The 132,284-nt window shown below is 56.3% G+C and overlaps 5 protein-coding genes and 1 long non-coding RNA gene across 7 annotated transcripts; 5 read left to right on the forward strand and 1 right to left on the reverse strand.

Moving 5' to 3' along the window:
- Nucleotides 1-3,559: 3,559 nt before the first annotated feature.
- GNA11 (G protein subunit alpha 11) lies at nucleotides 3,560-33,391 on the forward strand. Its single transcript, XM_055371214.2, has 7 exons — nucleotides 3,560-3,966; nucleotides 19,301-19,485; nucleotides 22,451-22,605; nucleotides 24,044-24,172; nucleotides 28,151-28,280; nucleotides 28,433-28,586; nucleotides 30,393-33,391. The coding sequence occupies exons 1-7, from the start codon at nucleotides 3,831-3,833 to the stop codon at nucleotides 30,581-30,583; spliced, it is 1,080 nt and encodes a 359-aa protein (XP_055227189.1). The 5' UTR covers nucleotides 3,560-3,830; the 3' UTR covers nucleotides 30,584-33,391.
- Nucleotides 33,392-33,719: 328 nt separating this feature from the next.
- On the reverse strand, nucleotides 33,720-47,995 carry LOC134757752 (uncharacterized). The gene is made up of 4 exons (XR_010132192.1): nucleotides 47,921-47,995; nucleotides 37,322-37,720; nucleotides 33,993-34,260; nucleotides 33,720-33,800 (listed from the first exon to the last, which is right to left on the reverse strand). It is a non-coding gene; the product is annotated as an uncharacterized lncRNA (long non-coding RNA).
- Nucleotides 41,446-42,914, forward strand: LOC101130013 (large ribosomal subunit protein uL29). Its single transcript, XM_063701538.1, has 3 exons — nucleotides 41,446-41,482; nucleotides 42,196-42,341; nucleotides 42,669-42,914. The coding sequence occupies exons 1-3, from the start codon at nucleotides 41,446-41,448 to the stop codon at nucleotides 42,912-42,914; spliced, it is 429 nt and encodes a 142-aa protein (XP_063557608.1).
- GNA15 (G protein subunit alpha 15) lies at nucleotides 47,486-75,565 on the forward strand. The gene is made up of 7 exons (XM_055371213.2): nucleotides 47,486-48,048; nucleotides 60,518-60,702; nucleotides 62,163-62,317; nucleotides 63,738-63,866; nucleotides 67,630-67,759; nucleotides 69,564-69,717; nucleotides 74,613-75,565. Exons 1-7 carry the CDS (start codon nucleotides 47,904-47,906, stop codon nucleotides 74,837-74,839), a joined length of 1,125 nt encoding a protein of 374 aa, XP_055227188.1. The 5' UTR covers nucleotides 47,486-47,903; the 3' UTR covers nucleotides 74,840-75,565.
- Nucleotides 75,566-89,155: 13,590 nt separating this feature from the next.
- S1PR4 (sphingosine-1-phosphate receptor 4) lies at nucleotides 89,156-90,814 on the forward strand. Its single transcript, XM_004059730.5, has one exon. It carries the CDS (start codon nucleotides 89,180-89,182, stop codon nucleotides 90,332-90,334), a length of 1,155 nt encoding a protein of 384 aa, XP_004059778.1. The 5' UTR covers nucleotides 89,156-89,179; the 3' UTR covers nucleotides 90,335-90,814.
- Nucleotides 90,815-95,958: 5,144 nt separating this feature from the next.
- NCLN (nicalin) lies at nucleotides 95,959-119,825 on the forward strand. 2 transcript variants are annotated; one of them, XM_031007486.3, is made up of 15 exons: nucleotides 95,959-96,570; nucleotides 102,723-102,913; nucleotides 103,537-103,681; nucleotides 106,414-106,508; nucleotides 109,084-109,164; nucleotides 111,786-111,889; nucleotides 114,013-114,101; nucleotides 114,262-114,401; nucleotides 114,830-115,008; nucleotides 116,195-116,282; nucleotides 116,408-116,446; nucleotides 116,518-116,681; nucleotides 117,454-117,507; nucleotides 117,647-117,725; nucleotides 117,885-119,825. In XM_031007486.3, the coding sequence occupies exons 1-15, from the start codon at nucleotides 96,075-96,077 to the stop codon at nucleotides 117,942-117,944; spliced, it is 2,004 nt and encodes a 667-aa protein (XP_030863346.2). In that variant the 5' UTR covers nucleotides 95,959-96,074; the 3' UTR covers nucleotides 117,945-119,825. The 2 variants fall into 2 exon arrangements, with proteins under 2 accessions (XP_030863346.2, XP_030863347.3); XM_031007487.3 differs by having other exon boundaries at nucleotides 96,192-96,570; nucleotides 116,521-116,681.
- The last annotated feature ends 12,459 nt before the right edge of the window (nucleotides 119,826-132,284 follow it).

The raw sequence follows: 132,284 nt of genomic DNA on the forward strand, positions 1-132,284 counted from the left end.
TGGGGTAAGAGTAGCCACACTCAGTATGGAAATCAATGGATGTGACTGGCTTCCAACAAAATCCTATACATGGACACTGAAATTTGAGTTCCATATAATTTTTATGTCTACCTAAATATTACTTTCTTTTGATTTTTTAAAACCGTTTAAAAATGTAAAAGTCAGGCTGGGCGCGGTGGCTCACGCCTGTAATCCCAACACTTTAGGAGGCCGAGGCAGGCAGATCACGAGGTCAGGGTATTGAGACCATCCTGGCTAACACGGTGAAACCCCGTCTCTACTAAAAAATACAACAAAAAAATTAGCCAGGCGTGGTGGCGGGTGCCGTAGTCCCAGCTACTCAGGAGGCTGAGGCAATAGAATGGCGTGAACCTGGGAGGCGGAGCTTGTAGTGAGCTGACATCGTGCCACTACACTCCAGCCTGGGCGACAGAGCAAGACTCTGTCTCAAAAAAAAAAAAAAAAAAAAAAAGTAAAAGCCATTCTAATCTTATGGGCCATAGGGCCGAGGGTTGTGGATTGCCAATCTTTGTTCTAGGTGAACCAGACAGGCTCTGACCTCATGGAGCTGATGGCCAATTTGGGAAACTGAGTCTACAGAGAGGCTCCCAGAAGAATATATAATTTCTTTCTTTTTTTTTTTGGAGATGGAGTTTCACGCTTGTCGCCCAGGCTGGAGTGCAGTGGTGTGGTCTCGGCTCACTGCAACGTCCACCTCCTGCGTTCAAGAGATTCTGCTGCCTCAGCCTCCCGAGTAGCTGGGATTACAGGTGTCCACTAATTTTTTTGTATTTTTAATAGAGACAGGGTTTTGCCATGTTAGCCAGGCTGGTCTCAAACTGCTGACCTCAAGTGATCTGCCTGCCTTGGCCTTCCAAAGTGCTGGGATTACAGGCATGAGCCACCACACCCTGCTTTTTTTTTTTTTTTTTTTAGACGCAGTTTCTCTCTTGTTGCCCAGGCTGGAGTGCAATGGTGCGATCTCAGCTCACTGCAACCTCCGCCTCCCGGGTTCAAGAGGTTCTCCTGCCTCAGTCTCCAAGTAGCTGGGATTACAGGCATGAGCCACCGTGCCCGGCTAATTCTGTATTTTCAGTAGAGACGGGGTTTCTCCATGTTGGTCAGGCTGGTCTTGAACTCCCGATCTCAGGTGATCTGCCCACCTCGGCCTCCCAAAGTGCTGGGATTACAGGTATAAACCACCACACCCGGCCTTTTTTTTTTTTTTTTTGAGACGGAGTCTCGTTCTGTTGCCCTGGCTGGAATGCAGTGGTATGATCCCAGCTCACTGCAACCTCTGCCTCCCGGGTTCAAGCGATTCTCCTGCCTCAGCAAAAGTAGCTGGGACCACAGGTGCCTGCCACCACGCCCGGGTCATTTTTGTATTTTTAGTAGAGAGGGGGTTTCACCATGTTGGCCACTCTGGTGTTTTGTTTTGTTTTGTTTTTATACAGTGTCTCACTCTCGTTTCCCAGGCTGGAGTGCAGTAGCCCCATCTCCGCTCACTGCAACATCTGCCTCCTGGGCTCAAGTGATCCTCTTAGCCTCCCGAGTAGCTGGGATTACAGGCATGTGCCACCACACCCATCTAATTTTTTGTATTTTTAGTAGAGATGGGGTTTCGCCATGTTATCCAGGCTGGTCTCGAACTCCTGAGCTCAAGCGGTCCACCTGCCTTGGCCTCCCAAGTACTGGGATTACTGGCAGGAGCCGCCGCGCCTGGCCAGAACATACGATTTCAAGTTGTGGCTCAAGAAAAGGTACCTGGCTTGGTCTGAGGAGTCAGGAGAAGTCTCCCTGAGGAGCTGACGTCTGAATTGAAACAGAGAGGATGCTCAGGGGTTGGCCAAGGAGGCCAGAGAGGGAAAAGGGTTTTCAGTAGTCAGCAAGGTGGTGGGAACACACGTTTTTATAAATTCTGGTGGCCACTTCCATTTCATCTGCAAAGTAAGGATAAAGATATGGCTGGGCGAGGTGGCTCACATCTATAATCCCAGCGCTTTGGGAGGCCGAGGAGGGCAGATCACTAGAGGCCAGGAGTTTGAGACCAGCCTGGCCAACGTGGCGAAACCCGCTCTCTACTAAAAATACAAAATTAGCCAGGCATGGTGGTGCACCTGTAATCCAAGCTACTTGGGAGGGCGAGGCAGGAGAATCACTAGAGCCTCTGAGGCAGAGGGTGCAATGAACCTAGATCACGCCCCTGCACTCCAGCCTGGGCGACAGAGCAAGACTCCATCTCAAAAGAAGAAGTAGAAAAAAAAGATATCACTTGGGTAGGGTTAGCTTAACGGGCTTACAGCAGTGCCTGGTATCCTGTAGGCATTTCATTAATGCGTGTACCTGGCCTGGAATGGTGCAGGCACTGCAGTAAGGCCTGATTGACACCTGATGTACAGCAGGCAACTCCATTAATCTCTGGTCCGTGCCTGGCACATAGAATGTGTCCCATTAATGCCTGATACACAGTAGGTGTCCCATTAACGCTTTTTAATTTTTTTTTTTTTTTGAGACAGAGTCTCGCTCTGTCGCCCAGGCTGGAGTGCAGTGGCGTGATCTCGGCTCACTGCAAGCTCCGCCTCCCGGGTTCACGCCATTCTCCTGCCTCAGCCTCCCGAGTAGCTGGGACTACAGGCGCCCGCCACCACGCCCGGCTAATTTTTTGTATTTTTAGTAGAGACGGGGTTTCACCGTGTCAGCCAGGATAGTCTCGATCTCCTGACCTCGTGATCCACCTGCTTCCGCCTCCCAAAGTGCTGGGATTACAGGCATGAGCCACCGCGGCCGGCCCTCTTTTTTTTTTTTTCTTTGGAGACGGAGTTTCGTTCTTGTTGCCCAGGCTGGAGTGCAATGGCGTGATCTCGGCTCACTGCAACCTCCGCCTCCTGGGTTCAAGTGATTCTCCTGCCTCAGCCCCCCGAGTAGCTGGGATTACGGGCGTGCACCACCACGCCGGGCTAATTTTGTAGTTTTAGTAGAGACGGCGTTTCTCCGTGTTGGTCAGGCTGGTCTCGAACTCCAGACCTCAGGTGATCCGCCCGCCTCGGCCTTCCAAAGTACTGGGATTACAGGCGTGAGCCACCGCGCCCGACCTCCATTAACGCTTTTTAATGGATGAGTGAAGGTTCCTGTCAGGCAATGTCAGGGCGCTTCCCGGGGGCAGCGACTGCTGCCCAGGCACCTGGAGACCCAGAGAGCGCCGCGGCCGCGTGCGCGCCTCCGCCACCGCGCCTGGGCCGAGCCGAGCGGGACCGAGCGGGGCCGAACGGAGCCGAGCGGAGCCGAGCCTGGCCGGGCCGAGTCCGCCACATTCCCACAATCCCGGGCGGCCCCGCCCCGGCTCCCGTCTGCGCGTCCCCCTTCCCACGTCGGCGCAACCAAACCCGCGGGCCCCCCGCCCTCGCCCCGCCCCGCCCCTTTCGCGCCCGCCGACGCCCCGCCCAGGCCGCTAGTCCCGCCCCCATGGTGGGCGCGCTTGGCCGCCGGCCCCTCCCATTGGCCGCACCGTCTGCCCGTCGCGGGCTGCGCTCCCAGCCTGCTAGGTTGTCCGGCACTGTCGCTCGGTTGCGGCGGCTGCGGTTGGCGGTGGCTGCGGCGGCGGCGCGGGCTAAGTGCGGCCGCGCGGGAGTCCGCGGCTGGCGCGGCCCGAGCGGGGACCCGGCGGCTCGCCAGGCGGCGGCCGAGGCGGGGCGGGCCGGCCCGGGGCCGAGGGCCGGAGGCCGAGGCCGGAGGGCCGCGGCGGGCGGCGGCCGAGGCGGCTCCGGCCAGGGCCGGGCCGGGGCCCGGGGGGCGGCGGCGGGCAGGCGGCCGCGTCGGCCGGGGCCGGGACGATGACTCTGGAGTCCATGATGGCGTGTTGCCTGAGCGATGAGGTGAAGGAGTCCAAGCGGATCAACGCCGAGATCGAGAAGCAGCTGCGGCGGGACAAGCGCGACGCCCGGCGCGAGCTCAAGCTGCTGCTGCTCGGTGAGTGCGGCCCCCGGGCCTGCCGGCTGCGGGCCCTGCCCTGCCTATGCCTGCCCTGCCTGTCCGGGTCGGGCCGGGACCCTCCGGGGTCAGCCCTGCCTGTGCCGTCCGGGTCGCGAGACCCTCCGGGGTCAGCCCTGCCTGTGCCTTCCCTGCCTGTCCGGGTCGGGGCGGGGCCCTCCGGGATCAGCCCTGCCTGTGTCGTCTGGGTCGGCTCGGGACCCTCTGGGGTCAGCCCTGCCTTTGCTGTCTAGGTCGGCACCTGGGACCCTCCGGGGTCAGCTCCGGGCCCCTGATTTCTTTGGGGTCAGCCCCTGCCTTAACTGTTCACGTTGGCACCAGGGACCCTCCGGTGTCAGCCCGTGTCTGTCCTGTCTGGATCAGGCCCCCGATCACTCCTAGGTCAGCTCCCAGTTTCTGCTGTCTACATTGGGCCTCCAGGACTCTTCAGGATTTGCCCTCTGTTCCTTCTCAAGGGACCAGTTCCTCCCTGCACAGGGACCTTCTGACCTTACCCCACCGGAGTACCCACCCCTCGCTACCCCTTCAGGGCCAGATCTTTGGGCTGTAACCCACAGGGCACACTCACCCCTCACTGCTCAGGGCCCCGCGTTGACCCTTCCCTCCAGGCAGAGCCCTGTACCCTCCATGCAGGCCCTGTACACCCCCCCATCCCCGCGAAGACTCCTCCGTGTCCCCTATCCCCACATTCCCTTCAGGGCCATTCTCCTGCCTTCCTGTTCCGGGAAACCCCGTACTCCTCTTGGCTGGAATGCACCCTGTGGGAAAAAGACAGCCTTTCCTCTCCTCAGGGTTCCGCTCAGCTGAGGGTGGGGCGGTTGACACCTGAGGGAGCCTTTGCTTGTTGTCCCAAGCAGCTATCTCGGCAGCCTCCCCCGCCCCCTTCCTTAGAGTCCTGGTGGGAGCCACGCTGAGTCCTCGTTGGGAGCAGCCCCCCACCTGCCGGCTCCTCGCCACCGTCCTGGAGAAGGTTTGCTGGTGAACCTCCTTCTCCCCAAGGCACACCTGGTGCAGGGAGCCAGTCGGGCCAGCTGTAAAGTGTTGTCACCCCAAATAAGGGCCCCTTCAGTCGTTTACAAAACAGAAGCTCTTGCCCTGCCCCGCCCCTGCCCTCCCGAGCTCCTAGGTTAGCTCCTGGGCCGGGGGCGGGGCGGTGGGGAAGGTCGGAAATGCGTGAGAGGCAGCGGTGACGGAGGAGGGGGCGTGCTGGTGGCGGTGGCTCCTGGGGAGGAGGCAGGTCGCATGTTGTGTGGGGAACACGTTGCCTCTCCTGCCGTGAGCCTCTTAGGGCCCTCCGTGTCCCGGGTTACAGAGGTGCCTTGGATGAGATGCCTTCCTGATTTTTTTCCCCAAACTTGTGTTTTGATTTACCCAAGGGTTCTAAAATGGGCCATCTTTCCAGGGGACGCGGGTAGGCAGAGCCGTGGTCCTCACGTTTGGAGGAAATGTGCAGTGCGGCCCGCGTGGTGGCACTTTGCACAGAGTGGCACTGGCTGGCTTTTGTAGTGGGTCACGGACTTTGTTTGGATGGAGGGGAGTTAGGAATTACTGGTGTCATAAAGATCTTACCAGATGGCCTTGCCCTGTGGCTCTGTGACCTCCAGAACCCCCGCCGCCTTCCCCGCATGCACCCAGTCTTCTGTGCCTGCACTTTGGACTTGAGATTGACACGGGGTTCAAGGACGAAGGTCGGGGGCTCCCGTGTCTGCCGCCTTGGCTGCTTGGAGCAAGTCTGGAAGTGATGCGGCCCTTCCCGCATCCTCTGTCCAGTGCCTGCCTGTGGCCCGGGGGTGTCTGCTGCAGGAGCACCTGTGTCTGCAGTCCCACCCCCCTCCCACTCTGTGAGCCTGAAAGTCAACCCCTATCAGCCTGTAAGATGGGAGGTTGCTGTTAGGCTCAGGGCCAGGCGGGGCAGATAGGACAGTGAGGAAGACGTGAGCTCACGTGCGACCCAAGGAGGACTGGTGTCAGTGCCACGCAGAGGGCCGGGGCTGTCAGGGGGTTGGGAGGGCTTCACACCCAAGGTGTTGGAGCCAGGGACCCCTTTGGGAATCTGATGCGACAGACCCTCAGAAAACTTCCCGTCCAAGCAACCTTGCATCCCAGCTGGAGGGCCCCTTGCTGGGAGGACTTTGACCACCTGAGGTCCAGGGGCTGGGGCCTCAGAGTGCAGGGGAGGGGACCTCTGTCAGGCTCCCTGCCTGCTTGTGGGAACTCATTCCACTCTCCCAGTAGGCCAGCCCCGAGCTTGCGATTGCCCCTGTTTTTCAGGGAGCAGCTAGAGGGTGGGGCTGAGGCTCCCCGGGAGGAAGGGGCTGTTGGGCTGCAGCAGGTGGCTATGGCGCCTGCGGCCCACGGAATGTTCAGAGACCTCTAGGCGGAGGTCCTGGCACTCTGCAGGAGGCCCAGCCAAGCTGGGTCTGCCTCTCCCTAGAATTCTTTCCTCCCCTGCCCCTTAGCAGTGGGGGCTCCATCCCTCCTCCCCCAGGGCTCCCGTACAGCATTGTGGAGTGGATGTCGGGGAGGGAGGCAGGGGCCTGCCACCACACCCCTGTGGCATCTGGGGCCCAGGAGGGTCTCGTTTATGTGGGTGATGCTGGTTTCTTCCAGGCTCTGGGGCTGCAGGGCTCCAGGGCCCTGCCCTGACTCCTGGGTTTGCAACCAGGTGGAGCATGTTCTGGAAGAACGCCGTGTCTGCTCGCTCTCATCCACTGCCTCCCTGGGGCTGCACACGGCCTGTGAGGTCGGTCAGCCTGGCGAGGACGTTCCATGCCCTGTTTTCGGGGTGGGGGGGACCTTACGGAGCCCTAGAGCTGGACGGGCCTCTGGCTGCCGTGCCGCCTCTCCCGCGGAGGCTAAAATGTCCTGTTCACGCCTCAAACGGGCCTCTCCGTTACATACAACAGGTCTCCCCGGGGCCCTGTGCACATTGGGCCGGGTCGGTCTCTGGGGTGGGGCTGCCCTGGGCACTGCAGGGTGCTGAGCAGTGTCCGAGGCCTCCACCCACACTCCATGCCAGGAGCTCCCCCAAGTCGTGATAACCACAGATGTCTCCAGACAGTGCCCATTGTCCCTTGGGGGGCACGTTGCCCCCATTCGAGACCCTTTACTGTGTGGTAGCGTACAACGTAAAATGCTCGTGGCAAAGCTGAGGGATAATGAGTGCAAGTTATTTTGTCAGAAGTTTCCGTGAGTGCTTATAGAGTATTTTTCTAAGCACCGTCAAAGCCGTGTGTGTGTGAATTCACTACTCAGTGTATGCATGGGTGTGAATGCATATATTGTTTTATACCCGTGGTATTCCAGGTTTGTCCCTATGTACACTTCTGTCGATGTTGGTGACAGCTGTGGATGGGTACAGGAGTGGCGAGCACGTACTGCGCACTTAGTGCACACGCTGCTCCAGCCTCCGTCCGTGCCGCCGCCATCCTGGGGTCCGCCCTGTGGCCTGGAGAGCTCTTGCAGGCCCTGCCAGCAGCTCTTGGATCTGGGTTCCCATTCCCCAGGCCCGCTGGGCTTCTGCCTATCACGGGCAGCCCTCGGCTGTTAGGTTTCCGTCTCACTGGTAAACTGTGGAGGGGACCCCCGTATAGTTCTTTGTGGCAGGTTTGTGGTTGGAAACGTGGGGACTTCCATGGGAATGCCTGTTCCCGGGGCCTGAGGCTGCTAGCGAGGCTGAGCCGGAGTGGCTCCAGGCTTTCTAAATAAAGCAGGATGGTTAGTTCCGGAGGCTTCCTGTCCGGCCTGCGCCGGCCCCCACGGGGCAGTGACAAGGCCCGGGATCCAGCATGGGGTGCGGTGGCCCCACGGGAAGGGCCGGGCCTCTGTTGGCCCAGTGTTGGGAGGCGTGGAGCGTGGCCTCTGGCGCCTGGCAGGGTGGCTGTGCGGTGTCCCAGAAGACTCTGGGAGCAGGAAGCGCCCTTGGATGGCCTCGTCCAACCTTGACTTCCCAAGCCTGAGCCCAGGCCGGGGAGACGTGGGGACTTGGTCCGGGCCTGCTCTCACGTCCTTTGCGTTTACATGTAATCAGTTATGATGATTGTGGCTGAAAGGGTCTGCTTTTCCCGGGCATGGTCCGGGAAGCTCCGTTCCACAGCTGTGAGCTCCGTGGAGCTTCCTCCTGAGCCTCCTGCCCGGCTCTGCCGGTGCTGTGGTGAGAGTGGAGGAAGTGCTTTCCTCCGAGATTTAACCACGAGAGGTTTCACTTTCTGAGTCTTGTGGTGGAGCCTGTCTCTGTCTGGGACCGGGACCCTGGGCAGCACAGGGAGGACGCCGTGGCATCAGGAGGTTGGAGAGGTGTGTGGTGGAGTCGGACGGATCTTAGAGGGGCGCTCGCAGGGCCTGCTCAGCCCTACCCTGTAGACAGAGCTGGGACCCAGCACCCCTTCTGGGTCCCCAGCAGGGCTGTGTTCTCCCCACTGGGCACCCCAGCTTGTGCGTGGAGGATGGGAAGCCTTGTATGGCTTGCCCACCTGGGTGACTGAGAGCGGTGGATGCAATTAGGGGCGGCCAGGGGCTCTGGGAAGGCCCACGTGCAGGGTCATTATCTGGCAGAAATTAAGACCTTTCGCAGAACCGGGATCCTAAGTGCCGGTTTGCTGGCGTGCAGGTGGTTGCAGGTGCATGTAGCTCCTGCCGCCAGGCCCTGCGTGGAGCATCCCCCCGGGGGGGCCTCCCACCGTGTCTGTCCTCTGTAGGGCACCTGGCAGGTCTTCTGGACTGTCCAGAATTGGCTGCCCTGGATCCAGACTCTTGCTGTCATCTGGGCCTGGCCACATCCCTCCCCTGCCATCAAGATGTCTGTGGTCCAGGCTCCCACCTCCATCCCCACTCCCTGCCTCTGTGTCAGAAGCCTTGGATGGTCTCTGCTGTGGGGGTTCCTGGTCCAGCGTGGCCTCCCGCAGTCTGCTGACAGGCGCTTTCAGGACAGCACTGGTGGGTGGGTCTTCGGGCCACCTGCAGGGCCTGGGAGCAGTGTGGTGTCCGGATCAGGTACGTGGCCTGGGGAGACTCAGGTTCAGAGCCCACCTCTGCCTCTTGCAACTGTGGGACTTCAGGTCGGTGCCTCAGTTTCCTCAGGGGGCGGTGGGATGAGGACTCGGTGGTGATCCCCATCCCGCCGCACGTGGGGACCCACGGAATGCTGGCTGCTGCTCCCGCTGCCGGCGTGGTGATATCTTGTCGCATCCACAGCACCTGGTGTGTGTGGCATACATTGGGTGCTCTGTGAGAAACTGCTCCGTGGAGGATCCTGCCCTGGGATCTGGGATCTGGGATCTGCCCACAGACACCTTGATCAGGATTCCCCAGCCTCGGCTCCGTGGGTGTTTTACACTGGATCATTCTCTGGGGTGGGGCTGTCCTGGGCACTGCAGGGTACTGAGCAGCGTCCCTGGCCTCCACCCGCACCAGGCCAGGAGCACCCCCCAGTTGTGACAACCACAGAAGTCCCCAGACATCGCCTAGTGTCCCTGGGAGCAGGACCCCTGACCCGTGTGTCTTAGCAGCCCCCTTCCCTTCTCATGGCCATCGTCAGCTGCGTGTCCTTGGTCCCCTGCTTCCCTGCTCATGTCATTGAGCTGTGCAGGTCTCAGAGATGCTTGGCGAGTGACCGCCATTGGCTGACTGAAGGCAGATCACGCAGGGAAATGGAGAGGAGTGGCCGGCACCTCCCCAACGACCTGCAGGCTGGCCTGGTGCACGCCAGGGGTCTCTGCTGGGGCAGGCTCGGTTGCCACCTGCCTGTGGGCCTGTGCACTGGGCAGAAGGGGTCCCCGGGGACAGTGTGCAGCTTGCTCTCAGAAGCTCCTTTCTGAGTCCTGCCTGTGGCCTGGGCTGCCCTGGGCTGGCCAGCACGGGGCAGTGGGGGCACACTCTGGAGGGAGCCAGGGGCGAGTCATTTCCCTCTCCCGGCCTCAGTTTCCCCATCGGTCACATGGGAAAGCTGTCCCTCCCCCTGTAGGATTGTGGAAGGAGTAAATGAGATGAGGCCAGTGCGGCAGACAGCAGGGAGGGAGCCCTCTTGTTCCCTGTGGCTGCCCTTCCTGCTGGCTGCTTTGCACCGAAAAGCTGCCCAGTAACCCTGGGCGGTGGTGCTCCCTGGATGGCGTCCACATGGGGACCCCAAGGCCTGGGAGGCTCCAGGAGGGACGGTGCTGGCCCAGGTTTCTGTCCCTGTCTGACCTCGGAGTTGGTGTTCTGGGTACCGCACTGTCTGGCGGCCCAGGCTCCGTTTTCTCTTCTGTCAAACTGTGTGGTCACCCTGATGTTTCAGGGGCCCTGCAGGGACGGAGTGGGGTGGGGGGCTGAAGGGTGTGGTCAAACTGGAGGGCGCTGTGTCTGTTGCTATTGTTAACCATGTCCACACTGATGGGTGCTGGGCCCCGCCACCGAGCGGCACTTGTGCGGCCTGCAGAGATGTGGCTGTTCTGTTGCCTGTCTTAATCCCCAGGGACCGTAGGGCCAGGTCCACGCTGTGGGATGAATGAAGCCCCCAGGGACCGTGGGGCCGGGTCCACGCTGTGGGATGAATGAAGCCCCCAGGGACCGTGGGGCCAGGTCCACGCTGTGGGATGAATGAAGCAGCCTTTTCTCCAGCCACACTGGTTTGCTCGGCCTTAGTCCCACTGGATGCGGCGAGGGTTGACCAGTCAGGCCCTTGCTGGTGGCCTGGGCAGATGTCTGGAGAGGGGGCCTGGGCCTCCGGACTCCTGCCCTTCCCCCATCAGCGATCTTATCCCAGACTCTTTGGCGATGGTCAGTGAGCTGGGCAGGGGCGGGGGTCTGTCCCTGTCCCTCAGGTGGAGATGTCCAGGCCAGTGCCCACAAGTGGGTTAGATGGGCTGCGCAAGGCTGGGGACCAGTCTCCCATGCTGTCGGGGGGCTTCAGTAATGGCTGTGGGAAGACCCAGCACGTGAGGAGATGGGAGCTTAGAAATTTTGTATGGCCAGGTGCGGTGGCTCACGCCTGTAATCCGAGCACTTTGAGAGGCCGAGTCAGGCAGATCACTCAAGTCCAGGAGTTCGAGACCAGCCTGGGCAACATGACGAGACCCCTGTCTCTACTAAAAATGCAAAAAGTTAGCCAGACTTGGTGATGTGCACCTGTACTCCCAGCTACCTGGGTGGCTAAGGTGGGAGGATCACTTGAGTCCAGGAGGCAGAGGTTGCAGTGAGCCGAGATTGCACCACTGCACTCCAGCCTAGGCGACCGAGGGAGAGGTTCTGTCTCAAAAACAAACAAACAAACAAAACAAAACAAACAAAAACGTAGAAAACGTGGGTGAGTGACACCATCCACTTCCAGTGGGGGGGTGGGGTCACTCCCACTTGGGAGCCAGTCTGCACGGAAGCCTCAGTGGGAATAGAACAAGGTGGCGTGGCCCCTGACCGGCGAGGGGCAGTTAGTGTCTGCACCTTTGAGGCACCTGGGGATTCTGCTGCTGTGGAGATGGGATTGGGTTCCAGTCCAGAGGCTGTCCTGCCATCGCTGCCCCTGGCTGTCATGCCCCACCTGGGATAGTGAGTTTCGGGGCAGCTCTTTCTTGAGCCTCAGCAGCGGGGTGAGCCGGGTGCACTTCCTCTCTCAGGGCGCCCCCTTGTCTTCCTGCCTCCCTGCCTGAGGGTGCGTGCTGGAACAGAAGAGCACGTCCTGGGCTGCCTGCCGGGGATAAGCTGCAGAGCCAGGAGACCCAAGTCTCTTCAGGCCCTGCCGTTAGGGGTCGTGTGACTTCAGGGAGGCAGCTTGTCCTCTCCGTGCCTCAGTTTCCCCTCCAGTCAATCAGGCGCTGAGGTGCTGTCTACCTCCTGGGGTTCTGAGACTGAAGCGAGGCAGGCATGAGGCCCCTTGTGAAGCTGGATGAGGGGCGTCCGTCCTCCGCTGCAGGAGGGCTGCCCCTCCTCGGGCCCCTGTGTCAGGTTGGTGCCTGGCTCTGACCCCACACCCGCCGGTACAGCTCTTGGTCAGGGTTAGATTTTCCGGCTGTTTCCAAGAGCCAAGATCACAGGCACACGCATGCACACGCGTGGGCTGCCACCACCCACCTTCTCATGGGTGCTGACGAATGGTCGTGTGCATCCCCCAGGTGGGGCCCTGTGGCTCTGGCCTTGCTCCCGGTGTGTGCACCGGCCCGGCCTCCCCGCAGCCTGGTGGGGGCTTCCTGGCTTCTTGGCCCACATCTCACAGTCTTGGGCACTGTGGGGCTCGGCTCAGGCGTCGTAGACGGGAAGCAGCCTGGAACCCTGGAAGTCTGACTCCCAGGTGTCGGCTCCCAGGTCTCAGCCCTGCCACTGGGGTCATGGGTTACTTGAATCTTTATATACTTTTTATTTTTATTTGTTATTTATTTATTTGTTTATTTTTGAGACAGAGTCTCACTCTGTCACCCAGGCTGGAGTGCAGTGGTGCAGTCTCGGCTCACTGCAACCTCTGCCTCCTGGGTTCAAGTGATTCTCCTGCCTTAGCCTCCCGAGAAGCTGGGATTACAGGAGCTTGCCACCACACCCGGCTAATTTTTGTATTTTTAGTAGAGATGTGGTTTCACTATGTTGGCCAGGCTAGTCTCAAACTTCTGACCTCAGGTGATCCGCCTGCCTTGGCCTCCCAAAGTGCTGGGATTACAGGTGTGAGCCACTGCGCCCGGCCTTGAATCTTTTTTTTTTTTTGAGACAAGGTCTCACTTGTCACCCAGGCTGGAGTGCAGTGGTACAATGTTTGCTCACTGCAACCTCTGTCTCTTGGGTTCAAGCGTTTCTCCTGCCTCAGCCTCCTGAGTAGCTGGGATTACAAGCGCCTGCTGCCACACCCAGCTAATTTTTTTTTTTGTAAATTTTTTTTTTTTTTTTTTTTTTTTGAGACACAGTCTTGCTCTGTCACCCAGGCTGGAGTGCAGTGGCACGATCTCAGCTCACCGCAAGCTCCGCCTCCTGATTCACGCCATTCTCCTGCCTCAGCTTTCCAAGTAGCTGGGACTACAGGCGCCTGCCACCATGCCCGGCTAATTTTTTGTAGTTTTAGTGGAGACGGGGTTTCACCGTGTTAGCCAGGATGGTCTCGATCTCCTGATCTCGTGATCCGCCCACCTTGGCCTCCCAAAGTGCTGGGATTACAGGTGTGAGCCACCGTGCCTGGCCATTTTTGTAAATTTTTTGGTAGAGACGGGGTTTCACCATGTTGGCCAGGCTGGTCTTGAACTCCTGACCTCAAATGATCCACCTGCCTCGGCCTCAAAGCGCTGGGATTACAGGCGTGAGCCACCGCGCCCGGCTTTGAATCTTGAGCATCAGATGAGCCCCCAGCTCCTGCTCTCAGGGCTGCGCCCTCTTGTGGGGCTTGGAGCCTCCTTTTCTTCCGTTTTCCTTTCCCGCCGGGGAAGAGGAAGCTGGGGCACAGACTTCGTTCCTCCTGGTTGGCCTCTCCGGATCTTGGCCAGCGGGTCCAGTCGGGAGGGTGGTTTTCTCCTCCGGAAGCTGGCTCTGTGGGAGCAGTGGGCGGACTCTGGCCCCTCCTAGTGGTGGCGTGCTGAGTGTACCTGAGGATGTGCCTCCTGCAGGCTCCCTAGCGTCTGGGATCCACTGTGGGGCGGCCTGTGGCAGGCCCACCAGGAACCATGCTTGCAGAGGCAAAGCACCTTGCTTGTGGTTGTGTGGGGGGCTCCCGGAGACCTAGGCTCCCTCAGGTGTGGGAGATGTGGGCCCCATTCTCCCAGGAGCCATGGCTGGTGACACGCAGTCAGGTCCATCCTGACGGGCACTGGAGTGCGGGGGACCCAATGGGGACATGAGGGATCCAGCACCGTGGACCAGGGCCAGGTTCATTCAGTTCGCTCAGGAAACATGTACACAGCGCCTTCTGCATAGGGGCTAGGGATGCAGGTGGGCAGGGCAGCCACAGCCCCTGCTCTCAGGACGCTGGCGAGGCAGGCTGCAGACGGGGACTGCCACACCTCACTGAGGAGGGAATGGCAGAGCCACCCTCAAAGGGCCTGTGCTGTGGGGGTGCTGGGCGCTTCCTGAACGCCAGGCCCTTGGATTTCTGCAGTGGGGGTTCTCCGGGCGTTTGGAAAGGGGAAGGACCTGATGGAAGGGGTAGTTTATATTTAACTCTGGTGCTGAAGCAAGGGTCGCACACAGCTGCCAGTGCCCACGACGGCCTCCTGGGAGACTGAGCTCACCAGCTCCAGACCCAGTCTGAGGCAGGAACCTGGGGGTCTCACAGCGGGACCGGTGGTGGGTGTGGCCTCGTGGCAGGGAGGGAGGGTGGGAGGGGTGCATGTGAAGTTGGGTTTGACTCGTCACCTGTGGAGTGCGTGCTCCCCTGCCACAGGCAGGGGCCAGGCAGCATCTGTCCTGCAGGACCCTCCCAGCTGCCCTTTCATGGCTGGACCCCTGGCTGGATCCCCGGCTTCCTGCAGTGTTCCCTTTTCCTAACATTTTGTCACCGTCTCAGTCAGCTCGGGCTGCTGTGACAGTACTGCAGGCACAGTGGCTTATAAACTACCCGAGTTTGTCTCATGGTTCTGGAGGCTGGACGTCCAAGATCAAGGTTCTGTGGATTTGGGGGGTTGGGGGGAAGGGGGGATTGTGCTTCCTGGTTCATAGACGGCGGCGCTGTGGATTTGGTGTAGGGGGTGGTTGTGTTTCCTGGTTCATGGACAGCGGTGCCTTCTTGCTGTGTCCTCATGCGGACGGGATCCCTCCTGGAACCATCAGTGCCCTCATGAAAGAGGCCCCCAGGAGCTCCGCGGCGGAAGAAGCTGATCCCGCCTCCCAACACCACTGTCTTAGGGGTGAGAATTTTAACATAGGAATTTGGGGGGATCACAGACATTCATTGCTATGGGTGGGACCACTTGGTGCGTTGCCCTTGGGGTGGCAGTATGGTCAGTGGTCCATTCCTGCCCAGTGCTGAGCAGCAGTCTGTGCGTGGAGTCTTTGCACCCGTGCACCTGCTGAAGGGTCTCTGGAGCTTTGGCTTTTTGGCTTTTACGAGTAAAGCTGCCGTGGTGCTTGGTGTGCGGTGAGGAGTGGACAGAAGGCTCTGCCCTGGCAGGTGCCCTGCAGTGGCCTGAGACCGGGAGATGAGGGCCGGCAGGGGGCTGTGGATGAATCCAGAGTGAGGCAGCATCTCGGAGGGGCTCACACATTGTCTCAGGAGGAGTGGGCTGGCATTTCTTTCCAGTGGGCAGCTGTTGAAGATTTTGGAGCCAAAAGAGCGTTCCAGCTCAGATGTCTTTCAGGTGGAGTGTGGCTGCAGGCGGGGCGGGCTGGGTCAGGGTGGAGCCATGTGGGCTGAGGCCCGAGTTGGGGCTGTTGCTTTGGGGCCACATGGCTGCCGGTCGGGTGGGAGCGAGCCTCTGCTGACCAGAGCCCTGGATGTTGAGCCCCAGCCGTGGGGTGTGAGGTCTCAGGCAGGACCCAGGCATCCAGACATTGGGTCTGCTGTGTGTGGACCCCTGCATCCCAGCTCCAAGGCGCTGTGTGACGGGAGGCGGCAGCAGCTGAGTTGGCGCGGGGAGACAGGGCGACTTGAAAAGCAGGCTGGGGCCAAAGCATCTTGAAAACCCAAATGTAGTCACGTTGCCTGGCTTGAGTGCTGTCCAGAGCCTCGCCCTTGGCCTCTGTACGGCTGGGCTTAACAGTGGCCAGCACCTCAGGGCCACCAGAGGCCCGGGCCACCTGGGCCTGGCTTGGCTTCCGGTGGCCCAGAACTCCTGCTGGGCTCCTGCCTCCCTCTGCAACTTCTCCTGGCTTTGGTGGGTTATGTGGGAGACACGGGTGGCTTCCACCCAGCGGGAGTGGTGCACATGGGTTAACATGCAGCCACCCAGCTGTGTACGGGCTGCATATGTGTGTACATGTACATGCATGTGTGCATGCAGCGTGCACGTGTGTGCTGATGTACATGCATGCATACATGTATGTGTGGGTGTGCACGTGTGCATTGTGTGCATATATGCACGTTAATGCATATGTATGTGTGCATGCATGGGTGCATAGGTGTGAACCACCTCCCTCCCCCATCATTGTACCCATATTGCCTCTGCAGAGCTCCATGGGGGTCCTTGGCGAGCCAGGGCTGTGGTTGTCATTTTTGCCTTCCTTACAAAACGCAAAACAGGCCGGGCGCGGTGGCTCACGCCTGTAATCCCAGCGCTTTGGGAAGCTGAGGCAGGTAGATCACCTGGGGTCAGGAATTTGACACCAGCCTAACCAACATGGAGAAACACCATCTCTACTAAAAATACAAAATTAGCCGGGCGTGGTGGCGCATGCCTGTAGTCCTAGCTACTTGGGAGGCTGAGGCAGGAGAAACACTTGAGCCCGGGAGGTGGAGCTTGCAGTGAGCCGAGATTGCGCCACTGCACTCCAGCCTGGGCAACAGAGCAAGACTCCATCTGAAAAAACAAAACACAACCCCAAACAGTAGTACCGAGCCAGTTCTCATCTGGGCAGTGACCTGTGGCGTTTCAGACTCCTTCTCGGCCGTCTTGGTCTTCCCGGCATCCTCGCTGAGAGCTGAGGCTTGCTTTTCTGTTTCATAGTTGAGATGTTTATGGCCTGAGGGACCTCGTGTCTTGGGTGCAAAGTTACCAAGGGGCGGCGCCTTCTGACCCGAGTGCAGGGCCCTCCTTACCTCCTGCCTGCTGCATGGGGCCTGTGCTGGGGTGCAGGCTTGCAGTGTGTGCTGGTCTCGTGTCAGGTGTGGCTTTCAGTGTGTGTGAGTGTTTGCTGTTTGCAGGTGCAACACCCTTCCAAACAAACACACGGAGCAGCCATCTTTTGTAATAGAATTTTGTTAGACATAGAGTCTCATCTGGGGGCAGTCTTGACCCACGGGACACTGGCAGTGTCTGGGGACATCTGTGGTGGTCACAATTCTGGGGGGTGCTCCTGAGATGGAGTGGGTGGGGGCCAGGGTTGCTGCTGAGCACCCCTCAGGGCCCAGGGTTCAGCACCGGTCAGTAGAGCTGAGGCCGAGGATCCCTGGCCTCAGATTGCATCCCCTCCATGCCACCGCCCTTCTCTTCAGGGCGCAGTGAGGGAAGGGCGTGTGGGGGTCCCTCTGGGGAGAAGGTGTTTTCACCTTCACACTCACCCTCACTCCTCCTGTCCTGGAACTTGGGTGGGTTTGACCTTTTGTGGATGAGGTGAGGGCTGGGAGGCGGATTACTACCTGAGACAATCAAAATCAATTTTCTTTCTTCTGAAAAGGACTCAGGGTGTTTGAGAAAAGTACTGGGGAGAGGCAGCTGCCACCGGGGCTCCCCACTCGGGATGTGTTGGGTGTTTTGTGCGACCCCCCACAGGGAGCTCAGGTGCTGTGGGCAGTTCCTGGGCTTTGTCGAGGGCCTCCCGAAGGCAGCACTGTGGCCACGGTGGGACACACGCAGCCTGTCTCGTCTCTAGGAGCTGCCAGGTGAGGGGGCCTGCGACAGGCACCTGTGCAAAGATATCTACCATGGGCAGCAAGGAAGGTTCCAGAAAGTACCGGAGGGAGAGTTGTGTTGGGGCTTGGGGGCTTTCTAGAGCAGAGGCTGTGAGAGGAAGTGAGCTGGGTCCCAGCACCAGGCAGCCTTTAGGCAGCTGTGATTGGAAGAGCACTGTGGGCAGAGGGCACAGCGTAGGACGTGTGTGGAAGTGGGGAGGTACCGGAAGATTCAGAGACACAGGGTGGTGAAGGCGAGCCTGGAGAAGTGGGCTGGGGGCACGCTGGGAGGGGGCGGTGACGCTTGAGTCTCTAGGGCACTGGGGGCATGAGCAAGGTTAATACCTGAGAGTTGAGGCAGTCTCTTTTTAGAAATTAGAAGTTAACTATTGTTGTGTAATGGGGTCACCCCAAAACTTTGCAACTTAAATTAACAAAACTTATTTCAGATAGTTTCTGAGGGTTGGGAATGTGGGAGCACTTTGTTGAGTGATCCTCCTGGCTTGGGGTCTCTCAGAAGTTGTAGTCAGGATACCAGCCAAGCAGGGCCACATCATTTGAAGGCTGGACTGGGGCTGGAGGAGCCACTCACAAGTTGGCTCCCTCTAGTGGCTGTTGGTGGGAGGCCTCAGTTCCTCACCACGTGGGCCTCTCCGTGAAGCTGCTTGAGGGTCCTCACAGCATGGCGGCTGCCTACCCCAGAGCCCCTGACCCGAGACTGAGGGCAAGGAGGAAGCCCTGTGCCTTTTGTGAACTGGCCTTGGAGATGGCACACTGTCACTTCTCTCACATTCTGTTTGCTAGAAGCAGGTCACTAAGTGTAACCCATGCTCAAGGGGAGGGGAATTAGGTTCCAATATTGGAAGGGATGAGCATCAGAGATTTGTGGTCACACTGGAAAACCCAGCATTGGCATCCCAGCGTGTGAGGGTGAAGAAAAGTGGGGAGACGGAGTCTCAGCCCAGGAGGTGACCAGGTAGTGAGGGGCAGAGGCAGGAGAGGGGCTGGAGTGAGGACCCCCATGTCACCCAGAACGTGTGGGGGGCTCATCTGGAGGCTGGGGTGGAGCGACAGCTGGCCACGTGGGCCCCCTTCCCGATAGTTTTTCCAGGCTGACTTGCTAATCCTTTTGATCCTCTGGGGCCCTGGGACCGTCAGTGTGCCCATCTCTGAGATGGGGTGGTAGCGTACTCATCTCTGGAAGCATCGTGGGTATTAGCAAGGTTGTGGCAGGCATGGAGACGTAAAGGGGTTCAGGGACATGCTCAGGGCCACCTGTGGCAGGCACAACGGTCCCGGCTGACCCCGCCACAGCACCAAGAGGGAGAGGGGAGAGCCTCGTGGGTGCTTGGCGCGCAGGGGGCAGTGTGGCCGTGGCCGCTGAGCAAAGCTCTGGGGAAGGGGGCGTCCAGCCCTTGGGGTGGTCTGTGCAGAGATGCCGTTGGGGTGAGCCTGTCTGTCAGGGCACCGCCGCCCCGTCTGTGTGCCGTCCCTCTGGCGAGCATTGGTCATGAACTGGCGTGACCATGGTGGAGCTGCACGGTCCCAGCTGCGGGGCCAGTGCCGTGCGACTTGATTTGGCCTGAGACCGTGTGGTCTTTGACGTAAATACCAACAATTGGCCCCCAGGAAAGTGTGTCCTTGCAGAACTTCTGGAAAAGGGGTGGTTCCAGTAAGACCCTGGCTTGGTGGAAGATGGGAAGGGCGCTTTGTAAACTCTTTCCGAGGAGTCAGGAGGCTGTGGTGTCTGGTGGAGAGACGGTCAGCCTCACGTGCCTTGGTTTCCTGTGCTGGGCGCTTCAGCACGGCGGGGTCTGGGTAAGAGGGGGCAGCAGCACGAGAGTCGGGCCCCGGCTGCTGCCCGCCCTCACGTGCCCCGTCCCCCAGGCACGGGCGAGAGCGGGAAGAGCACGTTCATCAAGCAGATGCGCATCATCCACGGCGCCGGCTACTCGGAGGAGGACAAGCGCGGCTTCACCAAGCTCGTCTACCAGAACATCTTCACCGCCATGCAGGCCATGATCCGGGCCATGGAGACGCTCAAGATCCTCTACAAGTACGAGCAGAACAAGGTGAGCCCGCGGGCGCCTGGGGAGGGGAGCGCCTGGGCAGCTGTGGGCTTGGTGGTGAGCACGGTGGCCGCGCTGCCAGGGTGGGGCCATGCCGGGGGTCCCGGCCGGCCCAGGCTACCCCTGGTCATCCATCCGTTCCTGTCATGGACATGGAAACAGCAACCGCTGACTTCCTGGGGGCCAACTGGAGAGTTGTGATGGGCATTGCGTGGCCAAGCCCCACAGCCTCCCTCCCAAGTAGCTGTGGGCACCCGCATCCTGCAGGTGGGGAAGCTGAGGCCCTGTGAGGTGAGCCGCTCGCCCAGGTCGCCTTGGGAGTAAGCAGCGTGAGCTCCTGGTTCCGGCCCCTTCCCCGGGCTGAGCAGCCTACCAGGCACCTCGTGTCGGCCCTGACACTCACCCATGGGGCTGTACTTCTCACCTTCTCACACTGTTTTTTTGTTTTGTTTTGTTTTGTTTTGTTTTGAAAACAGGGTCTCGCTCTGTTGCCCAGGCTGGAGTGCAGTGGAATGGTCAAGGCTCATCGCAGCCTGGACCTTCTGGGCTCAGGTGATCCCACCGCAGCCTCCCGGGTAGCTGGGACTGCAGGTGCATCACCACACCTAGCTAATTTTTGTATTTTTTGTAGAGATGTAATTTCACCATGTTGCCAAGGCTGGTCTTGAACTCCTGGGCTCAAGCAGTCCTCCCGCTTTGGCCTCCCAAAGTGCTGGGATTACAGGTATGAGCCACCATGCCTGGCCTCCGCCCTGATTTTTTTTCTTTTTTTTGATAAAGTAGTGGTCGTTTGATGCCCTGTTTTTAAATCACAGCTTTATTGAGTTATAATTCACATTCTATGCACTTCACTTGCTTAAAGTTTATAATTTGGTGGTTTTCGATATGTTTGCATAGTCGTGCAGCCATCACCGCTGTCGGATTCCAGATTTAAGGAAGCCCCTTCCCCATCGGCCGTCACTCCCACCCCCCTCCTCCAGCCCCGGCACCCACACATCCCCTTCCTGCCTCTGTGGATCGGCCTGTCCTGAACATTTCATAGAAATGGGATTGCACGCCATGTGGCCTTTTGTGTCCGGCATCTCTCACTGAGTGTGACGTCCTCAAGGTGCATCCACACAGTGGCCTGTGTCAGAGCCTCGTCCCTGTTCATGGCTGAGTCATGTTCCAGTGCATGGAGGGACCGCGTATTTGCCCGTTTATCCCCTGGAGGACATTTGAGCGCCTTCATATGTGGGCTGTTGGGAACGGAGCTGCCGTGACCATCTGTGGACGTGTGTTTACGTGGACGACACATTCCCTTCCCTCAGTTGCATGCTACGCCTGGGAGCAGAATTGCTGGGTCCCAGCGTGACTCTGGCTTTGCCCTTTGAGAAGCGTCCAGAGAGTTTGCCCCAGTGGCCGCCCTATGGGGCAGGCCCAGCAGCCGTGCAGCCGTGGCTCCTGCCAGTGGCCTCCCTGGGGCCTTCCAGCTGAGGGGCCATTGATCCCGCTTTCGTAGCCCTGTTTTCAGGGGTAGGGCTCTTGCCCTTAGATCTTGGTTTGCCACTTGCCCTGTCTCCCGCCGTGCTCTCTTCCAGCTGCGGCCCTCTCTGAGAGTCCACATTCATATTTGGGCTTAGATCTCTATCAGCTTCTGAAACACGCGTCTGCAAACCGCAGACTGATTTTGTCAATAAAGTTTTATTGGCACATACCCATTTCTGCCATGTTGCCCATGGTGCTTCAGCAGCAGCAGCAGAGCCGAGTGCTGGAGACAGTCCGTGTGCTCGGGAAGGCTGGGTGTGCTCTCTGGCTCTCTGCAGAAGCAGATTGCTGCTCTCTAATCTGGAAGTTTCCAGGGAGTGGGATTTTTGGGGTTTGTGTCTCTTTTTCCAAGTCCCCCTAGGTGTGCTTATCCCAGCCCAGATTGAGAGGCTGGGGGCAGGGCAAGGGGAGGGCTGAAGTCGGAGTCCGGGCCAGGGAGCGTTGCTCAGAGGGGACAAGCAAGGGCTGAGTCTCCACTCTGGGGGGCCTGGGAGGGCCCCGTGGCTCCCAGAGCCCAGGGCAAGGCTCCCTTCTTTCCCATCTGGGTCCCACCCAGTATGTCCCCTCCCCAGTCCCTCAGCCAAACTGTGGCTGGTCATGTCGGCCTGTGCGCCCCGGGGACGGGGACACAGAGCATCAGGAGGGGAAAGGACGGCCCCCCTACAGTGTCTGCCCCAAAGCATGTTCACGTGTGTGTGCAAGCACGTGTCTGTGCGGTTGGCCTTCCTTTGTGACAGGGCAGCAAGCTGGGGCCTGATGCCACCCGCCACCCAGGGTTCTGTGAGGGGGAGGCGGCTCGTGTTGGGGCACCATGTAAACTGTTGAGTGCGGCAGCTCGGGGGCCACACGCTGTCCTTAGCACCGGGTGTGGTATCTGCTCTTGATGTTTGATAAGCATTTTTCGGACGAAAGAGAGAAGCTGGCGGGGCAGAAACCGAGTCTGGAGCTGCACACTGCGGGCGATGCCGCTGGTTGCAACGTCCTGTGACTGGGCTTCCTGCCTCCCGGTGTGTCTGGAGAATTCGAGGCAGCGAGTGCTGGGGTGGTTGGTTAGTTCTGTCGTCGTGCTTGGTCGTGCTCGGCGCTGCACTGCCCTCCTGTGGGTCCTGGGTTTGAAGCGTGTGTGTTCTACGCGTGCTTGTTCCCCACACCTTCCCCTCCCCACCTCTGAGAAGTGAATCGAAGCCCGGCCTCCCCGGCACCCTGCAGACCGCACCGCCGGGAGGCTTTGCTTGTGGGGCCTTGTTCGGAGGAACCACACCGCCAGGCGGCCTCGCGTTTTTCTGACACGTGTTCACAGGAAACTGTCGGTGGTCCTGACTGCGCAGCCTGCGGAATGCCGCCCGGGCCAGCCGAGGCCTGGAAGAGGGGCCGTCACGAGCTTTCTGGTGGCTGTGTGGCCCCGGCGAGCTCTCGACCTCTCCCCTGCCCGCCCTCGCAGGCCAATGCGCTCCTGATCCGGGAGGTGGACGTGGAGAAGGTGACCACCTTCGAGCATCAGTACGTCAGCGCCATCAAGACCCTGTGGGAGGACCCGGGCATCCAGGAATGCTACGACCGCAGGCGCGAGTACCAGCTCTCCGACTCCGCCAAGTAGTAAGTGCGGCCGCACCGCTGGCGGCCTGCGGACGGCAGCTGCGGGCCGGTGCCTGGGACCCTTCGGGAAGCCCTCCACGGCGTCTGTGGTGCCCCCCCTGCCTGCTCGCCGGGGGCAGGGATGCGGTGGGCCCTGGCCACCTGGCCGGATGGAGGGACCAGAGCAGATCCCTGGAGGGGCCACGCCTTGGCAGGAGCCGGTGGACTCTGGTGTGACACTGGCCTGCTTGTATGCCTGGCCCTGCCGCTGCCCTCCCTGGGTCAGGAGTGAGCTCCTGGCCACCCTCGGTGCTGGATCCCGGCCTATGGCCTGTGGGGGAAACCCACGGTCTCCTAGGAGGGCCGTGGGATGGGAGGTGGACACACCCTGGGCCGTCTCGCTCCTGCCTGTGGCATCGTCCCCAGAGCCACGTCTCCCACTAGTGACTGGCTGTGACCTTGACTGGCCTGGGATAGGGGGTGACTTGTGTGCTGACAGGTGGCCGGGCCGTGGCCGCAGGCGGAGGCCCCCGCGCGGCAGGCTGTGCACTGCTGCCCTCCATGCTTGGCAGGCAGAGGCCCCGGCCCTCCCCCAGCACCGGGAGAGACCCTAAGGGGACAGGGACAGGCCTGTCCCCCACCCCTCCTGCCCGTCCTCCGTGTGTTCCCTGCTTCTGGGAGGCTGTGGGAGGGCCCAGATAACCAAGCACTTGGAACAAAACGCCAGGGCCTCCGCGCGGTGCCGGAAAGGTCTGAGCAGGCACCCGGCCTCTTACAACCCCCACCCCAGGCAGACCACTCGAGGGGCGCCCACTCAGGACTGCCCAGGGCGTCAAAAACGGGAAACTGTCCCAACCCAGAGGGCTGGGCAGGAAAAGGCGTGAGGGGAACCGAGGAAGCCGGAATCAAGCATGGACTTCAGTAGCTGCGCTGTGTAGACAGTGGCTCATTGCTCGTGGTGGGTGCCGCACCCACGTACAGGGAGCAGCAGGGAGACGGGCACGGGGGTCTGCTGGGACCTCTGCAGCCTCCTCTGCAGCTGCGACTCTCCTAATGATGCGCCTGTTTGTGAAGCCTCATTCCTGGGGCCAGCCAGGCCTCTCTCGGGAAGTCCCCTGCCCTGGGTCACCGTCTCCCTCCTTGGTGGCTGTCTCTGGACAGCTCTACCACAAACCCCCCGAACCAGCTGGAGTCCTCGTCCTGGGACTTTCTCTTGTGCTGGGTCATTTCTGTCCCCTGAGACCCCAGAGAGGATAGAGGTTGGGAGGCTCGTATCCCGACCCCAGGGTCTCCATTGGCCCGAGCCCTCCGGGCTGCTTCAGACACTGCCGTAGGTGGCGCAGTGCGCAGTCCACCCCCTCCTGGTGGCTTTCCGTCCTCCCGCTGGTTTGGGTGCTGTGTCCCTGTCCTGCCCCCCCGCCCCCGGCAGCCGGCCTGAGCGCCCCCCGCTGTGTTGCAGCTACCTGACCGACGTTGACCGCATCGCCACCTTGGGCTACCTGCCCACCCAGCAGGACGTGCTGCGGGTCCGCGTGCCCACCACCGGCATCATCGAGTACCCTTTCGACCTGGAGAACATCATCTTCCGGTACCGCCCGGGCCGCAGCAGGCGGGGAGGGGGCACTGAAAGGCTCATTTGCCCGGTGTGCCGGCTCACGCCTGCGCACCCAGTGCTTTGGGAGGCCAAGGCGGGAGGATCGCCTGAGTCCAGGAGTTTGAGACCACCCGGGGCAACATAGCCAGACCTCATCTCTAAAAAAAATTTTAAAAATTAGCCGGGCGTGGTGGTGTGCACCTGTGGTCCCAGCTATTCAGGAGGCTGAGGCAGGAGGATCGCTCAAGCCCAGGAGGTTGAGGCTGAAGTGAGCCATGATGGCACCACTGGACTCCAGCCTGGGCGACAGAGGGAGACCCTGTTTCATCTTATTAAACAAAAGAAAGCCCATTGGCCTTCATCCTCAGGGTGTGTTTGACCAGGTCGGGGGATAAGATTTATCTCTAAGTATGTGTGAGCCAGGGCCACACAGGGAAGGAGCTGTGGGGGTGTGGGGGGCGTGGCCACATCCATCCAGACCGGCAGCCGAAGAGACCTGGCAGGGAGGACATTTGATGGGGCCTCCAGGATGGGCCGGGGGCCTGGTTGGAGCCAGCATGGGGCTGGGGTCTGGAGTGCTGGCCGGAGCAGGGGGTGCCGCACGGTGCGGGAGGGCTCATGGGGACCGAGGCTGCCAGGGGAGGGGGCTCATGGGGACCGAGGCTGTGAGGGGAGGAGGGGTCATAGGGATTGAGATTGTGAGGGGAGGAGGGGTCATGGGGACTGAGTGGGGAGGAGGGGTCATAGGGACTGAGACTGTGAGGGGAGGAGGGGTCACAGGGACCGAGGCTGTGAGGGGCGGGGGGGTCACAGGGACTGAGGCTGTGAGGGGAGGAGGGGTCACGGGGACTGAGTGGGGAGGAGGGGTCACGGGGACTGAGTGGGGAGGAGGGGTCACGGGGACTGAGTGGGGAGGAGGGGTCACGGGGACTGAGTGGGGAGGAGGGGTCACGGGGACTGAGTGGGGAGGAGGGGTCACGGGGACTGAGTGGGGAGGAGGGGTCACGGGGACTGAGTGGGGAGGAGGGGTCACGGGGACTGAGTGGGGAGGAGGGCTCCAGGCTGGGGTGAAGGAGCTGGGTGGTGTGGGGTGGATTCTGTTCTTCACGGGCTGCCCCTGCGGATCCTGCTGGGCCTCCGGGGCTCCAGGTCCGCTGTGGCTGGGGTCCGGCCAGCAGAGCCGGGTTCTCCCTGGGGACCCTCAGTGGGTCCTGTGTCTGGTAGGCTGCGCAGCTGGCTGGACTCTGCTGTCCCTGGGAACGTGGACCCTGCCTGCCTGGCTCCTGGCCCCATATAACATCTCCAGCGCTGAGGTCCCGGCTTTATGCGTGCCTGTCCTGGGCTGCTGGTGTCAGGCGTGAGACTCCCACCGCAGGCCTTATTCCCGCCCAGTGCTGGAGGCCAGAAGGCTGAGATGCAGGTGTGGGCGGGGCCGGGTCCTTCTGAGGCTGAGGGGATCTGCCCAGGCCTCACTCGGCTCCTAGTGGTGGCCGCATCCTTGGCATCCTTGGCTTGTGGCTGTGTTGCCTCATCCCTGCCCCCATCCTCATGCAGCGTCCTCCCCGCCTGCGCCTTTGCCTCTGTTCTCTTATAATCTGTCCTTGGCCAGGACCACCCTACCTCTGTGTGACGTTATCCTAACCAGTGACATCCGCACAGACCCTGTTTCCAGATCAGAGCCGTCCCCGGGTTCTGGTGTTCGTGCGTGTGGGGCGCTAGCCGGCCGTGTCCTGGAGGGCCTCGCGGTGGCTCCGGTTGCGGGTGCCTTCTCCTGCAGCGCAAGCTCGCCCTGGCACTGGCCCTCATGAGGGAATGAGGCCTCCCTGCCAGGGTGTCCCCACCCAGCTGGTGCACTGCCGAGGCCATTGTGAGGGTTCCGGGAAGTCTGTGGGGTTTTCCTCGAGAGCCCTGCCTTGAGACCCACCCCAGGGCTGGGGGTGCCACCCCCTGCCATCTGCCTGTTCTCCCCACCCGTCCTCCCAGCTCGGCCTCCCAGCGCAGGCAGGGAGGATGCGGCGTGAAGATGGAGGCAGGGATGGAGCAACGTGGCCACAAGCCAAGGAATGCCAAGCTCTGGGATGGTTCCCGGGGACCCGAGCAGGCGCTGGGCCCTCAGAAGCTGCGGTGTCCTCTCTGGACATGGGCGATGGTGTTTATTGTTACGAGAATTCAAGTTTTTCTTCTTTTTTATTCACACGGGGCCCATGACCCCAGGATACAGCTGAGGCGAGCCAGGCATAGGCCAGGGTGTGGCATGAATGTCCCTTCCCACCTCGTGTCTCAGGGTCCCCTTGCAGCCCCACGCTGGCCTCTTAACAGCGCAGGCCTCTGTGTCCTCTGTCAGAAATGTCCTGTCCCCTCCCTGAGCTGAGCTCAGGCTGGGTGTGTCACCCCCTCTCCACCATCTTCCAGGCCCTTCCCAGCTCCGGCTGTGCCCTTTTCTTTTTTTTGAGACGGAGTCTTGCTCTGTCGCCCAGGCTGGAGTGCAGCTGTGCAATCTGGGCTCACTGCAAGCTCCGCCTCCCGGGTTCACACCATTCTCCTACCTCAGCCTCCCGAGTAGCTGGGACTACAGATGCCCGCCACCATGCCTGGCTAATTTTTTGTATTTTTTAGTAGAGATAGGGTTTCACCATGTTGGCCAGGATGGTCTCGACCTCCTGACCTCGTGATCTGCCTGCCTCGGCCTCCCGAAGTGCTGGGATTACAGGCGTGAGCCACCGCGCCCGGCCCGGCTGTGCCCTCTGTGCTGGGTGCAGACCCCCGTCCTGAGCCTACTCTGCCGCCATTGTTTCTCTGCCAGCCGCCTCTGTCCACCACATGCTGGCAGAGGGCTGGCCAGGTGCTGTGGGATGCAGCTGGAGGCCTTGAAGGCTGGTGGGATCGTCCCAGTGCGTGAGGAGAGGCTCCTGCTCCCTCAGGTGGGGACAAGACACGGGGGGACCCGGATCCCAGCCCTGTGGGCCGCTGCAGGCGTGCAGGAGAGGCCTCGCGCTCCAGACGGGCTGTGGCCTGGTGTCGGCACACCCATTGTCCTCCCGCCTGGCCACAGCTGCTGGTGTGGGCCCTCTTGTCCCTTAGAGTCACCTGGCACATCTGTCATCCACCGGTGCCTGCTGGACTCCTCCGCAGACCAGACGAGGTGGATTTCACCACTCACATGCCCAAGGCAGCCCCGCTCTTCTCGGCAGAGTTGCAGGGACCCCGGCCTTCCCTGGGGCCTGGGGCCAAGGCCTGAGGGGCACTCTCCGCTTCTGCCTTTGTATTCTTTCAAGGAGACCAAAATGCCTTTTCTCCTTATAGAAAACTTAGAAAAGTCACAAGTAGAAAGAGGCAAACGTCCTGTAAGGAATGCACGCCCGCAGACATCGTCTGAGCTGATTTTCTTTCTCCCGCTTGTGTGTGGCCTGAGAGTGTGAGGTTGAGCTGCTCACCACGCGGGGCGGGGCGCTGCTCCTGCTCTTCTGCCCCAGGAGGATACTGGCAACTCTGCCCTCTGCAGCCGTCACTGGAGGGTCCCTGCAGGGAGCAACTGTGGCATCAGTGTTTACTCCTGCGAGTGACGCTTGGTGAACATCTGTGTCCCTGGCCCCAGTGAGGGGAAAGGCTTCTGTGCTCAGGGTGACATCCAGATGCTGGATGTAGGGTCCCTGGGCACCCATCGCAGATTCCCGCAGCAGCTGGCGCCCAGAATCCTCTGGGTTCTCACACCCCCACACTAGCGCCCGCTTCCCTGGGCCCAGTGGTCTCAGGCCCCTTTGCCAGTGAGGGAAGGGTCTGCGGTGGTCACCCCTGGAGGCGGTGCGGCCGCTCTCTGAGAGCGTCCTTGCCGGTTCTAAGAGTGGGGGCTCTTCCTGCTCCAGCCGATGTCAGTCTGGTGTGGCAGGAGGGGCCTGGGTGGGAGCCGTCCTGGGATTGCAGATTGGGCCTTGGGGCGCCAGGTGGCTGAGTCCTGGCACTGTGTCCTTTCAGGATGGTGGATGTGGGGGGCCAGCGGTCGGAGCGGAGGAAGTGGATCCACTGCTTTGAGAACGTGACATCCATCATGTTTCTCGTTGCCCTCAGCGAATACGACCAAGTCCTGGTGGAGTCGGACAACGAGGTGGGCCCTGCCCTGAGCAGGGGCAGCGTTGGGGGCCGGGCCTTCCCCGCCTGCCAAGCCTGGGTCCCCTCACCTGGGTCCCCCCAGCTGCCCCTTGGGCTGTGTGCAGTGGGGAGGGCCCCTCTGATTCCCGCTGCCTTCGCTCCCGCCAGAACCGGATGGAGGAGAGCAAAGCCCTGTTCCGGACCATCATCACCTACCCCTGGTTCCAGAACTCCTCCGTCATCCTCTTCCTCAACAAGAAGGACCTGCTGGAGGACAAGATCCTGTACTCCCACCTGGTGGACTACTTCCCCGAGTTCGATGGTGTGCCGGGCTCGCGGGCAGGGCCTTACGGGGGGGAGGGGGCTGATATGGGAGAGGGGCTCATACAGGCCGGGAGCTCTAAGAGAGGGCGTCTGATGGGAGGTGTCACGTACGGGAGTGGAGTCTCAGGGAAGGGAGATCTCGTATGAGGGGGGCCTGTACGGGAATGAGTTCTCCGACGCGGGTGTCTCATACCCGTGGGAGATCTGCTAATGCAGGGACTCCTTATACAGGAGGGGTCTCGGGTGGGAGGGGTCTCGGGCAGGGGGTCTTGGGTGGGAGGGGTCTCGGGCAGGGGGTCTCGGGTGGGAGGGGATCTCGGGCGGGGGGTCTTAGGTGGGAGTGTTCTCGTGGGGCGGGGGTTCTCGTGGGGCAGGGGGATCTTAGGTGGGAGGGATCTCGGGTGGGAGGGGTCTCGTAGGGCAGGGGGTCTGGTGGGGCAGGGGGATCTCGGGTGGGAGGAGTCTTGTACAAGGAGGGCACCATGGGAGGGGGAGTCTTGTATCAGTGGGTCTTGTACGGGAGGGAGTTGTCGTATGGGGGTGTCCTGTATAGGTGATCCCATATGGGAGGGGTCTCACAGGAAGGGTTCACGCACACTGCCAGCGCAGCCCCGTGGGGACCTTGGTGGTAGTCCCTGCATCCTCCACTGTGCCCTACTGCCCCCACCCTCGGACCCGTCCCTCCCTACATGGCCCCTGCCCCACGGGGTGTGTCAGGGCAGCTGAGCACTGAGGGTCTTCACATGCCCAGCCCTCTCTGGGCCTGGGGATGGCGGCCAGGGGAGGGTGTTGTGTGCCCTCGTCTGTGTGGTCGGTGGCTGCCGTTAGTGCTGTCACCACTCAGAGCTGTCCCTGCCAGGCGCAGTGAGGCCCCAGGCAGCTCTGGTGCCCTCATTTCCACCCCGGATCTGTGCTCCTCCCGTGAGTCTCGGGTGTCATCTTCGGGAGGGCCCCTCAGGGTGCCCTGCCTCTGGATGTGCAGCGAGAGGGAGGGGTCTGGCACACGGTGTAGCCTCGGCCGCTGGCTGCAGGCGCAGGACCCTGCTGTCCCTGGGCAGGGGAGTGGCGGGGGGCGCTGCACCTGCTCCAGCCGCACGTGGCCCCTGCCCAGCAGCCTGTCCTGTGGGCTCAGGGAGCCCTGGTGGGGGGAGGCCAAGGGACTGGGGCATGGACCCCTGTCCCACCAGTCCCCAGAGCAGCCCCCTGAACACTCCCAGGGACCTTTCCACCGGAGCAGGCAGGAGTTACTGGGCGGGTCGCCTGCATTGTCCAGGGTGGTGGAGGGGCAGGGGTGGCAGGTGGGAAGCAGCGCCCCTGCTGGAGCCCCTGGACGTCTCTGAGGCCCTGGCTGCAGCAGGGGCGCCGTGGGTGGGTGGGGGCCGCTGTTCCTGCTCTGTAGGCTCTGTGCCCAGCCCTGGGGGCCTCTCCTCTCACCCTGGGCCTTCGCAGGGCAGCCATGCCAGAGGGCAGCCATGCCAGAGGCCTGCCCTGGAAGGCTGTGGCTGTGGAGCTGAGTGGATAGAGGCCGGCAGAGGGCTGAGCAGAGGGAGCAGCGGGGGGTGCAGAGCCCCAGGTTGGAGGCCTGGGCCGTGACAGTAGTGCCCTGGGGCTGCAGTGGGATTGGCACCGCAGCTCACCCGGGGAGGGAGGGGAGCTGCGGCCTGTCAGGCATGCAGTGGGCTGGGCGTCGAGCTGGGTGGGCCGTGGGCCTTACTCGCTCATCCCCTGGGAGTGACAAAGGGGCCCATGAGTCCCTTGCCCTGGACCGGGCTGGGGCACAGCCTCACCCTCTGCCCTCCCCCAGGTCCCCAGCGGGACGCCCAGGCGGCGCGGGAGTTCATCCTGAAGATGTTCGTGGACCTGAACCCCGACAGCGACAAGATCATCTACTCACACTTCACGTGTGCCACCGACACGGAGAACATCCGCTTCGTGTTCGCGGCCGTGAAGGACACCATCCTGCAGCTCAACCTCAAGGAGTACAACCTGGTCTGAGCGCCCAGGCCCAGGGAGACGGGACGGAGACACGGGGCAGGACCTTCCTTCCACGGAGCCTGCGGCTGCCGGGCGGGTGGCGCTGCCGAGTCCGGGCCGGGGCCTCTGCCCGCGGGAGGAGATTTTTTTTTTCATATTTTTAACAAATGGTTTTTATTTCACAGTTATCAGGGGATGTACATCTCTCCCTCCGTACACTTCGCGCACCTTCTCACCTTTTGTCAACGGCAAAGGCAGCCTTTTTCTGGCCTTGACTTACGGCTCGCTTTTTTCTAAAAAAAAAAAAAAAAAAAAGAAAGAAAGAAAAAAAGCAACGAAACATAAAACACACAAGCGCCCCGTGCCCCCAGTGACTCTGGGCCTCACAGAGCCCCCGCCAGCCAGCATGGGGCCCCGCCCCGCAGCCAGTCACACGCCCCCATGCCGCAGCCCCCCGTGGCTGTCCTTCCAGCCCCATGTGCTTTTTCTTTCTCCTGCCCGCTTCTTTTCTTCATCACAAAAGGCGTGGAGACTCGGAGACGGACGTTTTTCCCCTTTTTTAAGTTATTGACGCCAAGCACGCCTCGCCTCTTCACCCATCAATGCTGTGCTTTGCCCACTGGACTCCTGAAGAGGGGGTGGGGGGCTCCCTCGGTCGCCCACCCTGGGAAGTGCCTAACCTTTTATTTTATTTTTTTGAGGAAAAAGAACGCCTGACTCACAGGTTGAAGAAACACCCTGGGCCCTCTCTCATGGCCGGATTCCCCATCCCTCTGCAGAGGCTGGGAAGGGTCCCCGGGCTGGAGCCATGGGGGCTCCTCTGGGCTGTGCCTCCGGGGCCAACACTGGCTGCCTGGGGCTGCCCGGGGACTCCAGAGGGCTGCACGGCCACCCTGCCCTGGCTGGAGCGCACCCCACCGGAGCCCACGTGGGCTGGGCGGCTGGAGGGATGGTCCCCCTGTGACACTGGGAGAAAGGCCACTTGGATGGGGATGTTTCTGTTTTGTTCCGCTTTGTGATGTCACCAATTTGGAAACAGTGAGGGTGGGTGGGGACTTTTACAGAATATTCTCAGGTGTGTACCCGAGAGGCAGAGAGAGGGACGTGGCCGGCAGCTCTGTGCGTGGCCTTGTCCCAAGCACTTGTGCCCGCCCCCAAGCGCCGCCCCCGGGGAGCGGGAAGCCAGCACTCGCACTTTGGCCAGGGGCGCGTGGAAGGTGGCGGCAGGCACTGGCCTGGGCAGCTTCCAGGCCTGGCTGGCCACGGCCACGGCCCGAGGGGGAGCCCGCCAGGCCACGCCGCACTGAGCCACAGCCCCGGGGGCTGCCTCCCGGGGCCCCTTGAGGCACTGAGGCACCGAGACTGGTTCTCCCCGAGAGACTCGGAAGGTGGGGAACGAGGGGACTGTGTTTGGGGAGGTGGCTTTTTCGTCTGCTGTTGACTGAACACTACAGCGCCCTGTGGTTCCGGGCTTCGCACAGCTGTCCCAGGGATGGATTGCCTGTGCTGCATTCGCCCGCCGCCACACCGGGACCCTGCACGGCTGCTTCTGGCCTCGACAGATGACAAAAGAAACAGCCCCAAAATACGACCACTCCGACCAGCAGTTCCCGCCTGCCTGCCCGCCACTGTCAGGCCTGCCCTGGCCTCCTCGTCCGCAGGGCTGTTTGCTGGCTTCCGGGGGCAGAAGAGCGGGGAGCCCCGTGGAGGGGTCAGGGGAGACCAGGTCAGGGCAGCTACATTTCTGGTGATCAGCCCCATGGGGAGACGGGGCTGGCGGGACCCCCCCCGCCCCGGCTTCCCAACACCACTTCTGTCTCACCCAGAAGCGTCCTTTTTTTGTGCCAGGTGTCTACCTAAGAGGGTTGGCGCCAGAAGCCCCCCATGGCGAGTGCTGGGGCCCGGCGGTACCCTGGGGGAGCAAATGGGGCCACCCCTAGCAGGGCCGCTACAACCTTTTCCAGCAGCAGAGCCCTCTGGGGGGCCTGTGCTTGTGGCATCTCTGAGGGCCCAGATTGCACAAGGTGACCTGACCGTGGCCTGAGGGTGGAGTCGCCCAGCACGCAGGCCGGGCGCTGCGGGGTTAAGTATTAGGCCTTCCCAGGGAGGGGGCGTGCCAAGCATCCCAGAGCCAGGCTGGGGCCGCCAAAACGTCTTGGCCTGGATCCTCTGGGTCTGAGTGCCTGATCCCCTGCCCCCCAAAAAAGCAGAGGTAGGTGTTGCAGGCCCAGGGCAGGGGTGCCTGCCCCAGGAGAGTCCCAGGCAGTGGTTCTCGTGCCAGTGGCACCCAGGGGCAAGGACAGCCAACCCCCACCCTTGCCACATGTGGGCATGTGGGGTGTGTGTTTTTACCTTGGTGAATCTCACCTGCCAACGCTTTCTCGTGAGTGCCGACCACCTTCTCCGACCATGTTACGCCCAGGTGGCAGCAGCCCCCGGCCACTGCAAACCCATGCCCTGGGTCCCCCGGCTCCCCCAGGGGGGCATCTCCGTGCCAATGTCCCCCAGTGGTGGCAGCAGATCCTGTGGCCGGCCTGGCGGACGGGACCCGGTGATACTTGTATATTACACAGTCCTGATTTCAGACAGTTTCAACCTTAATCTATTTAAAAAAGAATATTCTATACAAGCTGTTTTTAAGCCTTTTACCATTTGAAATGCATGTGTTGTGCGCGTTGGGGATGGGAGGAGGGGCTGAGGAGCGGCTCAGTGTCACCTCCCACAGCCACCGGCCCTGACCCTTAATCCAGACACCGATGGAAGTCAACTTTTCATATCTTTCTCCTGAAATGAACTCTGTTTTAAATTGGAATAAATTTTGTTCCTAAATGCTGGCGGCCCCCTTCTGGTTTATTTCCTGTTGTTCTTCAAAGGGGGCTGGGGGGAAGTGTGCAGAGGCCTGGCCCCCAGGAGCCCTGGAGTTATCTAGGGCATTGCCTGACCTCAGTGGGGCCGCCTGGGTGCCTCCGCACGGTGTCCCGGGGCCCCTCCCCTGTCACCTTGTTTGGCCCTTCACTTCAAGTTCATTTCACTAGCACCAGGCCAGAGCAACCCGCTTGGGAAATGCCACCTTGTTTGGGGGCTGGGGACAAGGGAGTGAGACGGGGAGGAGCCCAGGTCCCAGGCCAGCCTGCCCCTCACCTTCCAGGGCACCTGTGGGGATGTCATGCCCTCCGGGCCGCTGTTTCTGTAAGCTGCGGATGTGGGACCTCTGCAGCCTTCCTTCAGTTATTTTTTCCTTTTGAAAAAAAATTGTAAAATACAGATAACAAATTTCTAAGTGCACAGCTCAGCAGCATTAAGTGTATCCACACGGTTGTGCAACCATCACCACCATCCTCTCCAGAACTTGTATCTTCCCAAATTGAAACTCTGTCCTCATGAAACACTCCCCGTCCCCCTCCCCAGCCCCTGGCACCCCCCATCCTACCTTCTGTCTCCATGAATCTGACGGCTCTATGGACCTCCTAGGAGTGGAACCATGCGGGGTGTGTCCTTCTGTGTCTCTGGCGTCTCTCACTGAGCGTGATGTCCTCAAGGTGCATCCACGCTGAAGCCCGTGTCCGGATTCCCTTCCTTTTTGTGGTTCAGTAATATTCCACTGTGTGGATGGGCCACACTGTGTTGATCCATCTGTCATCGATGGACGTCTGGGTGGTTTCCACCTTGTGGCTGTTGGCAATCGTGCCGCTGTGCACCTGCGTGTGCAAGATTCTGTTTGAGTCCCTCCTGTCTGTCCTCGTGTGTGCATCCAGAGGTAGCATTGCTGGGTCCTCTGGTCTTTCTTTTGTTGGATGCACCTTGAGGAGTCTCGCTCTGTCGCCAGGCTGGAATGCAGTGGCGCGATCTCGGCTCACTGCAGCCTCCACCTCCCGGGTTCAACCAATTCTCCTGCCTCAGCCTCCTGAGTTGCTGGGACTACAGGTGCCTGCCATCACGCCCAGCTAATTTTTGTATTTTTAGTAGAGATGGGGTTTCACCATGTTGGCCAGGATGGTCTCCATCTTGACCTCATGATCCTCCCACCTCAGCCTCTCAAAGTGCTGGGATTACAGGCGTGGACCACCGCGCCCGGCCTCTATTTTAATTTTTGGGGGAGCTGCCCGACTGTTTTCCACAGCAGCTGTGCCATGTCACATCCCGCCAGCTGTGCACAAGGGTGCGATTTCCCCACATCCTCTTTCAGTTTCATTGAGTCCGATAGGCCTGTCCGTCAGATAGGCCTGTCCATCAGGCCTTGAGGCCCCTTGCTGTGCCCGATGCTGCCCCAGATACTACAGTGCAGCGGAGAAGGTGGCACTTACCAGCACGACTTCACCTAGGAAGAGAAATGGAGCAGGGAAGTGGGACAGGATGGGGAGATGGTGGCTGTTTCTTTTCTTTTTCTTTTTTTTTTTTTGAGTTGGAGTCTAGCTCTGTCACCCAGGCTGGAGTGCAGTGGTGCGATCTCAGCTCACCTCAACCTCTGCCTCCTGGGTTCAAGCGATTCTCTTGCCTCAGCCTCCTGAGTAGCTGGGACTACAGGCGCCCGCCACCACACCCAGCTAATTTTTGTATTTTTAGTAGAGATGGGGTTTCACCATGTTGGCCAGGCTGGTCTCGAACTCCTGACCTCTGGTGATCCGCCCGCCTTGGCCTCCCAAAGTGCTGGGATTATAGGCGTGAGCCACGGCGCCCAGCCAATGGTGGCTGATTCTGGTGGGCTGTTCCTGGTAGACTGTACAGGAAAAGCCTGATAAAGTGGTGTGTGAGTAGCATCCTGGGAGACGGGAAGGGAAGGAGCCATGCTGTGGCCTGAGGGTGAGCCAGGCAGAGGCACAGCTTGTGCAAAGGTCCTGGGGCATGACCATGCCTGGTGTGTTGGAGGAGCAGCCCGTGTGGTTGGAGTGGACGGAGGGGAAGAGAGGGAGGGGGGAGGGCAGAGAGGGTTGGTCTTTTATCCTCAGAGGGAGGTGGGAGCCCTGGAGGGACGCAGGCAGAGCAGGGACAGGACCTGACAGGTGCTCACAGGGGGCCTCTGGTGGCTGCTGCTGGGAGGACAGACAGGGGCGAGGGCGGGAGCCAGGGGACAAGGCTGGTGCAGGTGGCGATGATAGGGGTGGACCAGATGGCAGAAGCAGAGGTGGGTGAGTCAGCTAAGGGGCGTTGAGTGCTGGGGGGAGCTGGGCCCGGCATGGATATCGCAGGTGCGTATAGTGTCCCCAGTGGCCGGCAGGAGTTGCCCCAGACAGCTCCTTGCCTGCCCCTAGCCCCCTGCCCATCCTAAAAGGAAAACTGAGGCACAGAGGGTGAGCGTCTTGCCTGAGGCAGCTTGCCCTGATGGCTGGCCAGTCCTTCCTAGGTCCTGACAACAGCCCTAGCCTGTTCAGCTGGGCAGGCAGCTCCAGCACCCCCTGCAGAATCCATAGGGCCTGGAGCAAAATGAAAACACAGGGTCCCTGTTTAAAAATTCCGAGGAGGCTGGGTACAGTGGCTCATGCCTGTTATTCCAGCACTTTGGGAGGCCAAGGCGGGCGGATCATTTGAGATCTGGAGTTCAAGACCAGCCTGGCCTACATGGTGAAACCTCGTCTCTACTTAAAATTCAAAAAATTAGCCGGGTGTGGTGGTGCATGCCTGTAGTCCCAGCTACTTGGGAGGCTGAGGCACAATGATCATTTGAACCTGGGAGGCAAAGGTAGCAGTGAGCCGAGATGATGCCACTGCACTGTAGCCTGGGCGAAGAAGTAAGACTCCTCAAGATAAATAAATAAACAAATAGGCCGGGTGCAGTGGCTCATACCCATCTCTACTAAAAATACAAAAATTAGTCGGGCGTGGTGGCTCACACCTCTAATCCCAGCATTTTGGGAGGCTGAGGTGGGCGGATCGCTTGAGGTCAGGAGTTTGAGACCAGCCTGGTCAACAAGGTGAAACTCCGTCTCTACCAAAAATACAAAAATTAGCTGGGTGTGGTGGCGGGCGCCTGTAGTCCCAGCTACTCGGGAGGTTGAGGCAGGAGAATCGCTTGAACCCAGGAGGCAGAGGTTTCAGTGAGCCAAGATCGTGTCATTGCACTCCAGCCTGGGTTTCAGAGTGAAACTTTCTCTAAAAAAAAAGGTGGCCGGGAGTGGTGGCTCACGCCTGTAATCCCAGCACTTTGGGAAGCCGAGGTGGGCGGATCACGAGGTCAGGAGATTGAGACCATCCTGACTAACACTATGAAACCTGGTCTCTGCTAAAAATACAAAAAATTAGCCGGGTGTGGTGACGGGTGACTGGGGTGCCTGTAGTCCCAGCTACTTGGGAGGCTGAGGCAGGAGAATGGCATGAACCAGGGAGGCGGAGCTTGCAGTGAGCCAAGATCGCACCACTGCACTCCAGCCTGGGCAACAGGGCGAGACTCTGTCTCAAAAAAAAAAAAAAAGCAAAATCTTGGAGTTATTGGAAGTGTAAATTGGTGCATGCACTTTGGCAAAAGATAGTTAATACCTAGGAAATACTTTATAACCCAGCAATTCTACCATTGGGTATTTACCTACAGAAAGCCACACATATAATCACAAAAGACATGTACCAAATGCCCAGAGCTGCCCTATTCATTACAGCCCCAAACTGAAATTTAACCAAATGCCCATCAACAGTAGAATGGATGAATAGATTGTAGTTTATTCACCCAGAGGAATAGTCTATGACAATGAGGATTAATGAACCACAACCATGTACACAATATGAGTTAATCACACAAACATCACGTGGAATGATAGAAGCCAGACGTACCTGAACTCATTTTGTGTAATTCTGTATGCATAAAGTTCAAAACTGGCAAAAATTCACCATGATTTTGAGGAATTTTTTTTTTTTTTGAGATGGAGTCTTGCTCTGTTGCTCAGGCTGGAGTGCAGTGGTGCAATCTCTGCTCACCTCAACCTCTGCCTCCTGGGTTCAAGTGATTCTCCTGCCTCAGCCGCCCGAGTAGCTGGGATTACAGGCGCGTGCCACCAGGCCCGGCTAATTTTTTGTATTTTTAGTAGAGACGGGGTTTCACCATGTTGGCCAGGCTGGTCTCGAACTGCTGACCTCGTGATCTGCCTGCCTCGGCCTCCCAAAGTGCTGGGATTACAGGCATGAGCCACCGTGTCTGGCTGATTTTTAGGATTTAAAAAGTCCATTGTAAATCTATAAAGAAAAGCAAGGAAGAGGGAACATTACATAATAAATAGTAAGAGGATGAATTCACCAAAAGGACATATTAATCCTTTTTTTTTTTTTTTTTTTTTTGAGACTGGGTCTTGCTTTGTCACCCCGGCTGGACTGCAGTGCTGTGATCTTGCCTCACTGCAACCTCCACCTCTTGAGCTCAAGTGATCCTCCCACCTCAGCCTCCCGAGTAGCTGGGACCAGAAGCGCATGCCACCATGGCTGGCTAATTTTTTGTATTTTTGGTAGAGACGGGGTCTCACCATGTTGCCCAGGCTGGTCTCAAAATCCTGAGCTCAAGCAATCTGCCCACCGTGGCCTCCCAAAGTGCGGGGATTACAGGCATGAGCCACTATGCCCAGCAGGACATATTAATCCTAAATGTGTATTTACAAACTATATGAAGCAAAAATGGATGGAATTAAAAGAAGAAATATTGGGAGGCCGAGGCCGGTGAATCATGAGGTCAGGAGTTCGAGACCAGCCTGGCCAATGTGGTGAAACCCCGTCTCTACTAAAAATACAAAAATTAGCTGGGTATAATGGCGGGCGACTGTAATCCCAGCTACTCAGGAGGCTGAGGCAGGAGAATCACTTGAACCCAGGAGGCGGAGGTTGCAGTGAGCTGAGATTGCGCCACCGCACTCTAGCCTGGGTGACAGAGCAAGGTTCTCTCAAAAAAAAAAGAGAAATAGACAAATCTACAATTATGCTTCCAGACTTCAACGACTTCAACACTTCTCTCTCAGTAACCAATAGGAGAAGCAGACTGAAAATCAGCAAGAATACAGAAGATCTGAATGCCACCGTCGACCACACTGACCTAACTGACATTTATATAGAACACCCCAATGAACAACAGCAGAATATATGTTCTTTTCTCGTCTTTTTCTCTGAAAAGAAGGGTCTTGTTTTGTCTTGTAGGCTGGAGTGTGCAGTGGCTCACTGCCTCTTCTAATTCCTGAGCTCAAACGATCCTCCTGCCCCACCTCCTGAGTAGCTGGGACTATAGGCATGTGCCACCACACCTGGCTAATTTTTCAATTTTTTGAGGAGATGGGGTCTTACCAAGTTCCCCAGGCTGGTTTCAATATCCTGGGCTCAAGCAGTCTTGCTGCCTCAGCCTCCCAAAGTGCTGGGATTACGGCCGTGAGCCACAGTGCCTGGCCTGTATGTTCTTTCCAAAAGCACGTGTGATATTCACCAAGATAGGCCGTATTCTGGGTCACAAAGCAAATCTTATCAAATTTAAAATAACTGAAATCAGGCCGGGTGTGGTGGCTCACGCCTATAATCCCAGCTACTCGGGAGGCTGAGGCAGGAGAATAGCCTGAATCCAGGAGGCAAAGGTTGCAGTGAGCTGAGATTGCACCACTGCACTCCAGCCTGGCAACAGAGCAAGATTCCATCTCAAATAAATAAATAAAAATAAAATAATTGAAATCATTCAAAGCATGTTCTTTGACCATAACAGAATCAAACTAGAAATCAATAACAGAATGATTGGTATTTGAAAAGTCTTTAAATATTTGAGAGTTAAGCAACTCATTACTGAAGGGGTTAAAGAGGAAGCCTCAAGGGAAATTAGAAAAGACATTGAACTGAATGGAAATGAAAATACAACTTACCAAAATGCGTGGGATGCAGCTAAAGCAGTGATTAGATAAATATTTATAACATTAAAATACTTATATTGGAAAAGAAGAAAGGTCTAATATATATATATATATTTTTAGACTGAGTCTCCCTCTGTCGCCCAGGCTGGAGTGCAATGGTGCAATCTCGGCTTACTGCAACCTCTGCCTCCCAGGTTCAAGTGATTCTCCTGTCTCAGCCTCCTGAGTAGCTGGAATTACAGGCACCTGCCACCACATCCGGCTAATTTTTGTATTTTAGTAGTGACAGGGTTTCTCCATGTTGTCCAGGCTGGTCTTGAACTCCTGACCTCAGGTGATCCACCTGCCTCAGCTTCCCAAATTTTTGGGATTACAGCTGTGAGCCACTGCACCTGGCCTGAAAGGTCTAATATTTTAAGCTTCTACTCCCAAGAAATTAGAAAGAGAAGAGCAAACTAAACACAAACTAAAGAGAAAATAATAGAATAGAAATCAATGGAATAAAAAATAGAAAAACAGTATAGAAAAATCAATAAAGCCATAAGCTGGTTCTTTGAAAAAAAATTAATGAAATTGATAAACCTTTAGTCTAGATTCACCCTCCAGAGAGAAGAAGAAATTACCGGCAACAGGCACAAAGGAGAGGATATCATTACTCACCCTAAAGAAATTTAAAGGATAATAAGGGAATACTACAAATAAGTGTACGCACATAAATTTGACAACTTAAAGGAAATGGACCAATTTCTCGAGAGACACAAGCTACCAAAACTCACTCAGGAAGAAACAGAAAACCTGAACAGTCCTATATGTATTAAAGAAACAGAATTTGAAGTTAAAGTCTTCTAAAGAATAAAACATTTGGGAGGCTGAGGCGGGCGGATCACGAGGTCAGGAGATCAAGACCATTCCAGCTAACGCGGTGAAACCTCGTCTCTACTAAAAATACGAAAAAAATTAGCTGGGCGTGGTGGTGGGTGCCTGTAGTCCCAGCTATTCGGGAGGTTGATATAGGAGAATGGCGTGAACCCAGGAGGCAGAGCTTGCAGTGAGCCAAGATCATGCCACTGCACTCCAGCCTGGGTGACAGAGCGAGACTCTGTCTCAAACAACAACAACAATAAAAAATAAAAAATAAAATAAAACTTTAGGCCCAGATGGTTTTAGTGGTGAATCCTATCAAACATTTAAAGAAAAAATAACATCAAATTCTTCACAATCTGTTTCAGAAAATAGAAGAGGATGGAATACTTCCCAACTCATTTTAAGAGGCCAGTATTATCCTGATACCAAAATTAAAGACAGTACAAGGAAATTACAGATCAGTATACTCAAAAACATGGACACTAAAATCCTTAACAAAATATTAGCAAGTGAAATAATGAAATCCGGTGATATACAGAAAGAAAACTACCTCACCACCAGGTGGCATTTATCCCAGGAATACAAGACAAGCTCAACATTGGAAAATCAGTCAATATAAATTGCCATATTAACAGACTAAAGAAAAACCACATGATCATATCAATAGATAAAGAAAATACATTTGATACAATTCAACTTTCATTCATGATAAAAATTCTAAGCAAACTAGGAGTAGAAAGGAACTTCCTCAACCTGATAAAGGGCATCTATAACAAACCACAGCTAAACAACAACAACAAAAATAACTATTGGCCAGGTGTGGTGTCTCATGCCTGTAATCCCAGCACTTTGGGAGGCTGAGGTGGGTGGATCACCTGAGGTCAGGAGTTCAAGACCAGCCTGGCCAACATGGTGAAACACCCGTCTCTACTAAAACTACAAAAATTAGCTGGGCGTGGTGGCACATGCCTGTAATTCCAGCTACTCGGGAGGCTGAGGCAGGAGAATCACTTGAACGTGGAAGGGGGAGGTTGCAATGAGCCAAGATCACACCATTACACTCTAGCCTGGGCAACAAGAGCAAAACGCTGTCTCAAAAAAAAAAAAAAAAGAAAAGAAAAGAAAAAAAGAAAAAACTATGTACACGAATGTATATAGCAGCTCTGTTCATGATCACCTCAAACTGGAAGCAACCAAACGCCCCTCACGGTTGGATAAAGGGGAATGCATCCACACAAGGAATACCACTGGACCATCCAAAGCAACGAACTTCTGATACACTCGGCAACACAGAGGAATCGCAAATGCTAACTGAAAGAAGCCAGTCTCAAAAGCTACTTTCTGGACCAGGTGCGGTGGCTCACGCCTGTAATCCCAACGTTTTGGGAGGCTGAGGTGGCAGGCCAGGAGCTCCTGAGCAGCCTAGGCAACACAGAGAAACCCATCTCTACAAAAATAAAAAAATTAGGGCCGGGCGCGGTGGCACCCGCCTGTAATCCCAGCATTTTGGGAGGCTGAGATAGGTGGATCACTTGAGGCCAGGAGTTCAAGACCAGCCTGGCCAACAGGGCGGAAACTTTGTCTCTACTAAAAATACAAAAATTAGCCGGGTACGGCGGCTCGCACATATAATCCCAGCTACTCGGGAGGCTGAGGCAGGAGAATTGCTTGAACCTGGGAGGTAGAGGTTGCAGTGAGCTGAGATCGTGCCACTGCACTCTAACCTGGGCGACACAGTGAGACTCTCTCTCAAAAAAAAAAAAAAAAAAAAATTAGATGGTGGTGGTGCGCAGTACTCAGAAGGCTAAGGTGGGAAGATCGCTTGAACCCAGGAGGTCAAGGCTGCAGTAAGCCATGATTGCACCACTGCACTCCAGCCTAGGCCAGAGAGAAGGGCCTTGTCTCAAAAAATAAAATAAAAAACATAGCAACAGCTATTTCCCTCGGAGCGAGCGGCGGCGGCGGCCTGTGCAGCAACGGCCAAGATCAAGGCCCAAGACCTTCTCGGGAAGAAGGAGGAGGAGCTGCTGAAACAGCTGGACGACCTAAAGGTGGAGCTGTCCCAGCTGCGCGTCGCCAAAGTGACGGGCGGCGCGGCCTCCAAGCTCCCTAAGATCCGGGCGCGGTGGCTCACGCCTGTAATCCCAGCACTTTGGGGAGGCCGAGGCGGGCGGATCACCAGGTCAGGAGATCGATACCACCCTGGCTAACACAGTGAAACCCCGTCTCTACTAAAAATGCAAAAAAATTAGCCGGGCGTGGTGGCATGTGCCTGTAATCCCAGCTACTCACTCGGGAGGCTGAGGCAGGAGAATGGTGTGAACCCGGGAGGCGGAGCTTGCAGTGAGCCGAGATCTCGCCATTGCGCTTCTGCCTGGGCGACAGAGGTAGACTCCGTCTCAAAAAAAAAAAAAAAAAAAAAAAAAAAAAAAAAAAAAAAGATCCAGGTCGTCCGCAAATCCATTGCCCGTGTTCTCACGGTTATTAACCAGACTCAGAAAGAAAACCTCGGGAAATTCTACAAGGGCAAGAAGTACAAGCACCTGCACCTGCGGCCTAAGAAGACACGCGCCGTGCGCCGCCCGCTCAGCAAGCACGAGGAGAACCTGACGATCGAGAAGCAGCAGCAGAGCGAGCAGCTGTCCCCAATGCGGAAGTGCGCGGTCAAGGCCCGAGTGGCGCGTTGTCAATAAAGCACAGCTGGCTGAGAAAAAAAAAAAAAACACCAAAACAAACAAACAAACAAAAACCAAAAAACACAGCCACAAAGAGCCAATCCACGGTCAGGAGGGAGTTGTTCCGGTGATGGAACTACATTCTGTATCCTGTTTATAGCAGTAATTTACACGAATCTCTACAGCTGTTAAAACTCATAGAAACCAGGCCGGGCGCGGTGGCTCACGCCTGTAATCCCAGCACTTTGGGAGGCCGAGGCGGGCGGATCACGAGGTCAGGAGATCGAGACCAGCCTGGACAACATGGTGAAACCCCGTCTCTACTAAAATACAAAAAATTAGCCCGGCGTGGTGGCGGGCTCCTGTAGTCCCAACTATTCGGGAGGCTGAGGCAGCAGAATGGCGTGAACCCGGGAGGCTCAGCTTGCAGTGAGCCGAGATCGTGCCACTGCACTCAAGCCTGGGTGACAGAGACAGACTCCGTCTCAATAAATAAATAAATAAATAAACAAACTCATAGAACCATACACCAAAGAAAGTAAATACAATGCTACATAAATTTAGACAATTAAAAACAAAATCTTTTTTTTTTGAGACAGACCCTTGCTCTGTCAACCCAGGCTGGAGTGCAGTGGTTCAATCATAGCTCACTGCAGCCTCAACCTCTCTGGCCTAAGCAATCCTCCCACTTTAGCCTCTGGAGTACCTGGGACCACAGGCATGAGCCACCACCCCCGGCTAATTTATTTTGTTTTATTTTTTAGAAATGGGGTCTCACTGGGAAGGTGGAGGTTGCAGTGAGCTGAGACCGAGCCATTGCACTCCAGCCTGGGCAACAATAACAAAACGCCGTCTCAAAAAAAAAAAAAAAGAAAGAAAGAAAGAAAGAAAGAAAAAAAGAAATAGAGTCTATGTTGCCCAGGCTGGTCTTGAACTCCTGGGGTCAAGCAATCCTCCCACTTCAGCCTCCCAAAGTGCTGAGATTATAGGCATGAGCCAACATGCCCAGCTGAAATAAATCTTATTAGCAAAAAATACCCCCCAAACCCGGAAATAAATACTAATACCACAGAAGTCAGAATGATAGTTACTGCTGGGAAGGTGGAGATTACTATGAGGAAAACACTAGGGGTCTTTGTTTGTGGGGCTAAGGTCTTTTTTTTTTTTTTTTGAGACAGAGTCTTGCTCTGTCGCCCAGGCTGGAGTGCAGTGGCACGATCTCAGCTCACTGCAACCTCCACCTCCCAGGCTCAAGCGATTCTCCTGCCCCGGCCTCCCGAGTAGCTGGGATTACAGGTGTGCACCACCACACCTGGCTAACTTTTCTATTTTTAGTAGAGACGGGGTTTCACCATGTTGTCCAGGCTGGTCTTGAACTCCTGACCTCAGGTGATCTGCCCACCTTGGCCTCCCAAAGTGCTGGGATGACAGGCGTGAGACACCGCGCCCGGCCTGAAAATGTCCTTAGTCTTGGCCTCAGTGGATCCTGTGGATACCGGCTTCACAACAATTTATTAGGTAATACATTCAGGTTTTATGTGTTTTCTGAAAGAAATATTTTCTACACACACAAGCTCACCCTGGTGTTCCCAGCTGAGCTAATAATACACGACAAATGCTCAGCATGTGGCAAGGAAGTAGCTCAGCCCGTTTAGGGAACTGCAAGGGAGGTTTGTTCAGCAGCTGGAGAAGTGGGCAGAGCCTGGGCCCTGGATCCAGGGAGCCGGCTCATTAATTCTGAAGCCAGCGGGAGCCACAGAGGGTCTGCCACCCTGGTCCAGGCTGTGAAGATGGCGGGTGCTGGTATCCTGTCCAAAAATGCCGCAGGGAGATGCTAGGAGAGTGGCCCCCTGGGCTCACCCTGTGGGGCCTGTGGCTCAGCCTCGTCTCCCAGTTTTGCTGGTCATTTCTGTTTCAACCACCCTGGAAGATCTGCACGGCCACGACCTATTTCTGCGTTTCTTTGCCTGTCCTGGGTGGGACTGCCCCTCGTTGCTGCTATCCGGTTGGGGGCGGGAAGGTGGGTGGCTGGGTGGGCAGATGGCACCTGCCAGCCCCAGTGACCAGACGGGGGCCCCTATCGTACTTCCCATCTGCCATTCGTTATGAATCAACAGTGGAGAAAACCACACGTTTGTGCTGAGCTGGTGAAGCTGCGTCAACGGCTGTCACCGAGCCCTGGTGTCTGGGAGGAGGTGGGGACAGTGGCTGCCAATGACTGTGTGGCCCTGGGCATGTAATTCGCCCTCTCTGAGCCTTGCCCTATCTGTAAAGGGACCAGAGGCCCCCGAAGTACAAGAATTACATGTATCTCTTGGGGAAGAGAGTTTTGATCCAGAACTTTCTAGAATTTTCTACAGCCTGTCAATGGGGGTGGGGAATCTTCACCCAAACACTCTGGCTCTGAGTACCTAGGAAGCAGCAACATTTTTGCCAAGCTGCCGGCCGCCAGCCCACCCCTAGGGCCCTGAAGTCCCAGAGGGATCAGGTCAGGGCGGCCTCATGGCACTCATTGGGAAGATCTCCTTGACCAGTGAGGTCCACTCCCAAAGTCCCTTTTACACCCGATCTGCCTGTCTGACTTCTGATCCTGAATATCACTTGTCTGTGCGACCTTTGTTGATCCATTTAGAGCAACGACCTTGAACCTTCCCCAACAACATCTCTGCTTAATTTTTCTGGCAGAATTTTTCACCATCCAACGGGCTCAGGTGTATTAAAAAATACATATATTTTACACGTGTGTGTATATATATACACACATATATATTTTTATGTATAATATACATATATGTATATTAAAATGTATACTTTTATGTGTATATATACACATACATATATATGTATGTGTATATATGCATGTGTGTCTATATATTGTGTATATATATGTATGTGTATATACATATATGTATGTGTATATATGTATGTGTGTCTATATATTGTGTATATATATGTATGTGTATATATATATGTATATGTGTGTGTGTGTATATACATACATAGAGAGAGAGGGAGAGTTTTGTTTTGTTTGTTTCTGGAGACAGGGTTTCACTATGTTGCCCAGGCTGGAGAGCAGTGTTATGATCTCGGCTCACTGCAGCCTCCATCTTCGGGGTTCAAGTGATTCCCTTGCCTCAGCCTCCCAAGTAGCTGGGACTACCGGTGCGTGCCAACATGCCCAACTAATTTTTGTATTTTTAGTAGAGATGGAGTTTCTCCATGTTGGCCAGGCTGGTCTCAAACTCCTGACTTCAAGTGATCCTCCCACCTTGGCCTCCCAAAGTACTTTGATTACAGATGTGAGCTCCCACACTCACCTGGCCAAATTTTTTATTCTTTTATTTTTTATTTTTTTGAGATGGAGTCTCACTTCGTCGCCAGGCTGGAGTGCAGTGGCACGATCTCAGCTCACTGCCACCTCTGCCTCCCGGGTTCAAGCGATTCTCTTGCCTCAGCCTCCCAAGTAGGTGGGACTACAGGCATGCACCACCACGCCCGGCTAATTTTTGTATTTTTAGTAGAGACGGGGTTTCACCATGTTGGCCAGGCTGGTCTCAATTTCTTGACTTTGTGATCCGCCCGCCTCGGCCTCCCAAAGTATAGGGATTACATGCGTGAACCACCCGGCCCAGCCCAAAGTTTATTTTATTATCTGTTCTTTAACTAGAACCTTAGGTAAGGAGGTCTGGGATCTGTGTCTCTTGGCTACCGTGCCTGGTACACAGTTGGCGCTCCATGAATGCACGCACAATGAAGGGATGGCCCTGCCTGGAATCTGCCTGGTAGGCGTCTAGACTCTGGGGCCCCGCAGGTGAGGGATGGGCTCCCGGCTCTGCCTTGTGCCAGCCCCGCCGGTCACTCCCCTGCTCTGTGCCTCAACCTCCTCATCTGTCAAACAGGGATGACAGTAGTAACTATACAGGGTGATGTGAGTATAAAACCAGCTAATGTGAGCTAAAACCCGGCTAATTTTTGTATTTTTAGTAGAGACACGGTTTCGCCATGTTGGCCAGGCTGGTTTCGAACTCCTGACCTCAGGCGAGCCGCCCACCTCTGCAGGGTGGATCACCTGAGGTCAGGGCAGAGTCGCTGGAAACAGTCCATGACACCTGGCCTGAGCTGTTTCTTAAAAATATATCAGAAGGGCCAAGCGTGGTGGTTTATGCCTGTAATCCCAGCACTTTGGGAGGCCGAGGCGGGTGGATCACCTGAGGTCAGGAGTTTGAGACCAGCCTGGCCAATATGGTGAAACCCTTTCTCTACTAAAAATACAAAGTTAGCCCGGCGTGGTGGTGGATGCCTGTAATCCCAGCTACTCGAGAGGCTGAGGCAGGAGAATTGCTTGAACCTGGGAGGCAGAGTTTGCAGAGTCAAGATCCTGACACTGCACTCCCACCTGGGCAACAAGAGTGAAACTCTGTCTCAAAAAAAAAAAAATATATATATATATATACACACACACACACACACATATATATATATGATGTATATATAATGTATCAGCAGTAGCACGGGTCTGACGGTTCCTGATTGGCTCCGAGGAGGGGGACAGCTCCGGGTGAAGCCTGAGGAGAATCCGCCCCTTCTCCAGAAGGAGGAAGAAGGGCCCTGCTGGTCACACAGGACCCGGTCTGCGGTGGGGGTTTTCCCGCCACCGCCCCGCCCTCCCTGGGGCCCCCACCTCACCCTCTCCCGGCACCCTTCACCGTCAACCTGTCGGGCCGGGTCTGAGCAGGTCTGGAGGTGGGCGGGGAGCCCTGGCCTCCCCACCTCCTGCCGTCCCCACCCTGTTCCCAGCACTCAAGCCTTGCCACCGCCGAGCCGGGCTTCCTGGGTGTTCCAGGCAAGGAAGTCTAGGTCCCTGGGGGGTGACCCCCAAGAAAAAGGCAGCCTCCCTGCGCACCCGGCTGCCCGGAGCCCTCTCCAGGGCCGGCTGGGCTGGGGGTTGCCCTGGCCAGCAGGGGCCCGGGGGCGATGCCACCCGGTGCCGACTGAGGCCACCGCACCATGGCCCGCTCGCTGACCTGGCGCTGCTGCCCCTGGTGCCTGACGGAGGATGAGAAGGCCGCCGCCCGGGTGGACCAGGAGATCAACAGGATCCTCTTGGAGCAGAAGAAGCAGGACCGCGGGGAGCTGAAGCTGCTGCTTTTGGGTGAGTCCAGGGTCGGTGGGCGGTGGGTGGTGAGCAGTGGGCGGTGGGCAGCCGGCAGGGGTGTCGGGGCAAGGAGAAGAATCAGGCTAGGTCGGACATTGGCATCGTGGAGCCCTCGCCTCCTCCCAGGGAATCGGGAGCCTGGAACCCATTTTCCAGATGAGAAAGACTGAGGCTCAGAGAAGCCAAGTTCCTTGTCCAATGTGCGACCAGCGGCCAGGGGCCCAGGCCTGTCCACTGCGTGGGGCATACACAATAGCAGACGTGGCTCTACCGGGCCCCTGCCGGGCAGGCCCAGCACGCCCTACCTGTCTGTGTCATGGCGAGGGAATGATGAGCTCAGGTGTGCAACCCGTTCTGGCCAGCCCGCCCGCAAGGGAGGGGCCGGCTCCAGCCTCTCCTTCACCAGGACGCTCCCTCTCACCTTTACCTCCCTGCCATGGCTGGAGAGGGCTTGTCTAGGGCTCCTTTGGGGGCTAGAAAGGATGGATTGATTGGTTCATTGGTTCATTCATTCATTATTCTTTCATTTAAGATTTATTGAGTAGCTCCCAGGAATGAGGCAGCCAAACAGGGGAAGATATTTCTGTCTTCCTGGATCTCATTTCCTGTGAAGGAGCCAAGACATTTAGTCTGTAAACTCATAAGCAGATAAAATAATTCTGGCAACAAGAATTATCTAGGAGAAAACAAAACAGGGTGATGGCTTCCATGCGGAGGCTTCAGATGGGGGAGTCGACGTCAGTAACGGTTCAAGATTCTGAACTCTGGCTGGGTGCGGTGGCTCAAGCCTGTGATTTCAGCACTTTGGGAGGCCCAGGCGGGCGGGATCACCTGAGGTCAGGAGTTCAAGACACAGCGAGGCCAACATGGTGAAGCCCCGTCTCTACTAAAATACCAAAAATTTGCCAGGCATGGTGGCTCATGCCTGTAATCCCAGCACTTTGGGAGGCCGAGGCAGGTGGATCACAAGGTCGGGAGATCGAGACCAGCCTGACCAACACGGTGAAACCCCATCTCTACCAAAATACCAAAAATTAGCCAGATGTGGTGGTGTGCGCCTGTAGTCCCTGCTACTCGGGAGGCTGAGGCAGGGGAATTGCATGAAACCAGGAGGTGGAGACTGCAGTGAGCTGAGATCATGCCACTGCACTCCAGACTGGCGACAGAGTGAGACGCCGTCTCAAACAAATAAACAAACAAACAAAACCAAAAATTAGCTGGGCATGGTGGCCCACACCTATAATCCCAGCTACTCGGGAGGCTGAGGCATGAGAATTGCTTGAACCCAGGAGGCAGAGGTTGCAGTGAGCTGAGGTCGGGCCACTGCACTCCAGCCTGGATGACAGAGCAAGACTCATTGTCAATAAATAAATAAATATAAATAAAATGAATAAATAAATCACGCCTGTAATCCCAGCACTTTGGGACGCCAAGGCGGGCAGATCACTTGAGGCCAGGAGTTCGAGATCAGCCTGGTCAACGTGGCGAAACCCCATCTCTACTCAAAATACAAAAAAATTAGCCGGGTGTGGTGGCATGTGCCTGTAATCCCAGCTACTGGGGAGGCTGAGGCAGGAGAATCGCTTGAAACCGGGAGGTGGAGGCTGCAGTGAGCCAGGATTGCCCCATTGCACCCCAGCCTGGGCAACAAGAACAAAACTCCGTCTCAAAAAAAAAAAAAAAAATTCTGATCTCTGAAACCTCAAGGTCTTCTCATTCCCGTAGCTTGTTTCCCCAACTACCTTTCCCTGATTATGGCCCCATTGGCCTAAGCCCGGGCATGCTAGCCTGGGAGGGTCTCCTGGCATCCCCGAGCTCTGGGTTGGGGGCTGGAGAAGGTCTCAAGTCTTCTGGACTCACGTTTGTCTGCCCCGGGCAAAGAACTTGATCATCCCGTGATGGTCGCTATCGTCCTTTCCTCGTTCAGTGGGAAGAGGCCGCCCGAGAGGAAAGAGAGGGAACATCGAGTGGGATGGAGGGGACCCCCAGGAACTGCACCTTCACTGGGGGCCCTTTCTTTCTTTTTTCTTTTCTTATTTTTATTTTTTATTTTTTTGAGATGGAGTCTTGCTCTATCACCCAGGCTGGAGTGCAGTGGTGCGATCTCAACTCACTGCAACCTCCGCCTCCCGGGTTCAAGCAATTCTCCTGTCTCAGCCTCTTGAGTAGCTGGGATTATAGGCACGCGCCACTATGCCCAGTTAATTTTTTTTTTTTTTTTTGTATTTTTAGTAGAGATGGGGTTCCACCATGTTGGCCAGGCTGGTCTCGAACTCCTGACCTGGTGATCAACCCGCCTTGGCCTCCCAAAGTGTTGGGATTACAGGCATGAGCCACCGCGCCCAGCCTCTTTTTTTTTTTTAGATTGAGTCTTGCTCTGTCCCCCAGGTTGGAGTGCAGTGGTGAGATCTCAGCTCACTGCAACCTCCGCCTCCTGGGTTCAAGTGATTCTCCTGCCTCAGTCTCCTGAGTAGCTGGGACTACTGGTGCACACTACCACACCCGGCTAATTTTTGTATTTTTAGTAGAGATGGGGTTTCACCATGTTGGCCAGGCTGGTCTCAAACCCCTGACCTCAGGTGATCCTACCACCTTGGCCTCCCAAAGTGTGGGGATTACAGGCGTGAGCCACTGCACCCAGTCAAAGGCCCTTTCAACTCTAGCCTTGATCCCTCTTACTGAACTAGATAAAAGAATATTTCAGCAGGGCATAGTGGTTCATTCCTGTAATCTTAGCACTTTGGGAGGCCTAGGTGGGAGGATCGCTTGAGCTTAGGAGTTTCAGACCAGCCTGGGCAACATAGCAAGACCCAGTCTCTAAAATAAATAAATAAATAAAATAATTAGCCAGGCATGGTGGTGCACACCTGTAGTTCCAACTACTTGGGAGACTGAGGTGAGAGGATCACTTGAGCCAGGGAGGTTGAGGCTGCAGTGAGCTATGATCATGCCACTGCACTCCAGCCTGGGTGACAGAGCAAAGCTGACTCTGTCTCAAAAAAAAAAAAAAAAAAAAAAAAGGCCAGGCGTGGTGGCTCACGCCTGTAATCCCAGCACTTTGGGAGGCCAAGGTGGGCAGATCATGAGGTCAGGAGGTTGAGAACATCCTGGCTAACACGGTGAAACCCCGTCTCTACTAAAAATATAAAAAATCAGGGCCGGGCGCGGTGGCTCATGCCTGCAATCACAGCACTTTGGGGGGCCGAGGAGGGTGGATCATGAGGTCAGGAGATCGAGACCATCCTGGCTAACGTGGTGAAACCCTGTCTCTACTAAAAATACAAAAATTAGCCGGGCGTGGTGGTGCACACCTGTAGTCCCAGCTACTTGGGAGGGTGAGGCAGGAGAATTGCTCGAACTTGGAGGCAGAGGTTGCAGTGAGCCAAGATCACACCACTGAACTCCAGCCTAGGCAATAAGAGTGAAACTCCATCTCAAAAAAAGAAAAATCTATCTATCTATCTATCTATCTATCTATCTATCTATCTATATTTGACATATTAATGTGTCATATTATGTCACATTATGACATATCATATCAATATGTCTTATTATTTTAAATAAATAGGGCTACTTAGGCTATCTACTTCTTCTTGTGTGGGTTTTGATCATTTGTGTCTTTCAAATAATTTGTCCATTTTACCTGTGTTATCAAATTTATTGGCATAACATTTATAACATTCCCTTGCTCTCCTGCTACTGTCTGTAGGATCTGCAGTGATGTCCTCTCTTTTGCTCTTGGTATCGATCATTTCTGCCTTTGCTCATTTTTTTCTTGATCTATCAAGCTAGGGGTTTATCACTTTTAGTGCTCTTTCCTCGAATACTTCAAGGTCATTTATCCCTGACCTTTGCCTGGCTGGCCCTTTCACTCCATGTAGGTCTCAACCCAAGTGTCGCCTCCTCAGAGAAGTCTTCCCTGACTACCCTAGCTATAAAGACAGTCCTATCTTCTCCTTCCCCTTACTCTGTTTGATTTTTCTTCCTGGCCCTCACTATTTGTTTACTTGTTTATTGTTTATCTCTCCAGCTATACAGCAAGCAACAAAAGGGTAGGGACCACATCTGTCTTCTTCATCCCTGTGTCTCCAGCATCTAGCACAGGTGTACAATGAGCCTGCCATATAGTAGATGCTCAAGAAATGCTGAATGAATGAATGAATGAATGAATGAATCATTTTTGGGGAGAACTTCCCCCAGACACTGTATCATATCTTCCTGGAGCTGGGAAAGTCCCTTCCACATACCACTCTGGGCACTACTCAGCCAGCCTCAAAGCAGGAAGCCCCTTCTACTGATGGAGGGCAGGGGATGTCATCCATGTCCCCAGGCACTGATGTAGCACTGTGGACTGGGGTTTAAACCACCTCATCCTGGAGGCAGGTCTGAGGGCAGCCTCCAGACCTCTGTCCCTTCTTGGAAACAGGAATTGAATCCAAAAGCTGTTTTTTTTTACCTGGAGGTGGCTGATCCTTTTGAGGAAGATGGCAAAAAGGACCGGGGTGGGGGTGGGTCTGTCCCTGACATGAAGCAACCCTCATATTGGGGAAGGGGGAGAGTCAGAATGAAGTCGTGAGCCGGGTATGGTGGCACATGCCTGTAGTCCCAGTTACTCGGGAGGCTAAGGCAGGAGGACTGCTTGAGCCCAGGAGTTCAAGACCAGCCTGGACAACATTGCAAGACCCAGTCTCTAAACAAAAACAAAAAAAGAGAAGAAAAGAAAGTGAACAACAACAAAAACAGGAAAATAAAGCTGTGAAAGGGACCAGTTATGTCCTTAGCACTTTAAACATTTTATTTTTTATTTTTTTTTTTTGAGACAGAGTCTTACTCTATCACCCCGGTTGGAGTGCAGTGGCGTGATCTCGGCTCACGGCAACCTTTGCCTCCTGGGTTCAAGCAATCCTCTTGCCTCAGCTTCCTGAGTAGCTGGGACTACAAGTGTGCACCATCACACCCGGCTAATTTTTGTATTTTTAGTAGAGACGGGGTTTCACCATGTTAGCCAGGCTGGTCTCGAACTCCTGACCTCAGGTGATCCACCTGCCTTGGCCTCCCCAAAGTGACGAGATTAGAGATGTGAGCCATTGTGCCCGGCCTGTTCTTAGCACTTTGAGGCAGGCACTGCTAATTTCCCCCAAAGGATAAACTGAGGCTCAGAGAGGCAGAGCGACTTGCCCAAGGTCACACAGCTGAGACTCGCACCTAGAATTCTGGTTCCAAAGTCCATGCTCCTGACTGCCCTGTTCGCCTGCCTTGGGGGACAGAAATACCACAGAACCCCAGTGCCAGATGGGGAAAATGAGGCCCAAGGAGGCAGCAGGATTTATTGGGGGTCAGCAGCTAGTCTGAGCCAGAGCGGGACTGAGAGGCCGAGCCTCCTGCCCCTGCAGCTGCCCGGCCTGGCCCCCCACTTCCCCAGCAGCTGCGTTTCCTGTGAGGGCCTGGTGCTGGACTCTGTGCACATAGCTGGCTCCAGTTGCCTTGTGATGACTGGGGCTTGGCACGGTTAACCCAGTTCCTTCCTGGCATCTGCCGGTTCTACTTCCTCCTCTCCTCCTCTGTGCCCAGGAGGAAGCAGGAACTTCCCGTCTGGGCCGCATGGCCTTTGGGGGTGTCCTAAAACAGATCACTCCCCCCATTTCTATCCAGGGGCTGGGGGCTGTCTGGGGGTCGGGGGGCACTGGAGAGGTCCCAGAATCCTTTGAGGCTTCAGGACAGCAATGGACTGCAAAGAGGGGGTTCTCATGCAGCTCTTCAGGCTTCGGGTGATGACCCATCCCTGAGTCATCAAATCTGTGTCGCAGGTGGCAACAGGATTATCATTTATTTCCTATAACAAAGCAGAAGAGGAAAAAAAAAATCAGTGCATCACAAAATAAAGCCAACTGTTGCTTGCCGAGACTTCTGTTTGTTCTCTGCACTTTTGGGGCAAACTAAGATCTGAGAGTTGGAAGACAACTGGGGGACAGGAGCCCAAAAGGTCCAGTCCTGGCTGGGCGCGGTGGCTCAGGCCTGTCATCCCAGCACTTTGGGAGGCTGAGGAGGGGTGGATCACTTGAGGCCAGGAGTTCAAGACCAGTCTGGCCAACATGGTGAAACTAAAAACACAAAAATTAGCTGGGTGTGGTGGTGCACGCCTCTAATCCCAGCTGCTTGGGAGGCTGAGGCAGGAGAATCGCTTGAACCTGGGAGGTGGAGGTTGCGGTGTGCTGAGATCACACCATTGCACTCCAGTCTGTGTGACAGAGCCAGACTCTATATCAAAAAATAAAAATAAAAACAAAAAGTAAAAAAAAGGAAGAAGAAGATCTGAGGGTTGGAAGGCAATTGGGGGACAGGAGCTCAAAAAGTCCAGTCATTGGCAGTTGGGCTCAATGCCGCACCCCAAGGAGCTGTCGAGCCTCCCAGAGTCTGTAAAAACATCACTTTAACAGACATGTTAATGACACCTACCCCAGCTCGACTGGCCGTGTCCCATTTTGTTGGTGAAGGACTCACACGACCCCAAGTTTACTCCCCTGGGGTTCCACTTGCTGTGTGACCCAAGGCAAGTCACTAAACCTCTCTGGTCCTCCGTGTCTCATCTGCAAATGGGAAAATCATAGAATCTGTGAGGATTAACTGGGGATCCGTAGAGTCTCTGGGCTCGGGGTTGGGAAGACGGTAAGATTTAAATCATGCTAGCTGTGATTTTTATTATGATTGTTATAACTATTCAGGCAGGGTAAAGGAACCTCCAGGTATAATAATTTAGAAACCCATAGGCTCAAGGTGGCTCATGCCTGTAATCCCAGTACTTTGGGAGGCCAAGGCAAGTGGATCCCTTGAGGCCAGGAGTTCGAGACCAGCCTGGCCAAAATAGCAAAACCCTGTCTCTACTAAAAATACAAAAATTAGCCGGACACGGTGGTGCACACCTGTAATGCCAACTAGTCTGGAGGTTGAGGCAGGAGAATCACTTGAAACCCATGAGGTGGAGGTTGCAGTGAGCCAATATCAAGCCACTGCACTCTAGCCTGGGTGACAGAGTGAGACCCTGTCTCAATAATAATAATAATAATAATAATAATAATAATAATAATAATAAATAAAAGCCCATAGGCTCTGGACTCAAACAGAACTGAGTTTGAATTCCAGTCTGCCACTCACCAGGACCATCGAAGGAATTGTGCGACCCACAGCAATTCCCTCAACGGCCCCAAGACTCAGTTTCCCCACATGAAAACAGGGCTAAGAGTTGTCCCTCTCTTTGCTGGGCGCAGTGGCTCACGCCTGTAATCCCAGCACTTTGGGAGGACGAGGCGGGTGGATCACAAGGTCAGGAGATCGAGACCATCCTGGCTAACACGGTGAAACCCCGTCTCTACCAAAAAAACAAAAAAAATTAGCTGGGCGTGGTGGTGGGCGCCTGTAGTCCCAGCTACTCAGGAAGCTGAGGCAGAAGAATGGCGTGAACCCGGGAGGTGGAGCTTACAGTGAGCCGAGATCGCGACACTGCACTCCAGCCTGGGCAATAGAGCAAGAAAGACTCCCTCTCAAAAAAAAAAAAAAAAAAAAAGAGTTGTCCCCCTCTCGTGGTGAGGCTCAGGAGAGATGGTGGGACTCCAGCTCTTAGCTCACCGGGGACACCCAGTCAAGGGCCAGCAAGCTCACAATTCCCTCTGCTACTAGCCCCAAATAGCCAAAGCTCCAAAAACTGGATGGTCCCCCATAGTGTCTCCATGAGAAACTCAAAGAAACGGGCGGGAGGATGTTTGTTTATTGCACTGACTCCATTCCTACATTCTGCTGCAGGAATATTGTGAGTTGACATGTCCCCGTCCTAACATGCAATAAATTCTGGAATCTGAAGCTCTCACAGCTCTGCATCAGAGAATTTCAGATTGTGGACCTGGGGGATGTTGTCGTTTGAGTAGTTTGTTTGTTTATTTATTTATTTATTTATTTATATTTTATTTATTTATTTTTGAGACGGAGTCTTGCTCTGTCACCCAGGCTGGAGTGCAGTGGCGTGATCTCAGCTCATTGCAAGCTCCGCCTCCTGGGTTCACGCCATTCTCCTGCCTCAGCCTCCTGAGTAGCTGGGACTACAGGCACCCGCCACCACGCCCGGCTAATTTTTTGTATTTTTAGTAGAGACGGGGTTTCACCGTGTTAGCCAGGATGGTCTCGATCTCCTGACCTCGTGATCCGCCCACCTCGGCCTCCCAAAGTGCTGGGATTACAGGCATGAGTCACCACGCCCGGCCCTTTATTTTTATTTTTTTTGAGACAGAGTCTGGCTCTGTCACCCAGGCTGGAGTGCAGTGGCATGATCTCGGCTCACTGCAGCCTCTGCCTCCCAGGTTCAAGCAATTCTGCCTCAGCCTCCTGAGTAGCTGGGATTACAGGTGCGCGCCACCATGCCCAGCTAATTTTTGTATTTTTAGTAGAGACAGGGTTTTGTATTTTTAGTAGAGACAGGGTTTCACCATGTTGGTCAGGCTGGTCTCGAACTCCTGACCTGGTGATCTGCCTGCCTCAGCTTCCCAAAGTGCTGGGATTACAGGCGTGAGCCACCGCGCCCAGCCCTAGTTTTTAATTTTTTTTGGAAACTTTTTTTTTTTTGAGACAAGGTCTTGTTCTGTCACCCAGGCTGGAGTGGAGTGCAGTGGTGTGATCATGGCTCACTGCAGCCTCAACCTCCTGGGCTCAAATGATCCTCCTGCCTCAGCTTCATGAGTAGCTGTAACTACCAGTGTGCACCACTGCGTCTGACTAAATATATATATATATATATATATTTTTTTTTTGTAGAGATGGGGTCTCACTATGTTGCCCAGGGTGGTCTTGAACTCCTTGGCCCAAGCCCCCCCGCCCCTTAGCTTCCCAAAGCACTGGATTTATAGGCATGAGCCGCTACACCATGCCCAAGCATATACACTGTTTTCTGAACCATTTTTGACTAAGTTGCAGACCTGGTACCTTTTTTTATTTTTTTATTTTTGAGATAGAGTCTCACTCTGTCACCCAGGCTGGAGTGCAGTGGTGTGATCTCGGCTCACTGCAACCTCTTCCTCCCAGGTTGAAGCAATTCTGCTGCCTCAGCCTCCCGAGTAGCTGGGATTACTGGCGCCCACCACCACGCCCAGCTAATTTTTGTATTTTTAGTAGTAATTTTTGTATTTCACCATATTGGTCAGGCTGGTCTCGAACTCCTGACCTCAGGTGATCCACCCGCCTCGGCCTCCCAAAGTGCTGGGATTACAGGCATGAACCACTGTGCCTGGCCCCTGATACCTTTTACTCCATAAATACTCAGCGAGTTTGAGTTGCACTGAGAAGGAAAAACACTGAGGGACCTTGATCAAAAGCATGACACAGTGCCCTCCGCTAACACACAGTCCTGATTTGCAATTTGCCAGTTTTCCCAATTTCCATGTGAACGTCCTTTATAGCAAGAGAAAAGCCTTTTTCTTTATTCCTTTTTTTTTTTTTTGAGACGGAGCCTCACTCTGTCACCCAGGCTGGAGTGTAGTGGCACGATCTCAGCTCACTGCAACCTCTGCCTCAGGTTCAAGCAATTCTTCTGCCTCAGCCTCTCGAATAGCTGGGATTACAGGCGCCCACCAGCATGCCCCGCTAATTTTTGTATATTTAGTAGAGACAGAGTTTCACTGTGTTGGCCAGGCTGGTCTCGAACTCCTGACCTCAAGTGATCTGGCCACCTCAGCCTCCCAAAGTGCGGAGATTATAGCGTGAGCCACCGTGCCCAGCCGAGAAAAGCCTGTTTCTTGACTTTGAGCCAAATAGACATGACCCCTGGAGAAACTGAGGACTGGAGAGGCGAGGCGGCCACCCCCGACCTGCCCCCATGGCTCTCCAGTGTGCAGGTGGCACCTGCTAGGTGGAGTTGGAGGCGTTGGAGACAGCCCTTCGGGGAGATGGGAGGTGACACCCCCGCCCCTTCTCTGTGCTCTGGCCTTCTCCTCTGCTCCCATTTCCTCTTTCTGGACCCCAACCAAGCCACTCCTTCCCTTTTTGCCGCCGCTTGCTCGATCAAGTCCTGTCTGCACCGATCCCCACCCCCGCCCTCTGCACGCCAACCCTGGAGGCAGAAGCAGTCCCATCCCCTCTCCCATCGCTGGATGGGGCCCATGCTGGTGCCCCCAGGAGCCAGACGAGATGCTGGGCAAGCCTCCAGCCCCCACCTCCCACCTGGTGGATCATACCCATTTTACAGATGAGAAAATTGAGACACAGAGAGGGGGAAGGGCAGCCTTGGGATGTCAGAGCTTAGCGGGGGGCTGAGCTGGTGTCTTTGAACCTCTAGTCGCAGGCTCTTGAAGACTCCAGCATCAGTATCCCGGACCCAGGGCCGGTTTGGCAGGTGCGCAAACTGGGCTGTCCCAGAGGGTTCCAGGCTCAGAAGAGCCTGAAGTTTCAGCTTGCACCCAGCCCCAGAAATTCTGTGGCTGGCCCTGCAAGGACCCTGCCAGATTTTGTACCATCTGTCAGCAAGGTCAGGTCGATTCTGTCTCCTCAGTGTCTTTCAAATATGTCCTCTCCTCTCCAGCTCCATGACAGCCACCTTGGTCCAGCCCCACGGTTGCTCACCTGAACCAACGCAGTCCCCACTGCCCTGGTCCGGGCTCCCCCAGACCACCCCCCACAGCCTGTCCTCCCTGCAGCAGCCAGCAGAGGGTGCCTGTGAGCACCTGAGTCAGGGCCAGTCTCTCCTCTGCCCACAGCCCTCCATGGCTCCCAAGTCCCTCAGGGTCAAAGCCCAAGACCTCCCTGCAACCCACAAGGCCCAGCACAACCCACCCTCCCCTCCTCCCTCTCTCCCCTGTCTCACTCTGCTCCAGCCACAAGGGCCTCCTCACTGTTCCTCCAATATGCCAGGTGCGGCCCTGCCCCAGGGCCTTTGCACGAGCTGTTACTGTCGCCTGGTGTGCCCTCTAAGATTTTGACAGCGACCTTCCGGCCTTCACAAATCACTTCCACTGAGAGGCCTTCCTTGACTGCGTGGCTATCGTAGTCACCTAATTACTCCTTGCCCTATTTATCCTATGTTATTTCTTTCGTAAAAGTTTCTCTACCTGAAACTATTGTAGCAAATAATAATACATATTAGTATTGTTATGATAAATAATAAAAATAGGCCAGGCACAGTGGCTCACGCCTGTAATCCCAGCACTTTGGGAGGCCGAGGCGGACGGATCACTTGAGCCCAGGAATTTGAGACCAGTCTGGCTAACATGGTGAAACCCCAACTGTACTAAAAATACAAAAATTAACTAGGTGTGGTGGCGCGCGCCTGTTACCCCAGCTACTTGGGAGGCTGAGGGAGGAGAATCACTCGAACCTGGGAGCCAGAGGTTGCAGTCAGCCGAGATTGTGCCATTGCACTCCAGCCTGGGCAACAGAGACTCTGTCTAAAAAAAAAGAAAAAAAGAAAAAAGAAAAAAACCCATAAGAACCATAACCATAAAAAATATTAAAAACACAAAAACTGGCCAGGCGCGGTGGCTCACGCTTGTAATCCCAGCACTTTGGGAGGCCGAGGCGGGTGGATCACGAGGTCGAGACCACGGTGAAACCCCGTCTCTACTAAAAATACAAAAAAAATTAGCCGGGCGTGGTGGTGGGCGCCTGTAGTCCCAGCTACTCGGGAGGCTGAGGCGGGAGAATGGCGTGAACCCAGGAGGCGGAGCTTGCAGTGAGCCGAGATCGCGCCACCGCACTCTAGCCTGGGTGACAGAGCGAGACTCCGTCTCAAAAAAAAAAAAAAGAAAAAAGAAAAAGAAAACAAAAACAAAAACTTTCTGGCCACACAAAAATAGCTGGATCTGGCCCTCAGGGAGCCGGAGTTTGCGACCCTTACCGTGAGCATTTTATAATCAATTCATTTGGCCCTCAGTTTGATGCAGCAGGCATGGTCTGTTGAGGTCCATGTTTTGTTTTTTTGTTTGTTTGTTTGTTTTGTTTTGTTTTTTTGAGACAGAATCTCGCTCTGTCGCTCAGGCTGGAGTACAATGGTGTGATCTCAGCTCACTGCAATCTCTGCCTCCCAGGTTCAAGCGATTCTCCTGCCTCAGCCTCCTGCGTAGCTGGGATTACAGGCGTGAGCCACCACACCCGGCTAATTTTGTATTTTTAATAGAGACGGGGTTTCGCCATGTTTACCAGGTTGGTCTCTAACTCCCGACCTCAGGTGATCCGCCTGCCTCAGCCTCCCAAAGTGCTGGGACTACAGGCATGAGCCACCGTGCCCAGCCTGAGGTTCATGTTTTACAGATGGGGAAACCGAGGCACAGAGCGGCAAAGCCGCTAGCCTAGGGTCACTGAGTGAGGTCCCGGCTGCACCGGGGTTTGAACCCAGGAGGCCTGGCGTGGAGTTGGCGGTGTCTGACGTGGGGTTGGGGGTGTCGGGGGTGGGAGTCCCGTGGAGGGCTGAGCGGTTCTGCTGCTCCATCCCCAGGCCCAGGCGAGAGCGGGAAGAGTACCTTCATCAAGCAGATGCGGATCATCCACGGCGCCGGCTACTCGGAGGAGGAGCGCAAGGGCTTCCGGCCCCTGGTCTACCAGAACATCTTCGTGTCCATGCGGGCCATGATCGAGGCCATGGAGCGGCTGCAGATTCCATTCAGCAGGCCTGAGAGCAAGGTGAGCCGCCAGGGCAGGCAGGGGCCCAGGGCAGGCAGGGGCCCAGGGCAGGCAGGGGCCCAGGACAGGGTTCCCCAGACCCCGGAGCAGGGCCAAGTTCCCCAGACTTCAGGGCAGGGCAGGGCAGGGCAGGGCGGGCAGGGCAGGCAGGGAAGGGTCCCCAGACCCTGGGGCAGGGCCATGTCCTCCAGACATATGTGCATACATACAAGTGCGCACACAAGTACACACGCATAAATGCACACACACACATGTATGCACACACACACAGACATGCACACAAGGACACACACATACCTACATGCTCACAAAGATACACACACATGCCCACATGCACACACCCACACACATACACAAATGAATGCACACACGTGCACGTGTGCATACATACAAGTGCGCACATAAGTATACACATATACATGCACACACGTGCACACATGTGCACACACACAAATGCACACAAGGATCCATGCAGATGCTCCCACACAGATGCACACAAATAAGTGCACACACAAACGTACACACCCAAACACGCCCATGCACGTGTACACACACACACAAGAATGCATGCAAATTCCCACATGCACACACATGCACATAAACACACACAAGCATGCATGCAAATTCCCACATGCACACACATACACACATGCACATACACAAACTCACAAGGATACACACATGCCTGCATGCAATCCCCCCATGCACATGCACGCACATGTGTGCACACATACAAATGCACACACAAGCACACCTATGCACGCACCCACAAATACAGCCAAGGATATATGCGCGTGCCCCACACACAAATATGCAAACAAATCACACACCCATACACACCCATGCACATGTGTACATCTATACACACACACACGAGCACGCTTGTACATGAACAAACACAGAGAAATGCACACACAACCCTCAGAGTCCATCACAAAGGTCTGAGCAACGCGAGTGCCTGGAGGGAGCTAGGGCTGTTTGGGGAAAAGAAGGGGAATCCCAGAGTCTGGCGGGCAGCTCAGGGTTCACGCGCCTCTGGGGGACTTCTGAAGGGCAGATTGCTTCAGTCCTCTGTGTCTTAGTCGCTTCATCTGTAGAATGGGGGGACTGTGAGTGCCGTGCTTCCTGGGAGCCAGCTAGTGTAAAGAGCGGGGCTGGGTGCCAAGGAGGCCCTTGACCCCTGTGGGTGCCATGCTCCCCCTGAGCCTGGGCTCGCCCGAGCACATGTGCCCTCTGCAGTCCCTCATGTGGTGGCCTGTGCTTTTCCCTCTGGGGATCCATGCAAGAACAGACGGAGGACAAATCAGAAGTGTGCGGGGGGCTCAGAAGCTCTGGGGAAGAAGGAGAGCAGTGGGAAGAGAGCATGTTTCAGGGAGGGACGCGGGGGCTTGCAGAGATGCCTGCGGAGGGCAGCCCCACTCAGAAAGGCTACCCTAACTGCCCCCGTCCTCCCTCCCCAGCACCACGCTAGCCTGGTCATGAGCCAGGACCCCTATAAAGTGACCACGTTTGAGAAGCGCTACGCTGCCGCCATGCAGTGGCTGTGGAGGGATGCCGGCATCCGGGCCTGCTATGAGCGCCGGCGGGAATTCCACCTGCTGGATTCAGCCGTGTAGTGAGTCTGGGGTCTGCGGGGGATGGGCGCGTGTGGAGGGGCTGAGGGCAGGGGCCAGGCTGGCTGGCTTCCTGCAGCAGGAGATATTGTGGGCGCAGATGGGCTGTGAGGTGGTCCTGCTCCAGGATGAAGTCCTTCCAGGGGGACCCTAATTCCTGGGGGACCCTGTTCTGGGGGTGACCCTTTTCCTGGGGGAACTCCCTTCGTGGAATGACCTTGTTCCTGGGTGGACCCTGTTCCTTGAGACTCTGTTCTGGGGGTGAATTTGTTCTTGGAATGACCCTATTCATAGGGGGACTCTGTTCTAGGAGTGACTCTGTTCCTGAGGGAATCCAGTTCCTTGGGGAGACCCTGTTCTGGGGGGATCCTGTTCCTAGAGTGACCCTGTGCCTGGGGGTCCCTGTTCCTGAGAGGACCCTGTTTCAGGGATGACGCTGTTCCTGGGGGAACCGTATTCCTAGAGTGACCCTGTTCTTGGGGGGAACCCTTATCCTGGGGGGAACCCTATTCCTGGAGAACCCTGCTCCTGGAGTGACCCTGGGCCTTGGAGTCCCTGTTCCTGCGAGGACCCTGTTTCAGGGGTGACCCTGTTTCTGGGGGGACCCTGTTCCCGGGGGTGACTCTGTTCCCAGGGAGACCCTGTTTCCTGGGGGATCCTGTTCTGGGGTTGATCCTTTTCCTGGAGTGACCCTGTTCCTAGGGGTGATCCTGTTCCTGGGGGGACTGTATTCCTAGAGTGACCCTGTTCTTGGGGGGACCTTGTTCCTGGGGGAACCCTATTCCTAGAGAACCCTGTTCCCGGAGTGACCCTATTCCTGGCGGGAACCTGTTCCTAGAGTGACCCTGTTTTAGAAGGGACCCTTTTCTGGGGGTGACCCTGTTTCTGAAGGGACCCTATTCTGGGGGGACCCTGTTCCTGGAGTGACCCTGTTCTTGGGGGGACCCTGTTCCTGGGGGGACCCTGTTCCTAGAGTGACCCTGTTTTAGGGGGGACTCTGTTCCAGGGGAGACCCTGTTCTGGGGGTGACCCTATTCCTAGTGGGATCCTGTACTAGGTGTGATGGTGGATGTCCAAGGTGGCTTGATGTCTGGGAAGACTGTTCCCAGGCTACCAGCATTCTTGGGGCAGCGCCACCCCTGGCATAGCAGCTCTCCCGGGGGACACCACTTCTCGATGAGGCCATTCCTCATGTCACGCCATCCTTCGGGTCACCCTGCTCTGCGTGTGAAGCTGCTTTTCTTTGGGGCTCCGTTGCCTCAGGTGGGGGACGCTCCTGGGCCATCTGCCAACTCCAGGGACCCCACCCCCACCCAGGGAGCTCTCCTCCCCCAGCAGGGTCCTTGCTGGGCCTTTTGTGGGGCCTGGGAAGCAAAGGGAGGCTGGCTGCAAGGCTGGGCCTCAGGACTCCTTGCTCTGCAGCTACCTGTCCCACCTGGAGCGCATCACCGAGGAGGGCTATGTCCCCACAGCTCAGGACGTGCTCCGCAGCCGCATGCCCACCACTGGCATCAACGAGTACTGCTTCTCCGTGCAGAAAACCAACCTGCGGTGAGCGCTCCACCTAGGCCCAGCCTAGGGGGTAGGGAAGGCTTCCTGTAGGAAGGGCAAAGGAGCTGGGGCCCTGAGGGATGAATAGGAGTTTCTTAGGCCCAGCCTTCAAGGAGCTGCCAAGCTAGGGGAAGCAAAGCTCCATGTAGACACCTCCAGGCCCCCAGGTAGTCAGGACTGGGACCTGTAGGAGCCCAGGTTGAGGCATCAGAGATCCAGGAGGGAATATCTTCTTGGAGGAGGGAACATTAATGGGGTTTTGAAAGATGAATAGGAGTTCAGTAGTCCTAACCCTGAAGGGGCTGCTGGGGAGGAGGAAATAGAGACTATACAGTCAGGACCAGGCCTGGGGAGGCCTGGTCTGGGGAGCTCAGAGGTGATCCCTGTAGTCATCAACACTGGGGGATGGACTAGAGTGTGAGGCTGGAAGTCAGGAAACTCAGAAAAAGGAGGAGCCAGGACAGTGGGCGTGGGGATGGAAAGGAAGGGATGGGCAAGAGTTGTTTCTGATGTGGAATGGGCAGGACTGGATGAGTGTGGGAATTAGAACAGGAAGTCAAAAATGACACCTGAGTTTTTTGTCAAGGTGATGGGGGTAGACAGTGGAGCTGGTGGGCTGGAGGATGAAAAGGTGGTGATGGAGTCCTTTGGGACAGGTTGAGTCTGAGGGGCCTAGGGGGATTGGGGAGGTGGCTGGACACCACCTTAGCTGGCAGACAGAGGTGGGAATGGCCAGTGCAGCACCCTAACCCTAACCCAGCAGAGCAATGGCCAATGTCAAAGGTCAGGAAAGGAAAGGTCAAGAATACAGTGAGAAGAATGACTCTGGGATTGGCAGTTAGAGGGTCACTGGTGACCTTAGCAAGATCTGTTTCCATGGGCTGATGGCGGGGAGCTGAGCAGGGGTGCAAAGTGATGCCCAGAGACAGCGATTGTGTTTGACCTACCCCTATTTGGCCTTCCTTTCCCTAAATCCCCCAAACCTATTGTTTTGGCCTCTTCGATAGTCCTTACTAGGAAGGTTCATAATTTATCTGTTTTCTGTGGGTCTCCTCTACAAGATGGAGAGCCTCACAAGGTTAGGGGCTGAGTTTGATTCTTCTGCTTCTTTAGTGAATAGCTAAAAGTCAGAGTAGAAGTTGGTAAATGTGGGTGGATGGTTGGAAAGATGGAATGGGGGCAACCCCCTCGGGTCCCCTTCCACGCTGTGGAAGCTTTGTTCTTTCGCTCTTCACAATAAATCTTGCCGCTGCTCATTCTTTGGGTCCACACCACCTTTAAGAGCTGTAACACTTACTGTGAAGGTCTGCGGCTTCATTCTTGAAGTCAGCGAGACCAAGAACCCACCAGAAGGAACCAGCTCCGGGACACAATAGTAGTGTTAGTACCCAAGGATGACTTCTATGGGAGAGATACTTGGTCTGGGAATCTTTAAAAAAAAAAAAAAAAAAAAAGGAAAGATGGAAGGGAATGGATGGGTGGATGAATGGGTGGATGGATAGATGAATAGATGGATGGATAAGTTGAGGGATAGATGAGTGGATGGATGGAGTGGGAGGATGGATGAGTGGATGAATCAACGGATAGATGGATGAGTGGGTGGATGGATGAATGGATGGATAGATGGATGGATTGAAAGAGGGATGAGTGGGTGGATGGATGGATGGATGGATGGATGGGTGGATGAATGGGTGGATGGATGGGTGAATGAGTGGATGGATGAATTAATGGGTAGATGGGTGGATGGGTGATGGGTGAATGGATGGGTGGGTGGATTGGTGAGTGAAGGATGGATGGATGAGTGGATAGATGGATGGGTGGGTGGGATGGATGAATGGGTGGGTGAATGCATGGATGGATGGGTGGATGAGTGGATGGATGGGTGGATGAGTGGATGGATGGATGGGTGGGTGGGATGGATGAATGGATGGATGAATGGGTGGGTGAATGCATGGATGGATGGGTGGATGAGTGGATGGATGGATGAATGAATGGGTAGATGGGTGGCAGGTGATGGATGAATGAATGAATAAATGGGTGGATGGGTGAGTGAAGGATGGATGGATGAGTGGATGAATGGATGGATGAATGGATGAGTGGATGGGGGTGTGGGTGGGTGGATGGGTACATGGGTGGACGAGTGAGTGGATAGATGGGTAGATGGATGGATGAGTAGATGGATAATGGGTGAATAGATGGGTGGATGGATAGATGAGTAGATGAAGAGATGGATGGATGGGTGGATTGAGTAAATGGGTGGACAGGCGGGTGGATGATGGATGGATGAATAGATGGGTAGATAGATGGGGATAGATGGATGGATGAGTGAATGAATAGATGGATGGGTGGATGAGTGGATGGATGGATGAATGAATGGGTAGATGGGTGGATGGATGAATGGATGAATGGATGAGTGGATGAATGGATGAGTGGATGGGTGGGAGGGGGGGTGGATGGGTAGATGGGTGAATGAGTGAGTGGATAGATGGGTAGATGGGTAATGGGTGGACAGATGGGTGGATGGATGAGTAAATGGAGAGATGGATGGGTGGGTCGGTGGGTGGATTTCGTAAATAGGTGGACAGGTGGATGGATGATGGATGGATGGATAGATGGGTAGATGGATAGATGGATGGATGAGTGAATGGCTGGATGGGTGGATGGATGGGTGGGTGGGTGGATGGGTGGATGGATGGGTGGGTGGGTGGATGGGCGGATGGATGGGTGGGTGGGTGGATAAAAGTTTAGGAGTGAAGGTAGAGGCTGGGAAATCATGGGGAAGTCTGGGCCAAGGAAGTGATTTTTAGGTGTGGCCCAGGAGTGAGACGAATGAATGGAGTGAGGGCTCAGAGGACACTGAGACCCGAGATGAGAGGTGATGCCCACAGTTCCCAACTGGTCAGTTGCCGATCCCACTCCCGTCTCAGTCTCCAGAGCCCCCTCTCGACGGCTGCTTACCCCGTCTGGCTCTAGATGTGGGGTTTGAGGGACTCTGAGGACGCATGGGAGGAATGGGTCTCAGGGATCAGGAGACACATCCAGCAGCTGCAGCCTAACTGCTTCATCATCAGTCCCGGTTTCCCCTCCTGTGCAATGGGGCAAGTCCCTTCTTGCTTGAGGCCCTGGGCCGGGCCCGTCCAAAGCCTCTGCTCTGGGACTTCCTGAGTAACGGTTGCATCCCCAGGGAAATGACGCACAGATGGTTATCAGCGACCCACATTTCTCAGAAGAGAGAGAACAGGAAGGTGGGGGCAGGGTTCAGGCTTTTGTTACGGTGCGTGGGGCTGAGTCACAGATGGAGGGGAGGACGTGTGCTCTGGGAACAGCCCTCATTCCCATCTGTGTGGCCACTGGACATGCCCATGGCCAGCCAGAGCACAGGAGCCCCATAGCACAGATGGGAAAACTGAGTTTTGGAGATGTTTGGCAATTTCCTCCGCCGGGTCGCCCAGCCAGCACCAGGGCACATCTCAGATCTGTCCGACCTGCTCCCCTCTAATGTGGGGGTAGAAAGCAGGCAGCCCAGCACAGTAGAAGCTTGGGAAAGTCCCCTCTCCTCCCTGGATCTCAGGCTTCTCATCTGTAAAATGGGCGTAAGGCTCATCCTTGCCTTGCGGGAATGACATGGCAAATCCACGAGACGCTAGCACCTATTCTTGCTGTCGCTATTATGGATCTTGGCATATCCCAGACGTGATGGGGGTTGGGGGTGTCACGGAGCAGGCTCCTGAGCTCTGAAAGGGGGCACCTCCGTTCCCTGTAGGATCGTGGACGTCGGGGGCCAGAAGTCAGAGCGTAAGAAATGGATCCATTGTTTCGAGAACGTGATTGCCCTCATCTACCTGGCCTCACTGAGTGAATACGACCAGTGCCTGGAGGAGAACAACCAGGAGGTGCGCCACCGCCTCCCTCACCCTGCCCACTTGTTGGCCCAGGGACCCTCACCTGAGCAGGAAGCTCTGGTGCAGAAAGGGAGGGGTCCCTGCTCTTGAACGGGCCTGTGTGTGCCCAGCATGGCTATGAACTTGACCCTTCAGCCTTTTGTGGTCAGATTGCAGCAACCCAAGACACAGACCTACAGCATTTGTTTGGTCAGGACCCCAGACACACACACACACACACACTACAGTGCACACACGCACATGCACACATGCACTTACACAATACATGCACACGAACACGCACAGACACGTGCATAATACATGCACATACACACGTGCACACACGGGACACATGTACATGTACACACGCAGTGCACATGCACAATACACGCACATGAGCACACATGCATCACACACATGCACACTTGCATGCATGCACGTGCACAATACATGCATATGTACACACGTGCACACACATGAACACACACATCACACACATGCACTACACACATGCACGCACACGCACACGCGTACATGCATACACACATGCACACACGCACACACAGGCACACAGGCACACACATGCGTGCACACACACATGCACGCACACGCACAGGCTGGAGTGCAGTGGCGCGATTTTGGTTTACTGGAAACTCTGCCTCCCGGGTTCACACCATTCTCCTGCCTCAGCCTCCGGAGTAGGTGGGATTACAGGCACCCGCCACCACGCTCGGCTAATTTTTTTTTTTTTTTGTATTCTTAGAAGAGAGGGGGTTTCACCATGTTAGCCAGGATGGTCTCAATCTCCTGACCTCGTGATCCGCCCGCCTCGGCCTCCCAAAGTGCTGGGATTACAGGCGTGAGCCACTGTGCCCGGCCAATATCCTCTTTTAATAAGTACACCAGTCGTCTAGGATCAGGGCCCACCGTACTCCAGTACGACCTCATCTGGGTTAATTCCGCGTGTGATGGCCCTGTTTCCAAAGAAGGTCACAAACTGAGGTTCTAGGGGGTTAGGACTTGAACGTATGAATTTTGGGGAAACATGATATACCCCATAACACAAGGCATTTGAGACCTTATTGTACTTTTTTTTTTTGAGAAGGGACAGTCTTGCTTTTGTCGCCCAGGCTAGAGTGCAGTGGTGCGGTCTCAGCTCACTGCAACCTCCGCCTCCCGGGTTCAAGCGATTTTCCTGCCTCAGCCTCCCGAGTAGCTGGGTTTACAGGCACCTGCCATCATGCCCGGCTAATTTTTTGTACTTTTGGTAGAAACGGGGTTTCACCATATCAGCCAGGCTGGTCTCCAACTCCTGGCCTCAGGTGATCTGCCCGCCTTGGCCTCCCAAAGTGCTAGGATTACAGCCGTGAGCTGCCGCGCCCAGCCAGGTCTCCCTCTTCTTATGAGGACAGCAGTCACGGACTTGAGGGCCACCGTATTCTAGTTATCGCCTCACCTTAACCACCTCTTCAAAGACCCTATCTCCAGGCCAGGTGCGGTGGTTCATGCCTATAACCCCAGCACGCCGGGAGGCCAGGAGTTCAAGAATCTCTCTCCAGATAAGGTCACACTCTGAAGCTCTGGGGGCACATGAATTTCAGGAGGACACACTTCCAACCAGCACAGGCACAAAACCATGTCAGGCACACCCAGGCAGCTGTCCATATGGAAACACGGGCACACCCGCCTCAGCCCCAGCCAGGCAGATAGGGGTGAGCCCATGCCCCTGGAGCCAACAGCCCCGTCTCCGCGATGGGAGGGTTTCCTGTCCCACCTGGCTGGTTGAAGCACTAACCTGCTTCTGCCCCCAACACAGAACCGCATGAAGGAGAGCCTCGCCTTGTTTGGGACTATCCTGGAACTACCCTGGTTCAAGAGCACATCCGTCATCCTCTTTCTCAACAAAACCGACATCCTGGAGGAGAAAATCCCCACCTCCCACCTGGCTACCTATTTCCCCAGTTTCCAGGGTAAGTAGTTCTAGAACTTTCTATACCCTTCAACTCCCAAAAGCAGCTCCGAAGAGAGATGCTAATCCAGGCTCTACTTCAGCCTGGAGTCACCGGAAGTTTCGCATAGGATCAGACCCGCGTTCTAGACTCAGCTCCATCCACTGCCCAACCTCATTGAATCTGTTTTCCCTTCTGTGGAATGGAATAAAATAGCAGAGGCCCTCGGAACTGAGTAAAGTGAGGAATTCTAAAAAGACGTAGCATATCATGTACACCTTAAACATTTTATTTATTTATTTATTTTTGAGACAGAGTCTTGCTCTGTCGCCAGGCTGGAGTGCAGTGGCGTGATCTCGGCTCACTGCAACCTTTCCCTCCAGAGTTCAAGCGATTCTCCCACCTCAGCCTCCCTAGTAGCTGGAACTACAGGTGCGTGCCACCACGCCCAGCTAATTTTTGTGTTTTTAGTACGAAAAGACGGGATTTCACCATGTTGACCAGGATAGTCTCGATCACTTGACCTCCTGATCCACCCGCCTCAGCCTCCCAAAGTGCTAGGATTATAGACAGGAGCCACCACGCCCGGCCAAACATTTTATTTCATGCTTGTTGGCCAACATTTGGGGTTTGAGCCAAGATCCTTCAAGCATGGGTTTGCTATGTAGAGGTCACTGTTGTAAAGCACATCTGGAAAGATTGTCTACTATTTCCAGAATCTGCCTAGGTTTTAAGAATGATTCTTTTTCTTTTCTTTCTTTCTTCTATTTTTTCTTTTTGAGACAGAGTCTCACTCTGTCACCCAGGCTGGAGTACAGTGGTGCGATCTTGGCTCATGGCAACCTCCAACTCCCGGGTTCAAGCGATTCTCCTGCCTCAGCCTCCCAAGTAGCTGCGATTACAGGCACGTGCCACCAAGCCTGGCTAATTTTTAGTAGTTTCTTGTCCTGTTTTTAGTAGAGATGGGGTTTCACCATGTTGGTCAGGCTGGTCTCGAACTGACCTCAAGTGATCCACCTACCTCAGCCTCCCAAAGTGCTGGGATTATGGGCGTGAGCCACTGCATCTGGCCAGAACGTTTCTTTTTCTAATCTTTCATAGTGATCTCATCTATCCCTAATTGGATAGCAATTTCTTTTTCTTTAATCCATTTTTTCTTTAATTTTTTTGTTTGTTTTTTGAGACGGAGTCTCGCTCTGCTGCCCAGGCTGGAGTGCAGTGGCTCAATCTCAGCTCACTGCAAGCTCTGCCTCCTGGGTTCACACCATTCTGCTGCCTCAGCCTCCCGAGTAGCTGGGATTACAGGCACCCGCCACCACGTCTGGCTAATTTTTTGTATTTTTGGTCGAGATGGGGTTTCATCGTGTTACCCAGGATGGTCTCAATCTCCTGACCTAGTGATCCACCTGTCTCGGCCTCCCAAAGTGCTGGGATTACAGGCGTGAGCCATAGTGCCCAGCCTATTTTTTCTTTAATTTCTTCTTTTTTTTTTTTTTTGAGATGGAGTTTCACTCTTTTTGCCCAGGCTGGAGCGCAATGGCACAATCTCGGCTCACCGCAACCTCCGCCTCCTGGGTTCAAGCAATTCTCCTGCCTCAGCCTCCCGAGTAGCTGGGATTGCAGGCATGAGCCACCACGCCTGGCTAATTTTGTGTTTTTAGTAGAGACAGAGTTTCTCCATGTTGGTCAGGCTGGACTTGAACTCCCGACCTCAGGTGATCCACCCGCCTCGGCCTCAAAGTGCTGGGATTACAGGCGTGAGCCACCACACCTGGCCTTTCTCTTTAATTTTTAAAGCAGAGCTTTGAACAATGTTTCCAAAGCACACAGCTTAGTTTTCTAATACAACGACCTTCTTTCATGCGGCACTTGTAGCTACAGATTTGCATAACGTTTCTTTTAATTGCATACGAATCAAGACACGTACAACGGGCAAAAACAGGTTTGGGAACAAACTCTCAGTCCATCCAGAGGGTGAAAGGGCCACAGGGCAACTACAGAGAAACACCATCTATTGTTGGGCACCACTTAGTATATTTTACAAAGGGGAGGCAGAGTTGTGGTTAATCCAGGGACCAACGTGGGGAAGGTACATATTCACTAGCACTTTCCCCAGAACACCACTGTGAGGATAAAGTGTGGTGGCGGGTGTCCTGCTTAGCTACTGCCGAGTAACAAACCATCCCCAAACTTAGTGACAAACTGGCCATTTTCCTTTGCTTATGATTTTGTGGGTCAGGAATTTGGGAAAGTTTGAACTGGGTAAGTTCATCTCTGATCCATGTGACATCAGCTGGGCTCTACGGGATTGGAGATAAACTTCCAAGATGGCTTCTTCCCCCATATGTCTGGTGCCTTGGTTCTCTTGGCACTCTTGGCCTCTCTCTCTGTGTCTCTCCCTGCCTGCCTCTCCCATCTCATCTCTCTCTCCTCCCCTTTCTTCTAGTCTCTCTCTCCTTTTCCACCTCCCCTGTTCTCTCTGTCTCCATCTGGGGCCTCATGATCCACAGCCTCCTCACATGGTTTGAGCTTACTCACAATATGGCTGCCTCAGGGTAGACAGACTTCAGCCCAGGTGGAAGCTGCTTCTCATGATGGCCTCAGAAGTGTCAGACGTTACTCTGCCACATTCTATTTGTCAAGCACATCACTCATATCAGCCTGGATTCAAAAGAAAGAGACTCCACCTCTTGAAGGCAGCATAACACATGCATACAGGGAGGGAAGGAAGTGACGGCAGCCATCTTGGAGATAACTGGCCTTCATGTCCTGGGGATGCCGTAACAAAGTACCACAAACTGGGTGGCTTAAAACAACAGAAAACAACAGAAGTCCAAAGTTAAGGTATTGGCAAGGTTGGTTCCTTTTGGAGGCTCTAAGGGAAAATCCATTCCATGCTTCTCTCTCAGCTTCTGGTGGTGGCCTACAATCCTTAGCTTGTAGACATATCACTGCAATCTCTGCCTCCATGTTCACATAGCTGTCTTCTCACCATGCCTTTACGTGTCCTCTCCTGTTGTTATAAGGCCACCAGTCATTGGATTTAGGGCCCATACTTTGGTATGACCTCTTTTTTTTTTTTTTTTTGAGACAAGGTCTTGCTCTGTTGCCCAGGCTAGAGTCCAGTGGTGAGATCACAGTTCACTGCAGCCTCAACCTCCTGGGCACAGGTGATCCTCCCACCTCAGCCTCTTGAGTTGCTGGGACTACAGGCGCACACCACCACACCTGGGTAATTTTTGTATATCTCTGTAGAGACAGGGTTTTGCCATGTTGCCCAGGCTGATCTGGAACTCCTGGGCCCAACCACACATCTGTCATCCACCTGCCTTGGCCTCCCAAAGTGCTAGGATTACAGGCGTGAGCCATCATGCCCAGCCATGACCTAATTTAACTTAACTAATTACATCTGCAAATATCCGATTTCTAAAAGTCATATTCTGAAGTTCCAGGTGGACATGAATTTTGGTGGACACTGTTCACCTCAATATACAAGCAACCATAGTAGATGAGTCCTTAGTACATGCTTGACACCAGGTCCACAATCAGTAAACATAAACTTTGGTGAAGTCACCAGGTTTTGATCCCTGGTCTTGTCATGTCTCAGAGCCCATGAGGCCAATTTTAGCCAATTATACCCACAAGATTCAGGGTCTGGGAGATAGACGTCAAGTTGTTCCAGGATGGTGGCCTGGACAGCCCCTCTTCCTTGCCAAGCAGCCCTGGGAATCAGCTCATAGTTTAGAGAATTTGGGAACAGGATAAGGTAGATATTTTTTTCATTCAAGTCAAAGGGAACCACCCATGACTCATCCTTGTCTCCCAGCACAAGTGACTGGTGCACTCTTTGCTGACTCCCAGCCCTACCCTCCGCTGTGCCGAATAATATTTGTGATAATAATAAGAAACCATACTTTGGGAGGCTGAGGCGCGCAGATCGCTTGAGGTCAGGAGTTTGAGACCAGCCTGGCCAACATGGCAAAACCCCATCTCTGTTAAAAATACAAAAATTAGCTGGGTGTGGTGGCGGGGGCCTGTCATCCCAGTTACTTGGGAGGCTGAGGCAGGAGAATCGCTTGAACCCAGGAGGTGGAGGTTGCAGTGAGCTGAGATCATGCCACTTCACTCCAGCCTGGGCGACAGAGTGAGACTCTGTCTCAAAATAATAATAATAATAACGATAATAATAATAAAATTAATAACAGCAGCTAGCACATCTACCGCACTGGTGGAAGCACTCTACAAAGCTTCTTTAATCTTCATGTTAAAACCCTATGCAGGGCTGGGCACAGTGGCTCACACCTGTAATCCCAGCGCTTTGGGGGGGTCAAGGCTGGCAGATCATTTGAGGTCAGGAGTTCGAGACCAGCCTGGCCAACATGGCAAAACCCCATGTCTACTAAAAATCCAAAAATTAGCTGGGCATGGTGGCAGGCGCCTGTAATCCCAGCTACTGCCAAGATTGCACCATTGCACTCCGGCCTGGGCGACAGAGTGAGGCCCCATCTCAAGAAAAAAAAAAAGAGGACTCTCTTCCCCTCGTTTGGCCTTGATGCCCCCATCTTCACAGTCCTGGGATATTTGTCTCTGCGATTCCAGTCTTCCAACTGCACTGGCTGTAAGCGAGGCCAAGAGAGTGTCTCTCTTTAACACAGTTCTGCCCAAAGTCCCAGAGCTGGGTCTCATTGGTCCATTTCAGGTCACATGACTCGTGTGAGACAATCTCCTGTGCTCCCATTGGCTGGGCCTGAGTCGTGTGACCAGCTATGACTACAAAAGATGGAGTCAACGCACAGAAAAATGACAGGCGCGATCCCTGGGTCCCTTCAGTGCTGGTTACAGGGAAGAGGGTCTCCAGAGGCCCCCTGGGTCCAAAGAGGGAGGGTCCTCACCCCCTTCCCACACTGTTTCCCCAGGCCCTAAGCAGGATGCTGAGGCAGCCAAGAGGTTCATCCTGGACATGTACACAAGGATGTACACTGGGTGCGTGGACGGCCCCGAGGGCAGCAAGAAGGGCGCACGCTCCCGACGCCTCTTCAGCCACTACACGTGTGCCACAGACACACAGAACATCCGCAAGGTCTTCAAGGACGTGCGGGACTCGGTGCTCGCCCGCTACCTGGACGAGATCAACCTGCTGTGACCCAGGCCCCACCTGGGGCAGGCGGCACCGGCGGGCGGGTGGGAGGTGGGAGTGGCTGCAGGGACCCCTAGTGTCCCTGGTCTATCTCTCCAGCCTCGGCCCACACGCGAGTGAGTCGGGGGACGGACGGCCCACTGCTGGCCGCTCTCTTCTCTGCCTCTCACCAGGACAGCCGCCCCCCAGGGTACTCCTGCCCTTGCTTGACTCAGTTTCCCTCCTTTGAAAGGGAAGGAGCAAAACGGCCATTTGGGATGCCAGGGTGGATGAAAAGGTGAAGAAATCAGGGGATTGAGGACTTGGGTGGGTGGGCATCTCTCAGGAGCCCCATCTCCGGGCGTGTCACCTCCTGGGCAGGGTTCTGGGACCCTCTGTGGGTGACGCACACCCTGGGATGGGGCTAGTAGAGCCTTCAGGCGCCTTCGGGCGTGGACTCTGGCGCACTCTAGTGGACAGGAGGAGGAACGCCTTCCAGGAACCTGTGGACTAGGGGTGCAGGGACTTCCCTTTGCAAGGGGTAACAGACCGCTGGAAAACACTGTCCCTTTCAGAGCTCGGTGGCTCACAGCGTGTCCTGCCCCGGTTTGCGGACGAGAGAAATCGCGGCCCATAAGCATCCCCCCATCCCTTGCAGGCTGGGGGCTGGGCATGCTGCATCTTAACCTTTTGTATTTATTCCCTCACCTTCTGCAGGGCTCCGTGCGGGCTGAAATTAAAGATTTCTTAGAGGCTGCGTCGTCAGCGTCCTGTTTATCCCCTCTGCATTCCTTTCTCGGCTTACGTGTCCCGGGGGCAGTGGTTACAGTGCGGGGAGCAACGTGGAGTAGGAAGGAAAAAAGTTGTACTTCTTGTCTACCCACCTGTCCTGGCCATGGTACCCAGAACTGTGGAGGCTGTGAGTCCCGCAAGCCGGGACGTGGAGTCCAACCTCCCTCCCAGGCTGGGGGGGACATTGAAGCAGACCCCTCCGTGGCTACTGACCTGAAATTCCAGTAGCAGCCACCACCCAGCTTTGAGAAGGCCTCTTACTATCCTCAGGGCAGTGTTCTGTGGTGCAAGCCGTAGCACCCCACTTTACAGGTGAGGAAACCGGGGCGCAGAGAAGTGGAGTAATTTGACTAAGCTCACACACCTGGAATTGACAGAGGCAGGAGCCTGTTCCTACGCTGAACACATTTGTGGTTTTTTGTTTGTTTGTTTTTTGAGACAATCTCACTTGGTTGCCCAGGCTGGAGTGCAGTGGTGCGATCTCGGTTCACTGCAGCCTCTGCCTCCTGGGTTCAAGTGATTCTCATGCCTCAGCCTCTGGAGTAGCTGGGATTACAGGCGCCCGCCACCACACCTGGCTACTTTTTTTTTTTTTTGACGGAGTCTCGCTCTGTCGCCCAGGCTGGAGTGCAGTGGCGCAATCTCGGCTCATTGCAACCTCCATCTCCTGGGTTCAAGCAATTCTCCTGCATCAGCCTCCTGAGTAGCTGGGACTACAGGTGTGTGCCACCACACCTGGCCATATTTTTGTATTTTTAGTAGAGACAGGGTTTCACCATGTTGGCCAAACTGGTCTCAAACTCCTGACCTCAAGTGATCCGCCTCCCTCAACCTCCCAAAGTGCTGGGATTACAGGCATGAGCCACCACGCCTGGCCTAATTTTTCTTCTTATAAAAACACTAGTCACACTGGATCAGGGTCCAGCCTGTCATCCCCATCTTAACTTGATTACATCTGCAAAGACCGTATTTCTAAATAAGGTCCCACTCACAGATACCGGGGGTTATGACTTCATCATATCTTTGTAGGGGAGCCACATTTGAACCTATAAAAGGTATTTTGTAATACAAAAAGTAGCCGGGCGTGGTGGTGCATGCTTGCAATCCCAGCTAATTGGGAGGCTGAAGCATGAGAGTTGCTTGAACCCGGGAGGCGGAGGTTGCGGTGAGCCAAGATCCTGCCACTGCACTCTAGCCTGAGCGACAGAGTGAGACCTTGTCTCAAATAATAAATAAATAAATAAAAATAAAAGTATGTTATAGAAACCCTCTCCACTGAGTTTGTTCTGACATTTGGCTGCTGGTCAGACTGGGGTGATGGGTTTCAGGGAGGAAGACCTCAGTGGTGACAGCCCTTCTCACCACATCCTATCTTTCCTTTTTTTTTGAGATGGAGTCTCGCTCTGTCACCCAGGCTGGAAGTGCAGTGGTGTGATCTCAGCTCACTGCAAGCTCCACCTCCCAGGTTCATGCCATTCTCTTGCCTCAGCCTCCCGAGTAGCTGGGATTACAGGCGCCCGCCACCACGCCTGGCTAATTTTTTGTATTTTTAGTAGAGACGGGGTTTCACCTTGTTAGCCAGGATGGTCTCGATCTCCTGACCTTGTGATCCGCCCGCCTCGGCCTCCCGAAGTGCTGGGATTACAGGTGTGAGCCACCGCGCCCAGCCTCTTGTTGTTGTTTTGTAAGAATTTTAGACTCACAGAAAAGTTGCAGAAGTTGTACACAGTTCCCAAATGCCCTCCACCCAGCTTCCTCTTACCTCTTACGTAACCCTAGTACAACCCAGGAAATTCACATCAGCGAGCGTCCTATGAACGAACCTGTGTGTAGACCTTATTAGAATGTGGCGGGTTCTCGCTCCCGTCCTCCTTTCCTGGGCCAGGATCCAATCCCGGATCCCACATCGCCGTGAGCTGCCTTCCTCTCCTCATTCTGGGGCATTGCCTCAGTTTCCTTTGTGACACGTCGGAGGAGTTCTGCTTGGTTATTTCTTGAGCTGTTCCTCAGGTTGGGTTGGTGTAAGGTTTGCTGGTGACAGAAAGGGATGTCAGAGCCACTCAGGGCATTACCTGACTGGGTTCATCATGACAAAATGGTTCATCCCTGGCGATCATACGTTGCGGATGTCTTTTCACCATTGGTTGGTCGGAGTCAGGACCCAAACAAAGCCCATGCGTGGCGCTTGGGTGCTGTGTCTCTTAAGTCTCTTTCCTCTTTTTTTTTTTTTTTTTTTTTTTTTTGAGACGGAGTCTCACTCTGTCGCCCAGGCTGGAGTGCAGTGACCGATCTCGGCTCACTGCAAGCTCTGCCTCCTGGGTTCACGCCATTCTCCTGCCTCAGCCTCCTGAGTAGCTGGGACTACAAGCGCCTGCCACCACGCCCGGCTAATTTTTTGTATTTTTTAGTAGAGACGGGGTTTCACTGTATTAGCCAGGATGGTCGCGATCTCCTGAACTCGTGATCCGCCCGCCTCAGCCTCCCAGAGTTCTGGAATTACAGGTGTGAGCCATCGTGCCCAGCCTCCTCTTTTTTTTTTTTTTTTTTTTTTTTGAGACAGAGTTTTACTCTTGTCACCCAGGCTGGAGTGCAGTGGTGCGATCTCAGCTCACTGCAACCTGCACCTCCTGGGTTCAAGCGATTCTCTTGCCTCAGCCTCCTGAGTAGCTGAGATTACAGGCATGCGCTACCACACCTAGGTAATTTTTGTATTTTTAGTAGAGACGGAGTTTTGCCATGTTGGCCAGGCTGATATCGAACTCCTGACCTCAGGTGATCCTCCCGCCTCGACCTCCCAAAGTGCTGGGATTACAGGCGTGAGCCACTGTGCCCAGCCATGACCCAGTGGGTCTTAAGAGTTGTTTGTTTGGGCACAGCGAGATGCTTTTAACTCATCCTTTACTTTGTCAGCTTCAGATCTGCACTGGATCGTTTCTCCAAGGACCCCTGTTTCCTTTCAATGGGAGGTGATATTTAGAGACCACAATCTGAACACCAAGTGAGGAAACACATCTTGTCTTTTTTTTTTTTTAATTATTGCACTTTAAGTTCTAGGGTACATGTGCACAATTGTGCTGGTTTATTACATAGGTATACATGTGCCGTGTTGGTTTACTGCACCCATTAACTCGTCATTTACATTAGGTATTTCTCCTAATGCTATCCCTCCCCCCTCCCCTCACCCCACGACAGGCCCCGGTGTGTGATGTTCCCCACCCTGTGTCCAAGTGTTCTCATTGTTCAGTTCCCACCTATGAGTGAGAACACGTGGTGTTTGGTTTGCTGTCCTTGCGATAGTTTGTTCAGAATGATGGTTTCCAGCTTCATCCATGTCGCTACAAAGGACATGAACTCATCCTTTTTTATGGCTGCATAGTATTCCGTGGTGTATATGTGCCATATTTTCTTTTTCTTTTTTTTTTTGAGGCAGAGTCTCACTCTGTCACCCAGGCTGGAGTGCAGTGGTGCGATCTGGGCTCACTGCAAGCTCCGCCTCCCGGATTGATGCCATTCTCCTGCCTCAGCCTCCTGAGTAGCTGGGATTACAGGCGCCCACCACCAAGCCCGGCTAATTTTTTGTGTTTTTAGTAGAGATGGGGTTTCACCGTGTTAGCCAGGATGGTCTCGATCTCCTGACCTTGTGATCCGCCCACCTTGGCCTCCCAAAGTGCTGGGATTACAGGCGTAAGCCATCGTGCCCGGCCTGTGCCACATTTTCTTAATCCAGTCTATCATTGATGGACATTTGGGTTGGTTCCAAGTCTTTGCGGAAACACATCTTTTCTTCGCTTATTTTTAGTGCAAAAATATTTGAAACCTACAGAAGTTACAAAACCATTACAATGTATTCCCCTGTATTTTTCATCCAGGTCAGGAGCCGGCAAACTGCTACCCACAGGCCAAATACTACTTCAATTGTTTTTGTAAAGTTTTATTGAAACACGGTCATGTCCATTCATGTACCTGTGTTTATGCAGGCTGTTCCTGCATCCATGGAATTGAGTAACTGCCACTGATACTGTCTGGCCCCAAAAGCCAAAAATATTTACTATTTGGCCTTTTTGTTTTGTTTTGTTTGTTTTTTACCCCCCTTAAAGACAAGGTCTTGCTTCGTCACCCAGGCTGGTGTGCAGTGGTGCAACCTCAGCTCACTGCAGCCTCCAACTCCTGGGCTGAAGGGTTCCTCCTGCCTCAGCCTCCCCGGGGATTCCAGGCATAAGCCCCTGTGTCCAGCCAGGTGTGAGTATTCGAGTGGACATGCTTGCATTCCTCTTGAGTGTGACCCTAGCGGCGGAATTGCTGGGTCATGTGCTGAGGTCATCCATCCATTTCTAACCCAGGGTTGGCCAGCAGCAGCCCCTCCGAGCTGGCTCCTGTGTTCTTTGCCGGGTCCTCCTCCCTCTGTGATCACGCCCTCCGTCTCTGGCACACTGAGATGTTCCAGGCTCATCTCCTGCCCTACTCTTGGAATCAGCCCTTTCTCCCAGGTTCCCTGGATCCTTTCAGCAAGGGGCTGTAGGGGGAGGGAGGTGATCTTTAGAAGCCAAGATCTGGGCACTAGGTGCTCCTTGCTCTGGGATTGTCTCAGTGGAGAGTTAGGACAGGGTTTTTTAATGTTCTTTGCATAAATCATGAGATCCTGAATTCACACTGATATTTGCAATCCTTTTTTTTTTTTTTTTTTTTTTGAGACAGAGTCTTGCTCTGTCACTCTGTCACTGAGGCTAGAGTGCAGCAGCGCGATCTCGACTCACTGCAACCTCCACCTCCTGGGTTCAAGCGATTCTCCTGCCTCAGCCTCCCAAGTAGCTGGGATTACAGGTACTCACCACCGTGCCTGGCTAATTTTTGGATTTATTTATTTATTTATTTATTATTATTTTTTTTTTTCTGGGACAGAGTCTCGCTCTGTCACCCAGGCCGGAGTGCAGTGCCACAATCTCGGCTCACTGCAACCTCCACCTCCCGGGTTCAAGCGATTCTCCTGCCTCAGCCTCCTGAGTATCTGGGATTACAGCAGTGCACCACCACGCCCAGCTAATTTTTTGTATTTTTAGTAGAGACGGGGTTTCACTGTAGTGGCCAGGATGGTCTTGATCTCCTGACCTCGTGATCTGCCCACCTCGGCCTCCCAAAGTGCTGGGATTACAGGCTTGAGCCATCGTCCCCGGTCTAATTTTTGTATTTTTAGTAGAGACAGGGTTTCACCATCTTGGCCAGGCTAGTCTCGAAATCCCGACCTCGTGATCCACCCGCCTTGGCCTCCCAAAGTGCTGGGGTGACAGGTGTGAGCCACCATGCCTGGCCTTTTTTTTTTTTTTTTTTTTTTTTTAAGAGACGGGATCTCGCTCCATCACCCAGGCTGGAGTGCAGAGGAGCAATGATGGCTTACCACGGCCTCAACCTTTCAGGCTCAAGCAATCCTCCCACGTCAGCCTCCTAAGTAGCTAGGACCACAGGTGCATGCCACCACACCCATGTTATTTCATTTTTATTTTTTGTAGAAATGGGGTCTTGCCGTGTTGCACAGGCTGGGAAACTTGAAGTCCTATTTAACCCTGCAAGGGTTCTTTCTTGCTTTCTCCCAGGTCATATTTACATCTTTCTCTCCCAGCAAAGACCCTAGTTCCTAATAATATCTTTGTATTTGCTACTTTGCTCAGTCCTGTAAAACACATGATAGTTTCAAAATTGCTACACCCATGCGTTCCCCAATGACAAATCCGCTAAATAAAGGTCAAAGTTTCTTTGCAATTATTTTTGTCTCTCTTCTTCTTCTTTTTTTTTTTTTTTTGAGACAGAGCCTCACTCTGTCACCCAGACTGGAGTGCAATGGCACAATCTCCGCTTATGGCAACCTCCGCGTCCCAGGGTCAAGCAATTCTCTGCCTCAGCCTCCTAAGTAGCTGGGATTACAGGCACCCACCACCACGCCTGGCTAACTTTTTTCTTTTCTTTTTTTTTTTTTGAGACAGAGTCTCCCACTGTCACCCAGACTGGAGTGCAGTGGCGCAATCTCGGCTCACTGCAACCTCTGCCTCCCGGGTTCAAGCGATTCTCCTGCCTCAGCCTCCCGAGTAGCTGGGATTACAGGTGCCCGCCGCCACGCCCGGCTAATTTTTGTATTTTTAGTAGAGACGGGGTTTCGCCATGTTGGCCAGGCTGGTGCTGAACTCCTGACGTCGTGATCCACCCGCCTTGGCCTCCCACAGTGCTGGGATCACAGGCGTGAGCCACCATGCCCAGCCTCTTTTTGTCTTTAGAGTGAGTACGGTGTATACAAGTTCCGCGAGCTGATTCTTTTCTATCTCTATGTGGTTACGTTTTTCATTTGAAATACAGTTTGGTTCATTTGTTTTCTACTGATATTCCATCTTAAAGCTTTTCCCTCCATCCTTGCTGATCAATTTTATCTTTCAATATAGAAAGCACGAATAGGGCTTAAAACTACATAAAAGGCCGGGCATGGTGGCTCACGTCTGTAATCCCAGCACTTTGGGAGGCTGTAGCGGGCAGATTGCTTGAGCCCAGCAGTTCAAGACTAGCCTGGGCAATATAGCAAGACCTCATCTATACAACAAAACAAAACAAAACAAAACGCCTGTAATCCCAGTACTTTGGGAGGCCAAGGAAGGTGGATTGCCTGAGGTCAGAAGTTCAAGACCAGCCTGACTAACATGGTGAAACCCCATCTCTACCAAAAATGCAAAAAAAGAAAGCTGCATGTGGTGCCAGGTGCCTGTAGTCCCAGCTACTCAGGAGGCTGAGGCAAGGGAGTCGCTTGAACTCAGGAGGCAGAGGTTGCAGTGAGCTGAGATTGTGCCACTGCACTCCAGCCTGGGCGACAGAGCAAGACTCCGTCTCAAAGAAAAAAAAAAAAAATTAGCTGGGCGAGGTGGAGTGCACCTGTAGTCCCAGCTACTAGAGAGGCTGAGGTGGGAGGATCGCTTGAACCCAGGAGGCGGAGGTTGCAGTGAGCTGAGATTGTGCCACTGCACTCCAGCCTGGGCAACAGAGCGAGACGCCATCTCTAAATAAATAAATAAATAAATAAATAAATAAAATAAAAATTGTAAAATCCCAACATGACCCGGCAAGCGCTGCGTTCCATTCACGGAGCTGGTTCTTGTTCTTTTGCACAGCTGCAGAGCCCTCCTTTCTGGACTGTGGCATAGTTCATTCATCCACCTCTGTCCTGTGTATGCACATTCGGGTTGAACCCAGCGTCGTGCATTCACAAATAGCACTTTAGGCAATGACCTTTTGCACATATACTTGGTCTTATTAGAGCCCTGTCTTCAGGGTGAATTTCTAGAAGAGGGGCCTGCCCTTCTGCAGTGTGGGGATAATGGTTAGATTAAGTTTTGTTTTGTTTTGAAATGGACTTTCACTCTTGTCTCCCAGGCTGGAGTGCTGTGGCTCGATCAGCTCACTGCAACCTCTGCCTCCTGGGTTCCAGCGATTCTCCCGCCTCAGCCTTTCGAATAGCTGGGATTACAGGCACGTGCCAACACACCCGGCTAACTTTTGTATTTTTAGTAGAGACAGGGTTTCCTCATGTTGGCCAGGCTGGTCTCCAGCTCCTGACCTCAAATTACCTGCCCGTCTTAGCCTCCCAAAATGCTGGGATTACAGGTGTGAACCACTGTGCCCGGTCCAGTCCAGGAGCAAGTTCTAACCAGGATCAAGGGTCAAGGTCTGGGTTTGTCCATTATCATAGGCTAAGTCAGGGTCAGGGTTCAGCCAGGGATCAGGGCTCAGTTCAGGATTGGGGCTCAGCCAGGGTCAGGGCTCAGTTCAGGATTGGGGCTCAGCCAGGGATCAGGGCTCAGTCCAGGATTGGGGCTCAGCCAGGGTCAGGGCTCATCTTGGAGTCAGAGCTGAGCCTGGGGTCAGGCATCAGTCTAGGTTGGAGGTTGGGATTGGGACCTGGGGGTCTTGGTCCAGGATTGGAGGCTGTGTCTGGGATTAGGGTTCAGTCTAGGATGTGGACCGAGCCTGGGATCAGCATTCAGTCCAGGGTAGGGGGCTGAGCCTGGGATTAGGGCTTAGTCTGGGATGTGGACTGAGCCTGGGATGAGAGCTCAGTGCAGGGATTAGGGCTCAGTCTAGGATGGGGACTGGGCTTGGGATGCAGGCTCAGTACAGAGTGGGGGGCTGGGCCTGGGATCAAGGCTCAGTCTAGGACAGGGGGCTGGGCCTGGAACTCAGCAATCAGGACTCAGTCTAGGATGAGGGACTAAGCCTGGGATCAGTGTTCAGTGCAGAGTAGGGGGCTGGGCCTAGGATCAGGGCTCAGTCGAGCATAGGGGGCTTAGCCTGGGATCAGGGCTTAGTCCATCATGAGGCACTCAACCTCAGAACACACAATGTCTCTCTGTGTAGGTGCCTGAGTCATGTGAGGCTGGACTGAGGCTCACTTGTCTGCTCACTGGGCAGGGCAGTGCCTGGGCAAGACCTGGCTGTTTGTTTCCCTCCTGGCCTCACCTCCCAGCTGCTGGCCCCTCCTCCCCGAGCCCCACATCCCTCTCCAGATCCCCTTTCTGCTTGGTGACCTCCAGTGACAAAAGGCAGCTGCCTCCGCAGTCAGTTCCTCGCATGGAGCCTCCCGACACTGTCCTGCTTCAGAACTGAACCATAAGCAAAGGGAGGGGCCATGGGGCCCCAGCAAGTGCTGTGATCAGCCTCCGTCTCCTGCCAGCCCTGCCCTCCCTGGGGTGCCCCTGCTTCTCAGGGCCGATACTGTGCCACTCATGGGACGCCTGCGCCCTCATGGGAGGCCTGTGTTCTCATGGGACGCCTGTACCCGTCATGGGACGTCTGTGTTCTCATGGGACGCCTGTACCCTCACAGGATGCCTGTACCCTCATGGGATGCCTGTGCCCTGCATGGGATGCCTGCATTCTCATGGGACACCTGTGCCCTCATGGGAGGCCTGTGTTCTCATGGGACGCCTGTACCCGTCATGGGACGTCTGTGTTCTCATGGGACGCCTGTGCCCTCAAGGGATGGCTGTGTTCTCATGGGACGCCTGTACCCTCATGGGACGCCTGTACCCTCATGGGACGCCTGTGCCCTCATGGGACGCCTGTGTTCTCATGGGACGCCTGTACCCTCATGGGACGCCTGTACCCTCATGGGACGCCTGTGCCCCTCATGGGACGCCTGTGCCCCTCATGGGACACCTGTGTTCTCATGGGACACCTGTGCCCCTCATAGGATGCCTGTACCCTCATGGGATGCCTGTGCCCCGCATGGGATGCCTGCATTCTCATGGGACACCTGTGCCCTCATGGGACACCTGTGTTCTCATGGGACGCCTGTGTTGTCATGGGAAGCCTGTGCCCCTCATAGGACACCTGTGTTCTCATGGGATGCCTGTGCCCCTCATGGGATGCCTGTGTGCTCATGGGACACCTGTGCCCTCATAGGACGCCTGTGCCCCTCATAGGATGCCTGTACCCTCATGGGATGCCTGTGCCCCGCATGGGATGCCTGCATTCTCATGGGACACCTGTGTTCTCATGGGAAGCCTGTGCCCCTCATAGGACACCTGTGTTCTCATGGGACGCCTGTACCCCTCATGGGACGCCTGCATTCTCATGGGACACCTATGCCCTCATGGGACGCCTGTGCCCCTCATAGGACACCTGTGTTCTCATGGGACGCCTGTACCCCTCATGGGACGCCTGCATTCTCATGGGACACCTATGCCCTCATGGGACGCCTGTGCCCCTCATAGGACACCTGTGTTCTCATGGGACGCCTGTACCCCTCATGGGACGCCTGCATTCTCATGGGACACCTATGCCCTCATGGGACGCCTGTGCCCCTCATGGGACACCTGTGTTCTCATGGGACGCCTGTACCCCTCATGGGATGCCTGCATTCTCATGGGACATCTATGCCCTCATGGGACACCTGTGCCCCTCATGGGATGCCTGTGTTCTCATGGGATGCCTGTACCCCTCATGGGATGCTTGTACCCCTCATGGGATGTCTGTACCCCTCACGGGATGCCTGTACCCCTCATGGGACGCCTGTGTGTGGCTGCCATGATTACTACCTGAGACTGTCACTACAACAGTTACTACTGTTACTACTTGAGACCATCATTACGAGACTGAACGAAGGGACGAATGTAGAAATGAAAACTTAAGACAAAAGAAACTGTTTTAAAGGAAGGGGCCAGGGGAGGAAGAAGAGAGCTCCCTGCTTCTAGTGAGCAAAGGCAGCCCCCCAAGCTTCTACAGCCCTTCGTACTTATTGGGTAGAAAGCAGGGAGGAGGAAACGATTGGCCAGCTGCTTGATTGATCACACGTTCATGTTATTGCTAACAGGTTTCAGATTTGCCTATTTGCAAGAAACACTTGTGCCTGGGGCGTGACTGCCCTCAGCATTCCTTCTGGGAGGCAGACGCAGTTTGTCAGTTTGCCAACATCCTGCTTTCATGAGAACAGTTTGCTGTTTACTCACGTAGCCTCCAGTGGTACACTGAGTTGATCCCAACCCTCATTCTTTCGGCCTTCAACACCTGAGCCCTCATGGGACATCTGTGCCCCTCATGGGACACCTGTGTCCTCACAGTACACTTGTGAGCCTTCCAGGACACCTTACTGGTAGAATTAGTGTAGCTGCCCCCACCCTGAGGCCAAGGACAACATTGTCTCAGGAAGGCTGAAGACCACAGGCTCCTGGGGGGACAGAGGGCAGGTGGGGCCCCTCAGGACCCTCCTTGGTGGTAAGTGGGCCTGGCCTGGGGGTGATTGCGGGTGGGAGGAGGCTCCCAGCAGGGACTTATCCTGGGTCCTACTCACACTTCTGGGGCCTGCATTATTTCCCAAATCACCCCACACCCCAAGGCCTTCTGGATGGGGATGAGTGGGGGCTCACAGACACTGGGGGAGCTGGAGAGCAGAGACCCCACACTCCATCCGTGACAGATGATGTCCAAGCCCCTACATGCCCCAGACCCCAGGGCCAGGCTGAGCCTCCCTCCTCAGACCCCAGAGCAAGGCTGAGCCTCCCTCCTCAGACCCCAGGGCAAGGCTGAGCCTCCCTCCTCAGACCCCAGGGCAAGGCTGAGCCTCCCTCCTCAGACCCCAGGGCCAGGCTGAGCATCCCCACTCAGACCTCAGGGCCAGGCTGAGCCTCCCTCCTCAGACCCCAGAGCAAGGCTGAGCCTCCCTCCTCAGACCCCAGGGCCAGGCTGAGCCTCCCTCCTCAGACCCCAGGGCAAGGCTGAGCCTCCCTCCTCAGACCCCAGGGCAAGGCTGAGCATCCCCACTCAGACCTCAGGGCCAGGCTGAGCCTCCCTCCTCAGACCCCAGAGCAAGGCTGAGCCTCCCTCCTCAGACCCCAGGGCAAGGCTGAGCCTCCCTCCTCAGACCCCAGGGCCAGGCTGAGCCTCCCTCCTCAGACCCCAGGGCAAGGCTGAGCATCCCCACTCAGACCTCAGGGCCAGGCTGAGCCTCCCTCCTCAGACCCCAGAGCAAGGCTGAGCCTCCCTCCTCAGACCCCAGGGCCAGGCTGAGCCTCCCTCCTCAGACCCCAGGGCCAGGCTGAGCCTCCCTCCTCAGACCCCAGGGCCAGGCTGAGCCTCCCTCCTCAGACCCCAGGGCCAGGCTGAGCCTCCCTCCTCAGACCCCAGGGCAAGGCTGAGCATCCCCACTCAGACCTCAGGGCCAGGCTGAGCCTCCCTCCTCAGACCCCAGAGCAAGGCTGAGCCTCCCTCCTCAGACCCCAGAGCAAGGCTGAGCCTCCCTCCTCAGACCCCAGAGCAAGGCTGAGCCTCCCTCCTCAGACCCCAGGGCCAGGCTGAGCCTCCCTCCTCAGACCTCAGGGCCAGGCTGAGCCTCCCTCCTCAGACCCCAGAGCAAGGCTGAGCCTCCCTCCTCAGACCCCAGGGCAAGGCTGAGCATCCCCACTCAGACCTCAGGGTAGGGCCTCGCCTTCTCCCTTGGACCCCAGGACAGGGCCTCACGTCTCCCCTCAGACCCCAAGGCAGGGCCTTGCCTCCTCCCTTAGACCCCAGGACAGGGCCTCACCTCTCCCCTCAGACTCCAAGGCAGGGCCTCGCCTCCCCCCTCAGACTCAGGACAGGGCCATGCCTCCCCACTTGGACTCCAAGGCAAGGCCAACCCTCACCCCTAGACCCCAGGCAGGTTCAAGCCTCCCCCCTCAAACCTCAGGGCAGGGCACACCTCCCTCCTCAGACCCAGGGCAGGGTGTGTCTCCCCCCTCAGACTACAGCACAGGGCCCTCGCCTCCCTCCTCAGACCCCAGGACAAGGCTGAGCCTCCCCTCTCAGAACCTAGGGCAAGGCCAACCCTCCCCCCTCAGACCCCAGGCAGGTCCAAGCTTCCCCCTCAGACGCCAGGGCAGAGCCTGCCTCCCTCCTCAGACACCAGGGCAGGGTGTGTCTCCCACTTAGAACCACAGCCACCTCACCTCAGGCTGAGTCACCATGAGCCGTTGTCAGCAGGGCCATGGGGATGGGGTGAGCAAGTCCCTACTTTTCCTATGCACCTCAGTCCCAGTGGGGGGCCGCCCCAGGGGGCCAGCAGCTCTGCTCCCAGCAGGGTGAGCTCAGGGGCAGGAGAGGCAACCATGAATCCCAAAATGGGGGCCTGGCCCCGAGACCCTACCAGCTTGTCCCTGGGGGTCCCTCTCCCTGGACGTGTGTGTCCTCCCATGGGCAGAAAGTTGGCCTCAGGCTGCCTTTGTGGGCCTCAGTTTCCCCTTCTGTAACGCATCGGGCTCTCTGGGCCTCAGTTTCCCCTTCTGTAACTCATCGGGCTCTCTGGGCCTCAGTTTCCCCTTCTGCAACGCATCAGGCTCTCTGGGCCTCAGTTTCCCCTTCTGTAACTCATCGGGCTCTCTGGGCCTCAGTTTCCCCTTCTGCAACGCATCAGGCTCTCTGGGCCTCAGTTTCCTCTTCTGTAACGCATCGGGCTCTCTGGGCCTCAGTTTCCCCTTCTGTAACGCATTGGGCTCTCTGGGCCTCAGTTTCCCCTTCTGTAACGCATCGGGCTCTCTGGGCCTCAGTTTCCTCTTCTGTAACGCATCAGGCCCTGTTGAGGGGATCAATTCGGATGAGTCGGTGCTCAAGGACGTGCAGGCACTGGACATTTATTAGGCACCTGCTGTGTGCTGAGCGCCTGTGGAGCATCTGGGGAGACCTCAGTGGAGCCGATGGGTGCTTCGGGGGTGATCGGGGCTGGTGGGGAGGAGTCGTCCGGCTGGAGAGGGGTGGCCCATCCCGAGTGGGGACCCATTTCCCCTCCGTGACTGACAGCTCCGGGGCTCCCTGCGGGTCTCCGGCTTTCGAGGACAGGAAGAAGGCAGCCAGGGCAGGGGTGGGGGTCCTCACAGCCGGGGCGGCCCCAGCGCGTTGGCTCCAGGAGCCCGGGTGGGGGCCGACCGTTGGGGTGCCCCTCCCTGTCCTCGGCCTTACCTCCACCCTGGAGGGCACCTTGAACATAACAGGAAATTTCAAATAACAGGAAACCAAGACCAGCGAGGCGGGTGGCTCCACCCTGCCTCGGGGCCTCAGTCAGCCCCCGGGGGAGGCCATGAACGCCACGGGGACCCCGGTGGCCCCCGAGTCCTGCCAACAGCTGGCGGCCGGCGGGCACAGCCGGCTCATCGTGCTGCACTACAACCACTCGGGCCGGCTGGCCGGGCGCGGGGGGCCGGAGGATGGCGGCCTAGGGGCCCTGCGGGGGCTGTCGGTGGCCGCCAGCTGCCTGGTGGTGCTGGAGAACTTGCTGGTGCTGGCGGCCATCACCAGCCACATGCGGTCGCGACGCTGGGTCTACTATTGCCTGGTGAACATCACGCTGAGTGACCTGCTCACGGGCGCGGCCTACCTGGCCAACGTGCTGCTGTCGGGGGCCCGCACCTTCCGTCTGGCGCCCGCCCAGTGGTTCCTACGGGAGGGCCTGCTCTTCACCGCCCTGGCCGCCTCCACCTTCAGCCTGCTCTTCACTGCAGGGGAGCGCTTTGCCACCATGGTGCGGCCGGTGGCCGAGAGCGGGGCCACCAAGACCAGCCGGGTCTACGGCTTCATCGGCCTCTGCTGGCTGCTGGCCGCGCTGCTGGGGATGCTGCCTTTGCTGGGCTGGAACTGCCTGTGCGCCTTTGACCGCTGCTCCAGCCTTCTGCCCCTCTACTCCAAGCGCTACATCCTCTTCTGCCTGGTGATCTTCGCCGGCGTCCTGGCCACCATCATGGGCCTCTATGGGGCCATCTTCCGCCTGGTGCAGGCCAGCGGGCAGAAGGCCCCACGCCCAGCGGCCCGCCGCAAGGCCCGCCGCCTGCTGAAGACGGTGCTGATGATCCTGCTGGCCTTCCTGGTGTGCTGGGGCCCACTCTTCGGGCTGCTGCTGGCCGATGTCTTTGGCTCCAACCTCTGGGCCCAGGAGTACCTGCGGGGCATGGACTGGATCCTGGCCCTGGCCGTCCTCAACTCGGCGGTCAACCCCATCATCTACTCCTTCCGCAGCAGGGAGGTGTGCAGAGCCGTGCTCAGCTTCCTCTGCTGTGGGTGTCTCCGGCTGGGCATGCGAGGGCCCGGGGACTGCCTGGCCCGGGCTGTCGAGGCTCACTCCGGAGCTTCCACCACCGACAGCTCTCTGAGGCCGAGGGACAGCTTTCGCGGCTCCCGCTCGCTCAGCTTTCGGATGCGGGAGCCCCTGTCCAGCATCTCCAGCGTGCGGAGCATCTGAGGTTGCAGTCTTGCGTGTGGATGGTGCAGCCACCGGGTGCGTGCCAGGCAGGCCCTCCTGGGGTACAGGAAGCTGTGTGCACGCAGCCTCGCCTGGATGGGGAGCAGGGAACGGGACAGGCCCCCATGGTCTTCCCGGTGGCCTCTCGGGGCTTCTGACGCCAAATGGGCTTCCCGTGGTCACCCTGGACAAGGAGGCAACCACCCCACCTCCCCGTAGGAGCAGAGAGCGCCCTGGTGTGGGGGCGAGTGGGTTCCCCACAACCCCGCTTCTGTGTGATTCTGGGGAAGTCCCGGCCCCTCTCTGGGCCTCAGTAGGGCTCCCAGGCTGCAAGGGGTGGACTGTGGGATGCATGCCCTGGCAACATTGAAGTTCGATCATGGTACGTGATGTTGCGGCCTCTTATTCCCCGGTGCGTGCATGTGTGGGGGCCGTGGCTCAGGGGGGCTGTGGATCTAGGGGCAGCCGGGTGTGTCTTTGCTAGAGAGGGCCACGGGCCAGTGCCCTGTGAGGGTGGAGTGTGTGTGTGTGTGTGTGTGTGTGTGGACAACCTCTGGGCGTTGCGGGAAGTGGGGGTGACAATGACAGTTAATGCCGCCTCTTCTTGTTCACTTCCCCTTTAGAAATGGCAGGGCCCATGCCCCGTCTCTGGCCTCTGCATCTTTTGGGGACCCACTCTCTGGGGCTGGCAGAGGCACCACCTTGGCTTCCTGGGCTGGGGGAATCTTCCCTCACATCCCCTTCAGCATGAACGGCCTCGGCTTTCCTGGTGGGTAAAACGGTTTAATCACTGAAGCCGAAGCACAGGGTTGATGGTACACGCTCAGCGCCAGCCACAGGGGCTGACGGCTGCCTGTCCCGTGAAACTCCAGTGGAGACGTTCTGGCTCCATACCATTCAGTACGGGAGACGCCAGCCCCCCGGGGCTACGCTGCAAGCAGATAACTGAATTTCGAAGTGTAGGTTGTGTTTAATTTGAATCTGTTTATATTTCGGTAGCCCCATGGGGCGGGTGGCCGCAGTTTCAGTGCAGATGTAAATCCGGAAGCCTCCAGCACCTGCAGCTCATAGACAGCTCTCGCCTACCTTCTCCCAGGACCAAGCCAGTCCCGTCCCGTCCAGTGTCTGAGCAGAGTCAGAATCCACCCCACCCGCCGCCTGGGCTCAGGCAGTTCTGCTTTAAGTCATTATTTCTCCACTGTACGATGGGGAATGCGGTGTGTGGGGGCCATTTACCCACTAATACAGCAGCCGTGAGGCACACACGGCTATTGAAAATTCATGGAAATTGCTGGGCATGGTGGCTCACGCCTGTAATCCCAGCACTTTGGGAGGCCGAGGCAGGAGGATTGCTTGAGTGCAGGAGTTCGAGACCAGCCTGGGCAACATAGCGAAACCACATCTCTACAAAAAAATCCTCCAAAATTAAAAAAATTAGCCCGAGCATGGTGGTGCATGCCTGTGGTTCCAGCTGCTCGAGAGGCTGAGGTGGGAGGATCACTTGAGCCCGGGAGGTCGAGGCTGCAGGGAGCCGTGATCGTGCCAGCCTGGGTGACAGAGTGAGACCCTGTCTCTAAAAAAAAATTAAAAAAAAAATTCATTGAAATTAAATGAAAGTTAGGCCAGGCGCATTGGCTCATGCCTGTAATCGCAGCACTTTGGGGGGCCAAGGTGGGTGGATCACGAGGTCAGGAGTTCAAGACCAGCCTGGCCAAGAGGGTGAAACCCCGTCTCTACTAAAAATACAAAAAATAAGCTGGGTGTGGTGGCAGGCGCCTGTAATCCCAGCTACTCGGGAGGCTGAGGCAGGAGAATCGCTTGAACTCGGAGGGTGGAGGTTGCAGTGAGCTGGGATTGCTCCACTGCACTCCAGTCTGGGCAACAGAGTGAGACTCCATCTCAAAAAACAAAACAAAAACAACAACAAAAAAGAAATTAAATGAAAGTTAAAAATTTAGTCTCTCAGTGTATTGATTTGCTAGGGCAGCCATGACAGTCTCACAGATGGAGAGGCTTGAAAACAGACATTTATGCTGTCATAATTCCGGAAGCCGGAGTCTGAGATGAAGGTGTGAGTAGGGCTGGGTCCTCCTGAGGCTGACGGGGATCTGCCCAGGCCTCTCCCAGGTCCTGCTGGTGGCCGGCATCCTTGATGTTCCTTGGCTTGGAGAAGCGTCAGCCGCATCTCTGCCTCCATCTCCATGAGGCGCCCTCCCTGGGTCTGTATCCAAACTCCCCCAACTCCTTCAACCTTTTTTATTTTAAGAGATGAGGGGCCGGGCGCGGTGGCTCACGCCGGTAATCCCAGCACTTTGGGAGGCCGAGGCGGGCGGATCACGAGGTCAGGAGATAGAGACCATCCTGGCTAACACGGTGAAGCCCCATCTTTACTAAAAATACAAAAAATTAGCCGGGCGTGGTGGCGGGCGCCTGCAGTCCCAGCTACTCTGGAGGCTGAGTCAGGAGAATGGCGTGAACCCGGGAGGCAGAACTTGCAGTGAGCCGAGATCAGGCCACTGCACTCCAGCCTGGGCGACAGAGAGAGACTCCGTCTCAAAAAAATAAATAAATAAAAGAGAGATGAGGGTCTTATTAAGTTGCCCAGGCTGGTCTCAACTCCTGGGCTCAAGTGATCCTCCCACCTCAGCCTTCTGAATAGCTGAGACTACAGGAGTGCACCACCAAGCCCAGCTCATTTTCCTATTTTTACATTTATTATTATTATTGTTATTATTATTATTTTGAGAAGGACTCTCGCTCTGTCATCCAGGCTGGAGTGCAGTGGCGCGATCTCAGCTCACCACAACCTCCACCTCCTGGGTTCAAGCGATTCTCCTGCCTCAGCCTCCCGAGTAGCTGGGACTACAGGCATGCACCATCATGCCCGGCTAGTTTTTGTATTTTTAGTAGAGACGGGATTTTGCCATGTTGGCCAGGCTGGTCTCGAACTCCTGACTCAGGTGATCCATCTGCCTCCCAAAGTGCTGGGATTACAGGCGTGAGCCACCGTGCCCGGCCGATTTCCCCATTTTTATAAGGCCACCAGTCATACGGGATTAAGGGCCCACCCTGCTCCGGTATGACCTCATCTTAACTAATGCCATCTGCCACAACCCTGTTTTCCAAATAACATCCTATGCTGAGGTCCTGGGGGTTAGGATGTGATCATGTAGATTTTGATGGGACAGTTCTTTATTTTCTTTTATATTTTAGAGACAGGGTCTTGCTCTGTCACCCAGGCTGGAGTGCAGTGGTGTGATCATAGCTCACTGTAGCCTCGATCTCTTGGGCTCAAGTGATCCTTCTGCCTTGGGTTTCCGAGTAGCTGCAATTACAGGTGCACACCACCACACCTGGCTAATTTTTATATTTTTTGTAGAGACGGGGCTGGGTGCCGTGGCTCACCCCTGTAATTCCAGCACTTTGGGAGGCCGAGGCAGGTGGATCATTTTAGGTCAGGAGTTTGAGACCAGCCTGGCCAACATGGAGAAACCCTGTCTCTACTAAAAATACAAAATTAGCCAGGCGTAGTGGTGCATGCCTGTAATCCCAGCTACTTGGGAGGCTGAGGCAGGAGAATTGCTTGAACCCGGGAGGCCGAGGTTGCAGTGAACTGAGTTCGTGCCACTGCACTCCAATCTGGGTGACAGAGCAAGACTCCGTCTCAAAAAAAAAAAAAAAAAAAAAGAGAGAGAGAGAGAGACAGGGTCTTGCTATGTTTCCCAGGCTGGTCTCGATCTCCTGGGCTCAAGTGATCCTCCTGCCTCAGCCTCTCAAAGTGTTGGGACTACAGGCATGAGCTACTGTGGCTGGCCAATTGCAGACAGATGGAACTGTGGCCGGCCACTTCACCAGTGAAGTCCCAAACACCCCTCTGCAGCATGATAAGCTAGGGTAGTTCTTATCTTTTCCTGATTCCTGTTCTCTGTGTGTTTAGTGGGGACCATAGCAGGCAGGGTGGGGTGTTGGTGGAATTTGGGATGAGTGGAGTCTGGGCAGGCCTGGAGCTCTCTGTCTGTCTTCTGGGCCCGTGTTGGCTGACCCTGTTGCCCCCTCTGCCCTGCTTTGGCTGAGCTGAATTATTTCTTGTTCCTTCCCATCTGGGGGCTTCTCGCTTAACCTCCTTTGTTGTCCCTGATAGAGGGGCCTTGTTAGCCCGCACCTTCCCTCCTTCGTCACTTGACTTCTGGCTGCTCATTCTTTGTACCTTAGTTTTAGCATCACCTCCTCCAGGAAGCCTTCTTTGATTTCTCCTCCTCCCTAGGTCTCCTCTAGGCTCCCACAGCTGTCTGTGTTCCCTGCATGACAGCTCTGCTTTATACTGGGCACAGCTTTCCCTCATTCTTCACTCATCTGCTCTGGCTCATCTTTTGAGTTTCAGCTTAAGTGTCACCTCCTCCAGGAAGCCTCCTCTGATTTCCTCTCCTCCCTAGGCCTCCTCTGGGCTTCTCCCAGCTGCCTGTGTGTCCTCTATCCCAGCTCCCATCGCCCTGGTCACACAATCTACCTCCTCCTTTGGACTTCGAGCTCCGTGTCGGTGGATATTGTGGCTTTGCCGGGGTCCCGGCTGTGTCCCCAGCACCCACCACACGGCCTGGCACACAGTAGGTGCTCAGTGACCCAGCAGCACGCTCAGAAACTCCCTTTCCAGCCGAGCGCGGTAGCTCACGCCTGTAATTTACAGCTACTCAGGAGGCTGAGACACAGGAATTGCTTGAACCCAGGAGGTGGAGGTTGTGGTGAGCTGAGATCAAGCCACTGCACTCCAGCCTAGGTGACAGAGACTACATCTCAAAAACAAACAAACAAACAAACAAACAAACAGAATTCTCACATGCTGCTGGCAGGGAGAGTGCTTGATTCTTTATCATTATATCTAAGGAAACTGAGACTCTGAGAGGTGAAGCGACTTGCCCAAAGCCACACAGCTGGGAAATGGAGGAGTTGGGATTTGAGCCCAGGCTCTTAATCAGCACCAATGCCACTTCTTACTTGGGACAGAAAGGAAGCCCTGACTCCTTAGGCAGCTGTACGGAGCCTGGGATGATAACGTGCTGAGAGCCAGGGATACTGTCTGCTGCACCCTGGGGCTCAGTCTCCCCATCTGTACAAAGGGACGTTCCTTAGGTACCTCCAGCCCTGAGACACTGGGTTTTAACTTTAAATTTCTGATGAACAACAAATACTTTTTTAGTATAAGTATGCCCCAAATATGAATAAAGATAAATATAAATACCTGCCACCGACCCCTGCACAAACCGCAGGCTCCAGACTACAAGTCCCACAACCCACTGCGGCCTCCCTTAGGAACTGACTATCATGACTTTTTATTTTTCATTCATTCATTCAAAAATGGTATAGGCCACCCGCCGTGCGCCAGGTCTTGTGCTAGATGCCGGGGATACATCATATGCACAAAACAGACAAAAGTTTTTGCCTTCGTGGGGTTTGACATCTACATCCTTGGGAGTTTTAAGTGATTTTTGTTTTTCTCAGCAATTTCTGCCAGGACGACTACAGTTCCCGTGATCCTTTGTGTGTTTGACGGGACTACAACTCCCAGAAGACCCAGCGCGCCAGACAGTCATTTCCTTTTTTCTTTATCCCCAACTTCTTCCCAGGTCGCAAGGTCACGTCCTGTGCCCACCTTTCGCCCCTCACCCCAGCTCCCCCAACGCCAAAGACGAGGTTAAGAAAGTGATATCGCGAAATAGTTTTTTAAAGCATTTTATTGCATTTTATGACTTGGAGTTTATGTGAAACCTCAACGGTATTAGCCGAACAGCCTGCCGCACCTTTCGGGAGTTCCAGAGTGGGCCTACAACTCCCACAGGGCTCCGCGAGCGCCGGACGGACTACAATTCCCGACAGGCAGCGCAGCTGGCGGGGCGGTTCGCGGCGGTGCCCACAGGACCTCAGGGCGAGTGCGGGCTGCCCCGCGCGGCGCCCGCAGGACCCCGGCGGCTACCCATGCCGAGGTGAGTCCGTGGGAGCCGCCGCCGCCGCCGTCCCGTCCCAGCTGCCGCCCCGCGCGGCCCCGCCGCCGGCCAGAATGCTGGAGGAAGCGGGCGAGGTGCTGGAGAACATGCTGAAGGCGTCTTGTCTGCCGCTCGGCTTCATCGTCTTCCTGCCCGCTGTGCTGCTGCTGGTGGCGCCGCCGCTGCCCGCCGCCGACGCCGCGCACGAGTTCACCGTGTACCGCATGCAGCAGTACGACCTGCAGGGCCAGCCCTACGGTGCGTGTCCCCGGCCCACCCTCGGGGCTCCCCGGGCTCCCCGGCCACGCCACTCCGGCCCGGCCAGCCCCAGGCCGATCCCTAGCTCCGGCCTGAGCTGCCCGACCCATGCTCAGGCCCCAGGCGAGGTAGAGCCCTGCCGCCCTGGACCCCCGGGCGCCCTGGAATCCCGGCTGTCCTTGCCTAGCGCCCAGGGACCCCCCGCGCTCGCTCCCACAGCCCCCGGCCCCTGCCTAGGTCTCCCTGCCCCGGAACCCATGGCCGGGCCAAGCGTCCCGCGCCCCTGGAGCCCTAAGTCTCTCTCCTGTCCCCAGCTGGGCCGACGTCTGCCTGCCTTGCCGAGTTTCTCCCTCCTGGGCCCCCTCCGCCCCTTAGGCTTCTTGGTCCGGGCTCACTTGAGCAGACGCTCCCGTCCTGACCTCCAGCTCCCAGGGTCCTGTTCTGGAGACCATCTGGTTGGTCTCTGGATCCACTGGGTCACGTCCGTGTTCCCAGGCCTCCCGCCTTTAGCTGACTGCGTTTGGAGTTAAAGGTCCCTGCACTGATTTCTGCCAGGCTGAGCCACCCGACGCGGTGGACCAGCATTCCCCACCCCCTCCCACGGCCCTGGGTGCCAAGTGCATTTTGTCCAGTGCCCAAATTCAACCCCCCTGAATTTTCTCGCTCTAGTCACCGGCCCCCACGTCAAGGGCCCATTTGTCCCCAGACCCCTGACGCTCTCTGGTCCCAGTTCGTGAGTCATGTTTCAGAATCTGCTAGCCCAGCTTCCCTGGCCTCCTCCCACGTCCCCAGTTCAGTCCACTCGCCTGGGGTTCCCTTTGACCCCCTTTCTGTCCCGCCTTTGATGCATACCCACGCCCTCAGCTCAGCCGCCTCACACCCACTTCCCAGAACCCCACTTGTTCCATCTTTCCAGGATTTCCTCTTCCTTTTCCAAATTCGCACCCCCTTGCCCTTGCATTCTGCAAGTCTCCCACTCAACAGCCTCGCCCCCTCCCGTCGTGGCCCTGACCTCAGTGTCTAGACCATTCCACATCCCCTTGTCTTTGCCTGGCTATAGCTGTCCCTGACATTCCAGAACCTTCTGGTCCCTGGTTTTTCTTCTTTTCAGCCTGGCCCCTCAGGTCCCTGGAAGTCAAGGCCTGGCCTCCCCTGTGAAGGGGTCCCGTCCGCATGTTCTCCCGGCCCCCTTAATTCCCAGCCCGGATTCTCTTGGACTGGTCCCTCTTCGTCACATCTCAGGCTCAACCTGAGGCGCGGGGACCCCCAGCGTCTGCCAGCCCTTGGGGAGCCCATCTCTGGAGATGGAACGAGACTTTGGCCTCCGGTCCCATTTTGCCCCAGAGTTAGGATTCTTTTACTTAGAGCCATTGTTGTCAACCGAGGGGACGCTGGGTGATGTCTGGGGACATCTGTGGTTGTCACGACCACGGGTGCTCATGGCATGGAGTGGGTGGAGGCCAGGGACGCCGCTCAATTCCCTGTAGTGCCCAGGACGGCCCCACCCCAGAGAACGATCCGGCCCTAATGTCCACAGTGTCCAGGGGAAGCGCCCTGGGGCCAGAGTGGTGGTGTAAACCCAAGGCCCAGGCTCTGGAGGGTGGGAGTGGAAGGCCAGGGGCTCCTCATGCAGTGACCGCGTTTTCCGTGCTGCTTGGGATTTTCCCGGGGGAAGGGTCCTGACGGGCACCATCCTGTAGAACCGCCTCCATCTTTGCTGCCTGGCACAGGAGCCAGCAGCCACAGGAGGCTGCCAAGCCCCCAAAACGTGGCCTGTGCAACCGGTGGGCAGGATTTTCAGTGCTGCTTAAGGGTAATAAACCCAAGTAGCCACGCGTGCCTGCGGCTCTCATAGCGGCTTCCGTGGGGTTTCCAGGGCAGTCTGCACCCCAAAGACCCCACTCCTAGTGCTCGAGATACCCTGTTCACACTCTTGGCATCTCCTGCCTGGTCCTCCAGCTCAGCCGGCCTCCATCCAGCCCCCCGGGCAGGTGTGATCTGGTGGCTGCTACACTGTCCCTGGGCAGGTGTGGGCCCCCTTTCTCTCCCCAAGAACCCACCCAGGGAATGCATGTTGGCGGCTCCCTACACTGTCTCTGGGTGGATGTGGGCCCCCTTTCTCTCCCCGCGAGCCCGCCCAGGGAATGCATGTTGTCTATTGAGTGAGCAGGTGTCCCTCCGTTCCCCCGCCAGACGGACGCCCTCTCCAGCCTCCTAGAGTCCCTCCCAGTTTCCTTGTGTGGCCTCTTGTTCTCCGCAGCCTCCTGACGTTCACCCCGTTTTCCTTCCCCGATTCCCTCGGCCCCTTTTTGGTGGCGCCTCCCTCCCTTTCCCCCGCAGTCCTTTCTCTCTTTCCTCGCTTCTCTGGGGCCTTTGCCCACAATCCTGGGTTTTCTTCTGAGTCTTCTTTTCACTGGCCTCCTCCCCTGTACCCTCCTCCCTGGACCCCAGCTTTTCTTTCTTCTAGTGAGGAAGCTGGACCCAGCTTTCCCTGTATGTGGCATTCGCCCAGCTGGTCCGTGGGCTCCCGGGGTGAGCGGAGGAGCCCATGGGGCAGCCGCCCTGCCTCAGCCTCCATGCTCCTCATCTGCACCCTGGGAAGCACAGCCCAGCTCTCGCAGGGTAGGCGAGGCCCAGCCAGCACACCCCTCTGTGTCACTCTGGCCGCCCCGAGAGACTGGGGGTGGTTTGGGCCAGAGCCCTGCCGAGGACAGGCCCTTGAGAAGCCCCAGCGTGCTGCCTTTGAGGCCACCCTCCACCACCATCTTCCCGGTGTGCTTTCACCCCCGGGCCCACTACCCGGAGGAGCTGCAACCCTTACTCGCTGGGGAGTCCTTTCCCAACTTCCTTCCTGCTGCTGTTGGGAGGCGCAGGGCGGGGCGGTGCCCTTTGTGTTTGGGTGTGATCTGGGTCTCACTGGCCAGGTGCACAGCACCCCTCTCCTGGGAGTGGACTCTGGCCCTGCCGGGTGAAGGCTTTCTCGGCTAGGCGGCCGTTCACAGCAGGTGGGGCTCGTTGAGCTTATGGCCCATGTGAGGTGGGAACCTTAGCACCCCTTGGAGCGCCCAGCTCCCAGGACCTGTGAAGTCCATCAGACTTGCCAAAACTTCTTCATCTGGGATACAGCTAACTGCAGCCTGTAGGTCACGTCTGGCTCTCTGCCTGTTGTTGTTAATAAAGTTTTATCGGCATGCGGTCATGCCCATCCATTGGCATCTTGTCGCTGGCTGCTTCCACGCAGAAACAGCTGAGCCCAGTGATTGTGCCAGAGCCCTATGGCCCGAGAGGGGAAAGGTTGGCCGTCTGGCCCCCGATAGATAGACAGGTGCCCAGGCCACTGTTCAGGTCCAGTCCTGTCACGCCAACTGGTGACTTCTCTCAGGATGCCCGGTGCCCTCCATGGCGTCCACCACAAGTGGCCTTAACCCATTCAGACGCGGGTCTGAGGGAGTTGGTGCTGGTTTCGCCTGTGCAGAGGGCCGTGTCCACACTAGCTTGTGGCCACCCGGCCCGACCCTGGCCCTCGAGGGAGGCTGGGGCCACCCAAGGCCATCTGTGCTCCTGGGGAGATGGGCCTTGGCCACAGAGAGCCCTTGCCTTTGGGCCCCAAGCGAGCAGGGGCTGGGATCCAGAGGGCGACATGGCCTTGGCTGGTGCTGATGCGAGGCAGGGCTCCGTTGGGCGGGGCTTCGGAATGGGAGGCCGTGGCCTTCAGGGAGCTCTAGGTGCTGGTGTCCACCTCCGTTCCTCTGATTTGCTGCTGCTCCTTCCCTTCTCCCTCCTCGCTCGCTCCCTATCCCACCTGCGGGAGCTCGAGGTCCGGAGAATGGGGGTGCCTGCCAGTGGGCCTCATCTCCCGGCCCCAAAGGGGTGACATTCGAGTCACCCCTGGGAGGCCAGGGCATGTGGGGACAGGTGGGGTGCAGGGGAGGGGTGCTCCCAGCACTGCAGGAACCCCAAGGACTCCCTCGAGGTCTTTGGTGCCACGTCCCTGAGGGGCCTCCCAAGGGCAGAGGAAAGGCTCCCAGCAGGCCTGGTGACGTCAGGCTCTGAGAGGGGAGCAGGGATGAGGCTGCTGGGCCTGGGGTGCGTGGCCCCCTGTGGCTCCTCCATCCCAGGCCTCAGAGCTGGTTCTCTGCCCACCTCCTTGTGCTGCACCCAAGACCCCGCCCATTCCCACCTGAGACCTGTGTCCCTTCTGTGTCCCGCCTTTCCCCCCCATGCACCCAGCTCAGCCCATCAGACACCCCGTTGGAGCAGGCTGCTTCCCTCCCACCGCTTCCCAGACAGCACACTGCTGGACACAGAGCTGGGGGCTCATGCACGCCCCTGGCCCCAAGCCCGAGGCTCAGCGCAGGCCCCGGGAAGAGCTGCGTCTGTGGGGAGATGAGAGAATGAGGGTCCCCAGCATTCAGCATCCATCTTCAGAGCGAGGCTGGCTCCCACGGGGACGCCGGAGTCGGTCCTGCGCATCGTGATTTTGAGTGCTTCCTGCACGGGTCTCACACGGGAGGCCCTGGGGCCTGCACCCGGCACCCCTGCATCAGGCCTGCACCCGGCCCCCCTGCGTCAGGTCTGCTTTGCGTGGCATCCTGTTGGCTTGTGCAGCGCTGAGATGTTTTAGAGTGTTGCTTGTCTTTTGACATTTGGGTGATGTGACGTAAGAATTGGGATTTCCAGCTTCTGGTGTGGTCCACTGAGGTCCGTGTCCCCAGCTGAACGCGGGTGGCCCTTTTAGAGGGGCCGGCGCTCTCCAGGGTCTTTCCAGGGCGACTCAGGTGGCCGTCGCGGTGTGTGGCGGGCAGCAGGCAGATCGTCGCGGTGCTGAGACTTGCAGGGGTGAAGTGGCAGCAAGTGGGAGGTGCGTGTGCAGCTCAGGTGCACGGAGCAGGGACCCCTGAGCTGCGTCTTGTTGGGTGGAGGACGTTTTGCTGAGAGAGGAGGGAAGAGCAGTCCCAGGAAGCAAAAGGCAGCGGCGAAACCAGAAGCCCTGGCGAGTTTCCAGAGCGGTGACCGTGGGGAGCGCCACCGCAGAAGTGAATAAGCCCGTGCTGGAGCGACAGCCCCAGGCTCTCAGCGACGGCCCTGGCCTTCCGGGGAAGACCCCGCCTCGCCTCAGAGACACCATAGCCCAAGCTGATGAGCCTCGTGCCGCCCCAGCCCCTGGATTTCTAGAAAGCTGACATGTCCAAGGTGCGGTAGGGTGCTTCTAGAGCAGGCGAGCCCGAGGGGCACTCCATGCTGGTCTCGTGGCTCAACACAGGGGTTTAGCCTGGGGCCCATGAACAGGCTTCAGGGGAGCGGTCCCCAGCTGGGACCGCCTGTAACAGGAGTTGAATCCAGCCTGCCCTTGGCCTATTTAAGAGTTTTGTTGGCACACAGTCCCACTTGTTGGCTTACCTGTTGTATATGGCTGCACTCCCCTGCCTGCAGTTTTAGAGCTGAGTGGTCGAGACACAGACCGGAAGTACTCACTCTCTGGCCTGTTGCAGAAGAGGTTTGCCGAGCCCTGGTCTAGGATCCTGTGTAGACTTCGGTGTGGGGTGGGAAGTGTGGGTTTCTCCCTGGAGAAGGGGCTCTGCTCTCATTAGAAAGGGGCCGGGCATGGTGGCTCACGCCTGAAATCCCTGAACTTTGGGAGGCCAAGGTGCGAGCATCACCTGAGGTCAGGAGTTTGAGACCAGCCTGGCCAACAGGCAAAACCCTGTCTCTACTAAAAATACAAAAATTAGCCGGGCATGGTGGTGGGTGCCGGTAATCCCAGCTACTCGGGAGGCTGAGGCAGGAGAATCGATTGAACCTGGGAGATGGAGGCTGCAGTGAGCCGAGATTGTGCTGCTGCACTCCGGCCTGGGCAACAGAGTGAGACCCTGTCTCAAAAACAAAACCAAAAAACAAAGATTCTCAGGAGGTCTGAGACCCAGGGTTAACGTGGCACTGAGCCTGTGGGCATGGGCCCGGCACGCGTTCATGGCCCCTGTGACCCGGTGTGTGGGGGGCAGGCTGGGGGGACCCTGGGAGCTTCTCGAATCGGTGGTCTCCAGGTTGTGGGCTGGGGCTGGGGCTGCTGAGTGGGTCCCTGGCCTGGATCTGTCCCCTCCCGTCGGCCTGGCCACCCGCCGAGGCTCACGACCCCGCCCCTGTGCCCACAGGCACACGGAACGCAGTGCTGAACACGGAGGCACGCACGATGGCGGCGGAGGTGCTGAGCCGCCGCTGCGTGCTCATGCGGCTACTGGACTTCTCCTACGAGCAGTACCAGAAGGCCCTGCGGCAGTCGGCGGGCGCCGTGGTCATCATCCTGCCCAGGGCCATGGCCGCCGTGCCCCAGGACGTCGTCCGGGTGAGTGTCTGCCCTGCCCCGCCTGGCTCAGGTCCAGAGCTGCGGCAGGAGTTGGAGGCAACTGTGTGACCCTAGGCAGGTCACTTCGCCTCTCTGAGCCCTTTGGAAAGTAGGATGGACTGTTCCCCTGCTCCGTTGATCTCCAAGGGGCGATTGTGTCTTCAGAGGACGCTGGGTGATGACCGGAGGTGTTCAGGGAGGGCCGCTCCTGGCGTGGAGTGAATGGAGGCCAGGGATGCTGCTCAGCACCCTGCAGTGGTCAGGACGGCCCCACCCCAGACAGTGATCTGGCCCCAGGGTCCACAGGGCTGCGCAGGAGACCCTGCCTTGAGTGAACAAGACCTGGTAGAATCCAGCAGACGCCCTGGGTGAAGATACTTTTGCAGATGAGAAGGGGAGGGTGGGTTGGGGGAAGCCCTGGTTTTCTGTGAGTGCCCCATGGTTCATGCCGCCCTCTGAGGGCCTGCCTGCCCTCCGGGGACAGTCACTGGGCCCCCTGCTACCCCCTCCAGGGACAGTCACTGGGCCCCCTGCTACCCCCACCAGGGACAGTCACTGGGCCCCCTGCTACCTTGCCACCCCCACCAGGCCAGCAGCCCCCTAAGTGTGTGTCTGCTCCACAGCAATTCATGGAGATTGAGCCGGAGATGCTGGCCATGGAGACCATCGTCCCCGTGTACTTTGCCGTGGAGGACGAGGCCCTGCTGTCCATCTACGAGCAGACCCAGGCCGCCTCCGCCTCCCAGGGCTCCGCCTCTGCTGCTGAAGGTGGGCTCTGCGCTGCAGGGATGGGGGCCGTGGGCGTGGGGAGGCGTCCCCGTCCCAAGGGCTGCGGTCACCCTGGGCTGTTTCTTCCCTCAGCGTGTGGCATCCCTTCGCCGGGGTTAACAGTGGGGGTTCCTGGGCCCTGTATGGACCTGCTACATCACCACCTCCGGGCTGGGACCTGGGACTCTGCATTTTTGCAGCCGCCTGTCCCCCCTCCCAGCTGCTGGCTCTGTGCACACGAAAGACCAGAACCACGGACTCAGGAGGAGCCTTTCCCATCCTCAGGGGCTCGGGGTTTATGAAACACACGGGCACCTGTTCAGTTCTCTACCTGCCGAGGACATTCTCAGCATCACATCTCGAGTGGGCAGTGTGGGTGCGTCGGCGGTGTCCTTACGGAGAAGGGGCACACGCCTTTCCTCCAGCCCCGTGAACAGGGGCCCTGGCAGCGAGCTCAGAGCAGGAACCCGGAGCTCTGTGGTGGGACCTGTGGTGGGGAAAGATGGGAGTGGCCGCTGTGGAGAGTGAGGAGAAAGAGGAACTGGAGAAGCCAGCTGAGGGGCCTGCCCGGGGCTGTCGTCAGCTACTGGGGGAGCAGGGCTGAGAAGGGAGGCCAGAGCCCAGGGCCAAAGAGAACAGGCAGGTGTGTCCTGGCCCAGCACCAACAAAAACAGTTTGGTGCTGTGGTTTCAAGCTATAGTAAAGGAGGCCGAGGCGGGTGGGTCACCTGAGGTCAGGAGTTCGAGACCAGCCTGGCCAACCTGGCGAAAGCCTGTCTTTACTAAAAAAATAGAAAAAGTTAGCCGGGCGTGGTGGCAGGCGCCTGTAATTCCAGCAACTTGGGAGGCTGAGGCAGGAGAATCACTTGAACCCGGAAGGCGGAGGTTGTGGTGAGCTGAGATCACACCATTGCACTCCAGCCTGGGCAACAAGAGCAAAAGTCCATCTCAAAAAAAAAAAAAGCTTCATCCTACACAGCCAGATCAGTGGAATTCTAGATGCAGAGTTGGCTAACACTGGCCAGGGACCACCTGTTTTTGTTGATAAAGTTTTATTGGCAGTGGGCCACATTCATTTATGCACAGTCCACGGTGGCTTTCCCAGCAGCAGAACTGAGTTGCCGTGGCTGCGACAGAGACCATCCAGCCTGCAAAGCCGAAGGTGTTATCTGATCCTTTGCAGAAAACGTTCCCAACCCCTGGTCTAGATTAAAAGTCTTGACAATGGCCATTTTTGTTGTGGTAATAGAAAAGTATAGTTCTGCAAATCCCTAAGTATCCTGTTAGGGAAGAAGGAAAGAGGAGTCGTCTTCTTTTTTTTTTTTTTTCTCTTTTATGAGACAGAGTCTCACTCTGTTGCCCAGGCTGGAGTGCAGTGGCACAATCTTAGCTCACTGCAACCTGAAGGAGGAATCTTCTACTTGGTGGAGTATTATGCAGCTGGTAAAGATGATGTTGAGGGCCAGGCATGGTGGCTCACGCCTGTTGTCCCAGCACATATGGAGGCTGAGGCAGGAGGATCGATTGAGGACCTGGAGTCCAAGATTAGCCTGGGCAATATAGCAAGACCCTTGTCTCTACAGAAAATTTAAAAAAGCCAGGTGTGGTGGTGCATGCCTGTAGTCCCAGCTGCTCAGGAGGCTGAGGTGGGAAGATCACTTGAACCCTTGAACTTGGGAGGCAGAGGTTGCAGTGAGCTGAGATCGTGCCATTGCACTCCAGCCCGGGTGACAGTACGATACTCCGACTTGAAAAGAAAAAAATTACAGAGAGTTCCCAGGAGCATGCTTCCCCCAGTGATCATATCTTTATTTTTTATTTTTTTTTTTTGAGACGGAGTCTCGTTCTGTCGCCCAGACTGGAGTGCAGTGGCACAATCTCGGCTCACCGCAAGCTCTGCCTCCCGGGTTCACGCCATTCTCCTGCCTCAGCCTCCAGAGTAGCTGGGACTACAGGTGCCCACCACCACGCCCGGCTAATTTTTTGTATTTTTAGTAGAGACGGGGTTTCACCGTGTTAGCCAGGATGGTCTTGATCTCCTGACGTCGTGATTCGCCCGCCTCGGCCTCCCAAAGTGCTGGGATTCCAGGTGTGAGCTACCACGCCTGGCCGATCATATCTTATATACCTATGACAATTGTGTTTTCATTTTTATTTTATTCTTTCTTATTATCTTTTATTTTATTTCAAAAGATTGTATTTTTAGGCCAGGCACAGTGGCTCATGCCTGTAATCCTAGCACTTTGGGAGGGTGAGACAGGAGGATTGCTTGATCCTGGGAGGTAGAGGCTGCAGTGAGCCATGATTGCGTCACTGTACTGCAGCCTGGGTGACAGCATGAGACCCTGTCTCAAATAAAAAAAAAAAAGTTGTGTTTTTAAAATGCTTTAAAGCACAGAAATGCGGACTTAAAGTTGTGTGAACTCACAGGCATTTTCGGGCAGGCCCGGCCCTAAGTCCCTAAGTGAACAGCTGTTATTGAGGGCCCGGGAGGAAAGGATCCAAATGGCATGGAGGAGAAATTCCCCAGCAGAACGTTCCAGAAAGGAGATGTGAATAATTTCGAGAGAAGGTTGTCCTAGGGGGAGCACGGGCATCACGTGTTGTCGAAATCTGCTGGTCCCGTCCCCACACCCGGCTGGTTGGCTCTGCCTGAGCCCCCAACCTGGGGTGTCGGTGCTGGGGACTCCCCCTGGCTGGGCCGAGGCTGACGCGCCCTCTCCCTCTCCCTAGTACTGCTGCGCACGGCCACTGCCAACGGCTTCCAGATGGTCACCAGTGGGGTACAGAGCAAGGCCGTGAGTGACTGGCTGATTGCCAGCGTGGAGGTGAGTGCCGCCTGCCCCGGAGCCGGCCCCGCGTCCCCAGGGGTCCCTGCCATCCGCCTGGCTTCCCGGCTCGGCCGTACTAGAGGGGATCCTCTGATGGGAAACTGGAGTCGGATCGCCCCCCTGCCTGGCTGAAAACCTCCTGTGGCTCCGCTGGCAGCTGCAGGAACCCAAACTCCTCACGTGGCCGGGCAGTCACTCTGTGGAGTGCCCAGGCCCCTGCCAGCCCCCGGCCCATGTCCTTCCTTCCATCATGGGCCCCCACACACCAAGCCGCTGCCTCCCACCCCAGGGCCTTTGCACCAGCTGCCCCTTCCAGGAAGCCCCCTCTAGGCTGCAGCGTCGCCAGCCCCCTCTCATCACATAACCTCACCCGTCAGCCCAGACGCTGCGTCCTCACAGACCTTTCCGAGCACCCCGGGGTATCAGCAGAGTCGAGAGGGTGGGGAGCTGCCGGTGCGGAAGTAGCCGCTCAGATCATCAGGGCAGATCCAGAGGGTGAAGCCTGCATCGCTGCTGCTGCAGAACTGGCAGGGGCCTTAAAACCCGAGAAAGCACCCACCGACTCCTCTAGCATTTCCCCGCAGGACGGCGCCGGTGAGGGGCGCAGATGAGTTCACACAGATGAGGGGTTGCCTCACTGTTGGGGGAGCCCTGAACAAGACGTGCTTGCTGTTTTAGGGACCCAGGCCTTGTTGGGGGGGGCCCGAGTGGAAAAGCACCGGCTTAGGCTGGGGTAGGGAAAGTGTCCTGGAGGCCCCGGCTCCCCATAGACAGGCCTTGGCGGAGGAGCCGTGGGGTTTGTCGATGGCGGCTGTTCTGTTTGTTCCTGTTGGATTGTACTGTGGGCCCGGGAGGCGGGCCCTATTCCCAGCGCCAGTTAGTGTGCAGTGAGACCCGGTAGCCTGGCCTGCATCACTCCACAGTGGCACGGGCGCTGGGCTCCAGATCCCATGGGGCCGTGTCGACTCCCTTTCCCCTGGCTGTGCCCTTTCTCCGTGAGCAGAGCCCTCTTGGCAGCTGGGCTTTGAGTTCAGCCGTTGAAGGATCTCCAAGTGGAAAAGCATGTTGCAAAAACAGCAAGTAGACTCCCACAGCCAGACGGGGAGTCCCCAGGCCACAGCCGGCCCTCTACCTGCTTTTGTAAATGGGTTTTTGCTTGTTTGTTTTTGTTTTTTGAGAGAGAGTCTCTCTCTGTCACCCAGGCTGGAGTGCAGTGGCGTGATCTCTGCTAACTGCAACCTCCGCCTCCCAGGTTCAAGTGATTGTCTTGCCTTGGCCTCCCGAGCAGCTGGGATTACTGTCATGTGCCACCACGCCCAGCTAATCTTTTGTAATTCTTTTTTTTTCTTTTTTTTTGAGACGGAGTTTCACTCCTGTTGCCTAGGCTGGAGTGCAATGGTGCAATCTCAGCTCACTGCAACCTCCGCCTCCTAGGTTCAAGCGATTCTCCTGCCTCAGCCTCCTAAGTAGCTGGGATTACAGGTGCCCGCCACCACGGCCAGCTAATTTTTGTATTTTTGGTAGAGACGGGGTTTCACCATGCTGGCCAGGCTGGTCTGGAACTCCTGACCTCAGGTGATCTGCCCGCTTTGGCCTCCCAAAGTGCTGGGATTACAGGCGTGAGCCACTGTGCCGGGCTGTGTAAATAAAGTTTTATGGCACACAGCCATGCCAATGCATGTGCAAACCGTCCATGGCAGTTTCTGAGTAGTCGTAACAGACACCATCTGGTCCCCAAGGCTGAAAATATCCCCTCTGGCCCTTTATGAAAGTCTGCTGGCCCCCGGGCTAAAGTGGAATCTGACTTTGGTGGGGTAAGAGGCAGGGAGGGGTGCATACAGACCCTGAAGGAACCCGAATGCCTGGCTGAGGGGCTCAGCCCTGTTCCCACAAACAGTTATCCTCCTGAGGGGCTCAGCCCCATTCCTACAGTTATCCTCCTGAGGGGCTCAGCCCCGTTCCTATAAAAACTTACCCTCCTGGCCGGGCACGGTGGCTCACACCTGTAATCCCAGCACTTTGGGAGGCCGAGGTGGGCGGATCACGAGGTCAGGAGATCGAGACCATCCTGGCTAACATGATGAAACCCTGTCTCTACTAAAAAGTACAAAAAATTAGCCGGGTGTGGTGGCGGGTGCCTGTAGTCCCAACTACTCTGGAGGCTGAGGCAGGAGAATGGCGTGAACCCGGGAGGTGGAGCTTGCAGTGAGCCGAGATCGTACCACTGCACTCCAGCCTGGGCGACAGAGTGAGATTCCGTCTCAAAAAAAAAAAAAGACACAAACAACAAAAAAAACCTTATCCTCCTGCTCTCCCCGATTTTTAAAGATTTCGACCTGAGAGCCAGAGCAGGAGTGGGTCCCTGTTCCCGGCTCCACCTCCTCCCTGGAGGAGCTCCCTGGGGCTCCCAGAGTCAGAGGCTGGCACCTCCTGTGGTCCTCAGTGCTGAGGTTGATGCTGGCACCCAGTGGACGGGTCCCACGTGGCCCAGAGGGGAGGGGGTCTCCAAGCCCCACACACGGGTCACCTGCCCCGGGAACAGCCAGGCCATTCCCCTGCTCTCTTTCCACAGGGGCGGCTGACGGGGCTGGGCGGAGAGGACCTTCCCACCATCGTCATCGTGGCCCACTACGACGCCTTTGGAGTGGCCCCCGTACGTATGTGTGTCCCCATTCCCCCCACCCCACAGGGCTTGGATGCTGGCTCCAGTCCAGTGCCGAGGCAAAGCGCCTGTAGGGGATGGCGGCCAGGGTCAGCGGCTCTCCCCGTGACGGCCTTTGCCCGTCATCCTGGTCCCCGCGGGGGCCTCAGGGTGGGTGTCATGGGGCTGAAACAGGCCCGGCTCTTGCCCCGGGGCCCCAGGTCCCAGGGCACGGCGGTGTCTGTGTCAGAGGCTGAGCCCAGGGAGTCTGAGTCAGGGTTCCCCGGGCCAGCGCTGGGTGCCGTGGCTCCACACGAGGCCTCCTCGAGGCTGTGGTTTGTCCCAGCGAGCGGTCGTGGAGCACGTAGCAGAGTCCGCGAAGGGAAAGGCGCGTGCGGTGAGTTGGGGAGGCCAGTCCTGGCTTCCAGGCCCTCTCCCCGTGTGTCACGTGGAACGCGCCTCATCCTCAGCAGTGAGCTGGGACGACAGCCCAAAGCACTGTCACCAGCGAGGCTTCCGGAGACCCAGCGCCCGGTTCCTATGGGGGCTGCTTCTGCAGCCCCTGCTGCCTGGCCCATGCCGGGATTCCAGACTCCGGAGGGAAGCAGGGCCCCTGCGTAAACCATGGTGTTTGCAGGAACAGCTTTGGACCCAGAGCCTGTCCTGTCAGCGAGGGTCGGGGGCCCTGCTGCAGGTTCCTGGTCTCAGGCCTGCGGCACAAGCTTGGTTCTGCTCAGCGTGGGTTGAGCGGGAGTGGGGTGGGGGGGGCATGCACCACGGTGTCAACCAGCACCCTGCCTCCTCCTTTTTTTTTTTTTTTAATTGAGACAGAGTCTTGCTCTGTCCCCCAGGCTGGAGTGCAGTGGCACAGTCTCGGCTCACTGCAACCTCTGCCTCCTGGGTTTAAGCGATTCTCCTGCCTCAGTCTCCCGAGTAGCTGGGACCACAGGCACCCGCCACCACACCTGGCTAATTTTTTTTATTTTTAGTAGAGATGGGGTTTCACCACGTTATCCAGGATGGTCTCGATCTCCTGACCTCATGATTCGCCCACCTCAGCCTCCCAAAGTGCTCGGATTACAGGCCTGAGCCACCGCGCCCAGCCCTGCCTCCTTTGAACACAAATCACCTGAACCAGGCAGAGTGCGGAGGGTCCGGGCAGATCTGCTGCCTGGCTGAGTGCCCGACCCCTTGGAGGGCCAGGCCCCCAGCCTTGAGAATGCCTGGTCCCACTGGGCCCACACAAACTCAAGCTGCTCAGAGCAATGCCTCTTGAACTCCTGACCTCAGGCGATCCACCTGCCTCGGCCTCCTAACCTGCTGGGATTACAGGCATGAGCCACTGCGCCCGCCGCCTTTCTCTGTCCTCATTGTCCCCTATGAAGCTTTTTTTGTTTTAAGTTTATTTTATTTATTTATGTATTTTTTTTTTTTTTTTTTGAGACGGAGTCTCGCTCTGTCACCAGGCTGGAGTTTAGTGGTGAGATCTGGGCTCACTGCAACCTTCGCCTCCCGGGTTCAAGCGATTTTCCTGCCTCAACCTCTGGAGTAGCTGGGACTACAGGCGCGTGCCACCACACCTGGCTCATTTTTTGTATTTTTAGTAGAGATAGGGTTTCACCATGTTGGCCAGGATGGTCTCGAACTCCAGACCTTGTAATCCGCCCATCTCGGCCTCCCAAAGTGCTGGGATTACAGGCGTGAGCCACTGAGCCCAGCCAAATTTATTTTTTGAGATAACGATAGAACATAAAGTTCACCATTTTAGAGTGTACGAGTGGGTTTTAGTACATCCAAAGTTGTATGGTCTCCACCTCTAATTCCAGAACATTCCATCACCCCAAAAAGCAGCCCCGCCCCATCAGCTGTCACTCCTGGTCCCCTCCCCAGCCCCGGAACCCCGGCATGTGCGCATCCGTCCCAGTGCCCGTGGCCTGGCCTGTCGGACGGGTCCTAGGAACAGATCCTACACTGTGGACAAAGTCTTTTGGATCTGGCTTCTCTCACTGAGGAGGGTGTTTATTGTCCCCCTAAATTCAGTGCCACCGAGGTCCCCTTTATATGCTGTGGCCTTGGGACAGTCCCAAGCCATTGCAATGTCCAAGAAGCAGTGTGGCCTTATTGAGAATGCTGCTTTAGATCGCAAAGGTGCATCAAAGGGCGGGAAGGGCATGTGGTCGGGCTGTGCAGGTCTCCCCACGGCCGGGGCTCGAGGGTAGAAGGGTTGGTCCCACAGAGGGGACCCCGCACAAAGACCAGGGCTGGACAGATGCTGCCCTCCGTGAGCGAATCTGGCCCGGCCCTGGGCTCCAAATTCTGCATGTCGCTTCTCCCGGGCGCGGGCCGAGCCGAGGTGGACGAGGAGAGTCCTGGGCTCGGCGGGGCCCCGCAGACCCCAGGCCATCAGTCGGGGATTGAATACAGGAGGGGAGCGATCGCAGTTGCCCACTGGATGTGGCAGAGGGGCTGGGGGACAGCACAGAGATGACCGCGGCTGCTGTGGGCAGAGGTCATGGGGCTACGGGAGTAGGGCGGGGGTGACGGAGAGATGACCGTGGCTGCTGTGGGCGGAGGTCATGGGGTGCGGGAGCCGGGTGGGGGTGACCGTGGCCTTGCCTCTCCCGTCCCTGTAGTGGCTGTCGCTGGGCGCGGACTCCAACGGGAGCGGCGTCTCCGTGCTGCTGGAGCTGGCACGCCTCTTCTCCCGGCTCTACACCTACAAGCGCACGCACGCCGCGTGAGTGCCGGGGGTGGGCAGGGGGATGGGGGTGCGAGGGCCACACTGCCGGACAGCGCTGCCCATCGGGCGCCTCTGCACATGTTTCTCTGGAGCCTCCTGGCCCCGAAGTGGGCCTGAGCCCAGGAATTGGGGCGCCTTATTTATCAAGGGCTAAGCTGAGCCCTCACAGGCTCTGTCTCTTGGAGTCCCACGGGGCCCAGCTGCTGCTCACCCCAGGAACCTGCTGGGAATGCTGTCAGCTGCAACTGTTAGAGACGCCCGGCTAAGGGCCCTGGAACTAGGGGATCCCCTCAGCCCTGTGTGGTCGGGGCCGGATTTTTTGCTGGGAGGGGGGGCCATCCTGGGCACTGCAGGGCGCTGAGCAGCATCCCTGCCCCACCCACTCTATGCCAGGAACACCCAATAGTCATGACAGCCACGGGTGCCCTCAGACATCGCCCACTCTCCGCTGGGGGCGGAAGCACCCCTGGTTGAGAACCCCCTGGGTTAGGGAATTCCACGGGCCCCCGAGAGACTGTGTCCCGTGATCATCTGCCCCGCTGAGGTCCCAGGAGGCTGCACACATTGAAGTCCACACCCTGAGTAGGAAGGGAGAGAGGAGGTGAATCCCAGGAGCTGGGGTCCCCCTGGTTTATCCCGTCTTCCCCGTCGGGAGTTTATCCTGGTGTCTGGTGTGAGCAGGGGGCAGACTTGATTTTTCCCCAGATAATGAATGCAGGCTTCGTCTCCGTGGCCCTGTGGATGTCTTTTGTGCATGACTCTGTCCTGGGTGCCACCCACTCCATCCCAGGAGCACCCCCAGACGTAGCAACCACAGATGTCTCCAGACATGACTGTGTCTCTTGTGTGGGGTGGGTAGAATCACCTCCGGGTGAGACCCTGGCCCAGTCACCTGCTCCCAAGACGGTACTGCTGCAGTCATTGTGTCAGCAGCTCAGAGAGGCCAGGGCCACTGTGGCTGAGACGTTTCTCAGCCTTCTCACAGTCACAAGGCGCCGGGAGTCATGTCCAGGTTCAGGCAGGAACTTGGACTCGAACTCCTGGCCTCAAGCGATCCTCCTGCCTCAGCCTCCTAAAGCACTAGGATTACAGGTGTGAGCCACCATGTCCAGCCAAAACTTGTTATTTTTTTTAAGCTGCAGAACCTCTTCCCCCAGCCCCCCACTGATGCCTTTTGAGAAGCTCATGCCGTCAAAAACGTGTGAACGGGGCTGGTTTCTGCCAGGCCTGGGGGCTTCTTGGCAGCTGGGGAGAGGTTGGGTTTCTGGGGCAGAGGGAAACTGGGTTGGAGAGAGTCCGGGGCAGATGTGGGAAGATGGGGGTGGGGTCGTGCTGAGCAGTTTTCTTCTCTGACCCTGGTGACCCTTCTAATAGCCAAGGCTGTGTTCCATTAGAATTTTTGGCCTGCCTGGGTGGCTCATGCCTGTAATCCCAGCACTTTGGAAGCCTGCGGCGGGTGGATCACCTGTCAGGAGTTCGAGACCAGCCTAACGTGTTGAAACCCTGTCTCTACTAAAAATACAAAATTAGCCAGGTGTGGTGCTGCATGTCTGTAATCCCAGCTGCTTGGGAGGCTCAGGCAGGATAATTGCTTGAACCCGGGAGGCAGAGGTTGCAGTGAGCCGAGACTGCACCACTGCACTCCAGCCTGGGCAGAAAGAGCGAAACTCCGTCCCAAAAGAAAAAAAAAAAAGAATTCTTCTTTAAGTGAATAGACTTTATTTTTTTGATCTCCTGGTGTCTGTTGCCTGGTCGGTCACCCCGGTTCCTCCTGGGCTCAGAGAAGTCTCTAGAGCTGGGGTCTAACGTGGGGTGGCCCTGCTGCCTAGAGACACTGAGTGATTTGCAGTTGTCATTGGGGGAAGCTCCCGGTATGGGGTGGGTGAAGCCAGGGATGCCACTCAGCACCCTGAAGTGCCCAGGACAGCCTCACCTCAGAGAACCATCCAGCCCCAGTGTCCACAGGGCTGAGGGGTCATGCCCCGCCCTAAGGGGCTGGTCAGGATTTCCTGCTTTGGGGAGACCTTCATACCCTTCCTGGGGGACCTGTGACCTGGCCCGGTCCCTCCTCCACCCCAGGCGCTTGCCTGTCAAAGCTAACACTGGGTCTTCCCTCCCAGGTACAACCTCCTGTTCTTTGCGTCTGGAGGAGGCAAGTTTAACTACCAGGGAACCAAGCGCTGGCTGGAAGACAACCTGGACCACACAGGTGAGTGGCCCCGGGTGGGGATGGGGGTGCCGCGGTGGTGGTGCCATGGGGAGGCACAGAGGCCTAGGGGTTGCCATGGGGGCAGCCAGGAGGCACAGAGGGAGGGCCGGGGGCCACTTCCCGGTCCCCGCCTGCCCCGCCAGCTCTCGGTGTCCTGCAGACTCCAGCCTGCTTCAGGACAACGTGGCCTTCGTGCTGTGCCTGGACACCGTGGGCCGGGGCAGCAGCCTGCACCTGCACGTGTCCAAGCCGCCCCGGGAGGGCACCCTGCAGCACGCCTTCCTGCGGGAGCTGGAGACGGTGGGTGCCCCTTTCACGGATGGGTCCGGGGCTCTGCGGAGCACACACATCGGGGCCGGGTTGGGGCATCCTGTCCCAGGGTGTCCTTGCTGTCCGCCCCTCAGGCTCTGAGGGCCACACTGTGTCGGGGTCGGGCTGGGGTGTCCTGTCCTGGGGTGTCCTTGCTGTCCAACCCCGGGGCTCTGAGGGGCACACTGCGTCAGGGCCGGGCTGGGGTGTCCTGTCCCAGGGTGTCCCCTTGTCCCTCCTTACCCACTGCTCACTGCCCGCCGGGGCTCTAGCAGGCCTTAGGGGGACCCCGGGGGCAGGTGGATTTCTCCTCATTTTGCCCCCTCGGGGGTTCTGGGAGGCCCCTGGAGCATTTGGGGAATGGGCTAGGGTGGCCGCCATCCCCGCCTGCCCTCTGCTAATGGCGCCTCCGGCTGCAGGTGGCCGCGCACCAGTTCCCTGAGGTACGGTTCTCCATGGTGCACAAGCGGATCAACCTGGCGGAGGACGTGCTGGCCTGGGAGCACGAACGCTTCGCCATCCGCCGACTGCCCGCCTTCACGCTGTCCCACCTGGAGAGCCACCGTGACGGCCAGCGCAGCAGCATCATGGACGTGCGGTGAGCGCGGCAGCGCCTGCCTGGCCCCTCCTAGGGCTTTCCTGGGGGCTGAGCCGCCGGTCGCAGCTGCAGAGGCCATGAGAGCCTGGAGGGAGCGGCCCCCACACACAGGCTGCCGGGAAGGGGCCGGTGCGTGGCCAAGGCCGGCTGCACGGTCAGGCCGTTCCCAAGCTCCTCCTTACTGGGGCTAGGGAGGGCGAGGCCAGCAGCCTGGGGTCGTGGCCCCATATAGGACCCCCAGACCCCGTCACCTGTTGAGTTAGGAGCAAGTAGCTCCTGCCTCTGGGCCTCTTCAGGGCCCTGCCACAGCCCGAAAGTCCTGCCTGGCCCCGGCCACCGTCTTGGGGAGCCTGGTCCCCCACCACACCCCGGCCTTTCCTCGCCCCGCCTCCCTCTGGGCACTGTGTCTCTGGCTTCCTATGTCCTCTGACCCTGTGTCCTGCCCGTCTCTCTGCCATCATGTGAGCCCCTGGGCAGGCTTTTGTGGAGCCTGGAACAGTCTGGCCACCCCAGGCACACTCCCGGCCAGTCCTGGCACCAGCAGGTGGGCGCCGTCTCCTCCCCCAGCGCCCGCAGTCCCGGCATAGATCCTTCCCGTTCATCCACTCTGCTCTGCGGTCACTGGGCCCTCAGGAGTGGTTTGAGCTCAGCCATCGGAGGCCTGCAGAAGCCAGTGGCGGGAGGGAGGGGCACATCCCTGGGTAATCGCAGTCCTGGAAAGGATGGAGGTGGCGGTCGCCCACCAGCCAGGAAAGATTGCTAGGAAATGAGGGTGGGTGCACGGCTGTCCCAGCTGTGCTGAGCTCTCTCAAGACCACCAGGGGTCAGCCCAGGAGGGCCACCTGGGATTTGCAGAGGGTCCCAGAATGGATTCTTCCACCAGGACGGAATAGTCCAGTTTAAATTCTGGAAGAGCAGAAAACCGAGTCAGAAGGAACCAAGGCCTCAGGGCGTGAGCCTCCTGCGCACAGGGACGGGTCAGGGCGAGGGGCCTGGAGGTGGGGGGCCCCCAGTGAATCTGCATCTACATGTCAGCCAAGTAGTTAAAGCTAAGCTTAATTTTTTTTTTTTTTTTAAAGACAGAGTCTCACGGTCTCCTAGGCTGGAGTGCTGGGATTACAAGTGTGAGAGCTACCTTGCCTGGCCCAAAGTCCACATTTTAAAACATTGTTTTTGAATCGTGAAGGTCCCGGGTGGATTCTAAGACCCTGACCCGTAACACGAGGATCATCGCAGAGGCCCTGACTCGAGTCATCTACAACCTGACGGAGAAGGTGAGCCCTGAGCCCTCGGTGCCGCCAGACCCAGCCCCAGCCCTGCCCCTGGTCCCGGCCCCACCCCTGGCCCCAGCCCCGCTGCAGGGGCCTGGACTCAGGGCCATCCCCTCCTCTCTCCGCAGGGGACACCCCCAGACATGCCGGTGTTCACGGAGCAGATGGTAAGGGGGCCAGGCCGGTGGGTGGGTGGGTGGGCGGGGCCAGGCCATGACTACCGCCACCATCCCTACAGCAGATCCAGCAGGAGCAGCTGGACTCGGTGATGGACTGGCTCACCAACCAGCCCCGGGCTGCGCAGCTGGTGGACAAGGACAGCACCTTCCTCAGCACGCTGGAGCACCACCTGAGCCGCTACCTGAAGGACGTGAAGCAGCACCACGTCAAGGCTGACAAGCGGTGAGGCTGGGGCTCCGCGCTGGCCCCGTTCAGCCTGGGGCCGAGGGGGACCTCCCCCTACTGCATCTCCCACCCCCTCACCCCTGGGGGATGCCAGGTGGAGCAAATACAAAGAGAGGGTGGGACGAGGGCCGGACACGGCGGCTATGCCTGCAATCCCAGTACTTTGGGAAGCCGAGGCAGGTGGATCACTTGAGGTCAGGAGTTCAAGACCAGACTGGCCAACATGGTGAAACCTCATCCCTACTAAAAATACAAAAATTAGGCGGATGTGGCGGTGGGCACCTGTAATCCCAGCTACTTAGGAGGCTGGGACGGAAGAATCGCTTGAACCCAGGAGTTGGAGACCACCCTGGGCAACATAGCAAGACCCCGTCTCTACAAACTTTTTTAAGTTTTTATTTATTTGTCTTTGAGATGGAGTCTCGCTCTGTCACCCAGGCTGGAGTGCAGTGGCGTGATCTTGTCTCACTACAACCTCCATCTCCAGGCTTCAAGTGATTCTCGGACCTCGGTCTCCTGAGTAGCTGGGATTACAGGCACCCGCCACCATGCCCGGCTAATTTTTTTTAATTTTTAGTAGAGATGGGGTTTCACCATGTTGGCCAGGTTGGTCTTGAACTCTTGACTTCAAGTGATCCGCCTGCCTTAGCCTCCCAAAGTGCTGGGATTGCAGGTGTGAGCCATCGTGCCCAGTCTCCATCTCTACAAACCCTTTTTTAAGAATTAGCTGGGCGCAGTGGTGCCCCCTGAGAAAGTGCTCTCTCCCCAGGGACCCAGAGTTTGTCTTCTATGACCAGCTGAAGCAAGTGATGAATGCGTACAGGTGAGTGGTGGCCAGCGGGACCTGGAGCCCTTCACCCCCTATGGGTTACAGCCGAGGGGACCGCGGCCCACGGGGGTCTAGGGGTCCACGTTACTGCCCTGCACCATCCTCGACCTCAGGGACCCTGCTTTCTCTACAGAGTCAAGCCAGCCGTCTTTGACCTGCTCCTGGCCGTTGGCATTGCTGCCTACCTCGGCATGGCCTACGTGGCTGTCCAGGTGAGCAGTGCCCAGGCTCAGGTGGGGCAGGGGCCGCCCGCCGGGAGGAGCTGGGCTGGGCGTCTCCAAGTGCATCCTGGCCCCTGGCTCAGCCTAGAGTCACATGACCTGGGGCTCTGGCCCCGCCCACATCCTCACTCCCTCCTGCTGTGTCCCCAGCACTTCAGCCTCCTCTACAAGACCGTCCAGAGGCTGCTCGTGAAGGCCAAGACACAGTGACACAGCCACCCCCACAGCCGGAGCCCCCGCCGCTCCCCAGTCCCTGGGGCCGAGCACGAGTGAGTGGATACTGCCCTGCCCGGGCGGCCCTGCGGGGACAGGGGCCCTCTCCCTCCCCGGCGGTGGTCGAAACACTGAATTACAGAGCTTTTTTCTGTTGCTCTCCAAGACTGGGGGGGATTGTTTCTTTTTTTCCTTGTCTTTGAACTTACTTGGAGGAGAGCTTGGGAGACGTCCCGGGGCCAGGCTACGGACTTGCGGACGAGCCCCCCAGTCCTGGGAGCCGGCCGCCCTCGGTCTGGTGTAAGCACACATGCACGATTAAAGAGGAGACGCCGGGACCCCCTGCCCGATCGCGCGCAGCCTCCGCCCACCACCTCCTGCCGCAAGGGGCCTGGACTGCAGGCCCGACCTGCTCCCTGCTCCGCGTCTGTCCTCGGACGTCCCCTCCCGCTCCCCGATGGTGGCGTGGACATGGTTATTTATCTCTGCTCCCTCTTGCCTGGAGGAGGGCAGTGCCAGCCCTGGGGTTCTGGGATTCCAGCCCCCCTGGAGCCTTTTGTTCCTCATGTGGTCTCTGACCCGTCCCCCCGACAGTGAGCTCGGGGAGCTGCGCCACCCAGCCTTCCCCTTCTCCGACTGCAGGGTCTGATGTCATCGTTGACAGCCTTTGCTTTGTGGGGGCCTGGCAGGGCCCCTGCCTCCCCGACCCCCGACCCACTGCAAACTCCTGTTCCCCTGCACTCCTCTTCTCCCAGCCCATCCCTCCCGCCCCGTGCCTTTGCGGCCCCAGCCCGGCTCCCAGGGCCCTCACCTGCTTGGCCCTGGCCCAGCTCCCTGCCCTGAGTCCTGAGCCAGTGCCTGGTGTTTCCTGGGCTCGGTACTGGGCCCCCAGGCCATCCAGGCTTTGCCACGGCCAGTTGGTCCTCCCTGGGGAACTGGGTGCGGGTGGAGTACTGGAAGGCAGGAGGTGGCCTGGGGAGGCCTCGTGGCTCCTCCCCTTACTCCCCGCCCTGGGCCTCAGCTTCCTCTTCTATAGAAAGGATGTGTTTGGGGTGGGGGCGTCAGGTGAGAACGTTTGCTGGGAAGGAGACGACTTGGGGCATGGCCTCTGGGGCCACCCTTCCTGGAACTCGGAGAGGAAGGTCCGGGCCCTTGGGAAGCCTTGGACAGAACCCTCCACCCCACAGACCAGGCGCCGTGTGTGTTTGGGAGAGAAGGAGGCCCGTGTTGAGCTCAGGGAGACCCCGTGTGTCCGTTCTTTAGCAATATTACCTACCCAGTGTGTGCCGAGCAGGCTTGGTGGGGAAGGGACTTGAGCTGGGCAAGTCCTGGCCTGGCACCCGCAGCCGTCTCCCTTCTGTGGCTCAGGGAGGTGTTTGCTGTCCGAGGGACCTGGGCCGGCCCATGGGAGCCTGGGGTTCTGTCCAGATAGGACCAGGGGGTCTCACTTTGGCCACCAGTTCTTCGGCCAGCACCTCTGCCCTCCAGAACCTGCAGCCTGGAGGGGTGAGGGGACAACCACCCCTCTTTCCTCCAGGTTGGCAGGGGACCCTCTTCTCCTGTCTGCCCTGCGGGTTGCCCGCCTCCTCCAGAGACTTGCCCAAGGGCCCATCACCACTGGCCTCTGGGCACTTGTGCTGAGACTCTGGGACCCAGGCAGCTGCCACCTTGTCGCCATGAGAGAATTTGGGGAGTGCTTGCATGCTAGCCAGCAGGCTCCTGTCTGGGTGCCATGGGGCCAGCATTTTGGAGGGAGCTTCCTTCCTTCCTTCCTGGACAGGTCGTCAGGATGGATACACTGACTGACTGTCTGGGGCTCAGGCTGGTGTGGGATGCAGCCAGCCGATGACAAAATAAAGCCATATTGAATGATCGCCACCAGTGTTTGGTCTGGGGGCTGTGAGAATTGGATTGTGACAACTGTTGGGGGTTCATGTTCCTCCAGGGGGTGACAGTAGGGGCAGGGCTGTGTGGAGAGTACGTCACTGACTTGCCCTCTGCTGGAGTGAGGCTCCAGCCTGTCATGGGCCAGGCCTGTGCCCAAGGCTGCTGGGCCGTGCAGGAGAGGAGGGCCTGTGTACAGGGTCTTGTAGGTGATGGATGGACCTGTTTCCTGGGCCACCATCACAAAGCACCACCAACTATGGGGCTCAGAACACCAGAAATCCACCCTTAGTGTCTCCGAAGCCCCAAGTCTAAAGTCAGGGTGTTGGCAGGGCCCCCAGGGCGGGTCCTTCCTGCCTCTCCTCCCAGCTTCTAGGGCTCCCAGCATCCTCGGCTTGTGACCGCGTCATTCCAGCCCCCGCCTTGTCTCTGTCTTCCAAGGACCTCCGTCACATTGGATCAGGGCCCATCTTGCTCCAGGAAGATGTTCCCCCTAACTAATGACCTCTGCCAAAATCCCATTTCCAATTGAGGCTAAAGGCTGAGGTTGTTTTGGACATGAATCTGGGAGGACTCTGCAACCCTGGATGGCGGGCCATGGGCTGTGTGAAGTCGGCTTCCAACCCCAGCCCCAGGTTCAGAGAGGTCCCAGCAGGGCACCATACTCGGCTAGCTTTGGTTTACTGAGAACCTACACAGCAGGTGCAGAACTAGGGTTGGTCCCTCCTGGTCAGAAGCCCCGGGGACCCTCCCAGGTTCTGCCCGGTGCCCAGGCCCCTTCCTGGCCTGCGCAGCTGTCAGGCTCAGTAAACGCTGGTGGAGCTGCCGTGTGTCCCTGGCCTGAGATCCGTGCTCTCGGGGAAGGAGGAGAGGCAGAGATGTGCCGGTGAGAAGATGAAGCGAGAAGATGAAGCGGGGAGAGGTGGGGGCGTGGGGAGGCCGGGGCAGCTGAGGAAGCGGCCCCGAGGGAGGCAGTGTCCTGCAGACTGGCCGGAAGGGACGGTGTCTGAGCTGCGGCCTGAATGATGAGGCAGCCGGGGTGAAACCTGGAGGAGGAGATTACAAGCGGAGGCACAGCCCACCTGTGCAAAGGCCCTGGTGCAGGACGGCGCCTGGCGCGTTGGAGGAACAGCAGGAAGTCCTGTGTGGCTAGAGCAGAGGGAGTGAGGGTGGGGAGGGGACGGGGCAGGTTGTGCAGGGCCTGGTGGGCCACGGGGAGGACTTGGGCTTTGACCCCAGGGCAGGTGGGAGCCATGGAGGGCTGTGGGCAGAAGAGCGACAGGCCCTGACTCGGGTGCTCCCGGGTGCCCTCTGACGGCTGCTGCAGGGAGGACAGACGGGAGTGGCGAGGGTTTAGCCTAGGACCAGGTAGAGGTGACTGGGCTGGCACAAGTGGAGGCAGAGAAGGATGGGCTTATCCTGTTCCCCCTCCACCGCTGTGTTCCTGGAGTGCAGAGGAGGGGCTACAGAGATGCTTCCAGAACCAGTGTGTGGCCTGGACCAAGATCTGGACTGCTAGGGGCTTCCTGAGCAAGACCCACATCCCCGCAGTCAAAGCTGCCTCTTCTCAGACCAGGGAACTTCAGAAACAGGCAGGGGCCCCACCCCCCCGCCAGGGTCCCCTAGGAATCGGCAACAGAGCCTCAAACCCAGCACGGGGTCTCTGCCTCCCCAAAACACGTGGCAGGAGAAGCTTGTTCAGGAGGGAGGGGAGGGATGGGATGGACCCAGAGTGAAAGGCAGGCAGGGCAGGGTTGCAGGAAAAGAGAGAGGCTCACCTGACTCTGGAGCATGGGGCCGCTGGCCACTGGGGATGGAATGGCAGGGGCAGTGCTTGGGCTTCCCTGGGCGGCGAGCGGAGGCCAGGCTCGGCCCCCACGTGCTGTGTGGCCCTGGGGCATGGGGGCTGTGCCTCCCTGGACCAAAGTTTACCAGTTCAGGGGGCTCTAGGGACCAGGGGTTTGACCTTCTTGGGGTCCTGCGTGATTCTCCAGGAGCTTAGCAGGGCTAAGAGTGGACAGTGGCTGCCCACCTCTGTGCAGGCAGAAGGTGGCTTTGGCACCATTGTGGACCCAGGAAAACCCCATTTTAGAGGAAAAGCCAGCCCATCATCTTCCCTGTTAACATACACAGGTAATTTTTCCTTTTTTTTTTTTTTTTTTTAGAGACAGGGTCTCACACCGGGCATGGTGGCTTCACGTCTGTAATCCCAGCACTCTGGGAGTCAGAGGCAGGAGGATCACTTGAGGTCAGAGTTTGAGACCAGCCTGGCCAACATGATGAAAGCCCATCTCTGCTAAAAATATAAAAATTAGTGGGGGTGGTGGTACACATCTGTAGTCCCAGCTACTCGGGAGGCCGAGGCAGAAGAATCCATTGAACCTGGGAAGCGGAGGTTGCAGTGAGCCAAGATCATGCCACTGCACTGCAGCCTGGGCGACAGAACGAGACTTTGACTCAAAAAACATAAAATAGGGTCTTGCTCTGTCACCCAGGCTGGAGTGCAGTGGTGCAATCATAGCTCACTGCAGCCTTGACCTGGGCTCAAGTGATCCTCCTGCCACAGCCTCCCAAGTAGCTGGGGCTGCAGGCAAATGCCACCATGCCCGGCTACATTTTGTAAATATTTTTGTAGAGATTGGATCTTGCTATGTTGCCCAGGCTGGTCTTGAACTCCTGGCCTCAAGCAATCCTCTCACCTCAGCCTCTGAATGCACTAGGAATACAGGCATGAACCACTGTGCCCGGCCGGATGAGTTTCATTCAACTATCGATTCAGCGAACACTTGAACTGTGCTCTGCCAGGTCTTGTGCCAGGCTCAGGGATACAGGCGTGTGCAAGAGACGCTGGCCTGGACGCCATGGGGCTCGCAGTCCACTGTGGGAGTTGGATAATAAGTGGTCAAGTAGGTGGGCTGCCTTCAGATGGTGATCAATGGCTGGATGCTGTTTTACAATTGAGTCCACACTGGAGGCTCCCTGAGGAGGGACTTTGAGGTTTTGTTTTGTTTGTTTGCTTGTTTGTTTTTTTGAGACAGAGTCTTGCTCTGTCACCCAGGCTGGAGTGTAGAGGCACAATCTTGACTCACTGCAACCTTTGTCTCCCGGGTCCAAGCGATTCTCCTGCTGCAGCCTCCCTGAGTAGCTGGGACTAGAGGGGCATGCCACCAATTTTTGTATTTTTAGTAGAAATCAGGTTTTGGCGTATTGGCCAGGCTGACCTTGAACTCCTAACCTCAGGAGATCTGCCCGCCTCGGCCTCCCGAAGTGCTGGGACTACAGGTGTGACACCACGCCCGGCCTGTTTGAGTTTCACTCTGTCACCCGGGCTGGAGTGCAGTGATGTGTTCTCGGCTCACTGCAACTTCCTCCTCCTGGGTTCAAGCAATTCTCATGCCTCAGCCTCCTGAGTAACTGGGACTACAGGCACCTGGCTAAATTTTTTTATTTTTAGTAGAGACAGGGTTTCACCATGTTGGCCAGGCTTGCCTCAACCTCCTGACCTCCGGTGATTCCCTGTCGCAGCCTCCCAAAGTGTTGGGTTTATGGGCGTGAGCCACCGCGCCTGGCCTGGAGGGGGCTTTTGAGTGAAATTGGAATGACAAGGATTATTACATCATGTGGAAATGTGGGGACAGTGATTAAGGCAGTGAACACAGCCGGTGCAAAGGCCCTGGGGCAGGATCGCACCTGGTGTGTTGGAGGAAGAGCGAGGAGGCCCATGTGGCTGGAGCAGAGTGAGCTGGGGGAGAGAGTGAGGCGGGAGAGAGAGGGAGGAGGGGGAGAAAGGAAGGGGAGGGGGAGGAGGGAGAGGGAGGAAGCAGGGAGGTTTCAGGCCATGCAGGGCCTCCTGGGGGAAGGGGAGGGTAAGGAGAGCAGAAATGGTGTCTGACCTTCACTGCATCTGGAAAGGTCACCGGCAGCCAGAGGACAGTTATGAAAATGAAACAAGGCCGGGCACTGGGGCTCACGCCTGTAATCCCAGCACTTTGGGAAGCCAAGGCAGGCGGATCACAAGGTCAAGAGATGGAGACCAGCCTGGCCAACATGGTGAAGCCCCGTCTCTACTGAAAATACAAAAATTAGCCGGACGTGGTAGCACACACCTGTAGTCCCAGCTACTCGGGAGGCTGAGGCAGGAGAATCCTGTGAACCCAGGAGGCGGAGGTTGCAGCGAGCTTAGATTGTGCCGTTGCACCCCAGCCTGGGCGACAGAGCGTGACTCTTTCTCAAAAAAAAAAAAAAGAAAATGAAATGACATCAAGCTGCCTGTGTTGGGCACATGTGAGGCCTCTTTCCGGGGCTCCCTCGGTGCCCTCAGGCCTCACCTTAGCCCCAGTCAACCCTGGGCAGCAGTGAACGAGGAAGACAAAGACGTCCCCCCAGCAAGGGTGTTGTACTCCCTCCCAATACCCCAAAGAGGCCAGGTCCAGGGGCCTGGAGGCCTTTTAAGTTGATAAAACATCAGCTAATGTCCCTTGAAACCAGCACAGTTTCTCTCCAGAGGCGCTGTCCACTCTATGCATCTTTCTCATTTTTTATATTTTTTGTAGAGATGGAGTCTTGCTATTTGCACAGGCTGGCCTCTATCTCCTGGCCTCAAGCAATCCTCCCGCCTCAGCCTCTCAAAGCTGTGGGAATACAGGTGTGAGCCATCGCGCCTGGGCCCCTGGGTAGATGCTTTTTTTTTTTTTTGCTTTTTTTTTTTGAGACGGAGTTTCGCTTTTGCTGCCCAGGCTGGAGTGCAGTGGCACGATCTCAGCTCACTGCAACCTCCACCTCCCAGGTTCAAGCGATTTTCCTGCCTCAGCCTCCCAAGTAGCTGGGATTACAGGCACCCGCCACCATGCCTGGCTAATTTTTTTATTTTTATTTATTTATTTATTTATTGAGATGGAGTCTCGCTGTGTCACCCAGGCTGGAGTGCAGTGGCACAATCTCGGCTCACTGCAACCTCTGCCTCCTGGGTTCAAGTGATTCTCCGGCCTCAGCCTCCTGAGTAGCTGGGATTACAGGTGCGTGCCACCACACCCAGCTAATTTTTGTATTTGTAGTAGAGACAGGGTTTCACCGTGTTGGTCAGGCGGGTCTTGAACTCCTGACCCTGTGATCCACCTGCCTCGGCCTCCCAACGTGCTGGGATTACAGGCGTGAGCCACTGAACCTGGCCAATTTTTGTTATTTTTAGTAGAGATGGGATTTCGCCATGTTGGCAAAGCTGGTCTCAAACTCCTGACCTCAGGTGATCCACCTGCTTCGGCCTCCCAAAGTGCCGGGATTACAGGTGTGAGCCACCACGCGCAGACTTGGGTAATTCCTTTAAAATGCTCATGTTGCAGATGGTAACATGGAGGCCGAGCACAAGGGGTTCAGACGTGGATGGACGAATCTGAGGGCCACGCCGTTAGCCACGTACTGAGTGGAGTGGGCAAAAAGGGCCCAGGTTTAGGTCACTGGGATAACCAGTGTCCAGAGATGGACGGCACTTACCTGAGGCCACAGAGCAGATGAGGATGAGCCCCAGCGGGAGCGAGTAGCCAGGGAGCCGGCCTGCCTCCTGGGCTGGGGAGAAGACACTGGAAGAGCCTGGAGACCGCCCAGCCTCCCTGATTCCACGCTAGACATTTAATTCTTTCTTTTTCTTTTGAGACAGAGTCTCGCCCTGTCACGCAGGCTGGAATGCAGTGGCGTGATCTTGGCTCACTGCAGCCACCGCCTCCTGGGTTCAAGTGATTCTCCTGCCTCAACCTCCCGAGTAGCTGGAATTTGCAGGTGCCCGCCACCATGCTTGGCTAATTTTTTTTTTTTTTTTTTTTAGCCAGTTGTGTAAATTTTCCTTTAAGAGATAGTAAGGTGTTTCTGTCACCCAGGCCGGTGTATAGTGGCGCAATCATGGCTCACTGCAACCTAGACCTCCCAGGCTCAAGCGACCCTCCCACCTCGGCCTCCCAAGTAGCTGGGACTGCCGGCCGGTATGTGCCACTGCACCCAGCTTATTTTTGTATTTTTGTAATTTTGTAGAGATAGGGTTTCTCTTTGTTGCCCAGGCTGGTCTGGAACTCGTGGGCTTAAGCGGTTCTCCTGCCTTGGTCTCCCAAAGTAGTGGGATTACAGGCGTGAGCCACCACGCCAGCCACCTGGTCAAATTAAGCTTTTTTTTTTTTTTTTTTTTTTGAGATGGAGTCTGGCTCTATCGCCCAGGCTGGAGTGCACTGGCGTGATCTCGGCTTACTGCAAGCTCTGCCTCCCAGGTTCACGCCATTCTCCTGCCTCAGCCTCTTGAGTAGCTGGGACTACAGGTGCCCGCCACCATGCCTGGCTAATTTTTTGTACTTTTAGTAGAGATGGGGTTTCACCGTGTTAGCCAGGATGGTCTCGATCTCCTGACCTCGTGATCCGCCCGCCTCGGCCTCCCAAAGTGCTGGGATTACAGGTGTGAGCCACCGCACCCGGCCGCAAATTAAGCATTTTTAAAAGAGCTGATTGATATCAAGGAAAACATCAAATAGTACTGGTGCCCCTTACACCCATTAGGATGGCTACCATTGAAAAAAAAAAAAGCGTGTTTTCCCAGCACTTTGGGAGGCCGAGGCAGGTGAATCACTTGAGGTCAGGAGTTCAAGACCAGCCTGACCAACGTGGTGAAACCCCATCTCTACTAAAAATACAAAAATTAGCCAGGCATGGCCGGGCGCGGTGGCTCACACCTGTAATCCCAGCACTTTGGGAGGCTGAGGCGAGCAGATCACGAGGTCAGGAGATCGAGACCATCCTGGCTAACACAGTGAAACCCCGTCTCTACTAAAAATACAAAAAATTAGCCCAGCGTGGTGGCGGGTGCCTGTAGTCCCAACTACTCGGGAGGCTGAGGCAGGAGAACGGCGTAAACTCGGGAAGCAGAGCTTGCAGTGAGCCAAGATCGCCGCAACTGCACTCCAGGCTGGGTGACAGAGTGAGACTCCGTCTCTAAAAAAAAAAAAAAAATTAGCCAGGTGTGGTAGTATGCACCTATAATTCCAGTTACTCGGGAGGCTGAGGCAGGAAAATCACTTGAACCCAGGAGGTGGAGGTTGCAGTGAGCCCAGATCGTGCCACTATACTCCAGCCTGGGTGACAGAGCAAGACTCTGTCTCAAAAAAAAAAAAAAAAGAAATTTAAAAATAGAATTGCCATAAGAGCCAGCATTCCCACTCCTGGGTATATTCCCAGCAAAATGGAAGGCATGAGCTGCATCCTGCAAAATTCCAGGTGCCTTGACTTACCCCTCAGAGAAATGGGGATGAGAGTTCCTGCTGTGTGTATGGCGGACACCATGAACAGTGTCACCGTGAGCAGGGACACAGAGATATTTGTACACCCATGTTAACAGCAGCACAATTCACAATAACCCCAAAGGTGGAAACAACCCAAGGGGTGGTGGACAGAAGAATGGATCAACACACTGTGGTCCATCCGCACAGTGGAATATTACTCAGCCATGAAAAGGAAGGGAATCCTGACACAGGCTACAGTGCGGAGGCATCTTGAGGACCTCAGGCTCAGTGAGAGAAGCCAGACACAGAGGGACAAATGCTGTGTGATTCCACTCCTAGGAAGTCCCTGGAGTCATCAAATTCACAGAGACAGAAAGTAGGATGGGGATGCCAGGGGCTGGGGAGGGAGATGGGGAGTGAGTGTTTCATAGACTCAAAGAGTTTCAGTTTGGGAAGATAAAGTTCTGGAGAGGGTGGAGGTGATGGTTGCACAGCCACGTGAATGTGTTTTTAACGCTGCTGAACTGTGCACTTAGAAGTAGGTCAGGCTGGGCACAGTGACTCACGCCTGTAATCCCAGCACTTCGGGAGGCCAAGATGGGTGGATCACCTGAGGTCAGGAGTTCGAGACCAGCCTGGCCAACATGGCGAAACCCCGTCTCTACTAAGAACACAAAAATTAGCCAGGCATGGTGGCGGGCACCTGTAATCCCAGCTACTTGGGAGGCTGAGGCAAGAATTGCTTGAACCTGGGAGGTGGAGGTTGCGGTGAGCTGAGATCACGCCACTGCACTCCAACCTGGGTGACAGAGCGAGACTGTCTCAAAAAAAAAAAAAGGGAAACCAAGCGCAGTGGCTTATCCTTGTAATCCCAGCACTTTGGGAGGCTGAGGCAGGCAGACTGCTTGAGTTCAGGAGTTCAAAACCAGCCTAGGCAACATAGCAAGACCCCATCTCTACAAAAAATAAAAGAATTAGCCGGCATTGTGGCTCGAGCCTGTGTCCCAGCTACTTGGGAGGCTGAGGTGGGAGGATCACTTGAGCCCGGGAAGTTGAGATTTCAGTGAGCTATGATTGAACCACTGCACTCCAGCCTGGGCAACAAAGCGAGACCTTGTCTCAAAAGAATAAAATACAAAATGGTTAAGTGTATTATTTTGTTATGTGTATTTTATCACTGTTTTAAAAGAAAAAAAAATAAGCCAGGCGTGGTGGCTTACGCCTGTTATCCCATTACTTTGGGAGGCTGAAGTGGGTGATTATCTGAGGTCAGGAGTTTGAGATCAGCCTGGCCAATGTGGTGAAACCTCGTCTCTACTAAAAATACAAAAATTAGCCAGTCACGGTGACGCACGCCTGTTGTCCCAACTACTGAGGAGGCTGAAGCGGGAGAATCGCTTGAATCCAGGAGGCGGAGGTTGCAGTGAGCCGAGATAGCACTGCTGCACTCCAGCCTGAGTGACACAGCGAGACTCCGTCTCAAAAATAAATAGATAAATAGCCCCTGGAGCCCACAGCTCTGGCAAAATCCGTGAAGGTGGAAAACATGAGCTGCATCCTGTGAAGTTCTGGGTGCCTCGACTTGCCCCTCTGAGAAATGGGGATGACAGTTCCTGCTGTGTGCATGGAGGACACCGTGCCTGGTACGTGGCAGATGAACAGTCAGTGTCACCCTGAGCTGGACGGGCATGGGGGCCTGGGAGGGGGTCCGTGTGCTGGCCGGCAAGGCAGAGACGCCGTGACGCCGCATGGCGTGGGTTTGAGACCAGGCAGCCGGTGAGCCCAGTTGGCTTTGAGAAGCTCTGAATTCCTTTGAGCACCGAAGAGAAAAGAATAAGCTGTGTTGGCTTCGATACCCAAATCCTCCATCTGACAGCCGTGACTGCTAAATCGGCTCTGCTTCCCTTCCTGTTTTCAAGTTTTAGACTTTCTCGATTCCAAAGTGATTCACGGTCGTCGTGGGAAGACGAGAAAAATTCAAAAGAAGAAGAAAGAAAGGCCGGGCGCGGTGGCTCCCGCCTGTAATCCCAGCACTTTGGGAGGCCGAGGCGGGTGGATCACGAGGTCAGGAGATCGAGACCATCCTGGCTAACACGGTGAAACCCCGTCTCTACTAAAAATACAAAAAATTAGCCGGGTGTGGTGGTGGGCGCCTGTAGTCCCAGCTACTCGGGAGGCTGAGGCAGGAGAATGGCGTGAACCCGGGAGGCGGAGCTTGCAGTGAGCCGAGATCACGCCACCACACTCCAGCCTGGGTGACAGAGCGAGACTCCGTCTCAAAAAAAAAAGAAAGAAAAACCTAAGGAGGCCAAGGAGGAGGAAGAAGAACAAAAGGCTTGCAGATTCCTTTTTTGTTTGTTTGTTTTTTGTTTTGAGACGGAGTCTCGCTCTGTGGCCCAGGCTGGAGTGCAGTGGCACAATCTCGGCTCACTGCAAACTCCGCCTCCTGGGTTCAAGCAATTCTCCTGCCTCAGCCTCCTGAGTAGCTGGGACTACTGGCACACACCACCACACCCAACTTTTTGTATTTTCAGTAGGGATGGGGTTTTATCATGTTGGCCAAGATGGTCTCAATCTCTTGCCCTCATGATGTGCCTGCCTCGGCCTCCCAAGGTGCTAGGATTACAGGTATGAGCCACCGCACCCGGCCAAATTTTTGTATTTTTAGTAGAGATGGGGTTTCACCATGTTGGCCAGGCTGGTCTCGAACTCCTGACTTCAAGTGATCCACCTGCCTTGGCCTCCCAAAGTGCTGGGATTACAGGCGTGAGCCACTGCGCCCGGCCAGGCGTGATTTTTAAAATTCTTATTAAGGACTCTCCCAGAACACCAGAGGCTCATGGGGCTCTGAGCATCCTGCTTGAGTCTCCATGGAGACGAAGCCTGTGTCTCCTGGCCGACTCCACCAGCCCCAGTGCCACGCTGTGCCCGGCCAAGCCTCAGCTGAGTCTAAGCACCTGCGTCTGTGCTGGGCCGAGTGGCAGGATGTTGTGGGAGGACCCCTGACCCCTTGCCCAGCTCTGCTCGTCACCCAGTCCTGATGTTCTGTTCCATCTGGGGGTGGCCAGGAGGCTGCCAGTAACAGCAATGATAAATAGCCATTCACTGAGCTAAGCTCCCAGACACTCTGCTAAGCCCACATTTTAGCTCATGAGTCCACACCAGAGCAGGGTCTTCACCATATCCTCTTTTTCTTTTTCTTTTTTTTTTTTGAGATGGCGTCTCACTTGGTCGTTCAGGCTAGCGTGCAGTGGCGCGATTTCGGCTCACTGCAACCTCCGCCTCCCAGGTTCAGGCGATTCCCCTGCCTCAGCCTCCCAAGTAGCTGGGATTACAGATGTGCGCCACCACGCCCGGTTAATTGTGTATTTTTAGTAGAGGTGGGGTTTTGCCACGCTGGCCAGGATGGTCTCGAACTCCTGCCCTCAGATCATCTGCCAGCTTCGGCCTCCCCAAGTGCTGGGATTACAGGTGTGAGTCACCGTGCCCGGTCCCTCTCCTCTCTCTTTAGTCCTGCTTGGCAAATAAGGAAACTGGGGCTCAGCTGCCTGATGCGTGGGGAGATGGTATGGGATGGTGGGAAGTGTGTGTGCTCCAGAGTCTGGCTTCCTGGGTTTACATCCCAGCTCTCTTACCGTGTGGTCTTGCACCAGCCACTGGAGCTCTCTGGGCCTCAGTTCCCCCTGTAACGCGGGTGGACATTTCATACAAATGGCGTCACATGCTGTGTGGTCTTCTGTGTTTGACATCTTTCACCAAGCATGATGTGCTCAAGGTATGGCTTGGGTCAGAGCCTCATTTTTTTTTTCATGGCTGAGTTGTGTTCCATTGGCTGGATGGAGCACAAAATGTCCTCTAAAGCCAGGGATGGTGGCTCACACTTGTCATCCCAGCACTTTGAGAGGCTGAGGCGGGAGGATCGCTTGAGCCCAGAAGTTTGAGTACAGCCTGGACAACATAGCAAGACTCCATTTCTACAAAAAATTTAAAAATTAGCCAGGCATGGTGGCATGCACATCTGTGGTCCCAGCTACTCCGGAGGCTGAGGCAGGAGGATCACATGAGCCCAAGAGGTCAAGGCTGCAGCAAGCTATGATCATGCCACTGCACTCCAGCCTGGGTGACAGAGCGATACCCTGCCTTATAAATAAATAAATAAATAAATAAATAACTAAAATTGTAAATTAGCCAGGTGTGGTGGTGGGAGCCTGGAATCCCAGCTACTCAGGAGGCTGAGGCATGAGAATCACTTGAACCCAGGAGGTGGAGGTTGCAGTGAGCCCAGATTGCACCACTGCACTCCAGCCTGGACGACAGAGCAAGAGCCTGTCTCAAAAAATAAATAAAATAAGAATTAAAAATTAAATTTTAGGCTGGGCGCAGTAGCTCATGCCTGTAATCCCAGCACTTTGGGAGGCTGAGGTGGGCAGATCACCTAAGGTCAGGAGTTCGACACCAGCCTGGCCAACATGGTGAAACCCATCTCTACTAAAAATACAAAAATTAGCCAGGTGTGGTGGCACATGCCTGTAATCCCAGCTACACTGGAGACTGAGACAGGAGAATTGCTTGAACCTGGGAGGCAGAGGTTGCAGTGAGCCGAGATAATGCCACTGCACTCCAGCCTGGGTGACACAGCGAGACTCTGTCTCAATAATAAGTAAATAAATAAATAAATAAATAAGTACGTTAATAAAATTTTACACTATTTGGGTGTGGTGGGGTGCACCTGTAATCCCAGCTACTCAGGTGGCTGAGGCAGGAGAATCACTTGAACCTGGTAGGTGGAGGTTGCAGTGAGCCAAGATCACACCATTGCACTTCAGCCTGGGCGACAGAGAAAGACTCCATCTCGAAAAAAATAAAAATAAAAATGAAAATAAAATTTTAAATGGGTGTAACTCAGTGGAGGGAAAAAGAAGGCTGAGAAAAGAGATAATGGTGACTGAGCGGTTTTAGATAAGGTAGATGGGGAAAGTGATGGGGAATTAAGGAATGAGCCACACATCATCTGGGGAGAGGGCATCCCAGACAAAGGGTACAGCCCGTGCAAAGGCCCTGAGGCAGGACCACACCTGACAAGTGAGAGGAACAGCTAGGAGGCCTGTGCAGCTGTAGCAGTGAGGTGGGGGAGAGAGGGAGCAGGGGAAGGTGGGGACAAGGCAGAACAGGACACGCAGAGCCTTGTGGGCCTCAAGGA

The sequence above is a fragment of the Gorilla gorilla genome, chromosome 20 (assembly GCF_029281585.2).
Source record: "Gorilla gorilla gorilla isolate KB3781 chromosome 20, NHGRI_mGorGor1-v2.1_pri, whole genome shotgun sequence".
In the NCBI taxonomy this organism is placed as follows: domain Eukaryota; kingdom Metazoa; phylum Chordata; class Mammalia; order Primates; family Hominidae; genus Gorilla; species Gorilla gorilla.

Excerpts from the sequence above, each read along its gene's own strand:
- GNA11 (XM_055371214.2), top strand. The coding sequence starts at position 3,831 with ATGACTCTGGAGTCCATGATGGCGTGTTGCCTGAGCGATGAGGTGAAG. Across the intron at positions 19,486-22,450 it reads ACAAGTACGAGCAGAACAAG|GCCAATGCGCTCCTGATCCG; the intron begins GTGAGCCCGCGG and ends CCGCCCTCGCAG. Across the intron at positions 24,173-28,150 it reads CTGGAGAACATCATCTTCCG|GATGGTGGATGTGGGGGGCC; the intron begins GTACCGCCCGGG and ends GTGTCCTTTCAG.
- LOC101130013 (XM_063701538.1), top strand. The coding sequence starts at position 41,446 with ATGCATCCACACAAGGAATACCACTGGACCATCCAAA. Across the intron at positions 41,483-42,195 it reads ATACCACTGGACCATCCAAA|CAACGGCCAAGATCAAGGCC; the intron begins GCAACGAACTTC and ends CGGCCTGTGCAG. Across the intron at positions 42,342-42,668 it reads CCAAGCTCCCTAAGATCCGG|GTCGTCCGCAAATCCATTGC; the intron begins GCGCGGTGGCTC and ends AAAAAGATCCAG.
- GNA15 (XM_055371213.2), top strand. The coding sequence starts at position 47,904 with ATGGCCCGCTCGCTGACCTGGCGCTGCTGCCCCTGGTGCCTGACGGAG. Across the intron at positions 48,049-60,517 it reads GCTGAAGCTGCTGCTTTTGG|GCCCAGGCGAGAGCGGGAAG; the intron begins GTGAGTCCAGGG and ends CTCCATCCCCAG. Across the intron at positions 67,760-69,563 it reads TGGAGGAGAACAACCAGGAG|AACCGCATGAAGGAGAGCCT; the intron begins GTGCGCCACCGC and ends CCCCCAACACAG.
- S1PR4 (XM_004059730.5), top strand. The coding sequence starts at position 89,180 with ATGAACGCCACGGGGACCCCGGTGGCCCCCGAGTCCTGCCAACAGCTG.
- NCLN (XM_031007486.3), top strand. The coding sequence starts at position 96,075 with ATGACTTGGAGTTTATGTGAAACCTCAACGGTATTAGCCGAACAGCCT. Across the intron at positions 102,914-103,536 it reads TGCCCCAGGACGTCGTCCGG|CAATTCATGGAGATTGAGCC; the intron begins GTGAGTGTCTGC and ends TCTGCTCCACAG. Across the intron at positions 116,447-116,517 it reads CGGTGTTCACGGAGCAGATG|CAGATCCAGCAGGAGCAGCT; the intron begins GTAAGGGGGCCA and ends CCATCCCTACAG.